The following is a 144,179-nucleotide window of genomic DNA, read 5'->3' on the forward strand; positions in this document are numbered from 1 at the left end:
TGGAAAAAGTGTTAGGGAGGTACGGATCTGCGTGCCACTGTCAACAGAGAGCTGCTGGGGTTTTTTCCTCCGTGGACAATTATGCATACAGTGAATTTCTGAGTCACAGGCTGACATTCCAGCAGATCAAATTGTTTGACCAATACTGGAATAAGTGCAAGTGTACAAGCCTGAAATGGTGAGCTGGTTCTGTTTGCTCAGCTGACAGAAGTGTAGCAGTTGCTAATTCCATTGCATCCCCTGAAAGCAAAAAAGGAGAAAATGTAACAACCAGCGAGAGAAAATACAGAGAGACTCTGTATTGCTCTTTCCACTAAATATGCCCAAATGCAGGCAGACAGCTCTCTCCCCTCACTTCCCTGAGTGCAGAGTGTTTGCTTTATCTGGTGATGTAACTGCTAAATAATAGACAAACCTGGTATGAACTCTCCTACTTATCTCTGCGCGGGTACACATATGGAGGAATCTTTCTGCATTTTTCACTGGATCTTAACAGATCTATAACTAGAAATATGCCACTGCCCTCTGCTGGAAAAGCAGGAGCCAGACAAGAAGAAAAGAAAACCAGAACAGAATCTTGTAAATGCATTATATTATTGCATTTACTGCACTTGGTGCTGGAGACCCATGAAATGCAGCAGGAAAAGGACAGTGGGAATCCTCTGACCACTAGACAGAGCAGGATCCACTCCCCTACCATGGCTGTCTTTTCCCCTCACTTTGGAGGGCTCCCAGACTGGGAAAAACTTGGCAGTGGAGGAAAACATCAGACCAGAGTTAGCAGCATTTGGTCTTTCTCCTACACTTCCTGTATGGAATTCAGTTCAGATTTTTGAGAACCCTTTTCTATCTAAAAATGGTATGGTTTTTAAGAACTCCTCTAGAATAATTGGGATAAAAGTGCCCAGTTCAGACTATCTGTTACAAGCTAAAGAATCAAACTGGCATTTATTTTGTAAGGTAGATCACTCAACACACCCTGAGAGAACTGTGTCACTCAAAGTGCTGTGGTTAGGCACAGATGGTTGTGGTTAAGCAATCCATATGGACAGCACCACAATGTGCACTCATCATGAGTACTAAAACTGTTCTCTAGTGAGAACAACAGCAGCATTGGCTTTGAGCAAGCAGATGCATCTGAGGAAGGGTTATCCTTCCAGAAAAGGTTTCCATGAGATTTATTTAGCCATTTCTGGGGTGGTGCTTATCAGTCTGATTTCTCATCCTGAGAGGGATTAGCCTCTTTCTGAACTACAGAAATATTTTTCTAGATAAGCCTTCAAGAATGGAAATGCTGGAATTGTTGCCTTGAAGAACCATGAAAGATTTTCAACTTAAAGCTGCAGAATCAAAAGCATCAGTTTACACTGACAAATGCACAATAGCCATGGTGGTGTGTCCTACCTACTCCAATGGCCTTGTCTCCATTGTTGGTCAGGGTGACACAACCTGGGCAAGAAGTAAGAAATTATGTGAAAAGTATAAGATGCAAAGCAGGCCTTGGCAACTACCTTTTCCCTTCTTTCAGTTTCAGTTTCCCTGTCTCTTCTTTTTTCCCCTCTTTCCCTTTCTCTAGCACTACACTAAATGTGTGACCTGAGGATGGAAGTGTCACCATGGGTCCAGAAGATCTGACAAATAAATGGACTGAGTAACCAAAGACTGGCTAAGTGGAGGGTGAAGGGGAAAGCCTCCTTGGCACAGCAGCAGCTGGAATATTAAAGGTCTGCTCCACGGACTGGTTTGCATGATTGACTTCCATGGCATTAACTTCCAAACCCTTTTCCTAATTTGCTGACCCGTATGTGGGTTTACATCTTTGTATACAGCAAATGCATAAAAACTTTTTATAATGACTCCATGAATGACACATTGCTGCCCTGTAACTCGGTAGCTGTCCCTGAAGTTACATACATGTGTCTGATTATAGCTCAGCCTTTCAAAAGTAATAAAATGAAGTGGCATTTTATGTAACTCAATGAGTTACAGTAGGAAGCTGTTAACAGTAGAGGATTAAAATAAAATTGTTCTTGGTATTTAAAAAGTGATGAAATGAGGAGAAAAATAAATCCACCCCCAAATGCTGCAAATCACTCCTTACAAGTTTGGCATCTGCCAAGATTCTACTTGGGAAAAAAACCTGGGCTCCTTCCCTCAGAGGGTCCTCCCACACTCTTTGAGGCATAAAGCCCAAGGGTAGTGTTCACTGTCCACAGACACAGACAGACAGACCGTATACAGGTGCACCCAGCAGCCCCATTATGAAATGCCACTTTTCCCATAGGTTTTTTAATGCTTTCTAAAAGATATCACTCATATAAATCCTCATATTCCCTGCATTTTCTGTGATGAGACTTAAATGCAGGCGAGCAGATCTGACACATTTCCATCTTCTTTAGCATATTTCCATCTTCTTTAGAGGTAAGCAAGTAAAGGTAGGCCGTTAGTGTGTGGCATTTATTGTTTATTCATTAGTGTGCATTAATCAAGTGATTGGCTGAATCAAAATTTTCAGCAGTGATCAAAGTATTATAAGTTGAATGAGATTATTGATAATGAGGGACTACATCCAGCTGGAGAGAAACATGTAGAAAGAAATAACTCCTGAGTTTGAAATTATTAATTTGTATTACTTTAAAATATCATCCCAGCATATTGTCTGTTACCTTGATTTTTCTTTAATTTCTATGACATGACTGCCACTGTAAATAAATGAGATTGCATAACTTCCAGGTCATTCACTGAATGTGGCATTGAGTAAATTACAAAAGTGAAAGGTATATTCCGCAAAATGTGTTCCCCTGATGAGATGGAGTTAGTCTTGCACGTTTATTTCCAACATTTTGGCTAGGCGTGTACCTGTCTCAAGTACTTAAAAAACCACAAGATTATTTTCCAGAGTTCCACTGTGTAATTTTTGCCATTAAACACTAAAAAGGAAAAATAAAAGTCAATCATTCACTATTAAAAGACTTTAATTATTTGGAACACTAATATAAAAAATGTTTACTTGAAAAGGTTTCTTTCCATTTTAGTCGATCTTCAAACCTGTTACACTATATTTCACTGACTAGTATCACAAATTACACTGACAAGTTTCCTCAAAGTTGCAAAAGATAGAGCTACAGTAAACTATTTCACAAGTTACTTAGAAAAAAACATAGAAGAAATTATTCTTTCCCTCTTCTTCTATGATGAAGCAAAAACTTAACATTAAAGTAACAAGAACAGTCATTATAGTGCTAAGTATATTTGACATATTTAACCTCACAAATAAATAAATATGTACAAGGGAGGTTACAGCATGTCAACTACAAAACAGAAAGCTTTACATTGTAGAATTGAGAGCATTCAAGAGCAGCTAAGTGACACAGACAGTTTAAGATTACTACATGGTAGTAAAAAAAGAGAAAAAATCTTAATTCAGCAAAAATACAGATGTACATTAAACTGATAGATTACAGCTCAGCTTCATTCAGGATACTGTGGGGTTTTTTATTTATATATTTTTCATCTGTTATGTTTTATTGATTCCTCATTTTTTTCAGGAATGTCTGGTTTTCCTTCTCTTCACTTTCGAACATCTTAATCAGGTAGAAATCTCACAGTAAGCTGCTATGTGAACACTATTATCTACAGTAGTTAAGCAAGTGGGAATATAAAATATAAGTTCAGTAAATGCTTGTACATAATCTCTCTGTAAATTATTTCAATTATTAAATATATCTAACAACACTCACCCCTGTTATTAATTACAGTTTCAGTGAATGGGGCTGACTTCCATTCCAACGCCACAAATGTATTTGCAATTGTGAGACTGAGGTTTCACTCAGGTCTGTGTAGTGACAGCGGTGTTCCTGGGTGGAATCCATCGGGACATCCTCTTGCCACCAGGTGTTTGCAGCCAGGGGAAATGTGCCGTTTGTGCGGTCACAGCATTAAATGATCTCTGCACACAAAAGCACGTGCAAAGAGCAGAGAAAGCACAAACCCACATCCCTAATCACTGAGCATCCACCTGCTTGGCAACTGAAAAATCTCAGCACAACTTTATGCTCTCTGAATTAAAATAATTAAATACGTGCTAAAAATCTTTTGGTTTAAAAAAGGGATAATTTTAAAAATTACAACCTCCCTTAGGAGACATTCTCCTCTAAATGTGGTACTTGAAAAAAACTTTTATGTTTCAGCACATGCCTTCAGAAACATGTGCAGCTGCAATTTTTTATAAAGCTTGTCATGGGGTGAAACATGGTTCATGAGGAGAGATGCCCTTTTGGCACTCAAGGTCACTTGCTAATATGTCACATATTTATAGAGGGTAAAACATTTTTTATACTCTTTTTCTTGTCTGTTCTCTGCACACACACCCCCACACCCCTCAGTGTCATTATGGACATAGTATAGCAATATAGAAATAGAAATTCCTTAATATTGCCTGAACACCATTTAAACTCTGTGCATCCAACAACTTCAGTCATATCATCCAACAGGGCAACAAAGGGATACTGATAATGTTATGTGCCCAGAAAGATGTTGTTTATTTATTTTTGATAAACATGTTCCAGGTTATCCTAATGTTGCAATGCCATCTGATGGAGGTGTCAATACATACAGTATATGTGAAGTACAGAGACTGACAAACTAATGGGTTTACAAAGAATTCATCTTGCATTTAAATATTTAAACTTAAATTTTAGCACCTTCCATAGTTTTTAGATTGTCTCTGGTATATGCTGTCATACTTACTGTGTGTATCATTATAAAAATATGTGTAGAGAGAGTTCTAGGTATATATTTATATATCTATATATAGTTGAATGCCTTTTTGTTATTTTGTTTTGTGAAAAAAGAACATTAAACACAGACTCGAGGTGAAAGACACTGCATTTCATACATACCAATCAATAAATGCTGAAACACAACTCTGTGTAAACTGTTTTTCTATGTATATGGATACAAATTTGCCTGCATTTACAGCATATGCTGTTTTGGTGAGTAAAGTTTGCATGATCAGGTATATTTAGGCAAAAATGGTTTAAAATAACCCTTTAAGTGGTGGTAGGGTTTTATTCACTTATGAATAAAGAGCACTAGACATTCAAGAAGCAAGAGTCTAACAAGTGCCATAGGGAAAATCCATATTTTTCAAAACAAAAAAAAAAATCAGAAAACTGCTCAATAAAAGCTTGCCTGTACTGCATGACATGTCTGCTATTTTCTTCAGGAGTCAAGACTTGCTTCTGTTTGGATTATATTATTTAAAGTTAGGCTTGTGGCTCTTCAGTCTTAAAAGATTGTAATTAGCTGTCCAGGCATCGTGCTGGCTGGCACACATTTAAAAACAGCTCAATACCATGGTAAAAAAACGGTCGTTTTCCACAAGAGTAAAAACTTAAAAAAAACAGTCCTTAAGTGGAAGCTGTTTGCAGGAGAACACTATAAACTGGGAAAAAATAACTGAACAGGTCACATTCAATGACATTCAATATTTTCAATTCCAGGCAGACATTTTGTATTCCTTTGATTTAAAAAAAAACCCCAGCAAATCAGAAACCCAGTTAGAACTTTGTGCTGCGACTAAATGTGTCAGACATGATGATATTTTTATAGAAGCTGTCGGAGTGAGGATTGCAGTATCCTTTGACTTTGTCAATAACCTGGTGGACAGGGATGATTGATGTCTGTTCTCCATCCTCTTGGGCAAATTTTGAAGATGGCTTGTCAAGAAAAACATTCTCTAAGAGGAGGAAAAAGCAACAAGAAGTAGTTAGTTAAATTCACGGTTTAAAAGATGTGTCACTCCCACGCTGATATGCCTTCAATTGCCACTACTGCTGAACTAAATTACTGCCCTAAAAGTCAGCAAATAACTTTTTGGCTTGAGATTGCTTCTTCTACATTCTTTTGAGATGTCTGGTTTTGTGGGCAGACCTTTCAGGTATCTCTTGAAATTATCCCTCTATTATTTTGCCTAAAGTGTTACTGACTCCTCTGACCCTTTAACATAATAATTTACTGCTGATGCTCTGAGTCTTACAAACTAAAAGTATTTTGATAGCACTGGAGCTCCATAAATTGCATCTCCACATAATAAAGTACTGTAGAATGACTGCGAACAGATTTAATTATTTCAATGGTGGATGTTTTGAGCTATGCACAGAAATAATATAATCTGTGCTGAATGTAGCAGAGGATATCTTTCATCCTAAAGCAGATAACCAGAGCCAAAACTTTGTGATTGCCTAGCCTCACCTTGTTTTTTCTATAATGTGCAGGCCAAAAACTGTAAGGAGGAAAGGATGCAGCAACTGGGCCACCCTTCAGAGTTCATGAGCTAGAGGTCAAGGGTGAAGCTGAAGAGGTAAAGAAGCAAGGCAATTCCCAGCCAGACTGGGAAAGTTTGCTTCAGCGGCTCGCATTATTGCTGTTCAGAGAATGGTCAGTAGGTAGAGCTAACGTAGCGAGAAATGAGAAGGAGAGAGCTTGTCTCTCATTTTCTCAAGCATGCTGTCCTAACTGAGCTCTCTTTCTTATCTCTTCCACTGCAGTGAAAGTGGAATAAATTCCCTGAACCTGAGCAAAATCTGTACTACTGCAAGCCAGCAGTAAGGTGGAGCACCCTGGGAAGAAATGTTTTCTACAAGTGATATTTTTGATGGCTGTTTACAAGACCTCGGTGAAGTCATCTCCTAAAATTCCTTGTCAAAGGATCATTTAAGAATTAAGAATACTACTTGAACCATGATTTAATAAAAAACTTTTCTTAGAAATAAACCAACTAAAAATAAAAAGTAGCCCATCCCTGGAAAAGTCATGATACCAAGCCATAAAAGAGCACAAAGTGTTGCGAAGGAGAAATGGATTGCAGACAGAGAAATCAAAACAGTTTCACTCATTAAAACAGAAACAGGCATGTTGAGGCTTATCAGGATGATTTTTCAAAGCACGCAAGAATGTTCATGAATTGCAGTGAGTAACTCCATGTCCAATGGCAAATTTCTGACTACTGAGAGCCTTTCAAATGTATGCATTTACTAACCAATGGCTTCACATCTACGTACAGGGTCAAAATCATGTATCCCTGAAGTAAGTGTGAGCTGTATGACCAAATTCTCTGCAGAGATTGTCTTAAGTTCTAATTCACTTAAGTGTTACAGAGGATATTTAAGTACTTTCTACAAGTAGTTTGATTTGGGTTTGTAGACAGCTGGGGCACAAGATGCCACAGTGACCTCTTTTGTCCACCCATGAGGGTCCATCCAGTATTTGTGTTGGTGCATTCTGTAGTCAAGCAGCAGTTCATAGGTCAACTTTCAGGCATATATAATTCATCATTCAGAGTAATTTTCAGTGCTATTGAATATAAAAATCTCAATGTCTAGAAGACTAATCCAGTAATGGCCATAGACCAAATACAAATATATTAAATTTTCTGTAATAACTTTGATAAATACTAAACAATCTTCTGGAACTCAATCAGATTGTTTTTTCTTTTTAATGTATGCTTCATGTGTAGGTGTTTCAGGATAATCTCCTTTCCCCAGGCTACTGCTCACAAGCATTAATGTCTGTTTTCTAAAATGGTATCCTCTAAATGCTGCGTGCCCCATGCAGAGTGCAGACACCCAGAGTTTGAAGCATGCTTGTCCTTTGATTCAGCATCAGTGGTGCAAGATGTAATAGAAATAAGCAGCGTTTCTGATTAGCAAAATCCTCTGTGTCAATGAGGACATCATGCAAGAAGCATCCCTCCACCCTGTTCCAACCATGCATTCAACAAAAGCAATTCTCACTTTACCTGTAATGCTCCACCACTGATGAGGAAAGGGCCTTAGAAGACATTATCTACACCACAAACACATGAATGCTTGTGTCAATTCCAGGGAGCACATTATTACCATATCAACAAGACTTGCCAAGACATGTAGCTATGGCATTCTTTGCCTGCAATTTAGCTAAGTTGGCAAACTGAGAAGTTCAGCTGTATTAACAATCAGAATCTGAATATTATTTTTTATTACTTTTATTATTTTTACACATGAGAAGATATGTCAGTATTTAAAAACCTAGTGTTATCAAAAATTCCTGTGGAGTATCACAATAAGATGTGTCTTTTGGAGAACAAAATTCCAAAAAATAAAAAGAAAACTGTTGTGTTCTCTTAATGTCCAAAAAACCTTCATATTAAAAAATTTGATTGCATTAAGAACTGCAATCCTTTTTAGGAATAATTTAGGCATGGGATTAAGCTAATAATATTTGAAGAATATATATGAGCAAGTTTCTTTTAACTTTACTACTTCTTATCTGGAAGTTTCTTTGTTTTACTTCAAGAACACCTTGCAAAAACTCCAGCACTTAGTCTTCTTAATTGATAGCTGGATATTAAAGATGCTGTTTGTGGAAGACTGCTGGCAGAAGTGTTCCTGCAGGGAAGAGATGAATGAACAGGGCAGCTGGGTGCACTGCACACTGAACCTGACCTGGCAGCAGGGACAGGCAGCCCAGGGAGGCAGGCACCACCTGTCTGCTCCCAGTGCAGTTGTGAATAGCAGTCCTGAGTGCAAACTAAGGTGCTATCAGTCATCAGAAATTTCTAAGATACTTCTCATTTTTACTGTATTCAAAGCAGATGTACTTCCAGTATGTTCTCAATAAACAATAAAGTTTTGAACCCTAAAAATGCCTGATGCACAATCCCTTATGCTAATGGATGCACTGAATCTTGGTCAGTGAGAAAACAACAGCGTAATTAATTTAAAAAAAGGAGTGTTTGTGCCTAACTGAAGCATGTAATGATCATCAATTAAAATAATAGAAGGTATTTCTGGGAAACTATGCCATGCATCAAGAAAGGTGAGTGTCCCATCATAAATGAGACATTGGGGGCTTAATGAAAATAATTAATACTTAAGAAACAACATAACTTGCCTTCTAGTGAAATCATCTACTTCATAGCTAAACATTTTTTCTGATAAATATTTTAAAACAAGTAAACACACCTTTGAGTTAAATATGTGCGTATATTTTATTTCCACTATATTTATAAAAGAGTATTGTATAATAATGCTATGTGACTTTACACAGGACAAAAACATGCACTCACAAAAACAGAGTAACAAAAAATTCTGAACTATATAAGTGAATTTCTGAAATATTATCTCAAACACAACCAAACTTGCAAATCATTCCAGCTGCTCTCTTTCTTTGCTCCCATTAGGTCTTCTTAAAATTAGCATATTTTCATGGTATGAGTGGAATACAGATGATGCCTTTTATTACATATACCATTGATATCTAAATAAATAAGCAGTAGATACGGCTATTTGTAGAAGGGCAAGACAATGCATACTCTGGGAACACAGTATCCATTTCTGAGCAGGCTCCATTTGTTGTTTTACCCATAAATGTTTTACAGTTAGATGAAAGGAGTTTAACCAAGACAATCAGCTGTGGACTTGGACTCTGAAGACTTGACTCCTATTTCCAGCTGTAGTGCCAGCTTTCATGTTACCTTGGGTGAAGAACGTCATCTCTCTGTGCTTTGGCTACCCTGTGTTTACAATAGGATAATAAGCAAAATTTGCTTTCATCAAGCCTATTTCATTTAGTATGGGAACATATGGAGATCAGATCTATATATTGGATGTATTGCACGTTGGGTAATGGTTCTTATTTAACAGTAACATATATTTAAAAAATACTGGCACGAATTCATGATATTTTCTCTCTTTAACCTTGGGGTAGAAATGCTTGCTCTGCCTTTAACACAAACCTATGTGCCCACAGATGCACTGGGTTGCAATGCAAGAACTCACCTGTATGGCTGTTTCGTTTGCAATATGTATTCGTCGTAGATTTTGACTTGGATGTTAGGTAGGTTGAATTGGAGCCGATGGAACTGGAGGATAAGGATTTCCCAAGATTATCGGAACTCTTCTTTATAATATTGGTTGCTGTTTTGCTCCAATCTAAAAATGATTGAGAAGTTTTACATAAATAGCTACCGTAACAAATGCCTAATTTATTCAATTATGATTATTTCAAGTATCTGATGCATTTCTTAGTATTGCTTACAACAAATACCCCATCCTTTTCCTGTTAGGTATCCTCTTTGGTTCTTAAGAATGATAAAAGTATTCCAACTTGATTTACTCTACTAAAACGTTGAAATTGGTGGCTCTAACATTCTAACAATAGTTTGTCTGGACAGCAGAACTGCAAGTATGACCTGGCTTTCCAGAATGCAGAAGAGCAGAGAAGCTCTGTAGCAGTATAGGGATACCAAACTTTCCTGACCTGAAGAGCAAAATCCACAGGTGATAGGATCATTTACAATGATCTTATCTGAGTGTTTGATCTGCTTCTGCTGCTGCTGTGGAAGATACTACATACTAACAACTAGCTTGTTGTTTAGCATATTGGCATACAATTTACATAATAAAGTTTATTTAGTAGTTCACATTTAAAGAATTTTGTCCAAACCATTAACACAATGGGCTGCTATGCTGGAACAACTTCTAAAATTAAATTAAATAGCTAATACTAATAAACTGACTGAAGAAAACTAACACTTAAAAACTCACCACAAGTGTCCCAATACCAGTAGAATAAAAGTAACTAGTTTTGCACCATACAATTGGAGGTAAATGCGGGAAGTTTCACAATTAAGTCATCTTGCTAATGGAAGAGAAGTCCAAGCCAAAGAAACATGGCCACTTTAGTCTTGATTTAAATCAAGACAAATACTTTATCGTAAATTATTTCTAGAGTGTTTAGGTATGCAAATTCATATTCGACTTATATTTCACTGTTCTGCCTGAAAACAGTGTCAGGTTCATGGAGATTAAAACCAGCCCATGGAGATAAACTGTTTTATGCCAGACATAATAACATCACATTAACTATACCACTGAAATATTCAAATGCTTCATGTTTTTATTTCTACCATATTCATACCCACAAGCTGCCCAACAGCAGCATAAAAAAAAAAGAAAAGGAAATAATTTGATCCATCTTTTTCAGTTCAGCGCTACAGGATTAATCGGATTGAAACTGAAACAATTTGGATGTCTGATCAGAATGAATATGATTTTCCTAGTTTGTATTAACCCTTTGAAATAATGAATGAAGTTTTCTTGCTACAAAATGAAAGCTTACCATAGAAAGCAATGACCTTATGTCACCTTACACCAGCTGTAGATTTGAACACTGGTCATTGAACAAGAACCATATGAGAAAGAATTATATGGTCCAAATCACCACATCAGACAGCAAAGGAAGAGTCAGTTGCCTGAGCAAAGCAGTCTCATGCCATCCAAGATGGCCAAAGGTGCAGGAAACTATAAGTGCAGTGGCCCAAGCATTGGACTTTCCATGTGTCCAAACCAACATCTCTCCTTTCACTCTGACTGTTCCAGATGAAGGTGAACTTCAGTTCTAGAACCTAATCAGGCTACTCTTAAAGGGATTTTCTACATTTCTGAGTCTCTAATAGTCTCTGAAGTCAATGGCAAAGGACCGGACAGTTTAAAAAGGCAAAGATAAAGGCAAAAGAAGTCATAATATTTCTATGCAACTTTTTAGAATTGCTCCTACATCAGCTTAACAGTCCACACAATTCAAAGTCAACATGCTTTAATATAGGTGAAAATGAGTCATACTGAGCTTGGAATGACAAAGTTTGAATCTCTGGGTGATTATTTTTTAAAATTTTATTTTAAGGGCCTTCCAAGACCATCACCCACATCTCTGGCTTACCTTGTATTATATTAAAATAACACAGCAAGCTGTTTTCCTGGACTTTTATAGACAACTGCAGCACCTAAGGAGGGGAGTTGTGAACTGCCTTTACCTGAATTGTCTGCCAGTCGGAATCTGCCGCAACAGAGATGTCTCCTCCACTGTTTCTGCACATTTTCTTTCATAGCACAGTGGAATACAAATATAAACAAACCTATGACAAAAGCAAACAAACACCAAATGAAGCATGTATTTATAAACAGATTAACTGAAATTTGTAATCAGAAGACTATGAAGTACAAACAACAACAAAAAAATCACCTTAATATTTTTTATTGGTATCCATGCATCATTTAAGAGGTATGGAAATTACTAAAGTTTTCCAATCCTCTAATTGCCATGTAAGTGTCTGGGATATCAGAATACAGAGATTAGTATGCCTTTTATTGGCATTGTTGATTTAGCCCAGCGTTCATATTTTTCTTTCCTTTTTTTTTTTTTTTTTTTTTTTTTTTTTTTTTTGCTTAGAGGAAAATGATTGAAAGGTCTTTTCTTTGAAGCAGATGACTATTCTGCACCCAACAGGACTGCAAGACAGAGACTGCAAAATAAATACCAACATTATTATATTAGCGAGGAGGTATTTTATCTCCTGGTTATGGTTCTGTATGTACAGAACTGTGGGCTGTATTCTTTTAAAACCAGACATCTTGTAAATGGCACTTAGGGGTGTCCTAATGTAGTGGGTTGAGTGCTGGCCAAATGCTGAAAAAGCACACATGGATTTATGTGCATCACATGCACGTACTTGAATGATTATGAAAATGAATATGCGCACAAGTTCTAATTAGGAGTCCAGCTACTCACTCCCAAAGAAAACTAACAGATTTTCATACTCAATTGTAATAAATGTGTTTAAGAATGTTTTTGTGGAGTTGATTTTTCTCATGGAATTTTAAGTTTTTGTTTTCAAGACAGGAGATAAGCATCCTACCATGTGATAAGGTAGGTCTTAACAAGGCATATGGTATGTTTTCATCACCTACAGATGTACTTTGGAGCTAAATATAGTAGTTGGAAATGCTCCTGCATCTTCTCAGGTTGGCACTGGCTGTGGAATCTTCTGTTGTTCTGTGGGTTAACCTATTTCTTGTTTTACTTGTACTGTCTGTGAGAGAGCCAACCTGAGGCTGAACACCTGACAGTAAAATGCTATTGCAAGATCCCTCATGATTTTATCTTATATGTGAATAAATGCTACATAATGTGGGCAAACATGGTCAAGTGCCTTCTTCTAAAACCATTCCTTTATGATCATCATGACTAGCTCTGTATGTCTACTCATTTGTCTACAAATGTCTTCTATGTTTCAGCTGTCAGAACACAATGGCAGGGTATAGCTTGGATCATAATGTTTTGGAGAATCAAATTATCTTCTTTCCTCCAAACTGCTGAGGCCTAATTTTGCAGTAATGCATGTCATTGAATTTGAGTTGTATTTGCTTATCAGGCCAGGTTGAGACCTCTGGAATCAGTTAACTTCAGGTAGGGGTTGGGTCATGAGACACAATCTTTCCCAAGTTTTTCAAGAGCTGATGGGGAGAAAAAGGAAAAGCACATTTTAAAAAAGGCATGACCTAATGCATCTCAAATGTAACCTCTCTTGGATTATGGTAACTGTATTTGCATTTGGTAAAATATTTTTCTATGTGATTTGTTTAAAGCACAGGGCAAGTCCAATGCAACCACTATCAGCTCTTATAGGGCTGGAGATATGAAGCTGTTTGTGGCCCAAAGTTCTTCTTAGAGCTTTTACACAGCTTACAAACTTAGTAAATTGATGCTTAAATAAATTGCAGTGAATGTTCTGAATATTTAAAAAGAAAATGCATATTCCATAGTAATGCAAAACAAATGTACTGCATTAAGTACTTTGCCTTTGCCCTGTCTGGGCTTGGTCTCCAGAATTTTTTTCTCTGTATTTCATTATTCATTAAGTTTACAATGTGCTTTTAGTAGTACAGCTTTGGTTTTGGTTCCCAGAGACAAATCAGATCCTAGGCTTGGTTCTAACTTGGCTCTGACTTGAAAGTATTTGGCTTGCCCAGGCATATATGTAAAATGAGCAGCCAAAAAAGAAATGTTCCCATATTTTTTACTCTGAGTGTCTAGGAGAGAGCGTCAAGAATTTCCTTTTGTAGATGAAACAGCAAAGTACACTAACACTAACAGTTGCTGCAATTTGTTTTTTCATTGCCAGTGCACAGAAAACTGCTCCTGGAGGCTGCTGGTATACTCATGCAGCTTTCAAAAACATGAGAGAGAACAGATGTATTTACCAACATCTCCATTATTAAGCTGCTAATACTGATGAAAGACTTGCCATATGCAAGTCTTGAAATGCTTTTTGCTGCTAGGGAATGCTTTCTGATACAAATTTGCCCCATTCTTACTGCTACATGAACACTGTACTAGTTATATAGGATTTTAAGCATCCTCTCCCTTTATTCTTTAGCTTTCCCTAGCTCCTTCTGACACAGCAATAAGTACCTTCAGAGAGAAGATTTTTATCTCCTATTGCTTGATTTGACGTGCCTGAGTATAGACTGCATCATCATTGCTACCACAATCCATGAAAATCTCATCACTCTTCTTTTTACATTTACTTCTCATCTTTTTCAGTTTCATCTTCTAACTTAACTGCATTCTAAATATTCATCTTCCATTAAATAGTGCCATTACCCCATTTAGGCAATGTTGATCAACCTTGTATGCACGCTGCACATACAAGCTTAATTGATTGCACTGGAAATTCTGGTTACAGAGAACTTGTTCAATTTGGCCCTTGGCAAGGTTTTCAGAATTTAAGTCTTTTTTCATGTTCTTCCCATACTTCTGATCTCTCTAGGCCTGTCTGAATTTCTAACAGACACAATTCAGTAAATACTTCATTATGCTGCTAGGGGAGTATCAGAATGTCCTTTGGAAAAAACAGATTCTAGTAAGAACACCGCATCCAAATATTTTTTGTCATTTTGCTTAGCATTTTAGGTTGAAACTGACCCAAACAAAAACCCACAACATGATTCTCTTTCCATGAAAGCTCAATAAATCTTCCAGTGCAGTAAATACATCTCAACTGCATCAGATAAAATCTGCACGGGGTGATAGTAAATACTTTTTCCATAAAGAGAAGATATTTTGCTGATCCTAAGAAAATTTCATTTTTATCTCAATATTTTTGTTGCATAACACATGTTCCTTTAATGACATTCTTGAGGGTTTTTTTTGGGGGGGGGTTTCTGGTTTGGTTATTTTCCCCCCCCCCAAGATTTAATTTTTATGTCAATATGTGTGTGGCATAACACATGCACTTCCAATGACCTCAGGGTTTTCTCTTCATTGCATATTTAGTTGCTCTTTATAGGTGTATAGGGCAAGCACTGGTGAAGAATTTTATGGCAATTGAGACATATGCAAATTTTAGCTCTGAGTTATTTTTTTAAAAAATATCAGCTATGTCATTCTGTAATTTATAACCATGTGATTACAATTTACAGCATTTTTCAGAAAGACAAGCTATGCTGGAAAAGTAAAATTTTGAAAACTTGAGTAACAGAAAGAAAAATAAGCTGATTGCAACAGCCACTGGATTTTTCTTAAGCAAAGAATATCCCATATGTCTCTGCTATCTCTCCACACTGACACATGACTGAATTTTATTTTATGAGTTTCTCATGCCTTAATAAAATATTTATGAGTTTTACAGATTCCCTACAAAAAATAAAATAAGGAAAAAGGCTTCCTATATTTGTTATAATCAGTGAAAGGAAATGCTGAAGGTCATACAGCATGTACCTCAACAGAGAACACTGCAGACTGTTAGCTAGGGAGAGCTCTATTTATAATATAGCTCATTTTATGGAAAAAAGACATTGAATCCATAATTAATTTACATAAGATATTCAAACCACCTGTAGTTGGTATTATTACTCCACATAAGGGGAAACTAATGATGGTTAAATATCAAAGGAAAACCTGGAGAGCCTGGATATGAGTTCCCTGGTCCAATCACTGGGCATAGTTTGCCCCAGAACAGCAACAGATCAAATATTATTCATTCACAGAACAAAAATTCAGCTTACCTTGCAATGAATTGAAAATTGAGAAGAGGTACAGGAAAGCAAGAGTTAAGGGACCCCAGGCGAAAAAGGCAAAGCCCCATGTCATGCCCAGGAGGAAGGTCAGGCTGACCACGCTGCGGAGGTTCCTCAGGATCTCTTCCTTCAGGCTCCGGTTGGTTCTTTTCCCATTCCTCCCGCAGATTTGCACCATCACCACAATAAACATGGCAACATTCATTAGAAACATGATTCCAAAGTAGCCGGCACAAGTCACGTAAAAGACAACTTCGTTCTTGATCCAGCAGCTGTAAAAAAAATCAGATAAAATAAAATAAAGGATCACTTTTAGTTAATGGAAACTATCCTCCCATTAATCATATAATGAAAGGAAAATGGGCCGATTTCTGATACCACTGATGCAGAAATATAGTGTAAAATGAAACATTTGTCCATTTTCTCTTTGGAAACAGGATGAAGCCCAGAGGTGTCTTAAATGACTATGGCCTATAGAATTAAAATATGAGAAATCTGAAGGTTGTATCACATTTTAGTTAAAACTAGTTTAAAAAGTGGGAACTGCAAAACCATCATGAAAAAGTTCAGACTCAGTACAAAAAAATTCACTGCTGTCATCTCTGTGAAGCATTGAATGCTTTAGAAACAGAATGGGCAAACTTGGCTCTTCAGTGTCAAAATCTCAAGTTTCTGCCACTGGAGCTAAGGAAGAGCTTGAACTTGAATATGACTGGAGAAGAAGCAGGACTTTTGAGGTAGCCATTTGACAGTCAGCTCTAACAGAGAGCTCTAACTAATTCCTCTTGCAGCAAATGGCCTGAATGCTCAGCATGATACTATAATAAAATTTTAAAAATTAAAGTTTTATTTATCATAATGAGGCTTTGCCAGGCAAGGAAAAGAGCACTCACATAAAAAATTTGGCATTTGGAGTTATTATCTGGACATCAAGAGAAGAACATAGAGGACTATTGAACTACATTGGCAAAAGGCTGCTTGATTTACAAAGGAAACTATTTTTATACAAATTCTTTCTTTGCTCTTACCTAGAAAATATACTTTTCATTTAAGACAAACCAAAACAAGTATTTTTATTTTATTTTCATGAAAAAACTTTTGCCAGAGGGATGTTTGTTCTTGGCATTGGGTAGTGCAGATTTCCTTCCAATTTTTCTAACAGCCTTCTCTACATTACAGATTCTAATCATGCATAGTTTTGCCCCTTTTTGCTTGCTTAATGCACCATCAACTTTTCCAAAGCAACTATAAATGCTAAATTTCAAGAGATCAAAAGAAATACTCACAAGTCATCTCCTCCTTGCCCATTTGCATCTCTGCCATACAACTGTTTGCCATAAACATGACTTGCATTTGTATTAGCACTTGCTAAAACAATTGCTATCACCAGAGCTGGCAAACCTGTAACACAAGAAAACTTGTGAGCTGTCAAATCTTCTAAACTTTCAAATTCACCATGCTAAGCTGAATTACTGATTCTCCATCCCTATTACTTTAGTGCACAGCATCCTGAGAAAACTGCACTGAGAAGGTAGAAGGAAACAATTTTTTGAACAGTACAAATATATAGAACTATCAAAGCAATTAACAGGCATTAATGAATAAGGCTTGTAATGTTCTGTGAGGTAGAAGAAGTTTAGTATGTGATAAGGAAATTAAAGTAAAATAATAAACTAAAGTAAAATAATATCCCTTAATTACCCAAAGTTAAATTTGCAGCTGCACACAAGCTCTCATTATATAGTGAAAAGATTAACAAATTATTGCAAAAATGACATCTAGTGGAGGAATGGTATTAGGAATTTTTTGAGGGATCTTTTTATGCTAATGTGAGTTCATAAAGTTGTGTAACTGGGGAACATGAACTTAAACCTGTAATTTCCCCACTGCTTCTCTCAACCACATTATATTATATACACCATATTATATATCTTCTACAGCACTATACATATTATATGTGGTCCCCTTGCTTCTGTAAAGCAAACTATGTATTTTTTAATAAAAAAGCAGAGGGAGTATTTGGGAAAATAGTCAACTGTGCAGAAGAGAAGTCTGCAGAAAGGTACAGCTCACACAAAAGAAATGCATGTTTCCTGATATGCCTTATTTACATGTCTTATCCTTGCTATAACAGAACAGATTCTAAGGGGAAGAGGTTAATTTGCTTTTCCGACCACTCAGTCCTTGTCCTCTGCTGAGGCTGCCAAAGAGGATGCTAGTTGCCAATGGAAAGACATCAATTATCAGCTGGACTGAGGTCAGTGCTCTAGCCGTAAGGTTAATGGCTTTGCATTGTGTTGTATGATTTCAAACACAATATGCGCATTCAGGGAGAAACCACAGATTCCTGATACAGACAAAAATGAAGAATGAAAGTCTTGCTGCCTGAGCCTTGCAGTTATTTTTCAGTATTACTTTTTCCATTTCTGTCCTGCTGTGTACATTGCTTAGGGTAGCCAGGATCTCTTGGTGGTTTAAACACTGTGCTGAATCTCAGAAAATTTTGGTTGTTTCTGATTCCACAATAGGCTTTGTGCTTGTTGGCAAGAAAATCTAAGCTGGAATTAAAGTTTTGAAAGTTAATGCAAAACATCCATAGGCTTTGCAGTAACTGCAAAAATTTCTGCATTCATTGTGTGACACAGTTCTCCATCTCTGACACGGCACTCACATTTCCCCCACGCTCTGGCCTCTTTGGAAAACAAGACCAGTTTATCTGGTCTCTCCAGTCATTCTGGGGCTGGGAGCTGCCCTGGGTGGAGAGTGCCAGTGAGAGTGTATTTACACAGAAGCACACGGGGGAACTCAGTGACAGAGAGGGCTGGCTGCGTGCCGGCACTGCTGCAGGCTGGGGAAGGAAACCACACACTGATATAAATTCTACTCTGTATTTCTGATAGAGAGCTTTTATATAGCAGCATTTACAAAAAGCATTTTATACAGCAGCGTACATCCTATGTAAATATTGCGTCTACTGAACTCACCCCAGCCAATGATGCAAAACTTCAGTATGTATCGCCGTATATACGTGTTGAACACCTTCACTAGAGCAATGTACATGTGAACAGCTTCCAGTCCCATCCATGTAAAGGTGGCCAGAAGAAAAAAGTGCAAAAGTGCAGCTACAGCTATGCAGAGGCCATCAATATCAAAGGATGCAATCCAGCCATCAAGCAAAAAAATCAGGTTAAGAAAAAGCAGGGCTGTGCTCAGATTCATCAGGATTTTGGATGGATAATCTCTTCGTAGCTTCCTAATGAGAGAAACACAGGTGCACATTATTAAGTTGCTGCAATCACATAAACCACCTTCTGCAGTAGGGTTTACCCCTTCACAAAGTCAATAAAAGCACAAGGAACCCCTTCCAGCTGGGTTTGTGCAGTAAGACATAGTGATGTGTATTTCTTTGTGGGACTGTTGAAGGTTTCAGCTGTGTGTGGTGGGGGTAAGCTACCAGTTCTTTGGGTCCATGATGAACTAATTAACTGCTGCAATATTTTAACAACTGATTTTTATATTAAAAAACCCCAAACCTTTAAATTATATATAAACCAGTACTTTTTATTTTAAATGAAAGAAAAAAATGTATAGCTGACCAGAAGGTCCTCTGTGATCTTTTCATTTGTGGCCTTATATGTTAGCTTAGGTTTTGGAATATATTGTCCACTGGATGTGGTTTTCTGTTTGTTTTTAAAGAGGATCTTAGGAAGAACAAAAAACAAGTAATTTTTTTAAACTGATCCCCACTGAAATGTGTGTAATGAGGGCCAGCAAACAATTTCTACCAACTTGAACCAGAACACTATACCATAGGTAATTTAATAAGAATGCAATCATTGAAGATATTTAAAACTTGAAAAGTCCTTTCTTCAGCCCCCCTTCCCCCTCCTGTCCTCAGAAAATTATCCTTCTTTAGCAGCTACTATGTCCTGCCCTGTTACTGTCAGAATGCTTTCTTTGTGTTGACATGACTTCATTTTCTCTTTTCACTGTTCACAGAACTGTGCCACTTCAAAATTTTTGCTTTCTCTTGAGTCACTTTTACACTTCAGCAGGATTTCTGTTGAAATTGTTGTAACACTTCAAATTTATTTTCATTTTATCTCTTACCACTTCTATCTTAAGGGCTATAGAACGTAATTGCTCTAGTTGGAAATTTCTCTTTTTAAATTTGGAACTTGTTATGCTCACATAGGGAAGTTTTTTTTTTAATAAAAAGCCTGTTTGACAATTTAAAAATAACATCTATCTGTTCAATATCGAGAGGATTCTGTCTTGCCAGAAGGAAAATTTTGATACACATTCCCCTTATTCCCTGGCCTGAGCAGTACAACACATTAGAAACTGGAAGAAAGACTCTGAACTTACGTCCCCCCTTGAAAAAGTTTCCACTTTACAATACTGTGACCCTGATTTTGTAGGTTTTATTTTTTTCAACCATGGACTTCCCCTCCTAGGCAAATAAACCACACTAACCACGTAACTAACTTATTTTATTCTGCACATACAGGTACTTCTTTGTGATGTTCTTCACAGAATTAGTACTTACTCAAAGGCAATGTATGTCAGAAGAGTTGCAGCTGAAAATATAGCAGATATTCCACAGCCTATGTAAGTGATAAAGGTCAGGACCTTGGTGTTCTGTGGGTCAATTTGCGTCACGGTTCTCTGCAGGTCCTGTGAGAGAGAAGGAAGAGACGTCGGTCGTAGGCAGGACTTTTGCTGTGAGCACGGCACTCTTTCTTGGTAACGGGTCAAATGAAATTGAAAAGCACTCTGGCAATACCACTGTAACCTTGACACTGGGGTTCATTTTTACTGCGTGTACTTGGTCTACAGTTGTTACACCTCTCACTTCCTTCCCACAGCTCTTCAAAACATTGTGCTGAAAGTATAATAACTGCTGGGAACAGCAGATAGAGCCTGATTCTGATCCTTATAATTCAGTACTAGGAATTGAAATGTCCTTCTCTAGAAAAGTCTCCAGTGTCCAAACTTTTTAATTCTGTTGCTTGCACACAACTCTTTTTCGGTAGATGTAAGATTTAGAAAAATGTAACTTAAAAGTATTCAGACTGAAGTGTGCAACATTGTAGGGAATTTCTGGCCTTTTTGTTATTTGAAGTCCATAGGAGTTAATGTAACTAATAATCTGCAGGTGAAACCAAGGGCTAGATATTGCATTTTGGATTTAGGGTCTGTTTTGATATAAGAACTACACTTTTAAATATATATTGGTCAGAAAAGTATGGATAAAAACAACAGAAAAAAATTTGGAAATGAAGCAGGAACATTCTAAGGTTGGTTTTTTTTTCTGTCTAACTGTAACTCTCACATGGTACCATCTGAGAATGAATGTCAGTGTTATTTCCTTTTGTTAAGGACAAGAAAATTTGAGAATGTTCAGATTTATATCACTGTGGAGAAAATGTGAGCAAACACTAAGAGATTATTATGTCAATTCTACAGTCATTTTCACTGTTGTCCCTAGCAAAACTGGCTAGCAAAAAGAAACATTAAATGCTACAAAACTTTGCATGTTTTGTAAGAAAAGGCAGGAGCTGGTTTTTCTTACTGTCCATACCAGCCTTATATGACAGTTTATTTATACATAAGGAGATTGTTCTTTGGAAATAACTTAGTATCTAAATTAAAGTCAGAAGAAATTATTAAAGTAGAAAAGCAACTAGAGTGGTCAAAACTATTAAAAATCTTTTGGAAAGCAGCCAAAATTCAAAGACCTTCTGCCTTATTTCCTACTGCCACTGAAGCATTCAGGGAAGAGAAGGGGCCCATTGAATGTATCCTAAAGAAAGCCTTTTCTTAATTCTTTTGGGATGAAATGTGGAACAAGACCATACTTTAGCTTGCAAGAAGACACAAAGTTTGCAGCTTTTCATATCTACATCTCAGCATGATGCGACGAGAGCAGTTCCATTAAGAAGGATCTGGAAGGCCAAAGCTGAAAAAGTCAGCGTTATGTGGCTCCCTTGTGTGGTTTAAGTCTTATATGACACTGCCACAAGTTACTTCAAACCCCAAATACTTCCACTTAGGAATTATTCCTGCTATGACCAGGAGCCAACATCTTTTCTGCAGCTATATTTTACAGGCCAAAGAATGTTAATTTCAGCTGGGAAAAAAAAATAAAAAAGTATCAGCCCATTATTGAGCATAAACAACCACCAAAAGTTAGAAAAGATAGCACTAATACATTTTTTCATGTTGGGATTTTTTTTCCTCTGGAAAACATTTCACAAGTGCAAATTGCTGGAGGCTATGCTGCTGAGGCTGAAGTGCCCCATATGGTTCCCTCTTTCATCTCCTGGATAGACACTGCTCTGCCAGCCACCCTATCTGGAGACTTTGCTTAAGGCTCTGACAGAGTATGGGCTGTGTTCTGTACCAGTGCTCCATGAGCAGTCCTTTTCTGAGAGAAGGCCTGTAACATAAGGCATCCCCAAAACTGAGTAAAGCCAAGCAAGCAAACAGCCAATATGGGTTTATGCATTGTGCAAAAGGTGGCACTTCATAGTTTATGACACTAGATAAATCCTGTCAGGTTTGGGAACTAGATTTGCAAGGGACAAGTCAGCCTTTCTGTCTAAGGATGAAAGAGAATTATTGTGCTCCCTTGACTTTTCATCCTTATTACTATTTCTGCTGTCTGGAGGATGTTTTTCTTTCCCTGTTTTTCCCTACAATGAGTCTCTTTTCTTTTTGTTCTGAAAACAGCATTTCTATTTCTCATGCTTTTTCTCCTTTTCTTTTCTTTTCTTTCTTTTCTTTTCTTTTCTTTTCTTTTCTTTTCTTTTCTTTTCTTTTCTTTTCTTTTCTTTTCTTTTCTTTTCTTTTCTTTTCTTTTCTTTTCTTTTCTTTTCTTTTCTTTTCTTTTCTTTTCTTTTCTTTTCTTTTCTTTTCTTTTCTTTTTTTCTTTTCCTCTTCTCTTCTCTCTTCTCTCTTCTCTCTTCTCTTCTCTTTTCTCTTCGCTTTTCTCTTCGCTTTTCTCTTTTTCCCCTGCAAGAAACTTCTCACTTTTGTCAATCTGGAAATTTCAAATAGACTTTCTTATTCACTTGCCTCTTGTTCCACACCTCCTTCCTCTGCTGCAGGTCACTTTTGTCAGATTGTACTGTTAAGGGATATGTCAGAGATACAGATGTCCTGAAACTTAGGACTTAAGATCACTTTTTTTCCTGTCTCTCTAGTGGAAATGTTAGTACTGGGCCTTGGTTATATTAAGTTGGATGTTCTAATATACTATTTGTATTTTGGTATGACTCAGAAGTCTCAATGTCAGGCCTTTTGTGGCATGGTATTTTTAAAACATAGAAAAAGCTCATGGGTACATTTTAATTATTTAAAAAATAATATTTAGCCACTTGTAAAGAATTTAATAATGATAACAATAGTAACAACAATAATATTCATCCTTTGCTAACTTTATTCACTATCTCATTCCTGAATCCTTGTCACTAGCCACTTTTTTATGACAAGATAACTTTATGATAATAAGAGGGGAAATCATGTAGTATTATTATTAAAAATTATATGCAAAAGAAAGATCCCAACTAACAAAAAGGAGAGTTGTCTTGCTACCAGACAAAAGCTGTGTTGCTGTTTTTAGGAAAAGTAACTTGGTGAGCAGTGAGTTTGCCTACCATTAGGACCCCAAAATGTGTGAGGTGGTTGCATAAGCACACAGTTTCATTTTCATTGGACTCTGCATCCACCTGGCAGCCTGCAGGGTTCCAGCCGCCACTGCCACCTGTGGAAATGAAACATGAGAAACTGGTGTCCAGCAAACACATGTCAACATCTCTTTTAGCAGATTTCTTCATCTTGTGCAAATGCAGAAGCGCCTTCTCAAATAGAATGAGCCAACATTAAAAACAACTGGGAGAGAAGCAAGTGTCAGATTTCCTAGTTTCTGCAAATAATCACTCCAGATGAGTGCCCAGAAATGGACTACTGAGCAGAAGCAACAGATGGAGATGTATAATAAAGGCAGGGAGCTTTTTGGTTAGTGAGTAAGATGTGGATCATGCATTAAGACACGCCTTAGTTTTACCCAATAATAAGATGGTTTTAGAACTCCTTTTTCCCCCACTGATGTGATGTCTACACCTGCCTGCCTCCCACTCATCTATCCTCAGGCACATGAAAGCTTTTACAGCCCAGGAGCAGAGGGTCCCACCCTTCCTCTCTACAGCATGTAATGCAGAAGGTCAGAGTGGGTAATCCCAATGATCGCTGGGTGGCCTTAAAAAAATCATGAAATTCTCAACCCAACCCACTTGAAAAGGCCATTCTGAAAAACAAGTATAAAAATTTTAGTTTTAAAAATTAAATGTTAAAAAGTAAAATTTGTTTCTTTGTTAATTTTTTCCCTAACAAAATATGATCTAGTTTTGTGAAATCATTCTTATTCTCTGACTCTTAAAGACATTTTTCTCATGGCTCTTGACAAAATCCAGCATAATTTGGTCTGTAACTGCAAGACAATCAAACACTCAAATTCTCTCAAAATACTGTGAAGAATACTGTGAAGATGTTCCAAAACCACTTAAAATTCTTCTCCACTCAAGCAGCCACTGTGAATAGTTTCCTCCCTCCCTGTGTGTTTCTCCTTTAATGTGATTCTTAAGTTCAGCTTCCTAGCTAGTTTCTATGATTTTTTGCTCATTTTAACCCTCCCAAATTCTTCTCAGTTGCTCTGTCTGTATTTCCTACTTTGAAGTACAAATTTGGATCTTAAATTTTATTTCTTGCAAGACTCTGTGTACTGAACCTCTCCATCCAAAATCCTACAGCTCTATCTGTTTCATTGTTAGCAAGAGAAACATCTCAGCAGTGATCTCTAAAACAGAGACATTTGGAAATTCATCCCAGAGAACAGCTTTGTGCAAAGCATTAAGAGCCTGAGTAAAACATCACATAGAAGTTTTCATTAGTGACCATTCTTTGATGAAGAATGGTCTAAAATGTTGTTTTATTAATGTGAGTCTCCATATGTGACCAAAAAAGGTCACAATCTTACACCTATATAACCCAGTTCTTCAAAAAATGAACAGTTAAAAGAATGGCTAAGAACCATTCATGTGTCTGAGTAGCATTATCATTTAATTTGCTCATACTGACAGAGCAGAGAAAAACTGCAGATATGGGAAAAAAATGGAAAAACGTAATGGAAATTTTAAAATGTTAAATACATTTTCATTAAAACAAAATTTAAAAATGAGGATTTAAAATTTGCTGTTACAAGTAACTATGTTACCCAGAAGAAATGATACACTTCATTGAATAGACTTTATTGAATCCTGTAAGGATCGATTTGGAAGCTAAATAGCCAATACTGTGATCAATTTTAAAACTCAGACATATTTATTCCCCTCATGAAAGAAATTACAGTATTTTCAAACTTACCATTTTTGTTCATATCCCAGAAGACACAGGTAGGTTTAGGATCTTCCTAAAAACAGATGTAAAAGTAGACTTTGTATATCTCTTCAGACATAAATCTTATCAATATTTACAACAGATGTTGCAATGCATATATTTTCATTTAATGGGCAGAAGAATCCAAATCATTAGATTGTTGAAAATTTGCCTTGTGTCAAATTAGAGGTTTTTTTCTGCTAGAAAGACGGATTTGTCCAAATTGCAAAATCTAGAGCACTGCTTCTATGTACTGTTCAACAATTCCTTTCACACATGCTCAGAATAATGAAGTTTTCTTGTCACTGAAGTTATTCATGAATATGATGTCTTTATATAATCTAAATACTTTTACCTGTTTACTTTCTTAGGGCTTCTCCATGAATCCTCTACGTAAAGTGTGAAAATGTACAAATGCCTGCTGAACCCATGTGTAGGTTGTTTTGCCTCACCTTAAAATATTCATTGTAATTCAATGCAAGACAAAGTCAATTGAGCTGTGAAAATTACAAACCAGGCTGTCATTACATAAAAAAATTTACTTAGGTATTGCTTTTTAACATTTTTTTTAATGTTTCAAGTGCTAGTGCATCTTTTGGATTAGATACTGAGAACGGAGTCAAGCTCACACATTTTCTAACTGGAACAGTATGTGCCAAAAGATTGTATTTGGTCTGTATTTCCCTGAAATTACTGCAGTCATCTTTTATAAGTGTGTTCCTGTCCATTCCTCTGATGAAAAACACATAACAACAAAATAATTCCGGGAACTATTAACAAAGCAAATAATGTTTGGTCAAAGAATTTAAGTAATTATGAAGTTACAGTGTAATAATTCATGTCTCTTGTCATGAATATAGTAATTAACAAAGATTTCACCTACAATTATTGGCACAGAAACTACTTCTGAGGGGCAGAATCAATGGTCTTGCAGATAAATGTTAGGTCATGAATGGAGCACAAATGTATGAGGATGGGAGAGATTATTCATTTCTATTTTGTGCTTGCATGCTGTTGTTCTAGACTTCTTAATTTTGATTTGAGTTTGATCTTACTCAAAATCCATCCAGATAAATCAGGTTATAATCTTAGCCTTTACCATATATAATCTGCATTCCTCTTCTTCTGAATAATCAGTCTTGTTTTACCTGAATTTTGGTATGCTTGATTGTAACCTTCACATAATCTTGAAGATCCTGAATGGTTAAGTTTCCAATGCTGCATGCTACCACAAAACTGGTCAAATTGGCAGGATTTTCTGCATCCTTCAAGAGATCAAGAAAAATATACTAAGAGCTTACATGGCACATAACATAAAAGCCAGAGTACACAGTTTCATTTTTGCAGCGTGCCAGAATAAGTAAGTCGTCAGCATTTCTGTACTTTTGATCGCACCATATAAGAACATTATGTTTATAAAATCAAATTATGGGTTAGCCTCATGGAAGCTTTCCTATTTTTCTTGTAGCCATAAACAGGCATAGGCACAATTATAGAGAGAGGTTAGAAGGCAAAGAAAATTATAACTCAAACAGTGTGGCAGATAACAACCCATGATATGATTAGCTCATTTCCCTAAACAAACATGAATGAGCTCACTTATCTTATTGTCGCCACTGTCCTTTAGTAAATGCAAAGTTTTTAGAGAATAAACCATTTTCTGGATATAGTTGTTAAATCACCCTCAATCTTACAATGAATGACTATGAAGTAGTAAACAAATTCAAAGCAATGTTACATACTGAAGGGGATAGCATTTTCTGTAAGGTCTTATTTGATAGGAATTGAAATAGAATTCTGACATTATCACTGACCAGTAGGATTTTTAACCTGCAGCTGACAATTTTCCAGAAGAGGTGGTTTCCTTGGAAACTAATTATTTATTGAAATGGAAGTGCATTAGCAATGCTATTTTCTTTTGATAGGCTTCTATTGGAACCTGCATATTTACGTGCCTGCTTGGAAAGCTTGGTCACTGCCTGTGGCAGATCTTAGGTAAAATAAAGTCTTCTTTTGCCACTCACTTTCCCTCCCAAAATCTGGTCTGCCAAACTCCTGAACCTTTGCTTCCTTCCATTTAGGAGTTTTGTTAACATAACAAGACATCAGGTTTCACCTCAGCACTGGGCTTGTGAGATCCCACCACTCATGAGAGACACAGTGGCTTCTGTTATTAGGTGGATGTTATCCTGAGAAGAATATTCTGTTTCCTAAGAACCATATCTAAGAATTTTCAGACACAGTATTTCAGATTATATTGGAGCTTTGTGGCAAAATTTCCTAAAACCTTAAAAATTGAAGAGGAAAGAAAATGCAAATTTCTAGGCAGTTCTTTAGCATTCAGACAAGAAAAAGTCTCTTGGCTACCACCTACATTTGAACATCTGACAAAGTATATGAAAGTCCTTGGACATATTTCCACAGGCTTCAGTGGATCCTGTCTGTAGCAGATAAGAAAAAAGAGACACAGCTGGTCTCTTTAGTGAAGGCAATTTAATACATTCTTATGTGTGCTTTAAAGTAAAATACAGATTACTACTTATTTAGCCATAAGGCTGTGTTCAGCTGAAGTTCAACAGTTCAGGCATAGATGTTTACACTGAACAAACCTGTGTTTGGTGAAATGAATCCCACCCTGAATAGCTTTTATATAGTCCTCTAAGTAATGGAACCATCTATAATGAATTACAAGCCAAAACTTACTGGAATTCTCTCAGCTGCAATGCAATAACCCACCACCTCCAGTGCTGCAAAGTATGTTTCACTGTTATGTTGAATATTTTTAAGGAAGACAACTAATAGCATTCAGGTATTTGTAATTGCACATGGAAGAAATATGAAATGCAATAAAAATAAAATACTCTTATGCCTAATGGATAAAGTTATTTGTTTTGAGATGGCATGTGGAGTTTATTTGTAGGCCTTATTTTAATCCCCTTTTTCCTTTAACTTCCTTTATTTTTAGACTTCCTAAAAATGTGAGGATTGCACATTTTTACTTCATTGTGTTAAACACATCACCCATGAAGAGTTTGAAAAACACACAAAAAATGAAAGGCATTTTAGTTGCAAATTAAGGTGCAATTTTTATGGTTTTTGTTTTTCAATGGCTTATTAGGTACCACTTAGAAACGCATTCTGGCACCATTAAGGGACACATTCTGACTTCATATGATTTTATGCCATTATGACCAGCCTTCATCTGTATTCTTCTGGGTTTTTTTTTATTAAAGATATTCATCCTGTTTTTCTCAAAAGCAGGCTTAAAATGAAGACAATTTAAAATAAAAATACTTTGGGGTGTATTTCAGAAGGCAACTGTGGGTCATGGGTATTTTCTTGCCTTGATTATCAGAAGAATCTGGATACACTGCCAATAAAAATGATAATATAGGGACAATACAATACTATGGAGTTCTGCGGATGCACAAGAGCCAAAGGTCACTTGAAATACTGATGGGAAAACAAACTGAAGTCTTCTGAGACACATTTTACAGTTCCCCACAAAACAATGTTTCCTTCTTAATTAACTCTTTTTTATTTTTCCTAAATAAGTGTGGTTTTGGTTTTCTTTTTCCAAGCTGCAAACTCTTCCTAATATTTTTGGCACCTACCATGCAGGCAGTATTTACAATTACCATTTGATAAGACCCAAAAAATAAAACATCAAATCTACCTGAGCATGTTTCAGGTACAAGTATTGTTCTCCTTATTCCTATTAAATATGGTATGCTTATGAGAACACAGGTATGAAAAGAATAGTGTATATACATGTGAACAAAAATCCTCTGGCTGCTAACCATCAGCCTGGGGTTTCCAACTGAATATAGAGCAGTCAGCTGGATATGACTGCTAACCAGCTCTTACAAGGAAAGGAGAGTACTTGGCAGTGTTATATGCCAAATTCCCTCCTGACAGAAAAGAACCTGGCTCCACTGAAAATCAAGGAGCTATATTAATGAATTTTAACAGAATTAAAGGCTTTTTAAAAGATTTTTGCTGCTTTCCTCTCATTTTAAGCAGTTGGGATTCAGTTTTCCACAATAAACCCTGAGAAATGGTTTATTTCACAAGTGAGAGGAATTTGCAGTTAAACCACTGACTTCAACTCAGCTTGGGCACTTCAACTATTTTGCTGCTCTGAACATAAGACTATCTTTAGCACCCACATTTGCTGTCATCTTTTAATCCCTGTAACTCATGAAATACTGGGAAAGGATTACACTACAGGAAACTTTTAGCATCTGGCCTTGATTCACCCTATCTGTAGTGACTTCAAGCACATTAATGCTTACCTGAAAAAGACCATTTTTATTGAAGAAAGTAAACTGAGCCCTGGATATAACTTCAAACTCATCTTGACTTAAATTCTTCAGTAAACTTGGTGGCAGAACAACGGAAGCGATGGCACTTGTCTGATCCTTGTCAAAATCTATCTGTTAAATAAAAACAACAGGAGAACATGTTCAGACAATAAAGAAACCATCTGTTGTCCCCAACTGGGTTCACACTCTTAAACAGAAATATCTAGATATGGGACTAGAACCAATCAACACTAAAATGACTTGTGTCTATGTAAGAGTTGATACAATAAATAAACTTTTTAAAGGCTAGGGAGGTTTCCCACTTTTCCAGCATGAGATCAGCCTTCTGATACAAAAAGATATTAGATAAAACCAACGAAGAAACAAAATCCTCCACTGCTATAATGATGATTTGGAAACAATGAGATGGTAATTATGACAGTCATAACCATTTTTAGTAGCATTCAAGATACTTTTCCTCACAGCAAACAATGTTGAGAACTAAAAGATATCCTCTGAATCTTTATTAAATTGTATTAGTTGGCTTGATGTGCACATCTAAAATAATTATCTTATGAGCTTTTATAGTTTCTCTGGAAAGGAGATATAAAAATTATTAGTGTCAGTTTTCCATATTTATTGTGCTATGCAACACAAAAAAAGACACTTTCTGACATCATATAAACGTAATGTTTATTGGCAGTGTATCAGAAATCTAAAAGCCCTCTGTGGCCCAGGAACATAACAAGTGAGTAAGAAATAGAAGAGGATGCAACCCTGCATTTTATTAGCAATTCTGTGACTGATCACTTTCCCACCATGGCCTACTGAAGGTGTGCCACCATATCCATTGAAGGAAGGGGAGCAAGCCAGCTCACAGTGGCTCTATAGTAAAAGCACTTCAGAATTTTACTGTGAGATGTGAGATATGGGAACTCCCACTACTGACTTCCCCAGAGGCATCCTGGCCATGTACTTATGCCTCTCACGGACAATTGCGTCATTCTAAAAGCACCATTAGCTAATAGAAAGTTAAAAAGTCATAGGCTATTGACAGATTATTCACCCTTGGAAATCAGTAAGAAGTAGCTCACAGACATCTCCTGACAGGGGTAAATGCAGTTCAAAACCAGGTTTTCAGAGGTTGATTCTGCCACAGTAAACAGAAAGTGTGTACGTGATAAAGATGTCCCATTAGGCACTGTCTGCAAATAGAGTAGAAGAGGCTTCTCCAAAGAAGCATGGATATATTACAGGAACAATTTAATAATATGAATCACCAAAACCTAACTTAGTCAAAGTTTTGGCAAGAAACATAAAGACACAGGGGACTGAAATAGAATCTTTCCAAATTGCCATGGATAAATTTGCTTGGTATCTACTTTAAGAAAAAAATAGTAAAAAAAAACCTGGAAACATTCTGACATACAGCTTGAAGAGTTTAATGTTCCCTGATGAGCCTAGGATAGATCATCACATCACTGGTGAAAAACGTGGGCTTTCACAAGGGAATCTCCCTTCAGCAGGGATAGAAAGTATCTTTCTGACAGGCATGGAAAATATAAACAGTGCCCACAGCTGCTGCAACTTTTCTGGTAGGAAGGATGCTAAGAATTCTCGATCAGCTGTTGGAAATGTGAAAGTCTGAGAAGAAGCTCATGTTCCAATAGGAACAGTATAAATAATTTGACGGAGTTTGGATTTTATGATTATTTAGACAGTGCTGTAATAAATGATTCCTGGACGAGAAAATTCCTGGATGTCCTCAAGCCACAGATGGTAATTCCTGTTCTATGTATGATCATCTAAAACCTGGCTTCAGAATTTTCCTTTCCTCTTTCCATAAATAAAGGATGAAATCTGCAGGAGAAACATTCCTTTGATAACAAAGAACTATTCAGCTTCACAAACAGCTATTGAGCTTCATTATTATGAGAGCTAAACAAAAGTAGATTTACAATCACCAAAAATTCTGGATAGAATTGATTCAAAGGAATTTTAGCTAAAATAGATAAGAATATAGATATGTGAAAACTCAAGTACATTGAATCTATTTTTATCTATCTAAACAAGCATTTGAGTTTTGATCCAAAGTCTACATATATGCACAAGTCCTAAAGCCTACTATATTACTACTACTTTTTCTAGGAAGTAGACATTTTTCTGTCTTCATTCTTGTTTTGATTTTTACAGTATATAGTATCTTATAAAATGATCAGACATTTATTAGGATTGTTGTGTTGTCAGTTTGTAGCAGGAATTAATTTGTTTCCACTTATACTCTAGTGATTAGTCTTTAACTGTTTTTATAATGCCATATTTTGTTGAATTCAGTTTTAGTTCCTCTGGCCTAAATGATAGCAGATTTTTTCTCTTTCTGTGTAATATTTTCTGTGTATTTTTCCAAGTAAAACTCACTGTACTTGAATGGTTAAACACCCAGGAAACTGAGATTACATTCCCTCTGTCACAAACTTCCTATTTAACTGAAAAAATTAAATTGCACTGCATTTTCAAAAGCTTTTAGGTGCCTTAAGATGAAGACAGGCATGAAGTGAAATTTATAAATTTTTAGCACCTCATCACTACTGATTTCAAAAGAACCTTTGGAAAATCCTGTTGGTGCTCATGTGCTTCTCAAGCACTGTTTCAAATTTTAAGATGTATGGTTTTTTTTCTATTTGTGGGAAAAAAAGCAAAGAAAAAATATTTTTGAGGTGATGATAAATATCTTAACTATAGTATCCTGTCTAGATAATGTAGCACTGGAGACCTTCCTAAATTTTGTGTGATCTCTGTTCGTTTTATTTTGACTGTCTAGGCTGGTCAAGCTCCACATGAATGACTTGAACTGCCTCAGCTACCCTAAATTGTACAAGCCAATCAACCTATATGTGGACAACTGGATTAGACTTAGGTTTCTTTTAGCACTAAATATTTAAACTGCACTGGAAGGCTGAAGAACTATTGTATCTGCAGAAATCTATATGTAGATAACTATATATAGGTGTCTTATTTTAAAGCTGAAAGACATCAAAAGAGTTGTTAGATATTGTACAATGGTCAGTACTGCTGATTGTTAAAGGTTATTTTCCTTTCTCACTAGTAAAAAAAAAAAACCCACAAAACTAAAAAAAAGGTCAAGTGTGTTGTGGATTTATAAGTCAAATTACTTTTTATCTGCATGGAATGTGAGTTTATCTGTGTTTCCTGTCACTCAAGGAAATACTACATCAATCTGTTATCTGTTTGGATGATTGTAGGAAAAGGAAATAAAAGCAGGGGGAGAACTGGGAGTTGTAAGTGGATTTATAGGAAACACAGTAAACACACTTGGAACAACAGGCACATTTTATGTTCAAATACAGCTGCTTGTTCTGTACCTGGAAATCAGATGCATTATTCTGTGGACTGACGCTGAAAGCACCACCTTTGAATGAAGTTGAATTTATAGAAGACACTCCTAGTGCCAGATTTCGCGTTGAAATACTCATGGATGGTCCAGCAAAATGGATCTTTAAAGCCAAGGCATCAATAGTTTTTAGAGCTCTAAAAACAGAAATAAAAATTACTCTGAAAACTGAATACAGAAAAAACCCCCTCCTACGCTCTGCATGCTCTTCACATAACAAGATGATCCTCTTGTTACTGTGTTTCTATTACCCATCTGTGTATCCACAAGAAGACTGTTGGACTGTAAATTTATGCACCTCTCTTGAAGACAAAAGCTTCTGACTGACAGAAACTGTGTGACTACATATCACTGGTCCTGAAATAATTTTCCGACAATACTTATATCTATGCTGTGTCATGTATCAGAAGACTTCTTTTCCATCCAAATACGTTGTCATGCCCACTAAAAGAAGAAATATTTGTGTATCTGTTTTGGAAAATTGTTTTTGATGGAAATCAGAAAACTGTGATTTTCTGGTTTGTCTATACATGGAAGAATGAATCCTTACAGGCTTGCAGTTTGCTCTCAAAAGCTTTTCTCAAGCGCAGAAATACTTACTCTGAAGATGAGGCTGCCAATACACTGTCTGAACTGGCTAGAATATTGGAAAAAATTGTCACCACGGTAGAACCCAGAGATTCATCAATTTCTTCATCGTTCACTATTTTTTTCAGCTTCTGCACAACGTCATTTACTTTGTCTGAGGTCAGCTGCTGCCCCTCACCAGTGAGATTCAGAAGCTGATTGGCAATATCTGCTGCATTTTCTGTGAGCATACAGAATTGAGCAAAAAGAGAAAATAATGCATTACAGTCCTGAAGTAGTCCAGAAATATAAATTTTTATCATCACTGTTGAAAGCCAGGGTATGTTCTATGGTATATATAATGAACATAGAATTTAATCATTTTGTCAAACTTATAATTTATTTTAAAAGTATATAGGATGTGCTGATTATATACTATACTCACTGGCTGCGTCTTTCTTTGTTTTGATTTGAGTTTGTAAATCAGAACTATTATAGAAAGGGGTGATTGAATGAAAATGAATAGTATCTCTGTTTTTTCCTCCTTATGCTTTCTTTTCTTTTTCACTGGGAAAAAGTTTCACTCTAGCAGTGAAACAAATGCATCCAAAGTCTATTACTGAAAAAGTGTTCACTCTTTTAAGCTTTCTGAAGAAAGTCTGACCCCCTTGCAAATGCTTCAGTTCTTCCAGAGGATGCTACTCTTGTCAGAGGCCTAGCAAGAACAACACACAAGCAAATTTCATTACAAGAATCTTCCTGATAAGGAAAGATGGATAGCATGTCCAATGGCAAAACATGTTAAACTGTAATTTCAATGCCACCTGGACAGAAAACTAATATAAACACTAACCTTTAGCAACTTCAAAATATTTGAGATCTAATGGAATTTGCAAATAAGATTTTGAAAGATCAGCCTTCTTTAGTTTGCAACTGGCTGTGGGCTGTTTTTTATAACACATTTTTCTGATATATTTACTGTGAAATGTTCATTTTACATGCCATGATGTTTTTCATATAATCTTACTGCACGTACTCAGGTAGCCAGGCTCCCTAGGACACCAAAAGAGGCTTCTCCAAGACAGCAATTCAGAAAAAGAGCTTACTGCAGGTGCTCTGCATATTATACATATGACTGTATAATTCTCTTCACTAGCTTTAGCACTAAAAAAGGGACCATAACATTGTTGTCCTCTTATTTTATTACTCTTTCATGGCCAAAATGACATAAAAGGGTATTTTAGAAACAGAGAATAAATCTGCAAGTATCTGATTGTAAGTCCAGTGAAGAGAGCAGGAACCTTTCTCCTGGCAGGCGTTCAAAATATTTAAAAATTTGTCCTAACTTGAATATCAAATAGAGGTAAGATACCACCTTCCTTTACTCTTGATTAAATTGCCTGAGGAGTTTGATTTAATTCAGTAATTGGTTTCCAGAGCTCTAAACGGGTGAGCTGAATTGAACTTGGGTGCACTTCCCCAGAGCTGAATTATTTACTTTGCACTGATTTTTTAGAAAGATTTTTAAAGAACTTAGCATAAAGAGAAAATATATTCTTCCAAAGACCAACACTAATATACCCACCTGTGCAATTTCTAAGATCAGGTTGACCCCAGTATGACGTATAATTCTGCAGACCCAAATAGCTTAAGAGGGAAAATGAGAAAATTCACATGAAATATCATAACAAAATTACATAAATATTTCATAATTCTTATGTAGGTTTCACAGTGGGTTACTCTTCTCAATTCCCAATATTCATAGCAACATGGCCCCTAGTGAAACACAATATGTATACTTGACAGTGAAAATATATGATTGATTAAATTATAGTGCTGAGAGGAACTCCAGTTTTTAGCAGAAATTCTGGCCTTGTATTTCAGGAAAGACCCAAATATTGATACAAACTATTATGCCACTATTATGGCCTAGTCATATGCTGTTTCTATAATTTCTCCTTGATATAAATGGCTTTGATCTAGTCAATAGCAAGACATACTGCCTCTCATAAGAGCAGGCACAGGAGCCATGTGAAGGTATAAATTTATGCCACCAATGAAAACTAGGGTAAGTAACTATTGGATCCAGGTCCAAAGTTAGGGGCAGATATAAAGATTCCTTTTTTGTTGTTGTTTTTTAAAGCCTTACCATAGCAAAATACAGAATCACAGAATGGGTCAGGTTGGAAGGGACCACAGTGGGCATCTGGTCTAACCGCCCAGCTCAAGCAGGGCCATCCCAGAGCACACGGCACAGGATTGAGTCCAGACCGTTCTTGAGTAATTCCAGTGAGGGAGACTCCACACCCTCTCTGGGCAATCTATTCTAGTCCTTGGTAACTCACACAGTAAATAAGATCTTCCTCACATTCAGGTGGAACTTCTGTGCATCAGTTTCTGTCTGTTGCCCCTTGTCCTATTGCTTAGCACCACTGAACAGAGCCTGGACCAACCCTCTTGACACCCTCCCTTCAGACACTCATAGACATTGATGAGGTCCCCTCAGGTGTCTCTTCTCAAGGCTGAACAGGCCAAGCTCCCTCAGCCTTTCCTCATAGGAGAGATGCTCCAATCTCTTAATCATATTTGCCACCTTGTAAAAATGGCTCCAAAATTAAAAACGCTTTTGCCTCAGTTTCTTTAAAGACAATCATGCTGTCACAGCATGGAAAAGGAAGGATGGTAAATGGGAAAAATTTATCCCTTTGCTCAGCACATGATAAAATAACATTATTCTTCAGCTGATCACATTTATTGTAACAGCACAGGTAATCATCTACTGTGGAATGCAGATGATTAGAAGAGACTTTTAGGAGAGCTTCCTCTTCTCTCCACACAAATCTCACCGCCTTCCATATTGGCAAAAGCTGTTGGAGGCAGAAGAAAGGAAGGCACAGCACAGGGCAAACATAGGATCCTTTTTTTTTTTTTTTAAATGAGAAATGCTGTACACAATCATTTGTAGACCACAAATGAATATTAAAGATAAGCAATACTTGGACAGCAAAGGCCAGAAACCCTAATTTTTAATGATTCTGAGGCTCTGACATAAAAACCAATTTGATTTCTGCCCTACTCACTCTACAACAAAAGTTGGTCAGTCAGAATCAGTTCTTGTACAAGATTAGGAGGCTGAGGAAGTGAGTTATTTAAGTATAATGCGGGTTGCTTTCCTGTTTGGAACTGAAACTCAAAGCTGATTCATATCCATGTTACCATACTACTTGGAAAAAGTAAGAGATCTGGTCTTCTCAGAACATGTTCCAGATGCAATGTGGGTGGATAAGACTAATATATTGCATTTAATAGTAATCATCCTAAATACTGAAAGAATTAATTAATATTGCATCATTATAACCATGTTTATGGCACTAAAAGGAGATCAAAGCCATAATGTTTTGGTAATATATAAACAGAAGTAATAATATTCCCATTTTACAAATGGGAAATGGACATAAAGAGTCAAAGTCTTTTGTAGGTGTTTGCAAAAAACCCTTTACATTAGGGAAAATTTCTTAAACCTTAAAAACTCAAGTTCAAATCTTTAAGCATAAGATTATCCTCACCTTCAATTATGACTTACTACTGGCAAAACATTTGTTTCACAATTTCTTTTACTCTTCCCCTAATGAGATTAGGTGTTTGGGATTAAGCCAAATACATGGCTCATCTTCATAGAATCTTATTCTAATTCTTACACAAGTTACATAGTAGTGGTGGAGTGGTAGCAAATTTGAAGCTTTGGGTATGGTAACATAAAGGCCATGGCCAAGTGCAAGGTCCTGCATGTGGGTGAGGGCAATCTCAAGCACAATTAGAGACTTGGGAGGGGAAAAGATTAAAAGCAGCCCTAAAGAGAAGGACTTGGGGATGTTGGTGGAAGATGCAGTCCAGAAAGCCAACCACATCCTGGCTGCATCCAGCCGCATCCACCTCTGGGGCCTGCAAGATAAGAAAAATGTGGACTTGCTGGATCAAATCAAAGGAGGCCCACAAAAATGATCAGAGGGCTGGAGCACCTCTCCTGTAAAGAACCTGATAGAGTTGGGGTTGTTCATCCTGGAGAAGAGAAAGCTCTGGGGAGTTTCCAGCACCTAAAGGGGGCTACAAAAGATCTGGAAAGGGACTTTTTTACAAGAGCATGTAGTGGCCAGACAATGGAAAATGGTTTTAAACTGAAAGAGATTAGGTTTCAGCTAGATATTAGACACAAAGGTTTTTACTTTGAGGGTAGTGAGGCACTGGCACAAGTTGTCCAGAGAGGTTGTGGATGCCCCATGCTTGGAAGGGTTCCAGGCCAGGATAGATGGGGCTCTGAGCAACTTGGTCTAGTGGAAAGTGTCCCTCCCCATGGCATGAGGGTTTAGAACTAGATGATCTTTGGGCTCCCTTCCAACCCAAACCCATTCTATGATTCTGTGACTTGAGTAAAACAGTTTCATTCTGTAAGAAGATTTTATTGTTATAGTCACCTTAAACATGTATTAATTGTGGGCCTCAATATGCCCTACAGAAGTGGTAGATGAGTTTTTTCTTATCAATGAAATACAAACTATTACTGCACCTACCTAATCTCTCATGGTATAGAAAAAATCTTCCTGAAATACAATACCAGCCAACAACAACCATTATATATAACTAAATAATAACTATACATAACCAGAAAGTTGTATCAGAAACAACTCAGATTCTCAGATATTTGAACACCTACCAGGTTCTTGATGCAGTCTGAACTGAGCTCCCATGGCAAAATGTGAAGTTGGTCACAGTAGGCCTGGTATCTGGCCAAAAATAGTTTGGAGGGTTTTCTTCAGCTAAACATTTTTCTGTAAAAATGAGTATATGAGTGTAAATAGTAAATTTCTTCATCTAATCATCTTCCATTTGTTGTCCTCAGCTCATCAACGGGCCTACAGCACAAAATTGTCCTAAAATGAAATACTTGGTTGTTTGCAATAGAGTGGCAATAGAGGGGCGCACAGCAGGGGATCATCCCTGCTGCTGCTGCTCAAAGGTAAGACTTGAATGTGTATGCTGCATCCATCGGCACTCCAGCAGCCTCCACCTCCTCCCTCCCAAAGGAAGGACAATCTTTGGTAGAAGCTGAATGAGATGAGATGAGAGCTAAAAGAAGATTGATTAAGGGCAACTGTTGTCAGAAACACAAACACCATTGAGAAGTGGAGATGAGGGGCCTTGGAGGTCCAAAATGTCTCATTTTAGCTCTGGCTGTAAAGCATATTTTGTTATCCTCAAACCACAAGAGGAGCTGTCAGGAACCTCCAAGCCTCTTTCAACCAGACAGCAAGACATTGACTCAAGCAATTTGGACAACTTTGCATTAAAAGTGGTATTTTGAGCATGGCTCTTTGAGATTAGTGGAACAACTGGGTTTATAGGGACAATTTAAAATCTGAAACCATCACACTGTTTGGAAATGTGTGATTATTTTAACACAGAAGATGCTTATTTATGAACAAGCAAAAAAAACCATTGTGTAACAAAGCTGAACACCACTTACCCACTGGATCAACATCCACAGCGTGAAGTTGATATCCCTCTTCCATGGTTCGATTATTACTTATGAGCTTCTGTCGGATGTCTTCCTCTTCTAAATTGATGTTGTTGGTAGAATTATAAACCAGAAGAGCCAAAGCACTAAAACTGCAAAGAAAATTATCCAAGTGTTTCAGTTAGGCCAAATGTGTGGAAATAAAAATATCTGACAAACTCTGGTTTTCTGAGTATGGAACAGTGTCACCAAAACAGTGTTGCTCATTATCTGTAAATTAGTATTTTTGTATATATAGGGCCATGACAAGAAAATATGGCTGGGAAATTTCATCTTCTAGTTACCTTTAGAAAGCATCTCATCAAAAGAGCTAAAAAATGTTTTCAGAAGAGTTCAGAAGATGAAACCATAGAGTTATGAGTTCTAAATGGGCCGTAATCAATTCTAAACATCTGGTTGCTAATGGCTTAGGAACTTAAGAGCTGATTCCTCCCACCTCACAAAACTTGTCAGGGTGGGACAAGTCATCCTCCAGAGGATCCACCTCTACATTGACTACAGAGAAAGACCAGGAGATTAACAAAGAACAGATGCCTAACATTTAAATCTCTCAAGTTTTTTTATGGAGTGAAAAACACCCTGACATACTTCTGAAGCTTTTAGTCATAATTAGGAAAGCTGAGTTCCTCAGATGACTAATCGGAGTTTGAGCACTAATAGCTGTTTCTGTATTGTAGCCCACTGCTACTTTCTTGGACATCAGAAGTAGTTCAAAGAGCCCAAGACTCTTTCCTGTGAACAAAATAAAACAGGCCCCACCCTTGTCCAAAAACATTGCTTTTCTGGAAGGGAAATCATGAACAGCAAACCAGTTCTAGCAGGACACAGGAAATAAGCCCAGAGTGGAAGGCACAGAAGTTTCCTCCTGGGACAAAAGGAAATATTGGAGATGAGAGTATGTTGGTACCCAAGAGCATTGCTTGGCTCTGGCTAGTAGGAGGTAAGCCTCTAAAGCATGGAACATTGGATGTCCATGGAAGCCAAAATGTGGAAAAAAGGAAAAAGCAAACATGCTTTGGGCTGTCTTCATCTTAGCCTTGCCCTTGGATACCCATCAGCCTGAATAAAGACAGACCTTTGGAGTGTGTGAGCTGTTCCTGGCAGCGTGGGGAGCAGCGGCACTGCCAGCACACATACAGTGAGCAGAGCACACACCCATGAGGGGTGCTTTCACCTGTGGCCCCCTGTGCACGAAAGCAACAGTGAGCTAATGGGGCTTGTGGCCTACGGGATGAAAAGCAGCAGAAAAAAATCTGTAGGGGTGCTGAAGAGGGCCAGTAGGGTTTTCAGGTACTCCTTCCTAGACAGACCAGGACTTCAACTAAAAAAATCTTTCAGAAAGACATCCCCATGATGACAGCTCAGAACTGCACTTTCCAGATGTGTCTAATTTTCTTGACATATTCACTGTTTTACTGGTTACATGTTGCTGGAGAAGAAAGATAAAAATGTGACCACCTGCAGGCTTGGCTTTCTCCTTTCCCAGGGGATGTATTTTAGCAGAGAAATTCCAGCTATCTCAGGCCAGGTCTCTCCTTCCCTGCTCCCAGAGATACCGAGTTCCTCCTAACATTCCTTTGGTCTCTGTGGGGTGTTTAACATCTATATGGCAAAGAGCCTCAGTAGGGTGGATATGCATTAGCAGGCTTTTTCTGTATACCTCAGATGTGTTACAAGCACAAATTTATTACCGCATTTATTTTTAGCAGAAGTATGGAAATTGCCTACGGGATTGCCAATTCCTTCAGCCCTCCAGTACTTCAGCCCCAGAGTCTCCTGGCATTTAACCATCTTTCCTAAAAGATTCTGGCTCCAGTCATCTATTCCCTTTACTTCAGAAGAGGAAAACTTAATATACTGATGCCACTCCCTACCTCAGCACTCTGGCTGCAGAACAGACATTCTGAACAGTCACCACTACTGCTTAGCTGCCTGTTTTAGGATTCCCAACTAACCAAAATTATATTTAGTATCCATACCTGTGAGGAAGGACAATGCCAACAAAATAGAAGGGACAATGATAGATGAGGTAGAACTGGTTGCAGTTATACTGAAAAATTACAGACAAAAGTATTGATTGTGAAGCACTGGCAAAAAGAATCCCTTAAACCAATCTGTTGTTTTCTGAGAAATTCTTAAAGCACAAGTAATGTATAGTGTATAATAAGAGCCTACTCCATAATATGATGAAAACAATTTCTACAAACTTTTCAGAATGACTCATGCTAGCTTCCCAGACTAAATAAATACCTTTTAACTTGACAGCTGACGCAATATGAAGTTCAGTGCTTCCTTCCACTTTTGTCACACTCAGATCCCAGAAGAAAACATTATAATGGTGAAGAGCAAATTCTCAATTTGGGAAACAGTAGGCCTGCACTTAAATAAATGGCAACGCTGCCATGCTCTGCTGGTGTCACTGGATTTGCTACACCCAACTTTAAATCTTTTATTGTGTGACATATAAAGGCAGATAGAGTCTCACAGCAGCAATCAATTACAAATTCCACATCATCTATAGTAACCTGTACTGCCAACATTACTGCCATCAATATAATTTTAAAAAATTGACAGTGGTGTAGGTAAACACAACAGGGATTAGTACGCTTCTCTTTTCTTTGACTGAAATGGTGACAGCTGGAGCAAGCAGAAAAGCTTGGGAAGACCAGTGTCTATCCCACTTTGTCCTGGTCTGTTGAGCTAACCTGGTTCAGAGAGAGGAATTTACGAAGCTGCATCCTCATCAGAGGCACAGGAGGCAGTGGTGGAGCCTATGCTGCCATGGCCCGGACCACAAAGCCAGCTTTCTTCTCCGGCAGCGTGACTCAGAGCTATTCCAGGACAGCGTGCCTACACACGGGCTGTGGTCGCGCTGCTGTGCCCTGCAAGGAGCCCGGAGGAAGGATTAACAAACCACGGGAACCCTGCACAGGCTGCCTTGCACCTAGGGAGATGCAGCTGGTAATTAGCAATGCACATTTCTCCTTTCTGTTGTACTAGACAGGCTGAACTAATACTGAATTACTGTTGTTGTCTAACTGTTTCACAAATCACTCTTAATTTCCTTCAGAGTTAGTATAACTTGATTTAAAGAATATAAAGAACTATTTTTAAAGAACCGAAATACTTGTGGAATCTAAATTTCCACTAAAAGTCCTGGGAATTTCAGAGCTGACTACCCTGGCATATTTTAAATAGCTTTCAAATGTCAACAATAAATTCTTTACTAATCTCATGGTTATGTTGTCTCTGAAGATAAGTGGTGATGGATAGCTATAACTGAAGACTGGCTGCACAGGTAGGCCTGCAGAGTCACTTGTGAAGTTTTAACTACTTTGCATTAACTGGACAGACAAAAAAGAACTGACTGTTCCATAAGTCACTCAGTGAAGATGCAATACAAAGAGCAGACAAAATGTTAGAAAATTCACAGAGTAAGACAGAAATAAGTTTGAAAGCAGAGGAAAACTAAAAGCATTCCACAGAAGCATCTGAGTTGTGAATAATCTTTTACTTGAGGTGATTTTGACTGCAACACATTAAAGTGTTCAAAACAGAGAGCAAAAAAACATGACTTGACATAACAGACACATTCAAAGAAATGTCAAGGATGAAGAGTTTCCTTTCCCTGGAGAAGGTGATGTTATAGTTAGAATATAAAATCTGAGACTTCATGACACAAAACAAAAAATTGCAGCTACTTTTTGGACTACTAAAAATAAAAGCATTAAAGCATCCTAAGCCTTCCTTTTAAGTTAATGACCATTGTAGCAGAAGAATTTTGCAAGCACCATGGTCACGCCTCGTGCCCTGGCTTGTGTCTCTGGGTCTTGCTCCTCCTTGCAGATCTGGTGTGGGAATACAATCAACTACAGCTTTTCAACAGAAAGCACTTATAATATGTGCTAATTTGGTATGAAGGCTATTCATTACTAGAGAATGCTGTAAATTCAAATGAGAAAGGACTGGAATCCTTCACATGGAACAGCTGGTCTTTGCTGAAATGAGTTTTTGGTTACACTTGCACTATGCTCTGGAGCAATGAAGAAAACCCCCATTCCCTATTCTCCAATACACTGCTTTTCTAAAAATGGCATCTAACAATGTCAGATCTTCACTAAATCTAGTTGAAGTCAGTGGAAAAACAAAAGAAGTCATTGGAAGCTGCAAAAGGGCAGAAAGCTTCAGCAGGAGACTAAGAAGGGATCATCCTTCAGTCACTCAAAAGGAAATCCCAAATTCTTCTATCTGTGATGAAGGCTTTCTTCACAGGTCATGGACACAAGATGCCAGCAGGACATTGTGGAGAAACCTGAGGATTTTCACTTGGTTCTTTTTTGTTGGTTTTTCAAACAGAAATATTACATATAATGTACATGTTATGCAGCATTTAAAAATATTTCTCAGCCCGAGTAAAGGCTGTCCCTTACTACCTTCAGTAACACTGAAGTTGAAGTTGTGTGAAGTAGAGGTGGGCCAGGTCCAAATCCTTTGTAAAACCTCACCGGTAGAAACCCAGAAAACTTTTGAAATAGGAACAGACATCACAAATATGTTCATTTATAACACGAATAGCAAAGTTATTTCATAAAAAAATAATTTGAAGTAATCTACAAAGAATGTTAAAAGCCCAATACTTTACTTAGGACTAGAAAACCAAAATTATGCTGTTCTAGTGTAGTTACCTCTTGTCTAAAACCATTACACAATCTAATTAACATTTTATCCAAGTGCATTACACTTTCCATTAAGCAAAACAACACCCAAGAACACAGCATGCAGGAGCCTGAATATGCCTCACTAACACTGGTGGCAAAACTCCCACAGACTTCAAAAGAGCAGGACTGGGCATGGGTAGTCCTGATTAACTGCTTTCCTCTCTATTTTCATTTCCAAGACAAGGGATTTCTGTTTAGATTTAGTAGTTTTTACGCAGATGGCTACCACTGTGGTTTGTAATTTGGATGACAGGTTTAACAGTACTAACATTAATATAGTTTCCCATAGAAGGAGCAACCCAACACTGGAAATAGGCCAAAATTGTGACAATCAAGCAGTGGAAGTTGTAACAAGCATAAACTTAATGTATGTTAAGTGGAGAAAAATTCATAAATTAATTAGGGCCTGAATTCTCAAAATTGCTTGCAAAATAAGAGAAGAAAGGAGAAGCAAGGGAGCTGAACTCCTTATTAAAGACCAGTTCCCCTACTGTGAGGCAGCCCTATGTAGTCATCTGACAAAACCTAGGATCAGTAGGACTTTTCTGAGAAAAGCAGCAGCAGCAGTCACAGGAAGTTTTGACAAAGCTGCAGAGTCATAAAAGGCAAAGAATTAATGAAAGAAACAAACATATTTATAGTTTATCTACAAAATTGGTTCACTTGGATAAAATCCATAAATTGGTTTCATTTTCAAAGGTTTGTGCAAAAACAATGGGGACAAAGAAACAGCTATATCCATAGCTCATGCTGAACTCCTGTCTATTTTGAACAGCTGCCCTCTCATTAAGAGGCAGAAACTACAATCAGGGGAAAAATTGAACACTGACATGAAGTCAAATATAGCTTTTTTAAGACTCTGTCTATTAAAGTAGTTAATAATCTACCAAAGTATTAGCTTGATACATACTGCTGTCATCCAGAGATGTCACAGTATTAGAGGTGCTGATAATAATATGCTCTTTTGGACTTGGCACTCTGTCTCTCGTCACTGGGTACATAAACGCCTAGCACGCACGGTGTACTTTGGATTTCTGCAGCTCATACAACCCAGCAATGAAAGAGCAACAATCCACTTCAATAATTTTGTTTTGTTTTGCTCTTCTCCAGAATGCAGTAGTTTAAAATATTTTTTTGGAAAACACCTATTTTTAATGTGACAAAAAAAGCCAGCTTCCTACCTCCCACTTACTGCTACTATTTCTTCTCTGAATCATTCTCTCTAACGATTCTCTCTTTCACATGCAAGAAGACTTGGTGGGGAGAATGACAGCTCAAGTTCCTTGATGAGGAAGCAGTGTGGTAAATATGGGTGGAGCAAAGCAAAATGCATAGAACATGCTTGGGGATGTTGTTTTGTTGGTTTTGGGGGTTTTTTAAGCTGCTGTATAAAATACTAATACGAAAGGAATGCAAAAAATATGTGATCTGAATTACAAGAATATGAATTCATGTAAAGAGAGGAAAAACCTTCTCAAAGAACAATTTTAAGAATTATTATACTGCCTTGAAAAAAAAGAAGGCTATGATCTTGTAGAAAATTCAGAAAAGAGAAATAAGGCTTAGTGAGTTAAGAGTTAAGACTACCATGTTCACTTCTGTAAAAGATAAAGTTAAGGCCATAATATTTGTATGTTAGATCTTAAATTTTAACTGTGGGGTGAATTTCTCTTTAGATTAACATGAAGGTAAATAGAACAAGAAGTACTTAAAATCTAAGGGAAATAGCAGAATGTCTAAGACTGCAACAGACTTATCCTTGACTATCCAAAATGAAGAAATAAGAAAATATTTGGCAAGTATGGACAACTTCTCACAGAAATAATTTACAGGAACATTAAATTAATAATAACTGCATGAAATCACACTGTGAGCAAGTTACATTCAAGAATTCAGGTATAACATTTCAGTGAATCACCTAGGCAGTCAGGAATTACCATTACTTCCATCAGGTATTTAGAATTTCTACCGTCTAAACTGCTAATCTTCTATATTCTCAAGTGTTACCCTAGCATCTTGCAGGATTTCCTAAGAATCCTATTCAGGAAAAATCCAAGGAAAGTCTAACAAAGAATCTTGACAACAATTATCCGGAAGCAGTAGGAGAAAAGGTTTGCTTTATGGATCTTCAAAAATTCAACAGATTTCTTCCCCAGAAAATTCAGAAACAGATGTGGGAGCCTCAAAGAAGTAAGGAACTGGTAACTGAACCCAAGAACACTGAAGGCTACTGGGAAGCTGATCTTTTTTTGGTTTCAGAAGGGAGGGAAGTACAATCGTAGATATATACACAGAAAACCTAAAGATGCTTCAACCAAATTTTTTCAAATGTTTCTTCTGTAAGAGGTAAATGACGCATGAAAATGTACTCAAGACATGGAAGCTATATGAAAAAAGGCAGAAAATCATGTGTGTATATATTTCTATACATGTGTATGTACATACACAGTGTGTAAAAAGCATAATTTTTGTTAGTCACGTATCATGTAGCTCACTTAAATTTTTGATTATCCTTGCTTTATGCCGTCTGGAATTCGAGGTTGAGCCGGATCCTGATGTGTCTTTTTGTTTTGTTTTGTTTTGTTTTCTTAAGAGAACATTCACAGCGTGACACTCCTGATTATTTGAGAACATTGAAATTTGGTGTGACATGACCAGCATTATTGCTAAATTATTCAGAATGATGAAAAAATGCCATTTGACCCTGACACAAAGTCCACTAGAGCCCATGAGAAGGCTAGTTTCTCATTAGATGAGGCCTTCTTTGAAAAAATGACATATTATGAATATGTAATTCCATTGCCTCTGAAATTACATATAACGAACAAAAGAAATAGAGATGGGGTTACTTCCCCATAAGAGTAATACATTAGGAGAAGTAATTTAGTGGCATATTCACTGTATGTCAAAAAGGGAGAAAAAGGAAACAAATGGGAAAGTGAAATTACTAAAATAGTTTCTGCCTCTTCAAGCTTTTTTTTTTTTTGAGTGGACTAGGGAGAAGAAAAATAACCAGAGGTCAGGATGGTGGGAATGTGAGTCAGGAAGAAATCAGGTGTACAGCTCAGCTGCTAGACTCATGAAAAGATACAGGAATAAGGATGGGGAAAGCTTTACATTCCTCAGCAGTCTTGGATTGTTGGTAAGACCTGAGGTGTGGTCTCCACTTGAAAGGCCTTGCTGGCATAACTGTATCATTTAGACGTGTGAAAAAAAATCCTACCCACATCACTACACCCTACTGTAAATCTAGGTCAAGCAGCAAAATAGCCCATTCAGAGACTGGGCTTACAGTGTACCAGTTAAAAGGTTTTGCCAATAAAAGCTGTCTTTCTGCTGTGGCTATGTGGGAAGGGGATACTACCTTTCTACAGATCTTTTCATGTCTAGGCAAACTCTTGAAACCTAGAAGCACCATTTACTACTTCCTGATGGTAAATTGGGAATATTGGGCTCTGATATGAAAAAGCCCAACTTTTACTGCCATTATCATGGCAGTTCTCAAGAGTCAGCAGTTAAAATTCTTTAACAGGACTTTTGCCTACACTTCAAACAGATACATCCCATAACCACTTATTGCCCCATCCTCAGAAGACTAATTATGTTTTGGTTTCCTCTCCTTAATCTGGTCCTAAGATTCCCTCCGTCTCCAGACATCCCTCAGAAATCAGCCTGCTGCTTTCAAAGAAGCCCATGGAGGCCAGATTTTCAGGGGGTTGACCCATCTAACTTTCTCTGGCTGCCTTTGAGGTTGTTCCAACTCCAGCGCCTCCAAGCCCAGCAGTAGTCAGGAAATGAGAGCATATGGTAAATAGTTTAACTCACACTCATTTAGCTTCAATTCTAGCATGATTTTTCAGTGTTTTCCATCTAGTAAGATGTCTATTAACTCAAGAGTGTCTGGTTCAAGAGAACAAATGCAGAGACAGTGGACAGATACCAGTGTACCAAAACTTGTTGGTAAAGAAAGCTGGGTGTGTTGTACAACTTAAATATCCTGTATCTATTCAGTTTTGTGACAGATGAAACCTGAGTTCTGAACAAATTATCTGTCAGGGTTTAAAACGTGGTAGGTTTAAACCAAAACAAACATGATAACCAGTATTAGGTTTCTAAGAACATTCAGAACACAGAGGTTGCCAGTAGTCATGTATTTACAGACTTGCAGCATCTGCCAAATAATAGGCAATGAATCCAATAAGAGACAATAAAGCCTGTTGTAAAGCCACTTGCAAGAGCAGCTGTTGCCTCTATTGAGAAAATGTCTTTCAAAATATTACCTTTTAATACTTCTTTTTTGTCTTGCTCCCTCTCTTATGGCAGGGTGGATGCTATGAATAAAACAGACATTAATTAGGGTGGATAAATTCTCCAAAGGAATACGGCATAAATATCTTCCTCCTTAATTTACCTGATATTGACCACATACACAGTGTAATTCCAGTTCTGGAAAGTACGGTTCAGCTGAAAAACAGGAAGACATTGATCACGTGAATGGTGAGATGTTAATGGGGCTCTTTGTTGCTTAAAGCTGTGTTAGAATTTCACCCTTCTGCCCCTGGAGAAATCCCCTTCAGTTTTGCAAAGCAAAGAGAACACTCACTTTTCAGTGAGGTGATTGTTGTACAACTGGTAGTGAGAGATGTGGCTTTTGAGCAGACAGAAGGAAATCTGTATGAGGTCATGACTGACTGAATAGGTGAGTGCACAGGATCCTGACCTTTTCCTTCTTTCCCTCTTTTCCACATCTTAAATCCTCTGATACACTTTGAATAGAACATATTTACTGAAAAAGCTATCAGCTAAATTTTCACCTGAAAGTCTTCAAACTTATGATGATCTAATTTTCAGACCTTGTACTCTTTATTCTGAGTGCTCAACAGCTGCTCAGTTTTCCTCCAAGAAACACCTTTGCATACTCTTACACCTTTCTAGTTTCTTTGGCTCAGGCACCTATGTACTTTGCATGGGGACTGCTGCTAAGGGAACAGCCTTGGCAGGTGTGCATGACTGCAATTCTATTTTGTAAATTACTATATATATATATATATATATTCATATATATATATATTCATATATATATTCATATATATTCTGGTTTATGGATTCCTTAGCTTCTGATAGCTGAAATCTCCAGGTTTTTTTAATGAAAAAAAATAGTTGTTATATTTCATGATATCATATATTTGCATAAGTAGTTGGTATAAAGATTTTATAAATTGTGTGAGTAGGACTATGTGAACTATTATTCAGACAAGAAGAACTTCTAGAGGCAAGAACTTCAAAAATACCTCACCCAGAGACAAGCTTGTGTCTGCTAAAATGGGCTGAAAACCCAGGGACTACTAGAAACCTCAGCTGCTGACTTATGACAGAAACCTTTTGAAGCAGCAAACATTAGGATAAATTGGAAAAGTTTATTGCTCCACACAAATCAACACTGCCTGGTGTTTCTATTATTTCTGCCATAATATAGCTTCAAAACCATATCAGCACTTGGGGAGAAAGTTTTTGTCCTGTATAGTGATGTTTGAACCCAGACGTGTACCTCTTTTTGTGGACAATTCTGATTTCTCCATACTTTCCAAAATCTGTCTCACTATCTGCATTTCTTCGGAAGCTAGCTAGTATAGTGCAGACATTTCAAATTTTATCCATAGTGCTGAAGAGCCCCAGCTAGACCTGAATTTATTACTGAACAAATAAATAAAAGAAATATATTTGGAGAACATATGTGAAGATTTTTTTTTGTGGTCTCTTTTTATTTTTTTCTTTTCCAACTGATAACAGTGATGGGACAGACTCATATATGTAATCACACAGGAAAGAAAACTTAACTTACCCATTCTGCAACGACATCATGTACTTTTGACACTGAGTTGGGGTTGGAACTAGAGACAACTATAGATATCCTGTAGAATAGCCCACCTGTCCATAAAAAACAGCATTATAACATTAGAAACTGAGCAAATTCAGCTTTTTAATAATGAGGTTTTAGCTTCATGATTAATATAAAAATTGTGCTGAACCCCAGATACAAGGCCACCTCACACTCTTGTTGGCATTTAAACTCTGAAATTAATAAGTCCTGCAGGTTTGGGCCCATTCTCACTAGTCCTGTTGATTTTGACAAGAATTCCCTCCCGCTCCGTATTTTCAGACGCACTTGAAATATGACATGGAAACTCACAGACAACATACATCTAAATAATATTTTGCATATGCCTCTAATGTGTTGTGTAAAATCAAGTTCATGACAGTGTCAGGAATTTCATTATAATTAATGAAGTCTGAAAACACAGATAAATTCTGCTCCTAGGCATATTGTTATAATATTGTTAGATGTTCCAGAATTGAACCACTGCAGATTGGAGTTTAAATATTGTGAGAGCAAATAAAGCTCATCAATTAAATGTAGCAAGGTAACTGAGAACAGAATTAGGTGTGAGTAGGGATACAGAGCTCTTGTTTCCAAAGTACAGGCTTGCTCTGAGGCCTGGCAATAGCCAGACAGTAGGAGAACCCATACTAGCTTTACAAAACTGGCAGCTGAACAAACCATCTTTCAGTCACAAAATGTGTAACACTTGGCTTGGTGCAATTTTATATTCAGAAAACTGTTTTGAAATGGCACTGGGTAAATATAAATTCTCTTTAAGCTCATGAGTGGGTAGGCAGCATTACAAGATTTCACATCTAATAAATAACATCAATTCATTTCATAGTTATGCTCTGTGTTAAAAGTCTGTACTTTCCACAAGCCTGTTTTTTTTCATTAAGCTACTAAACATTCTGTAAGCTCTAGTTGGGTGAAAGTTCCCAGGATGTGGGGGAGGATTAAGAACTTCTGGATCAATTCACTTGCATTTATGAGCATTTGTGGCATTGCTTGGTTTTGGGCAGTTACCAAGGCTGTGGGTCTTGATCACAGATACATGCATTTATATAATCTTATGTTAATCTTACAGACAAACTACACAGGACAGAGCAGGACATGACAATAGTTATACAGAAATCCCTTTCTGTCTCAGATTGGAAAGGAACTGCTCTATCTTTAGGAATTAAATAAAACATCTTTTATTCTAAGTGGAGCAAATGTCATAATTTTACAACTTCATAGATAATTACTGTACAAGACCTTGAAGTAAAGGCACCTGGAAAAAAGTTTGAAGTCAGTATTTTCCAGTTTAAGTGTGCATGCATTGGCTACTATTCATGAAATGGTTGGACTGTTGTTCTTTCTTTACAATATGGAATTAATTTTATGAATATTAAGATTGGTAAAAAATTCTTTTATGATAAAATAGTAAAGAAGATGGTTTACTAGACACCTTCTTTGGTAAGCTATGACTAAATTTTTGATATAAGCAGAATGAACTTTGTTTTGATTTACTGTCTTTTTTAACTCTCTTGAGGAGGCACATAAATTTGGTGCATAGTTTAATCTGAAAATGGGCTTTAGTTTATTATTACTGCAATCGTTTAAAAAAAAGGATTAAAAATTAGGTCTTTGGAAGTAGAAATTTGGACTTAGGGGAAATTCAAAACACTTGGAAGACCTAGATGTCCTTCGTATGTATATATCTCTCTGTATGAACACATATTCAATTTAAAATCTATAATGTACCTTTTATATGTGCCATACAGACACACACATACAGAAATTATGCATTAGATACTCAAAAACTCATATGTCTAATTATAACTGTACTTAGATAATTATGTACAGTTACAAAATCACCTTAATATAGGAATATGCAAATTATTTTAAAAATCATACACAGTAACTACAAACTAAGCAATAGTGGGTGCAGGGATGGTGACCCAAAGCATGTTTAAATGAGGCAAAAAAAAAAAAGAACAAGAACTAATCTGCATTTTAAAATACTCTCAGGAGACTGTAAAGTAGATAGTAAAAACTAAAACTTATTTATCCCTCTTCAAATTAAACAGTTGAAATTCCATCTCAAAATGCTGAGTGACAAAAAAAAAAAAAATTGGTGAAAGGCAGCCAAAGAAAATTTGGAAAAAAAATAGCCTGGAAAACAATGCTCCCTATACCCACCACCAACTACAAAAATATAACGATCAATCAAATGTGAGTATTTTTAAAAATTCTGTTAGGAAAATTATTCAAGCACTTAGTTTTGAAAAAATCTTCTATTTTTGAAAGTGAAATCCTCAAAAATATGTCAGTAAAAACCATTCATATACTCCCAAACAATAAATTGTCATTAAATCATATAAAATACATCGAAACCAGTATATTATCCACACAGTCTCATGAGAGCTGTCTTAGAGAAGTACACAAATATGAGAAATCACACATTAATGACATTTACTATCACTAAGATATTACAAATTTCCTTCTACTGTAATTAAGTTATTATTCCAAAACATCAAACATCTTCATATGCTAAATAGTCCTACATCTAAAGGATGAAAGACAGCTACTTCTACATTTAATCTACAAACTGAATATCTAATAGATAAGATGATCTGGGGTTTTTTTCTACATCTAACTTAACAGCTTGACATACTGTAGTGGAGCTGAGGATGACACAGGCAGCCCAGCTCAGTGAAGTCACACAAACAAGGCAAAAAGACTGCAGCAGAGCTAATAAGTTGTTTCAGCGGTGGGTAAGAGGTGCTGTTTTGGCTTGTCCCATATGGTAAATTGGCCAAGGAATAAACATGGGCTGAAACTGATGACTCATGGTATGTCACAGAAGAAAGTGATGTTTGCATCTGCACGAGGGAGTGATGGATGGCTGCTGCAGCTGTTGTCAGAGTGCCTGTCAAGATGGTCTCTTTGTGCTGAATAAAATCTCTGCTGTATGAAGAAGGCAAAGGTGCCACATCATTCATTATTGCAGTTCTTGATGACTCCAGAACAGAAGAGAGATTTGCAAGATGTCCATAATCAGCATTTTCAAAATCCCAGGCATTCGCAGTAATGATAGATATTGCTTCTCTGTTCCTGCTAAAGGGTCCGTACACCTCCCCTTCTGAATTCCATTCAGAGAGCCTCGGTATGTTTGTTGATGTCAGAACTCTATCATTGTCAATGATTTCTTGTTCTACTGCCCAGAGAGAGTATCTTGGACTGTCTGCTTGATTTTCAGTGGAGTTATGTCCTAAAACAGTTAGATAATTCCTTGGTGTTTCTGTTGTTGGCAAGTTCAACTCTTCTGCATTCCACTGAGGGAGCAAGGTTGGAGAAATTGCATCAAGATTATTCTGAAAACTTTGTGGGAGTGGAGGTGTGGAATAGGTGTTAGGATTTACACTGTCTCTGAATTTGGGCTCTGAATGAAGAAACTGCCTTAATTCCAAAGACACTGGAAAAAAGTCAGAACTCATTGAACTGATGCTTTTTAAAAAAATACCTGCATCTTTTTGAACTTTACTTCTTGGTTTATCAATTGTATTTGTTATAGCGTCATTCTCCAGAAGACTTTGAGTCTTTGTTTTCTGTGTTCTTGTACTGCTTGTCAAACTGTTAACTCTCCAAGTAACCTGAGTCCCAGATGTACTGATCAAGAAAGGAGCTCGGCTATCCCTTGAACCAGAAGGCTGAGTTCCTGAATGTGCTGGCAAGACAGAAACAGGCTGATGCCTATTGTTTAGGAAAGTCATGTCAGTTTGATCACTTACTATGTCAGTTTGAATTTGCATGTGCAAACTATCTGCAGAGTTTTCAAGTACCTGATCAAAAGGGCTTACCTGTGCCCATACATTGGATTGAATGGAAGGTGCTTCCAGGAAAGGAAAAGGAAAATCAAAATAAAATTCACTGTTGGAAGTCACAGTTAGGTTTGCAAAGCTCATTGTTGACTGCAATTGTGATATTGACCAGCCAATTTCACTTTCTGAAATCCTCTTTGAAATGCCTGTAATAAATGAACTAAAGATTTGTGTTTCCAAAGTTGATACATGACTAGAGAAATTAATTTCTTCAGCTCTGTGACCTAAAAATCTAATGGCAGATGTTTGTTCAGAGATACTGTCAGAATTAGAATATAAACTAATGGATAGCAATCTCTCTGTTGGGGAAGAAAGCAGTTTATTAAATGAGAGCCATAAATTTTCTGATGGCTCCCCAGAAAACACTTGAGATACTTCTTTCAAATGATGGGAAAGAGTCCAGAAACTTGCTCTTAAAGAGGGGGATATGTCTACATATTTTGTTGGAAAATCCAAGTAATCTCTGTCCCAGGAGTCAGCAACTGGATTCATGTTCTCTGGCTCTAATATGGAAAAAGCTGACTCTTCATTTTCATTACTACCACGAATTGCATCCAAATTGTTCTCCAGTGCTCCATTTCTGAGGGTCTCACTTGGATTTTGAAAGTATAATGAATGCTGTAAATAATGAGACCAGTAATTACTACTAGATATAAATATGCTGTCACTTTTCAAATATGTGTCAGTCAACAGCTGTTGATAAACAGGCAGGGTTACAACATGCTTAAATGCTGAGCTCGTCCAGCCTGGTTCTACCAGAAATGATGAAAATGTTAATAGTTCTCTACGGTGTCCTTGGACTGAATTTGTCAGTTGGCTGTCATGCATAAATTTTGTGTATGATTTTTTCATGTTCTGAAAAAAACTTGTTGGTTTTGCATGTAGAATCTCCACAGAGGTTGAATTTGTAATGCCTCCTGAGTGATGTTCCTTAATGTGCACAGATTTTCTAAACTGAAATTCACTGTTTGCTGATAGTGTAGAAAACGTTTTCCTGTCCGCATTGCCTTCTACCATTTCCAGGTAAAAATTTTCAGGTGCCAAGTCTAGCAAATCTAACCTACTTTTCTGGAATGGTGGCTTCTCATCTGTAGGTGGTACAGACAAGCTAAAAAGAAAATGATGTCTGTCTTCTTGAACATCCGAGGTGATACGATGATGAAATACAGGCTCATTCCACCAGTTCACAGGCTCCAAGACATTGCTTGTATGCATGAAATTGTTCGTGTCGCTGTTGGAGGATGAAATCCACAAAGTTTCTTTTTTGTGTTCGTAAGCAGTGCCGCTGCTGCTGCTGCTAATGGGAGAGTGGAACGATGGCTCAGAGTCAGAAAGATGGAGCCTACTTGCCAAAGTCCTTGCTAGCTCTGCACTGGGATTTCTGCTGGGAAGATGAGGAACTGCTGCATTCACAGGCAGCTCTGTAACTGCATCTGCTGCACCAGAAGTACCATGGAATGGACTTCTAGAATAATTCAAAATATTTTCGTTTGGCAACTGATTCATTACAGTATAATCCAGGTTGATGTTTTCTGTATAAGCAGACCAGGTTTTGTTGCCAGTCTCCTCAGAAGAAGCTGGTGTGGACAAAGTTGTAAGGAACAAGCTGTATGGGTTTTTTCTCTCTGGGTTATCATCTGCTGAATTTTTACTGAAATGCAGGGGCCTTTGCTTCACTGGCCAAATAATTGGGGTTGAGATAATTCCTATTGTTTTGATCCCTTCTATCTTAGATTCTTGCTGCCTCTGTGGTCGTGAATGGGAAAATTCAGGTGAATTTCTCTTCATTCTGAAGATAACTGTAGCAGGAAGTCTGAATTCCTGCAGGTCTGTGTGTAGCAAGCCACATAGTTAATGGATTAAAGAAAATATATGTCACTTAACTCTCTGTTCTTGGTCTAAAAATCAACTTACCAAGAGTGGAAAATGATGCCTGTTAGCTGCGTGAAAGTTTAATTTGCTTCTACCATAAGTGAACTTGGCTTATTTTCATAGTCTTCCTACTTTTTCTTGGGACTTTCAAAGCTAGAGAAAGGACTTAATTGTCCATTTTTTATTCATACTAATATTAATAAAATTTAGTTCATTCTGTCATTAAAAAAAACAGAGTTAACTGCTCATGGTGAACATTTGCGAGTGGCTCCACAAAAAAGAAGCAAACACTACTTGGAAGAAATTTTCAATATTTTCTTCTTACTTCTACAGCTTATTAAAACCAAACAGTCTGGATTCAGATAAATTCTTTCACATTATGCACTGTACTGCCTGATTGCCAGTGTACAATAAATATTTGCCAAGAGAAAAAATACTTCAAGAGTTTTAAATCCTACAGTAACAACTGATGGATTGGGGAAAGAAAAACACCCAACCAAAAAAAAAAAGCAACCTAAAAACCAAACCACAAACCCCACCCAGATTCTAATTTATTTCTGTGGAGTACACTGAAAAAATAAATCTTAAAAAAATATACATTTAAGCCTGTGATGAAAATTGGCAAAATCTATCTCTGTGTTTAACAACGAGCTTTAACAAACTAATAAATATTTTAGCAGCACTTCACAAAATGATGCTCAGTCTTCAGGAGACAGTGATATCACAGAATTTGAGAAAGCCTCAAAAGAAATCCTGGCTTTATTCCTGTGCTAATAATAGGTTCATTTACTACCTTATTTTTTCCCTTAATCTTTCTAAATGAAAAGTAAACGATATCTGATACTGTCAACATTTTCCCTAGTAAAGTCTGATCCAGCTCTTCTTTAAGTCAGTGGAAAGATTTCTGTTGACTCAGTGGAAGTGGCTTTGCTCCATAGGAATGGTTCCACTTGGCTCCTGCGCCTGAGGAACGGCGAGGAACTAGTGAGGAGCAGACAATCCAAGCCTACTACCACCCTGGCTGCACAAGCAGGAGCTACACAATGTCTGACAATCTGCAGCCTTGAAAGCCTTCAACAGCACAGTTCTTTTCGGACCCTTTCCAAACATCCCTCTCCCTTCCCTTGTTCTTTCCATCATTAAATGCAATGGGTGACACAAAGTTAGTCCCTTTCACAGAAGAGCCAGGTGAACACGAAACAAATAAACACTGAGTTTGGTTCTGTTCTCATTTACACCATTCCGACATGGTCCAGAGATTTAATCCTGATTTATTCAGCCTAAATGAGATCAGAACTGAGACGTGACCCTTGACATTATGATGGTAGGAAAAACACACCTAAAAATACAACAAATTTGCTTTAGACACAGTACAAGGAAAAATGTAACACAGGATTTCTTACCATTGTTTGGCTTATCGTTTCTATTAGTATCGGGCATGTTAGTGGTGACAGTGGGTGGTGTAGGAGTAGTAGCATTTACAGTAGCTGGTAATAAAGATGAGAAAGAGGTGAACTTGAATGAAATATGAATGTTAATAAGGTAAGACAAAATGGGAACAATGCATGACAATGTAAAATGAAACCATCTACACACAATGCCATAAATGTTAAAAAAACACATTATTTTTTTTCTGTACAAAGTGATGAATAGATATGAACTGAGGCCCCAGTCCTGCAATCCTCACTTGCACTCACTTCAGTAGGAATTTTGCCAGTGTAAGTTTTGCAGGATCAGTCCTGCACTCCTTTCATAAACTCAAAATCCTCTCATGAGACCCTTGGTGGTGTGAAGACCAGAAAATGGGGAAGTTCTAAGATGCATGCACTTAGAATGCTGCTTGTGAAAAGAATCTTTGCCTCTCCTCAAAGACTGAATATTACAAACAAATGAGAAACTGAAACACTCATATAAGGATTCAATTAACTCCATTGAGCCCAAAACAATGAAGAGAATTGAGATCAGGCTTGGAACAGATGAAGTAAAATACCTATTTTGAAAGCTTTATGTAGAAACTCAGCTGTACTGTTCCCACTGACACCAACAGGAGTCACTCCACAAAATCAGCTGAACACTTTTCAAAATTAGGAGGAAGAACAAAAACCACAAATTTCCCCCACGATGGACTGGGAGGGTATATGTGCTAGAAGAATTCAAAGAACATGCCACTAAATTTTCAAATAATGGTTTGGAAAATAATTTAGTTTTGTTCCGTAAGTCCCAGGGAATGCAAATCCATTCACTAATAGATTTTTTTTTCCTGAAAACCCTTATTTAAAATCTGAAGGTTGGTATGGTAAAATCTCCCAGTGTTACATGACTTTGGAAGATTTTGACCAAGATTCAACCTAGGAAGGTTAAGCAGTTATATTTGGGCAAGAAATCACATGTTTTATGTTTTGCTAGGTTGATTTATCCAGCCTTTTGAGTCCAAAAGTCACAAACTTGTCACAGCTTAGGGAGCAGGTTCATGTTCAGATTTTCAAAAAAATTAGGAAAAGAGAAGGAGAAGCTGGACATTGGAACAAAAATATTCTAACTGGGAAAGTGAGCATATGAAGTGGCACCTTGAAATAAAAAAAAAAAAAGCTCTTCCATGAAACTTCGGAGCTATAATGTATGAGGAATAATTTACAAGGCTCTTTACAGATTGAGACTTACAGCCAATGCTGCTAAAGTAGGCATCTAATGAACAAAAAAATTTACTAAGCATAATGGAGAAATCATTTCTTTCATCAGACATAGCTGACATAACCTGGCATCCACAAACTATTTTACTGTTGTTATTGCACAACACCCAACAAACAAAGGAATTCAAACTGGCCTCTCAGTTTAGACAAAGTCTGTGGTATTGACAGAAACAGACAGACATATTTTTATGATTTTCATTATTATGACAATAATTATGATGGTGCTGAGTGGGATAAATCTGATCTGCCATCGTATTCCAAAGTGACAAACTGAACACAAGGGACACTTTACCAAACACTTTTCAGAGAAAGAAAGAGTATTACCTTCATGAAAATACTCCTAGTCTTTATCGAAGTCTTTATTGATGGTCTAAGAAGTTACGAAGGCAAGTTTGAAAGGCAGCATCTTTTATCAGAGGCAATATCTACCAGACAAGTTAATAAAGCTGGGACAAAGGATGAGGTTTTTAGAAAAGCAGCTTTGTTCAGCTAAAAATGTGTCCATTTCTGTAGCCATATTCACTGATGTTATGAAAGATATTTTCTCCCTTCCATACCATGCCATTTTAATGGAGGAAAACACTCAGAGATCTTCCAAAAGAATGGACAAATATATTTATACAGTGATACCCTTTACATATAAAAAGACTAATACTGAATAATTGTGGATGCCTCATTTACCCAAACTGTTTGAGTTCCAGTATTTAGATCGTACTCTGCTTTGTGAATATGATGCCTACTGTTTAAAATATGATTATAGATGTTAATGGCATTTCACTTTCCCCATGGAGACCAGTACAATATGCTCAAAGAACCTGAACCAAATTTACCTCAGGAAAATCTGGGAAAAGTACACTGAAAACTGTCATAGATCTCTTACTGGCTTTCCAAGTAGAGTGCATTTCCTCTTTTATTTTTAAGATAAATCTGATTTACTTAAAAATACTGGTTTTGAAAAAGTTCTGAGACTTCTTGTTCTCCTCTTACATTTTATTTTCTCCTGTCTCTTTCTTCCATCATTCAGCTGGAAAGAGGTTACAAAGCTAGATATTTTTGGTGCAGTTGCTGCTGTAATTAAAGTTTAACATAGCATGCCAACACATTGTAAGGTCGGGGTTCATGAAGGCATCATGGAAATGGGTTAATGTTGTTCATGTCGTCAAGCACTTTTTATAGAACTTCAGCATCTGAGAAGAACAGTACAAATTAACCATCCTTGCATGCCCATTGATTCATGGGATATGGAGATCTGTAGGGTTCACCTATTCCTTGCATTCAACTGAGCTGACCTTTAAAAACACTTAATGAATTTTTATATGTGGTCATTACTACATTATTAATCCATCACTAAGTGCTGCAGCATGTATTTCTTTCTCTAAAAGCTGCTGAATTTTGCAGTTTGATGGTAATTATTTTATACCTGCTAATCTCAAAGTATCTAGCCTCAAAATATCTTATTGAAAAAAAACCCTGAATAAAAACTAGTTCCTTTATTTACATCTGTTGTTTTTTCTTGGTGTGTTTTTTTTTTGTTTGGTTGGTTTTTGTTTTTTTTTTTTTACAGATTTACCTACTACTTATACTGGTTAATATTTTCCTGAGAAAATGTGCTGGAGGAAAAGAGGTGGAGAAAGAAATTAAAGCAGTCAGTTAATTCAGCTTTGATATAATTGAGACTATTTGGAAAATGTATTATCAAGGGATGTTCACATTTTTTCCACATATTGTACGGACAGGACACCCACATACTTGATGAGACTAAATAATTCCTTTCCTTGCTATTTTTTATTGCTGCTCACCCATTTATAAACGATAATAAAAAAGAAATGGAATAAAACCCCGAGGCAAATAAAGATTTCCCAAAGATGAAACTGCGAAAAGGATCTGGGTTTCTTACCTTGGCAAAGGCTTCCTAGGTTTGCACAACTGGTTGGTTCAATTGAAGAAGAGGGAATTAGATATGAGCCTTTAAAAGGAGAAATCAAATAATTTAGAAAGGGTTAGTTACTGGGCCTAAAACACATTGTATTGTGCAATGACATATTCCTCTTCCTAATTTCTCTCAGTGGCAAAACTGACACTGCCATTTGCCTACAAGACTTACAAGTTTTCAGTTTCTGTTGCTGCTCAGGAATCCTTGAAAACCCTGCTGACTTGCAAGTTAGAATCACTCACGTATCCTCCCGCGGTTTTCTTAGCTTTCACTGAATAACATCACACTAAAGGAATGCAGCTTGTGTGTGCTCTGTGAAACGGGTTTAAGCAAAGGGGTCAGTATGGACACGGGATTTATGTGATTTTCATAACAAGGCGTGCCTTGGAGGAGCGACCATGCTCTGCTGCTGCAGCACAGGCTACCCAGCACACACTTGTGAGTAATCGGCCTGGGACAGACACCAACCAGATAAAAAGTGATTAAACTTGCTCCTCTGCCCAGGGCGAGGGTGTGATTAATATGCTGGTATGCATGACTTACAAACAGATAATGTTGTAAGTCTGTACCTCTACAGAATTATTCATAACAACAAGCATTACACTTTGATGATCTGGAGACAAAACCAAGGCACCTAAGAATGGCTACAGAAAAAGAACTGATGCAACTGCATTAATTACACTTCACGCATCCCAGAGGTTCAGCTGCAGATACAGCTGTTTTTGCACACTGTGTTGAACACAATGGGACCATAGAGTTCTGGCATAATGTGAACTCACTAGGAATTTTGCCCTTTTGGCTTTTGCTTTACCACTTCAGAATCATATTGAGTCAATGAGGTTCTCTCAGGAAACACACTATCCTTCCGCAAAAATTAAATAGTCACCACCCATCGGCTTGTAAAGATAGCTGAGAAAATATTTCCTATGATGCAAGAACAAGAAGCATGGAGCTTTGACACAGAAACTGTATCGTGACACATGTGTTGCCAACATGTGTTGGCACACAAACCACTACATGTGTTGCCAACAAATATAGGGTGTAATTAAAACAACAAATCTTAAATGATCCTCAACAAATATTAAACTTCACTGGTTTTTTTTTTAATGGATTAAGAGATAGAGGCAAATTCACTTTCTTGGTACAATTCTTATGAACTCCATGAAGGATGTTCTAAGTGAGAGTACTATCCCCTTCATGAGGTGTTTTTTTTCTCCCAAAATAAATTTGTTAATATTAAACAGTCAATATCAAAAGCTACTCTGTTTCAACCCTGTTGTGTAACATGGAAGATGACCTTGGAGTTGGCTGGAAATACTGTGGGTGTTCATATTTTCTTCACTGAGTATTTTAAACAAGATTGTGATTTTATTTGGTAAAATTAAAAAAAAACAAATCCAAATTTAGAAAACATTTAAGTCAGAAGACTATTGCATTGATTTTTCATGGCAAGCGTTTGGCAGCAAGGGGGTTACAGGGGCAGTTCTCTGAGAAGCCTCTCACAGAAGCTTTCCCATTGTCCAATGGAGCCAATGCCAGAGGGCTCCAAGATGGATGTGCTGGCCAAGGCTGAGCCTGTAAGCAGCAATGGTAGTGTCTCTGGGATAATGGGTTTTAAAAGGGGGAAAAGTTACTGCACAGCAACCATTGCAGCCAAGAGAGGAGTGAGAATGTGTGAGAGCAAAAGCCCACAGACACAAAGGCCAGTGAGGAAGGAGGGGCAGGAGGTGCTCCAGGTGCCTGAGCTCAGATTCCCCTGCAGCCCCTGGTGCAGACCATGGGGAAGCAGCTGTGTCCCTGCAGCCCATGGAAGTCCATGGTGGAGCAGAGATCCACCTGCAGCCTGTGGAGGACCACATGCTAGAGCAGGTGGATGCCTGAAGGAGGCTCCATGGAAAACTGGCACTGGAGAAGACTCCTGGCAGGAGCTGTGGACCCATGAAGACAGGAGCCCATTCTGGAGCAGGTTTGCTGACAGGACTTGTGACCCCATGAACCTGTATTACAGACATATTGTGTGATACATCTCACTTCAAATGTCTAAAACTCAGACATCCATATCGGCTCGTCATGCTAGACTTTATAGCCAGTGGAGAGGAACATGCACTCCCCCAGCAAAAGAACTTTGACTTCACTGAGACATCTTTTCCAGCATGAGATGCACTGACCTGTGGAATAGCCTTTTTGATTCTACTATTCATAAACAGAACTGAGGGCAATTATCTTAGCCTGAAACATTGGCTAGCTGCCTCAGGCAGACACATCCCACACTGAGTTAAATCTGAGAGCGAAATTAAGGATTCCTTTGGCCTTTGGGAATGAAGAACCCATGAAATGCACATGAAAAAACAAACAATTGCAGGCATGGACAGATATGTGGCCATGTTACCCTTAAAATGAGTAGATCCTATCCTGCTGTAGCTGTAGCTAGTGCAGGCTTCACAATCAGAACCAGAAGTTGATTAAATGCTCCTCAGTTTGCCTGCACTGAACTCTGAACTGGTGGGCAATAGCCAAACTTCTATCATTACCTAGGTTACTTGTTTTAAAATAAGTCTGGATACCTAGGCTGTGTATACATACCTTTACATGCAATCTGCACAAAGGTATGGCAATAAAAACAGAATTCTGTCAAGTCTTATGCAAACACCCCACCACAACTGCACAGCTGTGAAAACATTAGTCTAAGGAATAAACTAATAAAAGGTAAAACTATGAAAAGATTATCTGAAACAATTTGTTGGTGTTTTATGCCCCATAAATTTTCTTGTAAAAGCTTTGTCTGAGAAACGATAAAAGTAATACCCCTTGAAAATGTAAGCACTGTTCAGACAAAGATACGTTGAGATCACTGCTTGGTTTGCTTTTTTTTAAGTTACAGGCCACTTCCTGGTGAAGCATTATTGGAGCTGTGTGAAAAACTCTTTTCTGCATAAATCCTTTCACTGTTGTTAAATGAAGCCTAATCAGAGTCAGCTCCCCAATGTCAGTGGTTTATTCATGGTTGATAGTCTGACTCATCAACTCTCCTGTTGAAGGCTGATTTTACAAAGAAGGCTTTTACTTCAGAGGAGGAAGGGAAGACAATTCTAACAATTTCATCTCTGGGATTAGTAACTTTGAAATGGCACTGCACCCAGAATTTTCTTTTAGGAATACCATGGCTCAGGAAAGCCTGTATCACAGAGGGTGATTTCACATCAAGGAAAGAAAAAGACCGGCTAGTGAGTCAGTTTCCTCATAGGCTTATTTAGAGGCAACAACAATGTTTATATGTAGATACATTTTAAATTACTGGAATAGATACTGGACCTAAAGCAGGAACACAAATATACTTTTTCTAAAATAAAGTTCTGCTGCAGGAAGATAACTACTGATAACTCACATCCCAGGGAATAAAGTTGTGGAATGAAAAAAATTCTATCTATAATATCCCAGTTGTGATACTATATTTGTGTCTTAGGATTGTATAGTCTTTAGCAGAAAGAAGAACAAGACTCCTACTCCAGTCCAAATTAATGAGATTGTAGCTTTTACAGAGAAAGGTTGTTTGGTAAAAGTGTTATGGTACATCATGTTGCTGTTACATCATGGTGTAACAGAGTAAAAAGAGTACGATTTTCTGGGAAGTTATTATCTATCAGTTTATACCGATGAAATAGAAACAACTTTTTTTGTCCAAAAAAAAATGTTTTTGTCCAGAAAAAATGTTTTTGTTCATCACTCATGGTCAGATCAGCCTTTTTTTGTTCTGGTAGAAAAGTGAAGGTACCTAGTTGCTTGTGGTTTCACACAGGTGCTGATTAATGTTTTTTTAGCAGAGGCATGTTGAGATCTTTCTTAGTAGTTCTAGCTGTGAATGACTATCCGACACTTTGATATGAGTACAATAAAGCAAGCAAAGCAGCTTTTTTAGCCACCTTAATCCCTCAAGAACTACTAGATACAGAAACTAGAATGTCTTAGTGATGGCAGCTTCTCTTCTAAACTAAGGATTCTCAGAATGCTGACAGATGCTCTGTCAAATATACAAAAAATACTCCAGGACATTTATGTGAATCAAGTGTCTGAGACATAAAATGAGAATAGGTTGGTAAATGTATTGAAATTTATCTTCTGGAGTAATCTATAGGAAAAAACACCTTCAGTAAGTACCAGTTAAAAAAGGACTGATAATATGTCATCATGAAGAAAAAAAATCTTATGATTTTGATCTCAAACTCTTCCTTCATGTCCACCTCTTCTAATTGAATATTTTACTCTAGTTTCCTGTCACCTATGCACTGCTTTTGCTGGCTCTGCATATACAGCACAAGGCTAGCATGGGCTCCTCAGGCTAATCAAAGGGCCAAAGGGCAAGTACAAAAACATTTAGTAATTAATTAGCTAACATACATTTTTTTCTCCAGAGACCGCAGTAATCTTATTTGAGGCTAGTAGGTAGTGACCATTATTCCCCTTTTGTATGAGCCAATATGGAGTGTTTAGGAAATCTTTGATCTACAGATCATTTCAAGCAGCAACTCAAACTTAGGGGGCTTGTCCTTTTCCTTTAAGGAATCAACTCCATACCCTTTCAAAGCCTCTGTTTATGGTAAGAGTTGAGCTAAACTCTAATAAAGGTAAGACCTTGCTATTTTTCTTTCATGGGAATGCTCTCATTTTTTTTCTATCTTGGTATGTTGTATGTTCAGCACAATACAGAAGTATGTGGGGGGGAATAAGCAAAAAAGTTTTGGCAAGGCATACTTACCACAACTCAAATTGTTTTCTGCTTTCAGCGCTGAAGTTGGAATACTCCAGAATTCATTTTCCCAGTCTACAATGTTTCCTTTCACATCGCAGCTGAGGTTGGCCAGCGTTTGCGCATTCATGGTGAAATTCCAGAGGCGGAAGTTGTAAATGTCCCCATTTAGAGAACTCACTTCATTGCTGTTAGAGCCCAGCACCAGCCTCCCATTTCCAGGGATAACTTTGTCAAAGATCTCTGGACAGTCCACCACATGATAAGTGCTTTTGGCATATACACCTATAGTGCCCAAGAAGCTGTCCCATACAACACACAGCTGTTGAAAGATTCCTGTGAAAAACTCTGCATTTCGGGGCAATGCATTCTTAAGGATGCACTGTGTGCCTGAGATGGACAGAAAATGGCCTTTTGTGGTCTTCCCAAAGCTGAAGAGCTCTCTCAACAATGCATCAGTGTAGGAGAAAACCTTCCAGTCGTCGTTGTCATCGCTGTTGCCCTTGGTTGCTTCAAAGCACAGCGTAAATTGCCTAAGCTCTGGCACTGAGACAGTCTCTGCCACAGACACAGCATCAATGTCAGGAACCTGGGGAATGATGACTTTCTGATTCCTCAGAGACACGGCAACTAGAACCAAGAGCAGATGCGTAAACTACCCAAAAAAATTCATCATATAGGAATAAAGGCAGACTGGCAGTAGGGGTTAAAGTAACATTCATTAAATCAAACATTCATCAGGTCATTTTTATCACTGTAATATACCAGCCGCACACACCAAGGGGAATTTGACTTGGGAGTGAACTCAGCTGAAAATATGCAGTGATCCTTTCAATGGCACAGAGAATGCTGTGTGACACTGAGCTAACAACCCCCTAAGTTGTGTTAAGAGCAATATTAGGACATATTACCTACTGACCTCCAACTCTGCTTTAGCTCACTTAACACAAATTACTTCTCATTTATCTAGGAAGGATGCATTAAGCAATGGAATAAACTAGCTATTTGAAAAACACAGTATGACATGCTTTTAAGATACATAATTTTAATTACTTGTCTGCATGACTGCATTACAACAGTGAAGTTCGGGCCTTCCTTCTTTTAAATATCGCAATAGAAGAAAGGTCCCATTACATTCCTTGGCAAACTGAAACCTTTTGTTGCTGAATTTTGCTAATGGATGTTTCTGCACAGCATTAGGCATCTTACTTTGTCCCTAGCAGCTTTCTGGTCAAATACTGCAATCGTTTTCTCATGAATATTTCTATCCAAGCTGTTCCCTATTTACTAACAGTTGGGTCAGCAGTTTTGGACTTTGCACAAGTATCTAGAAATTTCTAATCCTACAGCAATTTATATATTGCTGTAAGGGTATTTAGGGAGAATTGCTTTAATCGTTGTTAAGTATACTCATTTGCATGGGCAAAATGACAACCACTAAATAAGAAAGTATCACACACATGAAAGTATCATGACACATACTTTTTCTCCATGAGTACATGAAAAAAAATTCTGTCTACTGTATTTCAGAGAACATTATTTTTCAAAGAAGAATGTTAATATGCTCAGTTTTATTGTCACATTTATGGCAGCACAATTCTTAGAGCAGATTTCTCCACAGTAAAGTTTCCGGCTACCAGACATGCAAAGGTGTCTGGTAGAGATTGCAACAGCCCTCTGTTTTCCTTCTGGCTCCTCAGTTCTGCCTCAGACCTGTATCTCCCACAAATGTCTGCTACCTCTTACACATTTTTACAGTGTATATGCTGGAAATGAAACTGTTTCTTGCAGAAGGTGAAGAATAACTGCCACAGTAGTTAATGCCCAGTCTCCTTTGGGATTTATCAGTGATGTCACAACACTTACACTAATTACTACACCTATTCTCTTCTGAGATTGAAATAAAACCTTTTCAAGCATGAGAGTGTGAGACATGAGGGAAGGGTGACCGTCACGCCATACCCAGGAAAAGACAGATACATGGTGTGTAAGGATTCTGTGTTGTCTGTGGTACTGCAAATTCCCTTTGCCAGCTGCTTGCAAAGACTGAGCTCCAAAATACCATATTTGGATATACACAAGAACATAATTTGACCAATATATTACATAGTAAAATAACATAAAGCATTGCACATTATCTGCCAACCCAGCAACTGCATAATAGGAGGGAAGAGCAAAAAATACTGGGCTTTTATAGTTACTGGATTTACTTCATAGATTTATTTTTCTTCCCAAGGGAAAAAAGCATGCTGTAACAATTTTATAGATAGAAAATGCGTTCAACTCTCCATTGAAAACAGGGGCATTTTTTTAGAGGGTTAATTATACTGTAAGCTCCTTTACGTAACATGGAAAGTGTTCCAGAAGAAGCGTAAGGATTCAGGACTCGAAAAAGAAAAAAGCTTATTCACATAAGCACTGTCCAGACCAGGTGGCCAGAAAAGTTATGGACCACCTGATCACATTTAAACAGTACAGAAAGAGAAACAAATGGGAAGGACGTTGCTCCCGTACTGAAGAAGTATACTCAGTTTTGCTGTATTCATCATACAGATTTAGCCACTGGCAGCTTCCCCATATACTGAAAAGACAAAACTGACAAGTATTTTGTCCACATGGAGAAAACTGAATCCTGCCATCAATACTAAGTGCAAATCTCTTTCCTGGTTGCTGTTGCACAGTCAGTTATCACATCAATGAATTTAAATGTTAGTATCAGAGAAACTATTCTTGGAGTACTCATTCTTGGAATATATTCTTGGAATACTCATTCAGGTGCTTCAGAATACTTTCAGAATGATGCTAAATCTTTTCTCTTAAGAGGATCCTGAGATTAGCTCAGCTGGTCAGAGGATGATACAAATAATGCCAGGGTTGTGGGTTTGATCCCTGTATGGGCCATTCACACCATAGCTGGACTTAATGGTTCCTCTGGGTCCCTTCCAACTCAGACTGTTCTGTGATAACTGAATTACGATGGGCATGGGGGTTTTTGACACATTTTCCTATGAAGAATGTACAAACATCTACCTTATTTGCATCTCACTGTCTCACATCTCATACACCCCTTCATGCATAAGCAAGCCAGGAGTCCTTAGGCTCTATTTTATAATCCCTTGCAGGGAACACTAGTCTCCTGCTATCTGGACTTTTCAGTACAGTTTGGTTCTTTAAAGGTGCTTTTTGCTGTTTCTAGCCCCCTGGCTTTCATCTTCCCTGTCTCTGAGGCTGGAAGAAATGTGTCAAACTTGAATGAGGTCTGCAAGTGTTCACATACAAAGTATGTTTGGGGCTGTTTTGTTACTACCTCAGTGAATTGTGCTTTTAATCTGGGCTACTGCAGTCCTACTTAACTGTATGCTAAATCGTCTCAAGCATTTCTGCACTAACACAGGTCTGTTGGTTCTCCTTCCTCCCCTTTTGGTGACTGACTTCTACTTACTGGTGGAGTTACTACTCACAGTTAAGTGTTACTAGGAAATTATTTACCATGAGAGCTCTTTAGCTGGTGTAAATTGACATAATTCCCCTAAGACTGGCAAAGCTAGATTGGTTTACTGCAGCTGAGGATATGGCTTGTCCACCTGCTATTGGTGTGTTGCAGGAGGTGGCAGGCAGGAAGCAAACATTTGTGTGGGTGGCTAATTTGATATGGAAAACAGGACTCTGGAAAACTCAGTTTGAAACTTACATAAAACTGAGCCATCACACAAAAGCTGTTCTATTCCCCAACTAATTCCCTCCCACAACTCACTCTCTTTTGTCTGTCTTTCCCCACATGTATTTTGTCTTGTGTAAATACTGCACATAAGGATGTTTGTATCACTAATGTCTTTTTAAACTTCATTTCTAGATAGCAAACTGTGTGTCTTTGAGTGGCCTTTTACTTTCCAATTTTGCACTACTTTCTGAAATTCATAGTGGAACAAACAAATTAATTGTATTATTACATATAAAATATAATTTCTTAGAAAATGAAAAAAAATAACAGCATTCCCCTAGTTCTGGGAGAAATTAATGCTTTTGCTGCCATATCACATTTTCAGTAGTTAAAGATGGTGTCAGCTTGAACTACAAGCTTTGAAACTTCATGTGAAGTGAGGGGGTGTGCAATTTTTCCCATGATGCGAAGTGAAGGGGTGCACAATCTTTTGGATGGCTTTGGAAACTCTTAGGAAGTATAGCACAAGCATCTGCCATGTGGATACATTGTCACTTCAGTGTGTGTGCACATTGATGTGCTACTTTCCACATGCTTTTATAACTCGAAAGGAAAGCAGTACATTATGATCCCTTTTCCCCGGACCCTTTTCTGTGTCCATTTCCAGGTTAAGTTTTACTATGATCTTTGTCTGCAACTATGTTCTGAAAGTAACACAACTGCACAACTGTGAGCAATAAGTAGAATACAGTTAATATTTGCCCTAGAATAATGCAGACAGCTCTCCCACCATCCACAGTCAAAATCAAGATGTCAGGTTAAAGTTACACATTTGGAGTAAATGAAACCTAATGAAGCTAGTCTCAACCTAGGTGCTCAACAGCAAGCCTTAACACAGAGCTTCTGAACTAATGTATTAGTGAAATATTAAAATATAAGTCACTGGTGAAGGTCTTCAATGCTTTTACTCACACTTTTACTCACCTTCTTTTTCAACATAAAGACTATTTAAGTAGTCTATAGTCAACATAAGACTATTTAAACAGTCTTCCAAGACTATTTAATTTTGATGGTGCTATCCATGAGTATAAGGTACAGCTCAATTTGGAGGTAATATTCTTGCTTCCATTACAATATATTACTCCAGGTATATGTACACAAAGGGTTCTCTGCCTATGCTTGTAGACTTTTCTTCTCATTAAACACAGCTGAGGTCAACATCACATCTTTTAATTCCAATTGTAACTCATCTCTTACAGTGATATTTAAACATTAAAATATTAAATATTTTGCATAATCTGACTGCATATGATTTTTTATGATCCACTTGATTTTACAACTTCTTACAACACAGCAAGAGTTTTGTTAATTTCAAATAGAAATCCTTTTCAAGTAGAAGCCTTTCAGAAAATTTGCTTTGACTTTCATTAGAAAACAGGTGCTCCTACAATTATCACTGAATTATTTTGTCAGCATGAAAGAACCTCAGTAGAGAGAAGTATTTTTAGCTTCTCTGTGATGTTACCTTTCTTATTTTCAGGACTGCACACAGATTTTGATGACATAATCATGCCTACTTTTGTCTTATGATTCCTGCGATTTACTATCTTAATTATTTTATTATGTGCAATAAATATTTTTAAATAACCATGAGGAAGATGTGCTTGTGACTGACGACAGAACTGCCAAATTTTCCTGCTCTGTGTTTTTACAGCCAGCCAACCTGCAGAACATAACTGTGTTACAATAATATAAAGGCTAAATGCAATACTAGTGTTCAGTTTAAGGTGCGCAAGCACTACAAAAAGAAAGTCTACTGAGAGCATGCAACTGGAAACTATAACCCTGAAGTGGAGTGAACAGTGAGCCACACATGGGGCCTGGCAGTGACTGTCCAAATGCCCTTCGTTACCTCACTGTCCTTTACTATCTAATTTACTCTCTAATTAATTCTAATTAATGCTCCAATCAGAAATTATTTGTATGGTTATCTTCTAGGGAAAAAAGCATGTGTGTCTTTTTAAAACCTTTAAAACCATTGTTACATATTTAGGGGAGGGAAAGAAAGGTCAAGGAACTGGGATGACAGGTAGCCATTTTGCAATGTCAGCTCATCCCTGGGAGTTTGTTCCAGAGGCTGGATGAACTCTGAGAAGTTCTGCTTTCTGCCCAAACTTCTCCCCACTGCTGGGAGTTACACTGGGCCACAGGTCCAGACTGATCTTTCTGGCTCAACTAAGTTGCCTTTCATGCCCTCCTTTAGGTTTCTATGTCCCTCTGCAAGTGTGCTGACCTGAAAGACACCTATCCTGCTTCCAAATCCTCCAGCATAAATTGGCAGGGAGAGAAGTGTTAGGCCAAAAATCTTTGCACGTGAAAAGTTTTTCTAACACACTTCTTGTCGTGTCCTGGAATAAAATAATATTGATCCAAAGAAAAATAAATTAGCTAATAAAAGATACAAGATAATCCTGTAAAGTGCAGCCTCACCCATTCAATCTCTTCTTATGGAGAACTTAATTCCTTTGGGAAGTGTCATTCTAATCCTTACAGGATATTTCCTTATCACATCTATAATGGGATGAAATGCTTTAGACTTACTTACTTCGTACATAGCTGGCATTAAAACCTTTCTTTTGGATACTGAAGTCGCTTTTAAATGACACAATCATTTCATTTCCGGTAGAATTATAGGATAATCCTTTGGCAGTGATGCCACAAAGGTTCATTGGGCTTTCTCCATTGTATAATGTCAGTGAATCATAAATGCAGCCCGGAGCTTCTTCAATGTCGAAATCAATAAATGTTAGCTGTATGATAAATCCATGAGGTGCTCGGATGATCCACTTGCACGCTTGGCTGTTGGGATAGTCACTGGGGAAGCATGGCGAAGTGAAAACTCCAGAGGGGTCAGTTAGCACAGTCCTACAGTCATAGCATCCATGAGCTGACAATGAAAACAGAGAAAAGCTGGAGGTCAGGCAGAGACATAACTTATGAGTAAAGTATCCATCAACACAAGAACTAAATGTATGTCTGTACATAAAAATAGAGATGGGAGGAAGAAAGGCTGAAAAAGGCCTTGTTTCTAGTGGGCAAAATGTTGGAGGAATAGCATAGGAAAAGCATATCTAATGCAAGAAATCCTACAGCAAAGAAATATAAATTATATTGCTAAACAGTAATTTGTACACATGATATATATATATATATATATATATATTTACCATGTATATTGGCCGGATAAAGGCATAGTGAAAGCAATGTTTTTCAATTCAGAAAGGCAAATTGTAAAACTGCAACTACTAAAAAGATCACTGGTATCATTCACATTTTTTGGCAGCTGGTCTGACTGTAGTTTATCCCAACAGCTCTATGACATGCTGTTGTTTCCAGAGAAGAGTCCCTGGAAAGGAGCAGCACAAGAGTTGGGCTGAAGAGCAGCAGAAGCAGCAGTCCCTGAAGGTTAGTCATCTGCATTTCCAGCTGATGCATTCCACATCACCCAGAAGGGTAGCAGTGAGCTACTGGCTTTTGAACCAACAGTAAATTACTGTGTCCTTCCCATGCTGACTCAGCTCCATTGACATATTTGTGGCTGTCAGGCTTTAAGAAATTCTTACCCTATTTGTCATACTCCTTTGCTCACCTGCTTTGTTTACCCATGAGAATTTCAAGCCCAGTTAGTGCCCAGGGTTGCATTTCTTGTTTGGTTAACATTTGATCATTTATCATGTATTTACTTTGTGTATTATATGATATAATTACCGTGAACTGCCTGCTGCTGAAATGTGTAACAGTTTGCCAAAGCAGCATTGAACAAAATAAGTGGGAGCTGAATATCACCAAGAGATAACTAAAGAAACTAACTGGCCCATTTACACTGAATTACTTTGCAAACGTTTCATCAAGCCACGCCCGTGCCAAATCCTACAAGGATGAAAACATATGCATTATTAGTTGCCCAAACTAAAAACAACCTAAAAAGTTGTTGAGTGTAAATTACATACAGAACAGTTATAAAATAGGAATAAATGCAACTAATTCCTCCAAAGAGCCCTTGATGTTTCTTTGTAGACAGGGTCCTTAAACTTTTCAGTCACCTTTAAATGGTCTTTGGCCTGAACAAATGGACCCTGACTCTGTGAAGTTGCATGCCAAAAATGCAGTTTACATCTGCAGTTAGAATTGAGAGGTATATTTTACATAGATTTTATAATTTTTATTTGCAAAGCACGAATTGATATGGCCCCAATGAGGTAAAGAGACTGTTTGGGCTCTCAGAGCCAAATGCAGGCTGGTTACACTAGGAAAGCTCAGTGGAACACTTCTTTGTTCAAGTGAGAAAAAAAAAAAATTGTCTGAGAGATTTCAAGGTAGCAGTGGGAAGCAGTGGCACTCCTGGAATCCAAAAACTTGATCTGTGAAATACAAACAAAAGCCTGCCCATTTCTAATTTCCTTGCAAATCTTTACAGTCAGAGCACTGTGCTCACCTGCACTGCAATCCTGGTGTTCCAGTTATTAACCAGAGAGGGAATATTTACTTATTAGTGATTATAAATCCTGCAGTTGTACAAACAGATGACAGCTTCATCCAGTGGATTTTGCACAGATAGGTATCAGCTTTCAGAGAAGCACCTTAGACTGAGAGGAGGAGAAGCAGGAAAAGCATCCTGGGTGCCACAAGCCACTGCAGGCAGTCAGTCTCCCAGTCCAGGGTGAGTGAGCCCCTACAGGCACAGCCCCTACAAAACAGCTCCAGCCAGAGCTGTCTCCAGCTGGAAGGCTCTGTGATCCAAGATCTTGACTGCCAGGATGAGGGCTTACAGGGGCTGGGGATTTGGCAGCACACCTCACTCACTCTCCTTCTCATTCCTGCCAGAGAAACAAATGACACAGAGCTCTCTGGGCAGTTGAGAAGTTTCCTTGGACACTCAGACAGACCTGAAGCCAGGGACTAAGGCGCTAAGTGATGTAAATACATTCAGGAACATGGGTGTTAATGTACACTGGTTAAAGTACACTTGTGTTAATATACACTTGTGTTAATGTACACTTGTGTTAATGCACACTGTTAATGTACACTGGTTCATCCTGGGACACCTAGAGTGGGCATTATAAGACATTGGCAAACCAGAGAAAATATGCTACTTGTCAGTAAAAGTGTATGTCCCTAATTGGTAGAATATTTCACTCGACCTGAGATTGGAAAAGTCAAATTTGTCCATCAGAGAGAACTCTGATGTTCTTTGTGTTTATTAATTCTATTGATCATCAGCAACCAAAAACAGAACTCAGCTTTTCTATTTGTCTCTCTTTCTTGAGTATTTATCATTGTTTCTGGGCTGTGTAAAAACAAAAAGCCAGCACATATAACAAAAAATACTCTTATCCCTGATGTCACTGTAAATATTAAAACATAAATGCTATTTATGATTTTTTAATAATTTAATCTTTGCAGAAATTTATTCTCTCTTTATTACATCCATATAGTTTTGTTGATTTTACAGAACTAATGCAAAAAAAAACCAGCCCCTAAATTTAGGTAGGAAAGTAAGTGCTCGAAATTTTGCTTGCACAGAAGAAACAGATTTGGTAAGTAAAATAGTTGGGTTTTTGTTTTAAGTGGGTTGGCTCCATTTTGGTATAGTAGCTATTCTGTCCATGACTGCAATTTGAAGGAGAAATATCCTGTTTTCATGCAAATGTCCACAGTAGTAAGTAAAAAGAAAAGAAAACAAACAACAAAACTATATATAAACAGAATGGTTTTAAATGGAACGTTTTGCACAGCTTCTCATGAGACAGTTATTTTTCTATAAACATCACCTATTTTACTCATTAAAGAGAAGAATTGCTGTGGCAACGTTAGGCTGTCAGCCAAAGCTGACAGATATTTTGCAATCCCATTGGCCCAGAGCAGTTCTGAACTGTGGAGAATGAATACTTGTTGCAATACACACCACAAACATTTCTAGAAGCAATCCAAGATATTTTATTGATTTTAATGGGAATAAATTTAGCTACAGTGTTCCTGGTTAGAAGCCCCACATATCCAGAATCTGCTTGTCAAGTAATTTTTACCACCACAGACCAAAGGAAATTCACTGTTTAGATATATATTATATGATAAAGGCCTTTCTCTTTCTCCCCCTCCATTCTTTCCCAAACCAAAAGGAACACCCCTTTCAAATAGTGAAATCAAGGACTTAATTTCAACATTTCCTAAACTGAAAGCTTCACTGGGCAATTAATTTATTTCCATCATGAGAATACACTGGATTGTGGTTTTCATTTCATAATCAATTTTTTTTTCTACATCATACTCATACCTCCTACAGTAAAGAATATTGAAGTATTTAGTGTGATACTTCAACACTAAACTAAAAAGGGAAATTAATAAATTCCGCTGCAGCTAGTTAGAGCTTTCACCAAAGTTATCTAAGTGATTAAAAAAAATGTTAATTGACTTCAGAAGTAGAATAGACTGTAGGGGAAATGGCTTTTTCCTATCATGGCATGGAGATAATGGGAAAAAAAAGGAAAAACTTTCCACAGGTTTTTGGTTCCTCATCAATGAAATGAAACTGCTGATTTTCCTTAACTACTTTGTATTTGTACAGGGTTTTATATGTGCAAAGCACCCTACCAATGACTTTAAACCGTAGCTGGGAGAGCACTTTGACAATCTGGCGCACTATAGAAAATCCAAAAATGACTATTTAGTGCCCAACAGAAAATTTTGGTCAAAAAAATGTGACCACTTTTAATAAGAACTTTTACTTTTATCAGTAAAAGCAGGAATAGAATCCATTTTCACAGTTGCCAGTTTTCCTAACCATGAAACCATTCCCTCTCTTCTAGGAGTTTCCTGACTATTTCACATATATACCTTTTAACTTGTGTGAGGCAGAAAATACCCTATCCTAGTCCTTCATACACCATTCTCAATCATTTGAAGACTGCCCTAAAACTAACGGGCTAAGGTAAACATATCTGACTCACTAATGACTGCACCACACAAACAGTCATGTGTACATGCAAACCTCATAGCCTATGAAATGAAATTCATTGTCCAGCTTGTTCTGTTCACTAATTTTGCCTCTTTAGAATCCCAGCACTGAATTCCACCATATGAACTCATCAAGACCTCTGTAAGTACTGATATATACAATTTCAAAAGCGACTTTCATGAGTCATTTGTGGGAAGCTAAAGCCACAGCAAGACACAGAGCTACAATGCCTAACTCTAGATTTGGGAAGGAAACATTCTTGATATAATCTTATCCCACATGTATGTACTTTTAAAATGTTTTTTCTTGAATGACTAACACATTCCAGCACTTGCCTCCAAAATCTGTGCTAATATTCATATTTTCCTCTAATTTCTCACACTTTTCTACTTCTCTCCATTGTCATTGCTTATCCCTAAAACCTGTATTTTGTCCTATTATACTTAGCACTGCTTTCTCAGGCATGAGTTTTGACCTCTACCTCTCCACCTGCTTTCATTTCTGCACTTATCCAACTGTAATGAAGTGCTGGACCACAAATTTTGTTCAGCCAAGAATTTTTACAAGAGTGCAAAAACAATCCAGTTTGGAACACTGTCTGTTTCAGCCTTAAAGACCCAAATTTTGTGAAAGTTAGGATCAAATGAAAACAGGGTCACTGTGGGGAAAAAAGCCCATACTTGCAGTTTGTGCATTATCCAGGTTTTTTTCATACTAAGTTACGCTTTGCACTGGAACTTTCTTTTCACAGCTGAAGCACACAGAGTTTCCCACCTGACAGTAGTGTAAATGACTCCACATGCTTAGGCAGCAGCACAGGATACCAATGACAGCTGGGGTGGGTTGTATTCACACTACCAGTATTTTTTTTAAAATAGATTAAAAGGTTCCCTCATAAAACAGAATGCTTCTGGATTTCATTTTGACATAAAAATCAAATCTACTTCTGTCCGTGGATGATACAATTTTTACATGAAAACATCCTGAAACAAATCTATGCAGCTCTGGAATTGAATTTTCAGAAAGAAAACCCAAATATTTTATGTTAGCACTACTCATATTCAAGTGAACAACAAAATCTCTCCTGCCTGACAGAATTAGGCCAATTCTAAACCACAGAAAGTCTTAGCTAGAGTGCCTAGCACTTTAGACATAAAAAAGCAGTACAGAAATAATTATAATTTGCTTTCATGTTGACATCTGAGAACTTTTAAGCACTTTACATATATTTTAAAAGGCAGTACTAACAAAGATGGTCATTTGAACTGAAAAAGAACAGGCAGGTGACACAGCAGAGGCACTTCCAAGTGTGTGGTGATGCCCAAAATAAAAGGGAAAATTCACAATCATTTCACAGCATAAAAAAAACCCACCTAGTTTGATGAACATTGGGTGGAAAAAAGTTTTCCTGTGTAAGGGGCAATTAATTGTTCAGTTTTTTTTCTATTTCAAGGATATCACAACACAAATATGGCCAAACATTAGGTTAGATGTATTTATGACTGTAAATAGATGGGTGAATGAGGTCAGCAATGGGCACACCTGCAGACAAGCAGAAGGGCCAAACCACCAAGATGTGGGTGGGCTGGAATGGCTACAGAACAAACAAACCCATGTTATTCCAGCAAGACACAAACACCAAACCAAAAACAGTCATCCTATGGCATAGGCTTGGACAGTAGCTTATCTTCAGCTCAAAAATAATTCTGAATGTAAAGGCAATCTGTAGATCTAGAAAAATGTCCATATGCAAAGTGGGAGCATATTAATTGCAAAGAAATGTCCCATCATTCACCCTGAAAATAAAGTATTACTCTGCTCTGCTTACTCACATTTAAGCTAGTAATGAGATAAAACCTCTTCAATTTGTTTATGCAAAACAGGAAGCCTAACACTCATCTGGAGCCTCTGCAGACCAAACCATGTACGCTGCTTTCTGTGCAACCCACACTTTCACTGAGCTCAGTCTGGGAAAGCTCAAAAAAGGAGATGTGGTGGGTTTATTTTTGCTTCTTTATTTACTTTCCAAATTGTAGAAGCTGTATGATCTCTCAAAAAGATCTTTATTCTGCTACACTGTGCTGATAAAAATTACTACGCACCACACCTAACTTAATGTTTGCAGCTGCTGTAATTGTCAAATTAAACAGGCAATCCTAATTCTATTTAAACATTCAGATTTAAAAATAAAATAAAGTATTATCTCTGCAATAAACAGAAAGGAAGACTCATTCTGATGTGTAGAAAAGTTTGCCCCTTCATAATCTTACCGGGTTGAGGTCTACTGCTTGGAAATATGACCGTGATTGTGTAAAAATGCAGATACCCCCAGATTTGTAATCATCATATGGAACAATATCTACTTTAGCATTTGTACAACATTTCTACATTTCTAAAGTTTCTGAAACATTTCTACAACAGCTCTAAATTTCCAAAAGTGTTGAGCAAATCCTACAACCTCACAGACATACTTTGAATTTAAGCACAGACTTAAAATTCAGCAACTGTTTAAAGTCCTTTTCTGCACAATGGTGTCTTTGAGTTCTGTATTTGAAGCTTTGCAGTCCTGTCTTCAGCCTTGCAGCCCCCTCAAGGCTGAATGGGAGAGCATGACTCCCTAACTGCTGCTGTCTAAAAACCACATGGGAGACATCGTACAGACCTGAGCAGCAAGGAAGGCTGTGACATCCTCTCTAGGTCTGACCATTTTCTTTTCCTTTCAATGAAAGGAGTAACCACTGGACCAGCATTGGCAAACACCCATTCAGGGAGAGAGATCCACTCTCAAACACAGAGGATGGTTCTGGAAATGTGGTTTCCATGTAATTAAGTAATGCGGACTGAATTTTGTGGGAGAAGGAGGTTGATTTCTTACACCAAACTGCAATGAAATAGCTCCTTCCAGACTTTGAATTTCCTCACCAAATTACATTATGTCTAAAGACCAGAAAAGGTAAGGTTTAATTCTAAGTCAGCCATGAACTTCCTAAAAATATCCTTTTATTCCCTGCCTCCTCACTTAAAAATATAGCCATTATTCCTCTGTGTAGGGTTCAAACCCATCCCACCACCCTTTGTTAGTAGGATGTTACACTAACTTCAGCTCTGCAAAGGCATCAGTAGCAGGCTTTGATGCTGGACACTTTGGGTGTGGAGAAATATATTTCAATTTACCCTTGAGTTCTTTTTTAATTTCTCCAAACACTGAACAGTCAAACTGCAGGTCATAAAAATCCCAGGCAGTGGAGTGTGGGTCATCAAAAAATGGAACTCAGTAAAATTTAAATAATTTTAAAAAACATTCCTGAATTTTTTAAATTATTATTATTAATAGATGTAGAATATAGAGAATTCCCAACAGGATAAATATTACAAGTTTTTCTGTGAAATCACCTGCATAGACTTATCAGTAATATAACCAGCATATTTTATAAAATAAAATTTTATAAGCCTTATATGAGTGAAACTTTACATTATTCTTCTGCAACACATAATCAGATGCATTTTGCAGAGCACAAGCACAATAAAGTTACAGTTAGCAAGAATCTTTTGTATCTGTGTTATTCTTCCTTTGCAAATGTGACTCTTTTGGTTGATGTGTGAGGAATCACTATTTTAGGCAGTATTAAAAACTCAGTCCAGACTTTCATTCTGCATCATTCCCATTGCCTCATCTTCACAGTACTCCTTGTACCCAGCAAGAATTTAAAGCCTCCATATTCCTGACTGGAAATAGCACATAACCCTGGCAGAGTCTTTTATAATTCAATGAAAGACAAGATTGTGCTCTCACAAAATAATTCAACAATTTGGTTTTGGCCACTGAGGCCAGGAGACAAAGAGCGTACTATGCCCCGGCCAGTCCTATCAGCTTGCCTTGCATCATCGTTTGCTGATGCTTTATGTCCTGCAACATATGCTTTGATTGGATGAACTGGTTGGCACACCTAGGAATAATAAAATGTAAGGAAAAAAAAAATCTCCTTACAGGCTAGTATAGAGACTTATATGAAAGTGTAATTGTTGTCTATGAATCCACTTATTATTTCTGCTTCCTGTTGCTCTAGCCCATATTGCTTATCAGTTTATTAGCAAATTATATTTGTCATCACATGGAATTAGAACTGATTATTTTCTCTCTTTTGTAAGACAAGAACAAAGCACACTTAATTAATGAAATTATATGTGGCAAATTGAAAACTGATAAAAGACAATATTGTCTCTTACGTAACAATGCCAGACTGTAGAACTCTGACCTGAAAACTATCAAAGCAGGGAAAATAAAACTCAGAAAGTGCACAGACATTTTCCCGAGTATCTAATAGGATCTCTGAATCCCTCCAGACATAAAATAATTGATGAGACATAACTGTAAGAAATTGTAAACCTCATGGCTTATGTTTAAAACTGATCTTAACTGACTGTCCAGGAATAGTGTTAATAGCTCCACCTTGGTTGTGGACACAATCCCAGTCTCCTGCCCATATGGCTGCAGCTCAAGGCCAGCCCAGACAGGTCTTCTCCAAGCCCTTCCTGGGTATGGCTGAGCAGCCAGCACAGATCAGAGGCCATTCCCAGCAAGCAACCTGGATGTAGCTAGCCCAGTTTTTGGAACTGTGTGCACTTGAAACACAGCATGAGCTGGCCTCTGAGGCAGAGAGCAGCCCTGGGCATATCCCTTTTACTGGAGTAAAAGTGGCCATGGCACTGTGGGAGAGCAGACACAGCCACGTGAGGCCGAGCACAAGGCTCTATCTTGTGTATCTTTCATAGGAGCCAATTGAACAGTTCTCATTAGATTTGATGTTCCAACACTACACAGAAATCTGGGAGAAACAGGTGGTATTACATCCTGTTTCTAACACGATAATCAAAATTATCTTCCAGGATACACTTGAGGTCAGTAGCAGTAATAATGTAACAAAAAAATCAGGAAGAGCAAAGCCTAATTTTCAAATCAGGTTAAGATTAGAAAAGCAGACATGAGAATAGTAAATTACTGACTTGGGAAACATTTACCATGAACATAGGCAGTAACCAGCTACTACTAAATCCAGGAGCAGGTTTTTCAGTAAAACCAGAAGTCAGCAGAAGCTGATTTGCACTTCCTCTTGACACAACTGTGTAAAATGGTCATACACTGAGAGAGATTATGTTATTTATTTTTTCCGTAAATAAATATATAAGCAACAGCCTGACTTCTAATCTTTTCATTAAGCACACAGATGGACTGGAACTTTACACAGGTTTAAAGTGTACCATTCATATGCAGGCTGTTGACACTTTGGACAGGACATTTCAGGGAACTGACATCTTACCTTCTCAAGATTAGCTCCTATCCAGTCCTCAAAGGAGTCATCCAAGTACTGACACTATCAGTATTTCTTATGTGCTGGATCTCTAAAACTTTATGATAGTCTTGGAAAGGTAAGAGCTGAAGCTCTTGAGTGGGATGCCAGCACAATACAGAGACCATTAGAGATTTAGTGTGTTTCAAGATATTCTCTATTGCCCCCAGGGCCCATTTTATTCTGGAATTCAGTAGGTATTTATTTCTGGAGGGTTATCATTGCCAGTAAAAAAGCTTTGACCCCTCTTGATCACTCTAGCACAGATATCCTACTCCCTGACAGCAGCTGACTTTATCACAGCAGTGACTCCAGCAGGTTTTGATTGATCTGGGAAATTGAGGGAACCAGCTACAATAGAAGAAAATACGTTCAGAGCCAGGGTGGGGGCCCTGCACTGCCTGTTTCCCCTTAGTTGTTTGGGTTTGTGCCAATGAAAATGGAAGTGGAAACAAACACACTGACTGGGTAAATCAGCCCTGACCCATATGAGTGGAGTTCACAGTGTAGACAAAGTTATGGATTTCCCCCAGAGGGAGGGGGTAATGTGAAAATCCTGTGTTACACCCATTGTAACTTAAGAATATTTTCATTGGCATTCCTGTGATAATCTTATAAAAATAACAGAATTGACTTGCTAGTTTTGGCTTGAGTTGGACTTTTTTTTCCACAAAGTAGCAGAAGTTTGGGACAAAGAAAGGTATTGACAGTTCAGTTTAGACACGCTGGTTTAAAAGGCATTAACTAGTAAGTATACAGGCGAGTGCATTAAGCACATAAGCTAGCATACATGTAAGTAAAAAGAAAATTTAGTCAGGGAAGGGATGGGCTGGGAACAGGTGAGAGGTTTTTTGTGAGGTTGCTGCATGTAACCTAATGTTTTTCAATCTGGGATCTACATGTCACTCTCCATCATGAATTGTGCTAGGATTTACAGGAGGAATGGTCATCAGGAATGTTGTATTTCTGTCTGCTCCAGCCAGAAGATCTGGCTGCTGGCTCCTAGCTGGTCTGCTGCTGCATTGCTACAACGAGGATCACATCCTCAGCTGGAGTAAAGTGATGGGTGCAGTTAGATTTAATACCAGGCTGCACAAACTGAAGAGCTGTATGGCTAAATACATTCTCAGGTATCACTTGGGCAAACACATGTCACACTTCTCTGGGAAGTAGTTCAAAAATTGAGTGGGAAAGCAGCTGACAATCTTTTAGTGAGGAAGAGTGATTTGTAGGAGCTTGAGTTGCCACCAAACTGCACAGAAAAGGAGTAAAATAACATCACAACTAGGCACAGGTGATCTTGGTAAACTCCAGTCATACAGATGCACACATTTCTTTTACAAGTACATTGGAAACAGACTAAAGAAGTTGTTAGGATTAAATTCTTGGGTAACAGAATATTGTGTGCAGTGAAAGTAGAAAATACTGCATTTTCACCAGGTGCTTTATCCAACAAATCCAACAAACACGTAATATCCAAAGCAGTTTCCATTTGATCCATGATGCATTCAAAATCTTTTATTGTTTATAAGAGGATAGTTCAATTGCAGAGTTTTCTTTCTGAGGCTTCAATGTTAGAATGTCTTTTCTGGCTGCTACTATCAGTAATCTGAATAGGCATAATTTTTAAGTCCTATGAAGACCTCTAGAAAAAACAAGATAGCGGGGTTATTTTATGGTTTGTCAATTATATTCTTCAAGCTTTGTCTGTTTACAGGTAAAATTTTGTGTCTAGATTTTTTTTTTTAAATTTTAGCTATTCCAGAAAATCTAGTATTGATTACATGAATCTCTTGCAGTAGATGTTGAAACTATATTTTGCTGTTGTTTAACAAATTACAGAAACTATGAAAAATTACTTTACACTGGAATTCACTATTATAATAAAATACCAAGGCATTCTAGACATACTGGGAAACACCAACTCAAAACTGATTTCATACAGAGCCTTTGAAACACTTAAGGCCTTTTATTACTTGTCCTTTCCATGAGTTTTCAAAGTAACTATTTCAGTATAATTTGGGCTACTTATATTTCAGTACTTTAGTGTTTTCTGGGTCTTTTTATTAAGTTATTTAAAATAGATACTGTTGTATATATATATATATATATATATATATATATATATATATATATATATGTCTCATCTGATCTGCAAGATGTAGCAATCTAAGTCAAAAACTTTGGGATTTTTTAACATTACAAATTTATAAAGAGTTTTTCCTATTACACACAGAAATATTCTTTTCTATCCCATCAAAGAAAATCAGCCATTATTTTACCTTCCACAGACAATAACATATTTAGTGTTAACACATATTATTCGATGAGTTCTGTCCAGACCAAACTGAAAAGATGTCCTGAATAAGGATATCGGGTATTTTCTTTCAATGGAGGGGTGAGGAGACTGGAAAAGGTTAGAGCCTCTTTGCTAAGCCAAAATTTAAACTTTCCTACTTCATTTAGGGACTTTTGGAAGTAGTCCACCTACACAAGTAAAAGTGAGATCAGAAATTACTTCTCAGTATTTTTCATTGATGACAGAATAATGCTGTGTACAATATGGCAGACTAATATCTATTGTGGCAGGGAAGTTGTGCATTTTGGACATTTAATGCTACTCTGATATCTCTAATGCTGTTTTGTTTTTTGCTCTATATACTTAAACGAGCCATAAATGTAATTTTGAATTATTTCAACATCTATACAACATCTAAAACTGCCTTCTTATCATATTGTTTTTATCAGATGTAAAGATGGAAGGGATTGGCGTACCTAAGTCAAAACAGTAATTCCTTCACTGATGTATTATTAGTTTCCAACCCCGGTATGTTGGTGTATTTCTCCTCACATAACAGCTGAAAAGAAAACTTTGTGAACACAGACTGCAAAGTCTTGTGCTGAACAGCCAAGTGTCTCCTTATTGCTTCCATTAAGCTTACAATGACTTATCTTTGTGTGACTATACCTGAACATTTTCTTTTTCGTCAGTCTGGGCTATGTGATTTATTTTTCTAACCTCCATCCAGTACTCCAACTGCTCTAGACACTGAACTCCCACTGCAATCAATCAAAAATTCTCCCCACACATTCCAGTGCTTTTTCCAACACTAAAGCCTTTTTCTACAAGTTCCCTAACGAAAAATATTCCATGGATGAATGGACTTCAAAATTAGGAATTTGATTCTGATCAAACTACATACATTTAACTCCTTGAGTATGGATACTATGTGCCCCACTTCCCTTTTCGCATCTTGCTTCTTTACTGAAAGAAACCCCCAAATTTACAGGGATTAGATCAGAAATAAATTATTAACTGTGTCCTTTTTTTTTTTCAACTATGACTACCTACCACATAAAACCTGAAAATATTCTCTTCTTAATCAAGAAAAACTACAATAAGCTTGACTAAGTTTGGCTTTAAAACCTCTCTGTTAGATTCTAAAATGCATTGTCTTGTTTTTAGTATTTGTCTACTCTATATCCTAAAGAACAGGTTTACAGATATTGGTGTGATGTTTTTTAAACATGTCTACAAAAATGTTAAACTGGTCTCTGTGTTAAAAACATGTACAGCACTTAGTTACACAATACTGTACAGCCTCAATCTCAAATACCACAAGAAATCAATTCTTAACTGAAAGAGGAATTCTGAAAATAGACTTCTTGTTTGTTAGGGGAAACTTCTTGTTTCCCCAAATCAAAATCAGCAAGTTATTCTGCTTAATATAAGACCAAGAGTGCTTTCTTAGTCTTAAGAAAACTTGCTTCATGGGAAGGAATTTATTTTCTGTGATGGTTCTGCAGTCATCAGCATTATTTGAAAACAACATCTAAAGCACTTGCCATTTAATGGAAACTGCAGTTTTACAATTGACTTGCTCTGCAATTTCTGAAACCAAACCAAGCCAATCAAGCAAAGGAAACCTCTTTCATGAATCTGTTATTTACATATAAAGCAGACAGGAAAAAGGTATTTTGTTAGCTCTGGAGACACTGTTTAAGGAGGTTTTAAAAGATTAGGAAGTATAATGACAGGTGCACAGTGTTCCTTAAAATGAGACGGGAAGTGAGTATGAGAAAATTTTATGGCATCATCCTTCTATAAAACTAAGTGAACAAACTGTTCTCTCAAAAATGACTATACACTCACATTTACAACCAAGTATTGTCCCTTCACTTGACCTTTAACACATTGTACTGCATTAATTGCCTTAACTATTCAATTAAAGAAAGCCAAGTACTGGGTCATTTCCATATGCCTTCTGTGTGAGGCTATGTTTTAAAATATTTTCCCAAACTAATAAACTCTGCCGTTGTTTTGTATTCAACAAAGCTCTAAAGTTCAAGAAAGCCAACATGTGTCATCATCTCAAAACTTAACATGCTCACTGTGCAACTTTTCAGCTAATCCTTCCAGCAAAACTCACCTCTGCACACACCAGTGACTGTGGCACTCCATTTTCAGCACCACTTAATATTACATTTCAACTGTTTTCAAGGAAGGCCTGTTTCAAAGCCACAATGAAAAAGAACTCCAAACTCTTATTTGGAGTTGGAGTCCATTTATCAATTTTCTCTGTCTCTGCACCCAGAATACGAACTAATAACAATATGAAAGTAATTTGAGTATCTAGACAGGTTATCTGGACACCTCTGAGAATTGAAGCCCACTTTGACTGCAAGTTTTCTATTGCTGAAATTCTCAAACCCACAAAGATTGACTCCTTCAGGATAAAAAGCCCTGGGTCTTCCAGTGATGAAGCCTGGCGGAGATCAAAATTAAACTGGACCGAATAAAAGGAGTAAATATGGAAGAGACACTAATCAAATTTTAATATTGAAAGTCTGACTCTGAAGTTCCAAGAGAGCTTAGAATTCCCACTGCTTTCACATTACTTACCTTTTACTATAGTTTTTAAGCACAATTACTCTGATTCTACAGATACCGAAAATTTTAACATTTGCAATACTGTAATTTTTGAGCCATCATTTGAGCAAACAATGGTGCAAGCCCAAAGACGGAAGCATAACATCATGGAGAGTGTAAGCCTACTTCTCTTAAAGAGGGAGGGGATTTTGTCTCCTGAATGTAGATTTACTTGGCAATAGCAGTCAATAACAAAAGTAAGAAGCAAACAGTTAAAAGTAAGTGTATTTTACCCATGACCACAGGTTGATGACTGTGAAGAGTTAACTGAAAGGTATGGGGGGAGAATCAGAGAGAAATATCTCAGTGTTACAGAACTAAGTGATTGACAGAAAAGCAATTTGCCATTTGAGACAATTAATAAAAATGCAGCAAAATATAAAGCATATGCCCATTGCTATGGTACATGCCATGTTGTTACCAGTATGACTGTTCAAAATGTACCAAGTAGAGCTGCAAGGTGTTTAAACTCACTTCCTGCAAGAATACAATAAAGCAGTGTTCTTGGGGGTTCTCTTTTTAATTTTTTTTTGCCTTATTTGTACACACTTGCTGTGTAAACTATTAAACTGCAAACTGTAAACTTGAGTTCATAAATGAACCCATCCATGACTTCTATCTCCAGTCTTTTAGTGTTTATCTCAGTGACCACTTCCCTGCATTGAAGATTTACTTCTGGGGCTGTTGAAGCATATCAGTGCAGTGTTCAAAAGTAGTCTGAGAAGAGTGGTGGGAACAGTGGCTATCTCCCACATCTGCATCCTATCAGACTGTCAAGCAGAAAGTTACCATGAACACCATTCACTGTTGTTCACCCAGATATTTTAGACATTTTATCAGAAGTGTAGAGAAACACCTAAAAATAGGAATTAGAGGTAATAAGTTTAAAAGTTTTGAAGAAGCAGGTTTGTTTAAACATATTAAACAAATAATGCATCAAATACATCTACTTCTCTTTATTTTAGTTCAAACTTTAATGCTTACTAAAAGCTTTTCTCCTTTCATCATCCTTGGCCAGACCATCTAGTTTTAGGCTTCATTCAAAAATCAACAGAAATGCTCTCACAGCAGGATTTGGACCACAGCCTTTAGACTCAAAAATGAAAAACAATAATTGACAATAATTAAACCTCATCAAGTGACCTGAGTGCTGGTACTACACAGTTTCTGTTATAGAAACAAATTACCCACCTTAGGATCCTGACACATGTAGTTCAACAGAAATATAAAAGTTGCTTAAAGGGAACACCTAAAGCATGGGTTAAGCAAGTTTTTATATGGAAAGCATACTACCTATGAGTGACTACAATATCTGACCAGAAAACAGCAGCCAACAGAGTGGAGAAAGCTGTTCTTAATCCTTTGCATTAATAAACCTACAGTGTTAATTTTGAATCATTATTCAAGGTGGTCCCTACCAGGCATACACAATGAAGAAAAAATCTGCAGAAACAAAAAGTAATCTGAAAAATTGTTCCAACATCACTGGTCTGTGTCCCTGTAACATATATTTGAATGCTGTAAGTAATAAAAACTATAAGATAATGAAGCAGATCACAGTATTTTATAGAGGGAAAGAAAAACTTTAGTACAAGGCCACTTTCGGGCAATGTGTTACCTTTATAGAGGTAGTGTCAGAAAAGGCAAGAAGTGATCTAAAAACATATAGCTGTTGTTCAGCAAGTTTGGCTCTAACACAGAGTCCCAAAAGGAAAACTACAGACCCTGAAAAGACCACAGCAAAACAGTACTTTACTTGCTAAGTCATCGTATCATGGTACTCACAGAAGAATGGATCAGAAAAAAAGCAGACAAAAGCAGACTTTCTTCCCTAGTGGGAAAAAATGTGAGGGCTGTATCTGACTCTCCCTGTCTCCTAATAGTGTTTCCTTCTCAATATGATATACTGTGTCCGGACAGGAGTTAGGAAGAAGCATATTAATGCTGCACTGTGTAGGTTGGAACTCGCTTTATAGACCTGCTTAAACACAGCTCAGCATACTTAACAAGTTGGTAAGTGCTCCTTGCCATGCCATGAGATTTTTTTTAGAGGGCATATTTTACTCATGGAAGCAAGAGAAGAATGAGTCATGAGTGATTTCATAACAGCTCTGCAGAAATTAGTCCAACACCATGGCTGTAGGAGAACTAAGCTGGACAGGCTGTCGAAGCACAGAGGAACAAGGAGAAAGAGTGGAAAACCATGAACAAGAAGCACAGAGTAAAAAGAATAAAGCCTGTATAAACAGGAAATAAAGGAAGTCTTGCATTTCAACCTGACCATGGTGTCTAATTGCTATGGATAAGAAAAACTGAAAAATTCCTTTCAGACTATGTATGTTCATAACTAAATAGTCATTTTACTCTACAGTCATGATCATCTAAATCCACCTTGCTATTGTCCTGTAATAGCGTTATTTCTTCCATAAAAGCCAGTGACTAAGCCCAGAACTATGGTAGACTCCCATGGCAAGAATGGCAGAATTTTTAGGCAGGTCATCTGACTTTGGTCAGGAGTTCAGTCAATAAAACTTACTGATTGCTCTCTTCAGGGTTTTTCTATTAAAGACTCTCAGCTGTTAGGTCAATTAGGCTACAGTCAATATAAGAGCTCCTTAGGGAAAGTATTCCCTCTTATTCTCATTACTCCAGTTGACCCTAGTGCCGAGGTCTGCAAAACTGCTGCTGGTCTAGAGTAAAAAATTTATTGTACCTACTTCCTTAAGAGACAGGCTATTCCAGATCTTCTAGTTCTTATGAAATCTATTAAATCTATTTTAGTAGCTGTGTGGTTGGCACTAGCATCAATCATTGCAAGTTTTTCAGCAAAAGTTGCTGAGCAGTGCGTGCAAACCAACAGGGAACTCTTCAGCATGGTTCAGAATAGTTTCAGTACAGCTCCCCCACAGTGTGCATGGAAAAGCTGAGAAATGTTTTAATACCTGCAAGTGTTAAGCCTAAAATGAACCTTATACCTAGTCAGCTGATCCAGACATTAATTTGGTGCAGCAAATATTAACTGAAAAGATTAAAAAATGATAGGCGAAATCAGCCTTCTGAAAATAAGTAGTAAAATAATAAGATGGGAAGGAGGTTTTTTTCAGAAAAAAAAAGAAAAAAAGAAATCTTAAAAAAATATTCTGCAAAGTAATTTCTAAAAAGTGTCAAAACATTTGATTGTTATTGCCTTTAAAACTTTTAGAAAACCTTTTCTTAAATGCTGAAGAAAATTCAAAACAATTATTTAAAATTTTGCTTTGATTTTCAGAGCAATTTTTTTCTCCATCATTAAAGCACTTAAGCCAGAATTTTTATCCTGTTGCTTTCCTTTAAAATTAATATGCCTTCAAGTTTCAACAAAAACCAATATTTTTGGGGAGAAAAATCAATCTTATTTAATAACAGCAACTCAATTCCTCATCCAAATAGCTTTCCAGTAACTCTGGTATCTTCTTTCTCTTTGTAGTTTTCTTAAGTGTTATTATGCAGCACATTCTGCGGTGAGACAGAGTGCTGGAGATCCATTTGTAGTATGAAAAGCTTTTGGGTGTGCTGAACAGCTCTCCTGTGACTCTCATGACTGCTGGCTTTTCTCCATCCAGGTGGTTCGGATCACCTCCTGTAGTCAGACTCAAAACTATTCAGCCAGAACAGCCAAAACAGGCTCCGACAGTATGCAGGACTAACAGCAATTACAACATTTTGTAGCATGTGGTAATTGAGTCATTATGATCAGGCTGCAACAACTACTGAAGGAAAAGGTCTTATAATAGCTCTGATGGTAACTGCTTGCATATTTTCTTCAGTCTGGACCAGTTATGAAAGCTGCAGAGCAGTGCTTAATGGTCGGCTGGAATGCGTTCCTTCCGACAGAACCACTCTGGTACCACTTGCATGTCTGCAATGCCATATAAACAAAAGGTGATGTCAGCCTGATCTAAATGCCTCTGCAACTGTGCTCACTGTTCCACCACTGAAGATACTACATCGCACTATGGAGTAGCAATGGTGGCAGTCTTCCAACTCTTTTCAGATCATCTCGTAAGTCTGCTCCAGCCTGAACTCTAAACATAAATACAATGTAGAGCCAGCAGCAATTTTAAGCAGCTTTTAGTTATGGAAATGGCAGAGGGTTGTTTGTAAGTAATCAGGCAACTCCTAGATTCTCCACCAACTATGACTTGCAAACATTTGCCAGAAGTGAGTTCATTTATAACTAGACAGAGAATTGCACCTTTTCTTTCAAGCTTCCTGACTCTATGCAAGTGCTATCTCTGAGGCAACTGATGAAACAAATGCAAAATAATAACAGAGGCAAGAATATAAATAACTCAGCCTAAAGGAGCTGGTCATACAAAACTTTTGAAGTAGGATAAATCAACAAAAATAAATACCACCATGCTTACATTCAAACCTTATCAATAGGGTAAGGATGGTCTTACTTTGCCTGTCTGTAGAAAAAGGGTTTTTGGGAAGGTGCTTCAGCAAAGTATAATGGACAGAGTGGGCTGAGTGATACAGGCATGATGCAGAGTTATCACCAGAGCTCTGGAAAGCCAGCCATGCAGCACCTACTGCTTTTATCACAAGGGGATAAAAGTGTGAACCATACATTCACATCCCTTCCCTAATGGCAGCAAGGCAACCCTACACCCTTATGTAGCAGGACTGCAGCAGGTTTGCTACCTACAGCAGAATTCTGCTCAAAGCAACTCTCTCTGCTCTGCCTGAAGACAGTCCTTCTCCAAGGACTTTATTCCCACCACTAACCAAAGGTCCAGTTTCATTTCAAAAGCCAAAGCTGCAGCTATAATGGGAAATCACCTTGTTCTAATTGTAATCCGTGACTCTTAGCACAGATGCAATGCGAAATATTATTATTTCATGAAAAATGATGACAATTAAAAAAATCCCATTTCCATGTACAAACATTTAACTTTATTTTGTTTCATAGTTAAATCTCCTTTAAGTCAATTTTGGTTTTCCCTGCACATGAAAATGTTGCTACTTCATTTACAAGCAACAAGCTGCCCTGTTCTGAGAAAGCAATTACTTTACAGGAAGTAATAGCATCAGAAGTTTCTTGCCATTTGGATTACTAAAAAACCAAAACTAGCACATCAGTGTTATCTTCTGCTTAGAGCTGACATCTGCATGGTCTTTCAAACAGAGGGGTCTAAAAACCTCTGGTGTCAGAACCAGCTGATCACTGAATTGCCCACCAGTAAGATATAATCTATCCTCATATATGAGGAAGTGCCCTCCTTTTAGGGAGAGGTAGGACCATTATTCCTATGGCTACCAGATCTACCCTGTGCAGAATAACAGGTTAGCTCCCTCATTTGTGAGAAAGAACTTATAGTATATATAGTGCATTGCAGACTATCTCAGTTCCTTCTGCATTGCAGTTTCTTTCTGTTTCTTCTGCATTTCAGAAGAAAGAAGAAATTAATCCATTCCTTCTGGAGTGATGACACTTTTCTCCCCTTCTTCCCTTTCTGAGGGAAAAACAGTCATTTGACACTTTCAACAGGGTGTGAGAGGGTGGTCTAGCTATTCATTGCAACGAAAAAGGTTGTTCTGCTAATGTTCACAGTTGTGAGGAATTACCACTCAAGTGAGCTGCTCAAAGCTTTCGTTACATTTTAATAGAGGACCTGAAGTACCCCTCAGCCCTTTCCACTCCTTGTCAACATGATCAAACACATGTTATTATTTTCGGGCCCATATTTACCAGATGCAGTCTTAGTCTGGAGCATGGCAACAAGAGTGTAATTAGAAGTCATATATCTTAAAGATTCACTAATAATGTTAACACCTGTGCAGTTTGCTGGTAACAGGCAGTCAAGTAAAACCAGCTTACCATAATTTTTCCCTCTGACCAGACCAATGCCTTGGCTACCACAAAGGATGTGTGGTACAAGAAATGCTAGAATTAGTGGACACCTGGATAAATAAAATCTATTTGGGGAGTCAACATGACTTCTGCAAAGTGACATTTTGTCTTATAAACTTCTTGGAGCTCTCTGCAGGCTTCAGTTATGCTATGCGGATTAATACAACCCAGTTGACATATTTCCCTTGGATATCCAGAAAGTTTCTGGCAAAGACTTCCACCATAAGCTTTAAAGGCCATTAAGAAGCCATTGTATAAAAATAAAAGTTTTGGCACGGATAAGTAACTGGTTAAGAAGTAGGGCATTGGCACAAATGTGAAGGTGTAAAAACACAAAAAAGTCACCAGCAGAGTCCCACAGCGGCCTTTGCTGGAATCCACACTAATTAGTGTATCCAGAAAGTATCTGGAAAAGCAGTAGAAGAAAAGTACAGACAAAGTTTGCTGATGATGGAAAGCTGCTTCAGACAGTAGATACCTTGAAGGCAAGCTGTAAAGAAGAGAAAAATGAGTCTCCTATAAGACAGAGGGACTAGGCAATAAAATGACAAATAAAATTCAACATAGATAAGCATGACAGTGCCCTGAGTGCCCTAAAAGCCCTTAATTGGCTTTCTGGCTTTCAGTTCTTGCTGGACATATGCTGTAGGTGTATCTGTCTCTGGCCTTTGTCTCTGGCTGCTCCTAACAAGACTCTCTAGATGCATCCTGGACCTGCTTCTTCACCTCACCCTGTCTATTAACCCAGCCCTGACACGGTGAGACTGTGAGATGGTGAGACAGTCAGTGAGGACCCTGTCTGTGCTGGGGTCAGCCTGGCTTCCAGATCCTCCTCCATCATGGGCAACCAAGCACCTGCTGCTCCCAGCCAGGTGACAGCCCAGGCCACATGTGGATGTTCCAGCCTGGGTTTAATGAAGCTGTTGAGCCACAGGAAGAGGATGCATGGGTGTGGGTCCTGGGTGGAGATGGCCAGGGCAAAAGAGGGAGTATCCAGGTACTCTCAAGCTGGGAAAGAGACAATGTAAGACATTGGAGAACAGACAAAGGTCTACAAAAGGTCTGTAGGTGACAGGGAAAAGAGAGATAAGGAGTACCTGCTCACTGTCATCACTTAGTGACCCTTTGTTATAGAAGCCAGGTTCAAAGTAAGAAGAACAAGGTGTTCCTCCATACAGCAGGAAATGGATACTTGGCACTCCCTGCCTGAGGACAACTGTGGATGTGCAAGTTCAAAGGGAGTGGGCAACTAGTTGGCAGAAATCCACGGCAGACCAAATAGGCAAGCCACACCACCCTCAGTTAGATTCACATTCCCAAAATGGAAAGGGTTGCAGACTGGGAGTTTTGAGGAAAAGTATCAAGTACACAGGCTTTGCTTTAACTCTTCTATTCAAGATGCCCAGATATGAACACTGGGCTGGTTTGACCCCATCTTAAAGTAACAGACCTACATCTCTTCCAAGGGCAGATGGGTATCAAGACTTAGTCCACAGTTATAGGGGAAAAATGATTTCATACAATCTGTAATCTGAAAACTGACACAGTTATTACACATTTCATAATTTCTAGAAGACTCATTTGTCTTACATGCTACATGTCTGGAGAGTAAGAAAAACAACCTCAGCTCTAAAGGAAATCCTTTTTCAATCTGGTGTCTTAAGGATTACGATCCTTGTTCTTTTTGAGGATGTTGGCACCAAAGGCACTAAGGAAGCAGGGGGTGCTTGGCACTGCATGCCAGTTCCAGTCTTTCATCTAGCAGACTATCTTAACATCAAAGATATCCTACCCTTTACCAACTGTACTTCTTTATTTTACTTTATTTATTGCTGAAGAAGTAGGAATCTCTCCACAAAGCTCTGGGCACCCTGCCACTACCACAGATACTCAGAAAGATTGTATGCATTTCAGAGAACCCCATTTCCTAGAAAAATGCCGCCTCCCCTCAAACCTCAGTCCACACTGAACCTGCTCATCCAGACTAAAACACTCCCCAGGTGCTCCTTCAGAAACTAACACTGCAGAAGTAAAAGCCTTAACATCTTTTCCCTAGACAGATATTCTCTTGTCACTCTTTTATTAAGAGTAATATTGAATCCTCTATTCCTAATGCAAAGTGTTTTGTTTCCTGTTTCCAACAGGACAACACAAACCAATGACCAATAAATTAAATTACATTGCCTTAAAACCAAAAAGATACAAAAAGCAAACAAGCAAGGTAAAAGCCCCCCAAACCCAAACCAAACTGCACCCATTGCATTTCTCCATGCAATGGAGAAAATACCAGAGAAGATGAAAAAATTATATTTTTAAAGTGTATAACCAAAAATTCCCCTGAAGTTATATATAGAATACAAAAATGATGTTAAAAAAAATCTTTCAAGTGATAGAAGCATGCTGGAAATACAACAATAAAATATCTCTCTGTTCCATTTTTCCTTTTTATTATGAAATACTGTGTTTTGGTGTTACATAGGTTGTACTGAACCAGGTTGCAGTTGCTTTAACTGCTGGATAATTCAAAGGCTGCAATAAATAATTAAATGAAAAAGGAATTTCTAGTCCTAAGCAAACTGCTTCACAGGGAAGTAGTTTGATTACTCCAATCACTGTCATCTTCAGCTTCCTTAAAAGGTCACAAAAATATAGTGGAGAACATCTTGATTAAGTGGGAATGCATGAAACAAGAAAAATAAGTAAGTTACATTTTGTTAAGAGGGCTTTCTGCTTTTCATATGGGATACATTAGAATTCTAACTAAACATCTCTAAGAGTCATTATAGTTTTATCTGCATATACACAGACATCTCAACAATATAAACCCCTCCCAGAAACAGACACCATTAGGGCTGCACAATCAAGGACGACTGAAGTTAGGAAATGCCAGAGTTAACCTTCCTCTGGCCCTTGTGCATAGATAATTGAAACAAAATCTTCAATTACATAATCACATACTACTGTTTTTGCAGGATCTCATTCAGTGCACAGGAAGGACAAACCCCATGAAATAAGCAACTTTGCAGTATCCTGCTTTACTTCTGTTCTTCGATGTGTTACCCTCAACCTTGAAGCAATTCCAATTCTCTCCAGAGGCATTATCACTGACTTCCTCATGAGCTCTTCTGTGGTGTTCATTAGTATAACATCTGAACCTTTCTCCAACAGTTATTTTATTAAAAAAACTTACAATATGGCTGTGATGGAAGAGGTATTCTTAAACTAATTTTACAGAAGTGTATCTGGGGAATATCACGTCCAGAAAAATCTTCTGATATTACGTGTCCCAGACATGCAAGATCTAACTAGTGATTTGCAGCACTATATAAATGTTAATATAGTCAAAGACAGTTTCTATTCAGCTCAGCTGCAATCAGAGATGCAAATCATTGTATAGGTTTAAATTAGTGGCAGAAACTGAGACACATGAAAGACAGGCATGAAATTCATTTGCTGAGCCACCCATAACAGAAAATAGAGACAGAATTCAGTTTTCTAGCACAGCCTTCAGCCACCCTTGCCACTCTTTGCAATCCAGTTCCTCATTCAGTGTACATATTTTACCTCTGGCCACACTTTAGGCATAGACCTTAAAAACCACATTCATTTTCAGCCTCCTGGCATGTCTACTTTGTACAAAACTGATGGCCAGACACAAAAAGCAGGTGGCTTTGTAATACACTCTGCATGTTCACCATGGATGTGAAAATGGAAAAATCCATAGGCAAGCTAAATTCTTCAAGTCTGTTATTTCCTAATTACTGGGTTGACAGCTTTCTAGACTTAGTACTTTCTTTTATCTATTTTCTTACTAAAGTTTTATTCTATTATTTACAGTAAGTCAAATTTCAAAACTACACTTGTGTGACAATCAAAGGAAACCTTCCCCCCCCACAGGTTTATGACATATTAACTAAACTAGCAACTGCTGATTCTAGATTATAATTCTATATTTCACTAGCTGAATCCCAAGCTTTTCTTCACCTCCACATAAGACAGCAAATTACTGCAAAATAAAAATACATGAATGTCTTACTCCTTGTCAGAATTGGAGTGATTAAAAGCTTGTGTTACTTTAAATCAGTAACAGACAAGTAAGAGCCATTTAATAGCATGTGGCATTTCAGAAATAAACATACTGTGTCCTAATTAGAAAAGATAGATTGCAAGGATATGGGATTATCCACCTATAATTGGGAGCCTGGATATTTACTCAAACCTCTCTTATTGCTGCTGATAAAGAGGTGCTCACAATGAAAGCCATTATTCATTCAAGTCTCATAAGATATATTTTTCCATGACCAAAGCAGCCTTTACTCAATAACATAATTTACTTAAAGTGTGGACAAAGTCTTTGTGCTCTGTGGTTGGATTTACAAATCTGTCAGCACACACAGGAGATCCACCTGCACAATCCAAATAAACATAATACCATGTTTCCGTATGGACATTTGTCCTTAAACTTATACAAAATGTTAATTCAACATGTGCTTCTGTTTAAGTTGTATTATAAACATATAATGTTCTCGGGTAATTTTATCAGTAATTTTATAATTTACACTAATTGCATATTTTAAAGTAACACCAAAAAACAAGTAGCTTTATTTATGGCATGTACTCAAGCACAGGGTAATGGCTGATGCTACCTCCAGATGATGTATCTCCAGCAGTGATAATGCCAACTAGTACTTGTTTACTTAAGAAAGCTCATGTTACATGAAGAAAAGTAATAAAATACCACCATTATTATTATTATTTAATATTTATTTTATTACTTTAGGTCGGCAATCCTCTTTGAGTTGCATTATAGCTTTAAAAACATACCAGGCAAATTGTTAATCTTACTGAAAGCTTCATTTGTGTAATACATAGCATAACCCCAACAAAGGTCCATAAGGGAACATATTTCCCAGATCAGTGTTTAGACTGGGCATATTGGTCTTCATAATTGTTGACAAACTGGTAAGTATAGCCCAACAGTGGCACATCAGAGTGCAGAATATCTCCCTGCTTCCCAAGTAACTGGTTCCTGAATGTATATAGCACCTTGGCCATGCAAGGTCTACTTGCACAGCATTTGACCGTCATATTTGTTACCATCAGTATTTGTAGATACACTTCTAAGTTTACACACCAACACCATAATTACTATGAGGATTGATATAAGAGGAATAAACGGGGACTGTTGTGAGGGGCAGAATAAAAAACTGAACCACAAATATGAAGAGAATTAAATTATGACAAAGTATAAACAACAAATTGCAAGTACCACAGAAGAGCTTCCTGGCAAGAAAAAAAAAAGTTTCAACAACTGCTATAAAGTAATTTATGTTTGTGACTCACAATGCTCACAATGGTCATTTTGATGACCAGATTCTAGTTTAAGACCTTTTTGTTATTACAGTATATAACATTATTTTTCCATTCTGCCATCCTTGTATCATTTCTTCTATTAAATTCTGCAAAGGGAAACTAATCAAAATCTAATGTGAAACACCACAAATTGCTAATAGACCTGATTTTCCTTTTTTTTTTTTCTAAGTTTGGCTTGATCCCTCCTAATAAAAGATGTTTCTTTGGATTTTCACATATTTCAAGTGAATAAACACAGTAGCTGATTAAGATAAGAAGCATTGTAGACCTCACCCTAAAGATTAAAACTCTGGCAAGGCTGAGCTATCCTCTCACTAGAAACACATGCATTAAAGTAAAGTAAGAGGAAAGCACAAAAAATCATGCCACTATAACTAAAAGCAATTCACTTGAAAAGGAAAAACAAAGCTTTCCTCCGTGCATTAGGATTAAAAACCAGAGTGGATGTCTGTATTGTTATGATATTTTAACTGACTCTGACAGTTACTGAACAATCGCCAAACTGCTGTATTAAACCTAGCTGAAAAGGAGAGTGATAGAGCAAAAACACTGGTTCTCCTTGGCTCAGTTTTTGAGAGTGCTGAGAATATTCATTTAACACTGAATTTCAGGGAATCTGAGGTGCTGTGACTCCCACAAACGGTACCATGTCCCAAAAAAAAAGCAGGAACAGTGCTAAAAGAAAATGTCTTTCAGTATCAATTCTTCCAGAAGAGATTGTGCATCTGAACCTTTTTCTGGAGATCAAGTAAGTTCTTAAGTACCCAGAAAGGATTCACATGACATGGGGATTACACAGACAAAAAGCAGAATACAAAAACCTCTTCCATTTCGCTGGGTGAGATCACAGTAATCTGCAGACAAAACCCACAAGTTACAACATATAATCATTGCCAAGTGCACACAGCAAGTTTTCTTTCCTTCCTTAAGCCTTTTTCCTTTCTGAACACTGAACAGTGATGCAGCACCATGCAAATTAAACCTTTTAAAGCCATGGGGCAGAACTTTGGCTTCCTCTGACATAGGAGCACTGCTTGGCCAAGGCACTAAGTTCCACATAGTTTCTGTTTGGACATTTGGGGAGGGGTTTTCCAAAGAGCTCCACAATGATGTAACTCTGCTCTTAGTCAAGGACAGTAGAACCTGCACTGACTTTGGTGGGACCCAGTAAAATGAATGTTATGCAATCCATGGAGGAACCACCAGAACATACGCAGCTGAACATCCACTTAAGAATTTCCTCATATTTCAGTCCAGAAGTTGTGCAAAACCTATTTTAAGATTAAAGCAGATTTGTCTCAATTTCCCCACTCCTAAGCTTAAAAAAGCACAGCACAGACCTTCTATGAAATTATTTAATTATTTTCTCAATTATGCTATTAGTAAGTTATTTTCCTTTACTTTCTTGAAAAGAATACTTTATTAGAGAAAATTAATGTTTTTAAGAGAACATGGTGAAATTTTAAAATTAATGTTGTAATTTTCTCCTTCAGATTCAGAATATTTATTACACCAGAAAAATCATTAGGATTATTAGGATGATAAGGCAAGATAAATGTTTTGAAAACAATAGCTTTAAAAACTGGACTCTTCTCAGCTACACTTCTGGCATCTGCTACATTCCATTGCTATGATGTGCTATTCAGAAAAGATTTATGCAGCCAAGCAGTTTTTTCCCTAAGATCTTGAGTTCAGCTATTGATTCTATGATTAAATTGCCAGTAATTCAATTTTGTTAAGCTCTAAAAAAAAGAACAACTTCAAATACTTTTGTTGAAGGTAATAGCCAAAGGAGTCAGTAAGCACAGGAGTTGTGTAAAACAGAATACTTGTTTCACATACATCAACATTGCCAATAAAGAAGGAAGGAAACCCATGCAAAACTAAAGACAACTACACCAGATGTTATGTGCAGGTAACATCTAAGTTACTAGATCTTGGCCAGAGATTTAGAAATTTATCATTTGGTATTACCCACATGAAAAATATGTGTATATTTTATTAGAGAGACGGAGCGTATACATAGAAAGATGTTTGCCTTTTTAATCCTCAGTAGCATCTTTTGATTGCCATGTGCCACTGGAAGGAGAAATTTATTATTCTACCAATGCTACTTCTGCCTTTTTGAGTTCCCCAGAGACCTTTCCAGGAATGAAGAAGGGTTAAATGCAATTCATTTGTGTAGCAGTGAAATAATCACTCAGCAGTGGAGCAATTCCTTATATGCAGAGACAGACAGAGGGAAGGCCTGACTGCTGGCATTTCTAATATACAATGCCTTTGGCAGTTCCAATGGCAAGATTTTAGCAGAAACATAGCCAATTCAAAATATGATCAAAATACTAGACATCACAGAAATGGTATACTGCCAAAATCTGATCAAAGAAAAAAAAAATACACTTTATAAACCAACTATATAATAAACTGTAACCAGAGCAGCTAGTGCACCTCTGATATACCAGGCTTATCCATGTGAGGGAGGGGGCCCATCATGGGTATTGTTATGCTTCCTTTAAGTCCCTTTATCAGTCAAACAATTTTTTTTAAAACCCCATAACATGTAACCCATTGTACAAATGATATAGTTTTTCAACACCAGCATTTTGCCCTTTTATTTTTGTGTGTATATTACACACATGCATGAAATATAATGGTTCTTTAAGCCAAAGTTAAAGCCCAAGATAAGTTAATACCACTTGGGTGATTTGTTATTCAAATTATTGGATGGGTGGGCACCCATACCCAGAATAAAAGCTCTCTGTTATTTTAGATTTCGTTGCAAAAGACTGTTCCTTTCTGTACTTTTAACAACTCATCAGACAAGTGATTTCAGGATTCTCTGTACACTTTCTATAAAGTGCAGTATAATATGTAACTATCATACCTTGGATATGGAAAATATTTAGACAGAATCAGAAGAAAAAATATTCAAAATTTTAACCCATTTATAGACTTTTTCTGTAAATTCAAGACAATGAGAAAAAACAGTTGCCCTCACACTCAAAAAAAAAAAAAAGTCACAGAGGACTGGGTCACTTGTACAAATGCCTCTGTGATAACTTCAACCATGAGGTCTTTCTCTCCACCTAAAAAGCAAGTTCTGATTAAAAAATGCCTTGAGTTTCATAGTATGGATTTGTCACTGCACAGTTCTTAATTAAAAGAGCTCTGAGAAGCCAGAGCATGCATCTGAACAAAACAAACTCTGTTCGAGACAGGGAGCTGCAGCTTTCTGTCTGACACCCGTTAAGAAGCATATTCATGAGTGAAAAAAGCTGGAACTAGAAAAAAATCTGATTGCATTGTAGCCTTTCAAAAATTACATTAGCTGTGTGACAAGCTTTTCATGGATCTACCCTGTGTTCATGGATCTACCCTGCAAGCTCTTGCAGATATTCAGCTCTGGAAAAAAACTGTACAGGGAGACAGTTGGACTGCTTTGGGGATACCCAAAAGAAAAATGGTTTCAAAAATAGGAACTTTTTGTCACTCTTTGAGTAAATTATTTTCCAATACACACTTTATCAGTCTACAAGAACTTTCAAAACATTAATTTCTCTGAAAACATGCCATGCTAACACTTGCATACAATATTAACTGTCTTAACATCTTACTTAATACAGCAGTAGTTTTAGAGGATTATGCAATCTCAGTTACCACTGCAGTGGCCTCTATTGTCAAATTTGACTATTTGCTACACTGGAATTTGGACAAACCAGTAAATGATTGAAAAGATGTTCAGAAATTACTGAAAAGGAAATTTACAGAATGGGGATTGGTAAATATATTTGGGAGCTGAAATCTTGAGAACAATTAGGAAAATTGTTTCCAACTAACAAATTGAAAACAGTTAACATACTGTTCAAGCAGCTGTAGCCCCAGAGAAAAGGGGGGAAAAATAAACCAAAAAAACTCCACAAAACCTACAACAAGAAAGATCATAAAAGAAGTGCACAAATTCATAGGGGTACCAAAAATATAGGAGTGGAGGTGGGTTTAGAGAGAAAAGTGGCTTGATCTTTTCAGAGACAGCCATTAAAATTGACTTGTGTGAAAGATATCTGGAGGCCAGACTACATAGGCAGACTTCTAACTCTGCATTGTACATTTAATTTTCCTGCACTGCAGTAAGAGTTAGAGCTTAGGCTGTCATTTACAGGAACTGAGCAGACCAACAAGCACTGAACCCAGACAAAACAAGAGGGGTTTCTGGAAACCCTCCCTTCCTTTGATATGCATGCTTATAGGATTACAGATGTCCTCATGGCTTTATTAAAATAAATTGTATTATCATATCTAGGGCAGGAAAAGTAGTTTTGGTTCAATGCATCACAGCAAGGGATGTACTTCTCTGATACAACTTATTATTATTACTTTAATATTTTTGTTAACTCTGTAGAAAATGTTCACAGTCTATAGCTAAAATACTTTCTTTTCCTCCCACAGCAGAGATATTTTTGTCTTCCGTGATGAAAGAAATTCAGAAACAGTACACGTGAATAATGTAATCAGATGTTTTTCATACACAGTCACAATTCCCTCACCTTTTTAGTTTCAGATTCTTGAAAAATACACATCATATATGTTTTTTTTTCATTTTAGTATTGTATATCTATCTCAGACATCTCTGTATTGTGCTTGTGTGAAAATGCAAATTTTAACATTTCTTTATCAGAAAGTGATAACTGAGGCCTTGATCTAGTAAGCATTACATGTTACACCTTGTGGAAAAAGCTTAAGCAATCCCACTAAGTAAATAAATACTATGTTCTAGCAAAAGTAATCATGGACATTAAAATAGGCATCTAAAATCTGCAAGATCAGCCCTTCTGATTAATTGAGAAATGCTGACTTTACAGTGGTAATTACTCACTTCTAAAAAGTCCATCGGGATATGAAATCAACCAATTTAATTAAACAGTATTAATTGCGATACCTATCGAAATGCACATCACACAGTTGCGAGACTTGTATGTTAAGAACTTTTACCTGGAAAACTTCTATTTCTAGTTAACACCTTCACTTCATGATACAACACTTCTCACGTTAGGAATCCACAGGAGAAAAAAAGTGGCATTCGCAAAGACTCAGTTTTTTAATAAGACAGAAACACATCTTGTTCTAAAATTTTCATTCACTTTATTGAGAGCAAGTGACAAATACCATAAAAAATATTTTTTTCACATAATAACCTCTATCAGGGCAGCCTTTTTTAAAGCACAGTCCAGATGGCCACAAGTCATCTTGAGCCCATTTTTGGATATACTGCTAAGGTAGGTACTTTTATTATGTGTTTTATTATGTGTTGTGATAAATAGTATTGACAAATATTAAAGCTTCTCTTGGCTATGTTTTTTAATTTTTAACAGTGAACAAAGAAAATGAGGCAAAAATAATTTATAAACAGATTCTAAAGTACTGTAGGTTGTAAAGATTGGACCTTCTGCGACAGGTTGTTCTTTCTTTGAAGGTGTACTGTTTATAGAGACGTATTATTTAGCCTTTGCTCCACTAAAGGAGTGCAGAGACGCTGTACAATGAGGTCGTAGTCAGCTTAGAAATGCCTGAGCACATTCCATATCGGTTTGGCTGCGAGGCCATATCAGAGGAGGGGGAAAAAAATCACTGTGCTTTTAAGGCAGTATTGTCATGGTTAATGCAAAGAGGTTGAAACGTTTAAGGAAGGGAAAAGAATTATCAACACCATCAAAAGATTATAGCTAAAAAAGTAAACAGAAGTAATGAAAGGCAGGTTCCTGTGAAATTCATTTCAACAGTAATTTACTTTTATATTAACAAACTGTCAGCTAGGGGAAATACAAGAAAGCCACCTAGCAACTTTTTCTCTGCAAGATTTGTATGAACAGAAATTCTAAACACATGCCTCAAGCCAGCAAAAAATTAGATACTAGACAGAACATAAAAGGGATACCTTTATATGTTTTGTTTAAGCTAAATTAAAATATATATTAAAAAAATCTGACAGAGAAAGAGGAAAGAATAAAAAAACCTTGGAACAATTCATTAAATACATAGATTCCTTCTGACTAATCTCTCAATTACTCATGATTTATGTATGCCTCTGTAAGGAAAAACTGCCAGACCGAATATTTTTTCCAAACTTTTTGAATTTCCTGATGTTTTCCATAACTTTCAGAAATAAGAATTTCCATGCCTGAGTCAGGGACAGAATTATCAGTCACATTTACCCTGCTCAGCAATTGATGCACACCCGCTCCCAGCCCTGGGAAGCCATGAGAGGAGTTTGACAAAGCACCAGTAACAACTTTATAAAACCACTCCCTGCTGTACGTGAGGACTGCACCGACCAACTGGGTTAATGCCTTGGCACTTGGGCTCTTGCTCTGCACATGGTACGAAGGAGGAAGATAAGGGAATGTGCTGACAACCATTTCATCATTTGCCCAATGATAGGAACTTTGGCCCCTGTCTGGGGTAGGCAGCTTGAGATTTGTGGTGAAAAAGCCACACTTCCTGACTTGGCTGTGCCAGAAAAGCCCAATCCATTTTCACTATGTCACTAACTCTTGCTGCTAGAGCTGGTGGCATGAGCAATACTTCCCACCATGCTGACTTCCTATCTCTTACTAGGCTTCTGAACCCACAGACTCACCCTGAAATCCTCCCATAAACAAGGGAGGACTTTAATCCCTCCTTTATCTACACAGACACAATTAAGGGGCATAACAGACAAAGACAATCTTATATTGTGGATCATCATCAGACATATGGCTGAAGGACCTGCCTTCAGATTTTTTTTTCTTGATGAGTGAAATACAGAAATTTTGCTAAATCACTACTAAAATTAAGATTCCAGGGGCTGTAACAGAATTGAAATTTATACTTTGGTGAGCTCCTGAGACTTGATTAAACTGCTCTGAGGATGTGGAACTGGGAGACAAGTGCACTTTACTGATGGATGACTAAAGGACAAAGGTTCATTCTGGCATTTGCTACAGCCACAGAAATTTTGTGGTAACATCAGCATGGGGCATAATGCAGAAATAGTGTAGTAAGAATTAGATGTCGATGTCCTCGTGGCTTAATTAAAATAATTATTTTTCACATTCTGAATAAAACTAAGTATGGTTGCACAGCAGTCAAAACTTAAAATATTTATTGACTGTTATGTAACTATAAGTCTACTAATGACATAAGATGAAAACTCTTATGAGGATGTTGCCATCTCCTCAAATGTTCAAGTGTTCAAAACTCTGAAAATCACTCGATAACTAGACTGGAAAATAATTATGCAAACTGCAATCTGCATTTAAGGTCACTGAGAAAACTCCAGTTCTGCTTCTGAGTTACCACAGAAAGTGCAGACAACTCCAAAAGACAGCACAATATAGAAACAATAGACATTTTATTATGACAGCAAAAAGGCAAAAAAGCAAGGGGGGGACTAAACTGAATGTTTTTATGAGGTTACACACACCTGAAGGGACTGATTTTTCCTTTCCATACTAAACTGCTGCTTCTTTATGTCAAATAAATTGAAGCCATTGTGACAGGACAAACAGCAAAACAATTTTTAGACACAGCAAAAGCATTGTCATATTCCAAGACGTGCAATTTCCAATGGGTCTTCTCATTTCCCAGATTTTTAACCAAAAGAGATTCTACAAGACAATGATTAAGAAGGAACTATAGATATTAGGGAAGTTTCGAAATTATATATTTCACAGCCCCAGGGAAAGAGGACTGTAGATTTAAGCCGTTTCTGGTAGATATTACTATACATTTTCAGGGACTGGGATTTGCCAGTCTTTCTTGACATCTATTTCACTGCTATCTAAACCTTTTGATGAGATATCTTCCCCTCATTTATCTTCTTGTAATTTAAGTCCATTTCTTTTGGCCCTTTCAACTTGAAAAGATCAGTCTATCCCTTCCCACTGCACCTACATCCTTAAATATTCTCAGTTCTTATGCATCCCCTCTTTTGCCTATTATAGACCAAAAAATCTTAGTTCTTTCTGTCTGCCTTCATTAGTTACATTTTCTAGAACTTTGTTCACTCCATTTGTTTTCTCCTGGGCTCTCTGAAACAAATAAAATGTACAAAGAAACAAAAAGTTAGGAATATCTGAGTCTCTTACAAAAGCAGATTTAATTAATTCTGTTTAAAATACCCCCACTCCAACATCTCAGCTACCATGCAGCCCTTTCACTGGAAGACAGGCAAGCTGTTTACAAGGGAGGCGAGACATACACTCATCACAGGGAAACTGAGGCACAGCTAAATGGCCCACATACTCAGGGACGTATGACCCACATATCAGGGACATCTACCTCAGACAGGAATGGAACCCTGACAAGTTACTAACTGAGCTGTGCAGTAACTTCCCCCTGACCCACAACACATAACCTGAAGCCAGTGTGCCCAAACTTGATGGCTGCTGAGTTCTTAACTGAAGTACATGCTATATTTTTATCATTTTTTTTCCTGTTAATAATTTCTGTTTCAAGTGTCACAATCCATCCATTGATTCCTTTGAGGTATCAGACCTATACTTTTGAACTGCACTCCACTTGTGCACCTGCTTGTCAGTACCTTACCAACCTGTGGCTGAATATTCTTTCCACAGACCATCTCACTGCTGTGCTAAGTTTTCTGCTGTGTAATCCCTCTCCTAAGCTTTGTTTCTGAAAGCAGGCCCAGTACTGTAGTTTTCCTCAAACTAAACTATGAAATTATTATTTTGCATTTTCCATGTCACAGTGTGACTGATATCTTTATCCTTATGCATAGCCCCTTAAATAATCCATAAAACCTGGACCTGATGATCTTAATCCCTTGCTTGCATGTAACCTCCTCTGGGCAAAGCTTAATAAGCACCAATAGCTTTCTAAGCTTACAGCTCACTAGAGAATCTGGATGAATGTCAGGCTTTTATGAGATTTCTACTGCAAATTCAGTCAAGCTTAAGCTGCCAGAGAGATTATGAATACCACATGAATCCACAGCCAAAGTGACCAATACTTTTTAAGAATGTGAAATAAAAAATGCAGGAGCAGCAGTGTTTCCTGCTTTGTCTGTCTTGCTCTATTAGAAAAGGCAGATGAAAAGATTCCATTTTGCAGCATAACCTATGCTCTTACATCAACATAAAAAGAAATATGAACCCTGAGGGTCTACAGGCAAGTACTGCCAAATGACAGGTTCCTGTAAAGGTAAATGTCTCATTTTCATTTCTGTCAAGTATTAGCAGCAGACTGCTGAACAGCAAACATTTTTCTACTGAACCTGGGCATTTCCAGTGCACCTTATTTATCTACTTATCATTCAGGCCAACAGGGAAATATTTTTTCCATTTATTGAAAGTTTTGAAGATTTCAAATCTATTCCTATGGAGGCAAGAAAGGAAAAGCCCCCACAGGGATGCACTTGAGACTGGAACACTTTGGCTGCTTTTACAATCCAATGGCCCCAAATCATTTTCTTGCTGAAGAGGTTAGCCAGGGGAATATAAAATTTTTTAGAAGTGTATCCTGGAGTTTGGCACAGGGCTTTTGACCTTACTTGTTCAGCACCAGCACAGCTAGCCATGGTGCAATTAGCTGAATGCACGGGTGAGTTTGTGGTTGGCTTTCTCTGTCCTCACAGCACACTGATTGGGACCTTCTGGCTCACAGGGCTTAGGCTGCTGTGTCACCTACACTTTCAGTTATCAGTTATCTGTTATGAAGAGGAATTAGCAAAGGATAATAATTTTGGCATCCTAGTGTTCTAGCCACCAGGTAACAGCACACAGCAGATGTAAATTAGAGGAGGTTTTGATGATTTACTTTGTGCTAAGAATGGCAGTGGTGTGGCCCAAGGTCAAAGGTGGACCGGGAACACAGGGACACAAAATCTATCAGTCAGTGGAGCCACAGGTGAGAGCAGATCCTAAATGCATTTCTGGCTACAGTTTAATGGAAATAGAAGACACCTATTAAAGTGACAGGAATATGGAAAGTGCTACCGTGCAGCAACAACATTGTTTTGTCTCTTTAAAAAAGTGTAGGTTTTAAAAATTTAAAACAGCACTTTTTCAAAATGGAAAAACAAAGCCAAAGAAGTTAGAAGGCCTTTCTATATATAAACAGCCCTTTTTCCAATGGCAAGCCTGTGAAAGCAAAATTACCCATCTGATACCGAATTAGCTGGGCACCACAAGCTGCTCCAAAATTTTCATATGCTCCAGAATAAACTCCAGACATCTTTTTTCCAGCAAAGCAGCTGGATCTCCTAAAATACTTCGCACTTCAGTGGTTAGGACAAGACATTTACTAAATGAAATATCTCATTCATATGTTTAAAGAAAACAGTCAGAATGTTACATTATGCTGTGCTGAAGTGTCACCACAGATCAAGATGATGTCAAGTTTAAACTGATGGTTCTTTACAGTGTACAGGTATCTTACACATAATTTGCATATGCTTTGCTGAGGAATGTTTCTATTATTTGAGTCATAAAAGCTTTTAAAAATAATAAGCACATTCCAGGTATTTTACCACTTTGAACTACAGGAAAGGGCTATTAAATACACAATCTGCAAGCACAAACAGTACTGTGGAAAATGGAAGAACTACATGATTACCCACAGAATTTCAACAACCAGAAGAAATTCAAAAGAGGCAGGCATTAACAAGGTAAACACAAAGAAAGAACAAAATTAAAGAATTCAAAGAAGAAATTTAAAGGAAAAAATAGTAACAATAACAGCAAAACTGTAAAAAGTGGCAAAAAGAAAGTTCAGCAGTAGCAGAACACAGGACCCAAGCTATAAAAGCACAAATAGTGATCATAATGCACCACTTTCATCAAAGTGTTATATTGTACAGAATTCAGCCATACATAAGCATAATTCTCGGACATTAAAACTTTGGCTCCTAGATAATTTATTTATGCAAGAAGATAAATTGTTGACTTACCTGCTTGCTGCATGCATATAATATATGTGGTAAACAAGCAGAGACAGTGATGCAGCTTCCATTTCCAGTGATAGCACCACATTGCATTTCCATGAGACATCCTGTGGGAAAAAAGAAAAGGAACCAAGAATTCAGGGAGTTTTGCAAGACACTAAAATGAGGAAGACTCTGTTGTTAGTCAAACTAGTAACCTGCAGTAAATAAAGCAGTGAAAATTATGGATGGCCCCAGTATTGCTTAAACGGAGACAAAAGTCTGCTAAAAAGGGTCAGAAATTATGTTGTCTGGTTTTCAGCAGACTGCAAAATGGAAGACTGGTCAACCTTGGGCTTCTAAGCAGATAGATGTGGGTGGTATTTCAGTAAAAGAAACAAGAAGCACAGTCTGAAAGAGTTACATTATAGGGGTTTTTTAAAATATGAAATTTTACATGCATAAACACATTTATTCTATTTATTTATCCATAATACATATTTGTTATTAACTAAATAAAGATGGTAAATGATAATTTGCCTCTGCCCTTCACAAAGCTTTCAATTTTTCAGTTCTAATGTTTTGACAGCAATGATATTTTCTGATGACAACTCTCATGAAAATCCTGAAACTTTCCTCGCCAAAATCTAGGAGCTCACCTGTGCTGCCAGAGGAGTCAGGGACATCCAGATTATTTCATAAAATAAATGCAGTTACAGAAAAGTCTCCACCAGTTATAGCTTGAAGTTAAAGTTTCCTTTCCCTTGCAGCCTAGAGGATATTTAACGGCTAAACCAAAATGCTTCCTCCATTGTGGGCAGAAAAGGAAGCATAAGTCTTTTAATAAACTTCTTCAGACCTTTAACCATGCATCCAAAATGAATGGTGCTGCACTACATTCATGTCTCATTTTATTCAACAAGTTAGCAGCAAGCAAAAGGAAGTAACAAGTAACAAAGTACACATGCATTATTTTGACCAACTCCTTCCTTTCCTATTTGGTGATGATAACTGGCTTTTGTTCAGTAAGATATTATCTCCCAATACTGAGGTAGATAAGGACAGAACTCTTCTTTCTTCTCCATAGATACTGCTGTGAATCCACCAGCAGAAACTGGGGGCAAATATCAAACCTTTTCCAGTGGAAGCTTCTGTTTATTACCAAAGTAGAAACCATTGCAGCAAGATAAACCACTTTTAAGGAACAAGTAATATTTCAGCTTTAAAAGTAGTAATTCATCAAAGCACTCCTATGGGCTAGATGCCAATGGGCCCAGGTAAATGACACTTCAGCAGACTGCTGCAATCAGGCTTCCCTTGAGTGCAGTGTTACTCAGCACAGGTATCTGATTACAAAAGAAGTTCAGTTCTTTGTGGGTAGTTGTATCAAATTAGGAATCTGAAGCAGATTTATTTTTTCTGAGATACTGTAAAGTCAAACTTAACAAGTGTTGAAGACAAGCTCAGAAAACATGGGGCTCCGAAATACAAGAATCTCTTTGATGAAGCCAGACTTACAAAATAACTGGATTATCAAACAATAGAATTATTGTCCTTCCACTTAGTGATCCAAAAATCCCTATTAAAATCTCAGACAACAGAAAGCGGAGGTTTTGGAGCTGTTACTTTCCAATGTATATAATTAATAATTCCACAATAACTTTAATATTAATTTAGAAAATTGAATTTGAACAGAAGTCCTTTGAAGACATGAAAACAGTTACACACACATGCAAACACATACAGCATACATATATACTCACAGAGTGGGGAAATGAAAATGTTGGGGCTAACAGCATGACCCATCAGAGATACAAAAGAATCTTCCTGTTCCTACAGAAGAGTTTGCAGATGAGATACAGGGCATCCTGCTGCTTAATCTACCAATGCAAACCTGTAGAAGTGCTTTCATTACTGGTTTTTGCTGCTGGTTTGTTTTGAGCAAGCACATTTAACAGTTATTAGACTAGGAAACAAACATTTATTAATTCAGAATAAATCTGTGTTGATTTCCATCAAACTGATAAATTGTCTGTATCATCACTTTTGATACCTCTGTGACCTCAGAGAAAGATTTTGCTCATTTAATAACTGGAGAATCCAAAACACCACATTTGAGATACTCAGGGAAAAATAACATGACAAACATCTGCTGCTTATGTCTGTTGTGAATGTATTCAGTCACATTACCTCTAGTGCCCTTTTGAAAGAACATGAAATTCTGTGTTAGTCTGAAAAAGGTATTTAATTTGGCCAATTTCTATCTGTTACTGTTTACTTGCATTGCAGTAATGCTTACAAACCAGTACTCCGTGGTACTCCAGAATGATAGCTTATAGTGTGCTTCCTCACCCTCACCCATGTAAAAAGTGCTAGTCAAGAAAGATTTCAATAACATGGATAAGCAACAACAGAGCAGAGCATAAATAAGTGCAAACAATAAGGCAGAAAGTAGTAGCTATAAAGACTTTCCCCCAGAGTAAAAAGCTAGATAACTACATAATTGCTATTAAAAATACACAATTCTCCACCAAAATAAATAAACAAAACAAGTATATGAAAAAGAGCAAACTGTCTCCTCCACTTCGCCACCATTAAAGGACAAAACAATTCTCTTTAAACCACATTATCTCAGTTGACAAGAAAAAGGTTTATCAAACTCCGGCAAGAATGAACACAGAAGCGCACACTACCAAACACTCCACTAATGTGGGCACCATGAGTCAGATCTGTTTCTTTTGGAGAGGATTGCTGAAGAACTGTTTTACAAAGCATAACCACTAGCTGAGTGCTATAAATTAGTGAGGAAATCAGTTATTTATATCTTCCTAGGATCTTGCAGAGCCAAAAAGTCAAAATTCAGAAAGTTGGCTTCTCACAGCCTTACACTCCTGTTCACACAAGAAAGTTGTCAGGGATGGAAGTCAGACAATGGCCAACAAAAAGGCTTCTTCCACAACAAAATCGATCCCTGATATTTTTATAATTTGACATTTCAGACAATTATTATAAGGTGTTGTAATAACTGATAAATACTTCTGAGGCTTTAAAAAACCACAACTTAGTTGCAGATATTATTCACCTCTTAGCCACCATATTTATTTTAAGGTTCTTTTTGTTGGTTACTAGTGTTAATCAACATCTAGAAGTTAATACAAACAGCATATTAATAATTCAATAGAAAAATCAGCAAACAATAATTCAATAATATTCAATAGAAAAATCAGCAAGTTCTGAGCTTGTTTATAGCTTATCAAGGAACAATATGGTCCCCTAACAGCACTGATTTGATGACCAGAGAGACCTCTTTGGTCTTGTGTTCTTATTTTAAATACTATTAAAAAGACGTGTCATTTAATATTCATTAACAGCACAGGCGATGGATATCAGAATAGCAATGTAGTAAAACATGCCAGGAGTTTAGGTAAGCAAAGGGATGGACCCTGTAACAAAGAGATGGATCTGTAACAAAGATCTCAGACATGGAGACACGGATTATTTCAGTCTTTGGTTACATAAAAATTGCTGAACACTGTTCATAGTGAGTTTTCTTCTCTATTTTGTATCAGTTTAAATGAAAGTCCCTGTTCTGTCCCCAGCTGGTAACACACTAGCAGCTCTGAAGAAATCACTCTAGATTGTCACAGAACCAAAACATTTCACCCAACATACCTGGGAATTATTAGGACACCTATGGTAGGAGTACATCTCTACTACAGGTGGATATAGTCTAAAAACAGCAATCCCTCTTAACTTCTTGGGTTTTTTTGAGGGTTTTGGCCTTCTGTGGATTCTGATTTTTCTGAAGTACTAATTTTTCTATGGACTTGCATTTCCCAGGGCAGACACTGTGTGACATGACCATCTATGCACTCTAGCTACCAATTCAGTCCAGTCTAGTCCATAGCTACTTTCATTTCCTATAACATAGGGAGACAATGAGCTTATTCACTATTCATTTCAAAAGAGCAAAATAGACATGTAAATTATCTAAACCATAAATGGACAGTAACTTGACACAGTTGAAGATGGAATTACTGGGAGTTTTGCTACATCCAACTACCAAATCTTATTCCACAGGCCAGTAGCCAGCTAGCAGACAAAACAGCATTGCCTTTTAGGGAAAATACAGTTCTGCAGGACAACATATACAAAATGTGAATAAGGGTGGAGTATTTCATTTGTAGACTGTACCATCCCAAAACATGCAATACAAATTTGAATACACCATCTTCTGTGTTCAAAACTTTGTCAAAATTCCCCGGAGCAGGATGTGAATTCTGCCTCAGGCATGCTGACATGACTTTTTTTGGTCTTTGACATGTCTAAAGCTATTAAGGAAAAATGTTGCTGACACTTTAAAATTAAAAGAAAGATAACATCAATGTCACAATTTTTTCTCACACAGATTGTAAACAAAAATATTGTAAGCTTAATCACTCCCAAGTGGAACTGCAAGTGAAAGATGATTGCAACTCACAGTTTAGTTCCCCAATATTAAGAGAGAAGTTGATTTTAACTTTTAACATCGCTTTAAACTGTAGTACATGAATGTCTTGAAAGATTAACTACACGATACCCCTTAAAACTTTCATTTTGTTAAGCACTACTTGTTCCTAATTATTCTTACAGCCAGCTTTGAAAACACTCTCATGCTCATCAAAAGTGAAGAAAAAAAATAAGAAGCTGCCTTTTAATTTAAACAGAATCAGCCCTATCAGATCCATCTAAGTCCCTTGGCTTTTCTTTCAAAGGGAACTTTTCCCAGTCGCAGGCAACAAATCTGCCGGCTGTTTCCAACCCGGTAGCACCGCAACACTAAATCTTTAGGAACTCCTGATTTCTGCCTTAACTTGACGGCGCTGTGTGAGAACCCCCTGCCTTTTTCACTTGCACCGATTCCCTCGGGTGCATCCCCAGGTTCTCGCTCCTGGCTGTGAACGCACCGGCGGAACGCCGAACCCCAAACCTCAATACCTCGCCTTACCTTCGGCGAGGGACGGTCAGTAAAGGAAAAAAAATATCCCGGGGAAGGCGTCCGGAGGCCAGGGCACTGTACGGCCCGGGGCTGGTGCAGTCCGGCAGGAGGGGGAGCCCCCGGTGCCCGCGCCCGCCCCTCGCCCCCGAGGGTGGCGGAGCCCCGCGCTGCTCCCGCTCCGTGCGCTGCCGAGAGTCGCGGCGCGGATGCCAAAGCTTTGTGAAGCCCGCCCTGCCCTCACTCTCCCTTCCCTTACTTTTTCCCTACTTGTGCTGGCACCTCACCTGGAAGGCTGCCTGCGGTGCCAGGGCTCCTCGACGTGAGCGGCCGCGGCCCCGAGCCGAGAGGCCGGGGCCGGGAGGATGCGGGGGCACCGCCGCTCAGGGCAGGCGGCCAGCGGGGCCAAGTGTTTCTCTAGTTGCCCGCAAGCACGGGGAAATCCACCAGCGCGGTCCTAAGGACGGGGTTAGGGCGCCCTGGAAAGGCAGCGGCCGCCCAGGAGCCGGCAGGGCAGCAGCCGACGGACACGGAGCCCGGACGGGGCAGAGCCTTGCCCTCCGAGCTCCCGGCTTGAAACCTCCCCGTTTCCCCACTCCTTCAGCCCTACCTACCTGCACGGCTCAGCCCTGACATTACTCACCACCCACTGTGGGTGGTGGGAAGCGCTGCCGATCCGCCCGGGGCTCCTCGCCCCGCGATGCAGCCCGCGGGGCTGTCCGCGCTCCCCCAGCGCCCCGGGCGGCAGCCGCAGCCCTCGCCCCAGAGCCCGGAGATGGCACTTACATGGTGACATTACGGGGCGGCTCTCCTCCGGCTCTCAGCAAGCATCCCCCCGCGCTGCCGGTCGCTCTGCCTCTGGCCCGCTCCCTGGCCGGCTCCTCGCAAAGGTCATCGCTCTTTGCCCACCTCTCTTCCACGCCCGCGCCGATCCGCTCCTCCTCCGCCGCGATGCTTCTCCCACCCCGCGCCGCGGCGGGACCTGCCCGTCTCTTTGCACCAGTCGGGGAAACTTCGGTGCGGAGGGAAGCCGCCCCGCCCGCTCCCCGCAGTCAGGTGGCGGCCCCGGCGCGGCCCCGCGGCTAGCCCGGCCCACCGCGCTCCGGGGGCAGGACGGGGCCCGGCCAGCCGCCGCCACCGGGGCCCCGAGCACCCCTCCGGGGAGCTGCTCCACGGGAGCGGCGCGCCGCTCGGGGGAGAGGGATGTCCACCCCCGCCCGGGAACGCCGGGCGCTCCCCGGGCGGCACCACACGGCGCCTTCCGGGCTGACACGGGCGTGCGTCGACCCGGCTCGCCGGTTAGGGGCTAGGGCAGGGGTGTGCAGCGCCCAGGCACCCCTCAGGAGATGATAGCCACAGGCGCAAAGCCACCCGCAAAGGACGTGGGCCACCTCGGAGAAGATTCCGTACTGGGGACACTGCTCTTGCCGGTCACAGCGTGTAGCACCTCGCCGCATCCCGGTGGCAGCAGGGCCCTGGGGACAAGCACGCCCTGCACACCCACCACACTGCGCACTGCCGAGGGAAGCGCGCATAAGCCCACCTGCTCGCCTTACAGAAAAAAACCTGTCCCGCTGTGTCCCAGAGGTGCTGGCACAGACTCCGAGGCACTTAAAAGTGTGCCAGTTTCCTTTGAAGCACCGGACACACTAGGGACACGAGATGGGTGGGTGGCGGTGGCGCGGCTCTGACCCACTTTAAAGCGTGCAAGGCGGTGTGCTGCACCCACAAAATGCTGGCCCACACCTCACTCCCGGGTAGCGTTCTTGGAGGATGGTAGTTTGCACCATTTGCTAATGATCATGAGTTGCTTTGCTCCATTGAAGTCTGTAGGACATGGGACTGCAGTACAGGTAGGTAGGAAAGCATTGAAATGATAGAAAGGGAAAAACAAAAGGTCATCAGAGAAATCCAAAATTTTCACAGTACTTCATGGATCTGAGCAGGCAGGATTAGGAAGGATGGGGAAATAAGACATGGCCCAGTCAATCATTCAATGAAGTTATCAGCATGCAATGGCAGTTAAAAGCAAACAGTCCCCATTAAAAAAAAAAAAAAAAGAAAACATCAATAAATTTTTCATGAACTTTATACTGAACAATAATATTCACTTATTCTGGTCAATTTTTATTCTCTGTCCTTAAAACAAATCTATAGCCTTTTTTTCATTGTAAATTCCTGGCAGTGAACACAGGCACAAGAACTGCTGGGACTGGGTTAGCCAAATCCACATGGGCAATGGTGCAGGCTTGGACAATGTCAATCTACAAGTTCTTGCCGCTGGGTTTATTGTACACCTGCAGATAATTGCATTTACCTTCTGTGAACAGCAAAGTCTGTGCTTCTAGAGTGCACTGGACTCATTGTACATGAGCTCACTATCTCCTGGGCATATTGAACCCACCTGGTATGAGATGTACACAGTAAATCAAGAGCATCTGGAAGAAATCAATCTGCCATTCATGCCCAGATTAGTGATACATGTGTAGTGTTTGTCTGCTGGCATTGGAAACTTATATCTTCCTTTCCTACTTGGAAGGCATTAGAGGTGATGGCTACTCCAGAACCTGGCAGTCAAGCTAAAAAAAGAAAAGAAAAAGGAAAAAAAAAAAAAGAGAAATCATGGGATTTTCCCCGTCATGTTTTTGTTCAGCTGTTTCTTGGTTAATTCTCTTGTTCTGATTTTGCTGTCAAACACTTTTGCAAACATCAATCTGCTTACCCCTCCACAGCAGGAGCAGTGCTGCTTCTGGATCCCAAACTGAACGCTGCCCTGCGAGAAATGCCTGTGATGTCCAGTGGGGATAACGTGCAGTGCAGATTTTCTGCACAATGAAGTAGCATGTTTCTGAAGACAGTCTCAGAGCTGCACAGCAGTGAAGGGAACCCAATCACTAATGAGAAAATGCTGATCATTATCTGGCAACAGCTCACTGTGCCACATCTGCCTTTAATCAATAGTGAAACAACTTGGCATGGTGTGGGTAGTTGGAGAGGGCTGCATTTCTGGCTGCTGCTTAGCAAGAGTGAGAGTTTCTGTGTAGATCTCAGTGATTTTAAGATCTGTGTCTCAGCATGAGAAACCACAGGCTACATTACAACACTCAACTCAGGTTAACATTGCAGGCTGTCTTTTGCACAATGTGATTAAGAGAGAAAAAAAATTACAGAAGTCTGGGAAGCAGTGCTATAACCAGAAGGGTTCTTTATATTCATATCTAGTGAGCAGCACCCACAGAAAGTCAAGCAGCTCTTTTTATTCTTTTCTTACCGCATCTGTAGTCACAATGTTGCTTTGCATTTATTTTTATTACACCTTAAGCAAGTGGGGTCTGAATATTCTTAGGTACAGGGGTAGCATATTCTTCAAATATTGCAGAGGGTTTCATGAATATTCTGAGATGAGTAGTGAAATATTTCACATGAGTTTATAGGCCCTGATTTTTTATGTCTTTGTTCATGTGTTCCTGTAAACTTACGGGTAGTGTTATTTCCTCGTATTTTGTGCAATTTGCATAGACTCATTTAAATATCTTCTAAGAATTTCAAAGAATGCTTCATGAGATAATATTTTATATCTGGATACTTAATTTTAATATTTGAGACACATGATTTGTCAATGAACTTTTCTTTTGAAAGTCTCTTCTATATCATATCAATTACATTTAGGAAAAATCTGTATTTATTTTCTAGAGAAGTGCACATACTGAAACTTTATTGCCTGTAACAGTGTAAAAATGAAAACAACCTGAAACAATAAAAAGGAAGCTGAAAATATTAGTGCATTAAAAGTGCTATAAGCTCATGAAGAAAATTCAAGATCATATTCATTCTCAAAAATTCCAAGGCAAAAAAAAAAAAAAAAAGGATTTGCATTCTATAGCTATTCCTGGCTTTCTCTCTGGTCATTCTCATATCTTGAAGAAAAATGTTACAGCTGAGACTGAAAGTTCAAAGGTGAGCTCCCAAATGCTGGTTTTGAGGATAGAGGTTTGAACATCATTATATAAAAGATGAAGTAGCAGAATTGATGTGAATTGTTGGTAACAACAGTTCACATCAATTAAAGGATTCAAGAATTCACATCAATCCAAGAATTACTTCAGACTTTTGATGTATAGCTCTATTTCATGATGTTTTTACACAAACTGATCTCATAAATTACATAAAGTAATCTCTCTTGTAGCTTTTCCTTTCTGAGAATCTTTTGTCCCTCTAAAGATGACTTAACTAGCTCCCAGATTTCCCAGCACCAATCAGCCTTGTTTGGCCCTTCCTGGGCTACAGCTGTATCTGTTTGTCATAGTCTGGAGGACAATCTGACCAAACCTCCTGACTTTTCTACTTTCAGAAGGTCTCTAAGCAGCTCACGTTTCCTTATTTTTCCTTATCTGGGAGAGTAAGTGCCTTACCTTTCTGTTTCATGTGTAAATGCGGTGTAAACAGGATCAGGAGTGTCTTTTTCTTTATTTAGTTGGGGATTTTTTTGTTTTGTTTTGTCTTGTTTTGTTTGGTTGGGTTGTTTTTTTTTTTTTTTGTCTTTTCTTTTCTTTTCTTTTCTTTTCTTTTCTTTTCTTTTCTTTTCTTTTCTTTTCTTTTCTTTTCTTTTCTTTTCTTTTCTTTTCTTTTCTTTTCTTTTCTTTTCTTTTCTTTTCTCTTGAGAGATGTTTTCCCTTCCAATTTAAGCTGCCATCCAGACAGGGCTCATCCCCATTAGTAAGATGCTGAAGAGGTGTCAAGTCAGTTTTCACTATGGACCTTAATACAGTCGTTTCAGTGCTGGGCAGGGATTGCTGGATGCTGAGTGAACGAGCATATTTTAGAGGCTGTCAACCCAGTAGATAGGGGGAAATAGCACACAGTTTCCATGCCTAACCAAGAACCAATCCAGAATGATTTCCAAGAACTTGGGGGGCAAGGGAATTGTGAGGAATGTATTGACTAATATTCTTAAGTGGTGAAACTGCCTGTAAATTATTGCGCTGACCTATCTGTTCTTGAATTTAAGTATTTGTCTCCTGAAAACAAGCATAAAGTGAATTGTAACTCTAATGTATTTCTACAGTATATGTGTGGGATTTCAGAGGCTAACATACACTCGTATGTTTATTTCAATTTGTACTTTCTCTTTGTGCTTTCATGTGCATAAAACTTAGGCTAGGAAATATTTCCTGTCAGGAAGGTTACCACCAGCTAAAATGCTGTGCTTTGTGCCAGATGAGACGTCTTTGATGAAGTGCTGAGAGCGTGGCATATAGAGTGCCTGCACACACTGCACTCCATAAAATTCTGTAAAGTCTGTGACCTCAAACAAAGCAAGAGACAGATCAGGCAGCAAATTAATTTGGATGGTTTTCACAAAACATTTCATGTCTTTGATCACTGTCTTGTTTTCTGAGCCCATTTCAACTCCTTATTTTTGATCAAGCACTCCAGGGGTCCTGAACCTTAACCTGCTGGGGCATGTTGCCACTGGTGTTTTTCCACACATTTCTGATCTGTGTGGGTGGGAGGGTGCTGGAGGTCCCTGCTTCCTGAACTTTCATTTCTATAAAGGGGAAGAGGTACCTCATAACATTTTTGTAGTTTCAGATGAGTGAACTTGGGAGTGGTGCTCACTTTGCATGGATGGACTCTTACTATAAAGAACTCTGTAGGATGATGTTTTCAGTAATCTGCAGCCTGAATCTGAGCTGGTGTCTGGTGTTCAAACAGGAAGATAAATGTGGAAGAAAGAAGTTGTAGAATCAGAGGACATGCAAAGAGAATCTGTCATTTGTGGTGTGATACAAAGCACAGGGGGTAGAGGCTCAGTAGTGAAAAGAAGGGCTTCAACAGGTGGTAATTCATCTCTGCCAAGTACACTTTGAACTTAATAGATACCAACCAACAAAATAATTTTGTAAAATCATTTATCTATCAATTCTTTTGTCTAAAAATGTGCCTCTGTGGCTACAAGTCATTTCAATGCTGAGTTCATCACCACCTAAACTGCCCCATCTCCTCAGCAGATCAACTCTGAAATTAGAGCTATTTAGAAAAGGTAACACTGATAGCAAGGGTCTCTCCCAGAGTGTTGGTACTGGGAAGAAACACACTGTTAATTTTGTACAAGACCATTTTCTCACCAAGATCTGTGTACAACCTACTCATGAATGGACAAATACTTGACTGGAATAAATACTCATCCCTGAAAGATTCTAAAATGGCACCAAATTTAAATTTTTCTCCACATATTTTACTTCCCAAATAGCCAAATTCTAAGGAGCAACAGGTTTCAGCTGAGCAGGCTATATTTTTATGGTACCAGTTGACTTGATTCATCTCTAATTCTAGATTCTTGATCTTTTTTTCACTCATGCCTTGGCCATTTTGGAGGAATTAAAAAAAACAGCCATTCTTCACCTATTTTAAGAACCCAACTTTTCCTTTTATACAACTTCTGGGCAGGATTTCTCGCTTCCGTTTTCTGTCCAGATGTTAAATATTTGGAACAACTGGAAGAAAAGCTGACCTAATGGTATTTCCATCAGGTTCCACTAGTGGAACAACTGGAAACCTCATGAGGAAAGCCCTTCTCTAAGTGTTCAGACTAGTTTTGCAGACTCAAGAGCTTAGGAAACTTTGGATAAGTTTTGAGCAAGTATCAAAATATTTGGATGCTTATCAGAACTGAAGCCAGAGGCAACTGCATGAAATTCATTCATCACTCTTTATAATAATAGCACAAGTTAAAAAATCATAGGATCACATAAAAATTGAAATAATTGCATGGAAATCATAAGCAATTAATTATTTCCCATGTAAAAAAAAATAATATACTTCCATGCAGAATGGAAATTAGATGCTAATTGCAACATTAAATTAAAAGAAAGTTTCAAAGAGCTGAGTTATAGGGTGAAAGCAGAAAACATAAAACCTTTCTAACTTTTAAGAAAATGAAAGAAAAAATGAGCTAGTACTATTTGTGATTAATTAGCTATCCACAGCTCTTTTGAAACTTTTCACTGTGTTCAGGCTGAAACTGCAGGAATTTCACACCAATATTTTAAAACATTACTGCAAAGTAATTTTTTTTTGAGATTTAATTATAAGTCCTTGCAATTCCAGTTTTCAATGAATTATACAGAAATCTCAACCAAACAAAACTATCCAATATTTTTTTCGGAAGTATGTGAAAATTTGACCTGCCTTCAGAACTTAAATTCCATTTCCCGTGCATATGCATTATGATAAATAACAGAGGCATGTACTATCTGTTCCACAAGACGAGGAAATGAGACCGTTTCTTGAGCCTGAAGAACATGAGGGAGTGATACAGGTAACACTTTGTCTGACAGACTTCAGCTCCTCAAACTAAATGATTAGAAATTCTTTAAAAGCTGAACTAAGTAGGACAGACTCTGGTGTGAATTTGGAATAGTGATTAAATCAATGCTTTGGACTTGCAGGCCCCAGTCAGTATGAGAACAGTTAATTGAAATTAAAAAGTGTTTTCCATTAAAAGAATGATCTGAGAAAAATAGGTCAAACCCTGAACTTTTCAATGTACATTTTGAATTACCCTCACCATTATATCTGAACTGTTGATTACACAATACCCTTGAGTGAACAGATGAATTTACTGTAATGTTCCAAAAAGGGAGCTGACAGATAGAGATTAAGGGCAAAATTACAGAAAAGTACCCCCATAATAAGTGTCCAGCCGAAAAGTCTTAGGGTAATATTTTCCCTTGTGATTTTTGTGCTATATTTATAACATTTCTGAATTTTTAAAAATGCATTCCTGTAGAGCTCAGTCTTCCTCATAGAAAAAAATAACAGGGAAGTGGAAGTGCATCAGTAATGATTTTTTTTTCAATCTAAAACACTATGGCAGCAGTAGGAACAAGTTCTTCACATCTTGCTTTAAATGATTTTTCTCTGCCTTCAGCTCCTTTCCCTTGTGTTGGTCCCCTTTTCTCAGTGGTTGCAGGTATTGCACACAATGAAGAGGCATCTCAAATGCTAAGAATAATTGTGACTCTTGTAGGTGCACGTATGGACTCCTCCTATCAGTGAACACAGCTGGAACCTGGAGGAGGGTGTGATGAGAACTGAAAAGTTATATCACAATATATATTGTGATATGGCTACTAAACCATGTCCAGCTTACTGAGCTCCACTTGAAACTGGATCTCCCACCTCTAGAACCTCCAGTTAATTCATACATTACTCCAAGCTGAGCTGACACAAATACAACACTCTGCAACTACAGAAGAAAAAGCTGTGAGGGAAAGCAGCTAATCTGAAACAGGTTATAATTTATTTACTCAAAGGAGTACCACTGAGATGAGCCAAAATGAGCTCAAAATCACTAGGTTAATGCTTATTTGTCTCACCCAAACATGCATTTTTCCATATGATGATGGAGAAATCCACATCTCTGCTGACCTCCAGGCTATTTCTTCTTTGTGTCTTCTCTTTTCCTTCCACAAGCACAATATAATTGAAAGCAAAGGTCAATGAAGTCAATGAAAAAGTCAATGAAAAAGCCCTGAAAAGCAAAGGCACAACCTCATTAAGAGAGTGTTACTGGACAGGAGCATGTTTTTGTGATTGTGTGACTGTGGGGGATGAGGGCTATCAGTGGTTCCACAGACCAGCTGCAAAACAGGGAAAGGAAGTCAGCAGTGGAAAAACAGACACCAAAGCTTTATGGACAGCTTTAATTCAGAATTGTCATGGAAGACCTAGTCCAGCATCTGAACATGTTCAATTCATGGTGAAAGTTGAGCTAGATACATGGCTTTGATTTATTTCTTTTTAAACACTGCTGGAAGTCTCATCAGAGAAAAAAAGACTTCATCTATTTGTACTGCAATGTCAATGTTCAGTCCCCTGAATTTTTCATTTACTGAGGGGTAATTAAGACTATGTTTGTAGGCTGTTCTTTTTACTTGTCATAGGCAAAGTCACACTTAATTTTCTTTTTAAAATATTTTAAATCCTGTGTGAAATTTTATGCATTTTCTTGTTTTTACTGTATAGTAAGATATACTAAAACATCATACAATACAGTCTCAGAAACAGAATTAATGTAATATTATGGTGTTATTTTTATGGGGCATGTGTTGGATGGTTATATCAATACTTTTTTGTTTAATTTAAGAGAGAGTGTGTGAGAAAAAGATTTTGAGGTTCATGAGGAATATGTTTCTCATATTCCTATTTCTTCATGAGGAATGAATAAGTCCTGGAAAATTTTGTGGGGAAGGAGAAAGAAATAAAGAATGTCTACTTCCCTAACTCAAAATTAGGGCTTGACAAGTCATAGGAAAATATGCAAAGAGAAAATAACATATTCTCCATTTAACCCTGTGTGAAATGTTGGTACTTTATTCTTACAACTATAATTTTTTTTTCAAGCCCTCTTTCCCCCTTCTTTCTTTTCCACCCTGTTTCCCTCCATTTCCCTCCATAGCCCTCCTGTTTTCCCTGCCCCTTCTTCCTGCACCTTTCCTCTACAAACAGTTGATCTTCTATTAGAGATTCCAAAATAAGTGTTATTCAACTTCACCCTATATTAAGACCTACTTAAATGAAAAAAATATGAAATAGCTTTTAAATTATCAAAAATCTGTATTTTGCATGGGTTTTGAAAAATAGTAAGATTAATATAAGTTTGAGGGAAAAAAACCCTGAAAACACAAACTCCAAGCTTGTATTACCTAGGTATATTCAGTCATTTCCCTGAATTGTACTGAAACTTTCCAAACATCAGAGAAAGAACAAACTGTATTTCAGAACAGTCAGTCAAAGCCTCTATGTGAAAAAAAAAAAAAAAAAGAAAGAAAAAGAAAATAAAACCCCCTACCTCTAACTTTTTCTTATTTTTTCAGTGCTGTTTGGGAGATATGGACCAGTCCTAGCCTCAGTATAGGTATCTCCTGTACTCTTTTCCTGGAACTTGGGGGCTGATTACTTCCCTAAACATTCAGGATATTCGGCAGTATTAGGGATTATATGGACATACAAAAGAATCCTGACTGCCAGGAGGAGTTTAAGGGCAGATGTAGCTGGCAGTGTAACCCTCCCCACACCACAGCCCTCTCCCCAGCGCTGAGGTTAAAAAGGCCTGGGACAGCCCTCTCCAGTGAAACAACTGCAGAAAGAGATGGCTTTTCCAGAGCAAACTCCAGCCTGTGGAAGAAATCACCCATTGCTTACTGAAGTGAGGAGCCAGCTTTGCCCACAGACCAGGACACCAGAGGAGAGGGCAGATCCCACAGCACAGGAATTGGGGACGCTTCAGTGTTCCTGTGGTTTGCTTCGCATTTCAGATGTAAGGTCTAGCTGATCATGAGACCTGCTATTTCTTACATGCTCCAAATCTTATATTATACCACTTATTAGGGTTATTGTACTTAAAAGATAAAAAGAAATGAGCAAAATCTCTCTTAATAATATTAATTACTGATTACTTATTTACACTCTTAATTTCTGAAATCTATTACAAGGAACAGTTTGACAGAGAGAAACCACTACAAATAATGTAAATATAGGTACAAGTATAAATATTCAAGATTCACAAAGATAAAGGTGTTTTAACATCATTCCCATTTAACTTTCTTATTTTGCTATTTTAAATTATTTTCATTAGAAGGAGGCAATCATGAGAATGCAGAGGGTTAAAGAACAATTCAAAAGACATGTCTCGTATGAAATTATCTGAACTTAGTTTAATAATCTTTTTTTGGATAAGTCACAAAGATTAATTAAAAAACATACAGTAATTCTTTTGAAGTTCACCATTTTCATTATGATGTTGAAATGTCTTCCTGCAGCTAACCTTTGTTTAATGTATCCTGAACGTACTTATTTATTTTTTCAAATGGAAAAGGAAATTCAAACAGTTGAATGTTAGTGCTGCTTATTAATTTCACAACACTCGTATAGGCAGTAATTTATTAATCTAGAGGTATTTGGTGAACCAGTTTGAGTTAATGACTCAGCAGCTCAAATATGTCCCTAAAGCAATGATTTCATATACAGGTTCTTTTATGTCCTCAGTTGTTGGAGTCCAGCTCTCAATGACTTGGTTTTACCATCATCACATCATAGCTCCAAACATCTGCCTTGGGATCTCTATTTAAAGTCTTAGTGGAGAGGTGAATGGGACTGCAGTGAGGGCAAACCTCTTTCCTATGGGAAGCATATACCACTCACCTCAGGGACAAGGCATGTTAGCCGCATGACTGGGAAGGCACCAGTGTCTGCCCCTAACTCCTTCTATAAAAAGGTCTGCAGCACTAGAATCCCATTTTCGAATAACTGCTTTAGGACTTAGGATTTAAAATAGTGTGCTAGAAATATTAATGCATTAGAAGAGTTATTCTGTGTATCACTACATGATCCTACCATAAAAGACTGCATTTTGATATTGAGAGGGGGTGTTCCTCTGGATGCTGCCCTTCCTTTCTTCTTGTGAAACATGCTTCCTCCCTGTCCCCTCTCTGCCCTTCCTCATGCCTTTTTGGAGGATGAAAAAGGAAGTGGCACTATGTCCATAGCCCGCACAGGGGCTTCCTAATCATCCTTCTACCCCCTAAGCATACAGCACTCCACCTCCACCTTCTCCTTGCTCAATAACAGGCAACTGGTTCCACCCTGCACTGGAATTTCCCACAGCATCTTAGCAATTAAGGCACATGTAAACAAAGGAGTGCAAACCCCTAGCCACTACTGAGGAAAAAGGGTGACAATATGAAGTGGCACAAGACAAACATCTAAGGGTGACTGAGAAGATACAGAAAATCTCAGGAGGTAGGAATTTCAGAGACAAGGTGCAGGGAAAATGGTAGAAGCACTGAAAATGAATTGGTGGAAGAAGACTGGATGGATAAACCAAATAGGTACAGAAGAAGCACAGGCAGGGCAGACAGTAAGTGGAAATACAGGTACAGGGTAATAAGAGGCAAGGGACATGGCACTGAGAAGAGAATGGAAGATGATTGAAGGAGGCACAGAAGGAGAACAATGAATTAAACTGGAAAACCAGAAAAACTTGAAAAATATTAAATAAGCATTAAGTTTACTAAAAGTAAAATTATGACATCAAAATAAAATGGGTGCAAAAAAGATATGCAAAAACTTGGTCTTGAAGTTCATACACTACAAGCAGGTATTTTTGGAAATATTTTAACAATGTAACTGTAAATGCACTTTTCAGACCACTGTTCTTCAGTATCACACATATTATGTGAGAATGTGTTGTAGAGATAATGTCCAGTATAGTAACTATTGTAAAGATGAACAATCCAAATCATTAAAAACCATGAATTTACAATCATTACACCCTTCCTTCATTTCTCATTCCTTTTGTTTTTTATGCAGACATTTTTATGAACTTGAATGCAGACATCCATTAAGCTCATGAGGAAAATGGAGCTGAATGTGCAGTAGTCTGCATGGAATGGCTTCCAACACCACTTAGTTCAATAGTCAGCAGGACCTTAAATGGGGCTTTTTGCAGAGTTTCCATAGATAGCCAGTTCAGATTCAGAAAGGTCTGAACACCCCAAATTCATATGAAGTCAATAAGAAGAGTATTTATTTAAGTTGCTCTCCATATTTTCCCTCTTTATCTTGTATCAGAAGAACCTCCTCTATCATTAAAAACAATCTTCAGGCAAAAACTAAGGTTGGGATTTTTTTCCCGAGTTATAATAACTAAATAACTTTGTATTATTGACATAGACATTTCAAAAGACAAGAAGAATCATTATGATGTTTTCAGTGATGGTTATTGATGACAGGCTTTTGAAGCTGCAACATTGTTCTTAATTTCTTTATTCTCAGTAAAGTAATTTATCTGTTGGGAATTTTTTCTGGCAGTTATTACTACTTAAGCTTCTGAAAACACAGCTAAAAGAGCATAATAGAATCTTAAGATGTCATCAGCTTAGCTGTAACATTGGATCTCAGGATAGGTCACTGATTTCAAACAGTACTTATATTGCAATCAGCAATGGAAATAATTTGAAACTGCTCTGCCTACACAAGCAGAATGATTCCCCCTGAGGTTAAGGGAAAGGTTCCCACTGACTTCAACAGGCTTTGGATTAATCTGTGAATAAGGATCTGCGCAGGGTAAATACTGGTGACAGAATCTGGGGCTCTGCCAGATAAACACAGAAAGAGATGGGGAATTTCAGAATGCTTTGTTCCTGGAAGAGAGGAGACTTTATATCCTTTGTTTTTTAGCTCTAATTATCCCCCATCCAAAAAAAGGTCAGGAGGAAAGAAACAGGAGAAAAGACTGAATTTTTATTTTGCTCTCAAATGTTCAACAGAATGTGAGTACACTTGTGAGAAATGTTTTGTTTTAAACACTCTTTACTACCAGTGACAACCATCAAAAGATAGGAATATATAAAATATAGTGGTGTTAGAACCCACGGACAATTCTTATAAATAAGGTTTGGGTTAAATGGCAGAGTGTACATTGGAGAATACCATTTCCCATCAGAATCTAGTCTGTACTTATTTGGAAATATTCTGATGCTAAGTACTGGGACATCCTCTTCGATACAATATGCAATGTTACCCCTCTCTTTTATCCACCTTGGGAATATTAAGGGCCAAGGAATATCCCTTTACTGAATGCTCCATTTTAATGAGATTATAGTAAGACAGCCTTCTAAAACCTGATTTTTTGTGGGGACACAGAAAAAATTCCAATTTATATTGACTAATGTTTCTCTTAATTTTCCACTGGTTTTCATATTTTTGAATGATCTAGGTGTTAATATTTTCTGAATTATACTAGATTTAAAAATTGTTACAAAGAGGGAGCCAGCACCTTGAAAGCAATTTCTACACCAGACTAGAATTAAACACACTGACTTATTTTCAGAAACATGGAGATGTGGCACTCAGGGACATGGTCTAGTCATGGGCATGGCAGTGCTGGTTTCACAGCTGGACTTGATCTTAGAGGTCTTTTCCAACCAAAATGATTTTATTATTCTGTATGCTGGATATGTATTGAAACCATCATATTAGGGACTCCAAGCTCTTAAATATTGTATTCTTTAGACCATCAATGAATTTTTGTCTTCAACCATTTTCTGCTCAAGCCAATTTGCAGTCAAAACCAGCAAATGTGGGCACTGTATTAAATTTAAATTTATTATATTAATGTGACATACTGGTGTTTTTTTGAAATAACAAATAGATAATTTTTGCCATAAAAACATGTTTCAACAAAAATTGGTACAGGGAAGCAAGTTCTTACAGACTGTGAATTTTTGGTGCAGAGGAAGGCATTTGTCCTTTTCTGAGCCAGAAAGCACATTCATCTTTCCCAGTGTCAGCAAATACGTGCAATTTACACATTACTGTCTAAGCTTCTGAAAAAAATGTGGCCCTTGAGGCTTTCTTCTTCAGAAAATACAGTTAAGCTTCCCACTAACTTTTTTTTTTTTTTTTTTAATTTGGTGGGAATAACTTAACAGCAGATAGGAAGCACAATTAGAAAATCTCTTGACTGTAACCCATTCACCATATCCCAAGCCCAGACTTAGCAGGAAAATAATTTGGTAATACACTAGGGTTGCCTTATCATGGCATGCCTAAAAAAAGTCTCTACAATTAGATTATTAAACAATGGGGCCAAATTCATTTCAATTTTAGTTAATAATGCAAAAGTTGTTGCAGGTAAGTTGGATGCAAGTTTTTGTATTATACTTGATGAAATGAGCCTTGATGACAGTGAATGTTCTCTGATTTGGGTTTCTTTTAGCAGGGATTAGGTTTCTACTTTAAATGCTGAGTAGATTTGAATGCCGGAGCTTTTGGATTTATTTTCTCTTGAGGAATAACTCCTTGGCAACTTACCAAGCCTTTTCTACTTGCTTTGCATAAGAAACAGCAAGACCGTATGAGTATTATATGTGTGTGTGTATATGATATATGTGACTATATTTTGGTCATAAAACACATTTTCTCTGAAGAGAAACTCCTTTGTACTAACTACTCAAACAAATATATATGTATGTGTGTATTGAGTAATAACTAATAATAACTACTTAATTCTTTATCTGCATAGGGACTGAAAAAACCTGAGAACTCAGATGCACACTATAAAAGTAGTGCTGTATTCTGATAATAATGAGGAAAAACAATTATCTTGTTAATGTGTGTTGCTCAAGTAAAATATCACCTTAATAAAGGAGCTAAGAATCCACTTGTGTCTATAAAGATATAAATGCATTCTAGTTTATTATTTTAGTTCTAGCTTATGATAGAATTACTCATTTAAATTAAAGATGTAATAAAAACTAGTCTTGCACAGTCCAGTCAATAAAATCACCAAGACAACTGTTAAAATACAGAATCCAAGTGAGAGTAATACTGTCTAACCAATGATCCATGTTCCCTCACCTCAGTTAATGCTTTATCTATGTATCTCTCCTCTTCAAGCTGCCTGAACCATGGACAATGTAGACTTTTAATCATTCTTCTCACAGCCACAAAGCACTAAAATTTCAAAACCGTCTTCTGTTCGACGGACGCAGGACTTGCTCCCCATGGTGTTGATACCCGACAATGAAAGAAATGGTCTGAAAAAATGTTGATACCTACAGTGTGGTCTTATCTCCAACACTCCTCTTGACAAAACCTCTTCGTCCCGTGACCCTCACTGTGCTGTGGAGATCCCAGTCCTGCAGCCTCCTTCTTGTCCCAATTAACAGCATGCTTCCCTGCAGTGCCTAGGGCAATGAAACCTTAAATCCTCTTTTTTTTTTTTCCTCCATTCTGCTTTCCTCTTTGTTGGAGCAAATGATTTCCCATACTGGTTTTTGGTTTTTTTTTCAGACCCCAGCATCTCTTTTCCTTCACACACTTTCTGTCCCAGGCCACCTCACTGCCTCCTCAGACTCCACAGGTAGATCTGTTAAATGCAGGAGGCAAGCTGGCAGAAAGAAAGGTAGCTCGCAGAACTTAACCAATCTGTGGGCTGTTCTTAGACAGAGCTGTATTAATGTGGTTTTTTGACAACCCTTCATTCTGGCTCTGAAACCTGTGGGGTAGCCTATTTCACACCAATGCAAGGGAGCATTCAGCATCCATACTCAGACATTTAAGAGTAGTAGCTGCTAGGGGAAGAAGGAAGAGAAGAACAAATAGAAGGGGATGTTGCCTGTGACATAGCTGGAGATACATTCTTGGGAGGAGGGACTCCAATAATGAAGGAGTTATGGCTTTGAAGGATTTTAGCTGTGGAAAACCTATGTCAGAGCAGGGACACCCCAGAGGGACTTGTGCTGGGGCAGAGGACAGCAAGTGGAGTAGAGGAAAAAGAGTAAACAAGGAGTGTCAGAAAGTAACCATTATTCACCAATGCCAGTTTCATGCAGTACCTTGTTGTGGAGTCTGGGACTGTATCAGGTGGTGCAAATGAGCAAAGTTGAAAGCAGGAAGAGTAGAGAAATGGTATTTGACTGAAGGTGAACCTAGGAAAGGGGAAGGAAGATCAATTTTTAAATCAATTATTAGATACCTATGTTAACAAGCAATAAAAAAAAATAAAAGAATGATTGAATGGTTTGGGTCAGAAGAGACCTTAAAGAACATGTAGTTCCAGCCCCGTTGCCATGGGCAGGAACACCTTTTACTAGATCAAGTTGCTCAAAACCCCATCCAGCTTGACCTTGAACACTTACGGGGGGGGACATCCACAGCTTCTCTGGGCAATCTGGTCTGGTGCCTCACTATTCTTACAGTAAAAATTTCTTCCAAATATCTAACCTAAATCTTCCTGCTTTCAGTTTGAAGTCAGCACCCCTTGTCCTATGCTCTTGTAAAACTCTCTCCATCTCTCTTGCAGCTCCCTTTAGATTTTTGAAAGTTGCTGTAAGGTTTCCCTAGAGCCTTCTCCAGGCAATCAACAATCTCAACTCTCTCAGTGTGTCTTCATAGGAGAGGTGCTGCAGCTCCTTGATATTATCCTCCTTGGACTTTTGTCAACAGGTCCATGTCCTCCTTATGTTGAGGGCTCCAGAGCTGGATGCAGCACTGCAGGTGGGGGTCTCATCAGAGCAGAAACGAGGGGCAGAATCCCCTCCCTCACCCTGCTGGCCACACTGCTTTGGATGCAGCCCAGGACACAATTGGTTTTCTGGGCTGCAAGTGCACATTCCCAGGTCACACTGAGCTTCTCATACAGCAACAAAGCCCCTCTCAGAGCAGCTTTCAATTTGGCACTGTGTTGTCTGAGACAGCTTTGGAGTCCCCTTGTTTTATTTATAAGCCACTGTAAGCATTTTCTTCCATCTTATCCTTCTACTTCTCATATGCAAGAATGCTCCTCCCTATTTCAAAATAAGCCCAAGCATTTAAAAAAAAGTTTCAGGTACAATTGTGACCTTAACTAAGTCTACTAAATAGAAATTCCAGCAGTGGCTAAATCACTGCTGATTTTGTTAACTGTGTGCATGCCACTGACAAACATGTTGAATTTCACATACTGAGAAAACACAGGCAAAATCTTATTCCATGCAAACTGAGGCTTATTTTCATGAAAAGCCAGTTACATTTATATGTACATACATATAAAAGCATCTAAACCCAAATTCCTATTATGCAACTGGAAGTATCATGTTTATTGGCCATTTTTCAAAATAATGAGAAGCATTTTTATGCAGTATGGCAAGACGGTGAAATGTGAAGTGAATAATTAAATTCAGTACTAAAGAATTCGACATATAACTCTTGTCATACCCTGTTATAAGCTTTTAGATAGGAAAATGCAATTTCCTGGTGCAAACACTTATTTTAAGCTTAATCTAATAAGAATGATCGTAAACCAGTGATTCACAAGTTCTGTGTGTACACCCTTATTATGATATTGTTCTTAGTCACTGAGTTTATTGTTCTTAGAATCACATAGCTCCTTTTACTCCAGGAGAAACAATTCTAAAGTGGTTGATAGTCTAGGGTTTGCCAGTATTTTTTCAGAAGATCCTTTCACTAGCTAAGGGCAGTTTATGCTGTCTGCACAGAAATAAAGTGACTAGACTTCCCTCAAACAGCCACCAAATGACCAAAGAAAAACCCACTTGTAATGGTTGTCATGACCAATTACGATATTTGTTAGTTTGTCATCCACTTCTGCTCTTTCCTTTAAAGGTTTACCAAAAAAAGAGACTAGACCACAACTTAATTCAATCACAGCAAGCAAAGGATGGAAACAGACCCCACACAATAGCTGTAGCTCCTTTCTCTGTTAAGAACGATACTGGCATCTAAACAAAGAAAATTTGAGGAGGAGAAGGAATCTGGCTTTCATTTTTGGAAAGTATAACAGTATGTCTACAGAGACAACAACATATCCATCTCCACAATGGCTTTGGCAGTCACCCTTTGGTCTCAATTTCCTATTACACAGTTTCAAAATTCAAGGTGCAAATGCTCTCTCTTCCTCTTTCAATCTCCTTTCCCCTCTCCCCACCTAAACAGTGAATGAAGTCTCAGCCTTCAAGAACACTATTCCCTAAAAGAAATTATGCATCATTCAGACTGGGCTCTTCTGACTTCTCTCCCGTCACTGCTCCTAGGAATCTGAATGGTTTTCTGAGCTGTTCTGTCACAATAAAACCCACTTGTTTTCACGTTAGCACAGCACCAGCTCACTTTAATGCCAAGTGGGTTTTCATCCTATCCTTCATGGAATTATATCCACCTCTGACTAGAGTCTGCTGCTGCAATGACATGAGGCAGGGGTTGCAACTGGGCTTAACTCTTCATTTTACTTCTCTTTCTGATACTGAATCTCACTTCCTCCTTCAGCTGGAATGCATTCCTTAATCTTTCTCTCTACTAAATACCTTTGAAACATGTTTGCTGTAGGTTCTTCACTGCATGCAGCAGTCCTACCACATTTACTGGCAGCTGCATAGGACATAGCTGTTGGATTCCATTATGGGATTTCAAGACAGCCCAAACTTCCATGGTGGATCTGGGAATGAGTGTATTGAACATTCCAACAGTACCTTCTACCCATAGTGGCATTTGCAAACACAATCTACAACCTGATGACTCTGAAGACAGGTTATTGCATCTTGTAGATAAATTAGAAAAAGAGTAAAACATTTGAAAATTCTTTGCCCTTGATAAGGTTGCTTGCTTTGAGCAATGGTGCAATCTTCAATTTCTTCCTCCAGGTTTTCAGGCCTGAGACAGCCTGGACAAGACAAGAAGTTAAGATACTCTTTTCTGTCTTCCAGCCACAGCCCCCTCAAGAAACCCCATGGCACAAAGCACTCTTGAGAAATGAGAGCATCTTTCTTTTATATATGCATCTACATGATCAAAAATTCAGATTTTTTTTTTTCAGTATCTGAAAGCATTAAGGGGACACTGTCTTTACTCTCCACAGGTCTTTCCAGGGGAATGGGATGGCAGGCATGTGCATACAATCTTCCACTCTGTGGTTTAAGTGGTTTTTTTTTTTTTTTTGTTTTTTTTTTCCAATGAAAGTCTGTATTTCCCTTCCTTCTGGGCTAAACTATTGGTATTTTCTTTCTCTTGAGATTAATTTTCTTGACTGTTGCTCCAGTCTAGGTGACTTGCAGAAGAGCTTCTAAAACTTTTGGGCTTCTTTCCAAAATTTTTTACTTTGTCAGATGACAAATAAGCGCATGGGAATAGAAAATGTACTTGACTTTATCCTGTCAGTGTAAGAAATTATGTTTCTGTTTTCTCTGTTCTGTGCCAAGATTTTGCCTTCTATCTGGATGTATTTGTCAGCAGGACCCAAAGTTTACAACACAACCCTCCCCTTAGAATGAGCGACAGAATGCATCTGAGTGTGGTATGGGTGAGCATTTCTATCTTTTTTACCAGCCACATCAGCAAGAACTCTCCCTCCAACTTTAATTGGAAATAAATCAACGATATAGCAGAGAAATATCTCAGGTTTCCATCATGAAAATGGGAGCCTGTTAATAAAAAGGTTTCCAGCTGAAAGATGGTGGAACCAACATGTAAACACTTAAGAGACCACATTTTCCCACTGAGCAGACATACATCTAATAAAATGTGTGAAATACAGCAAGGATGAGATAGCAAGGTTTGTCTTTGAGGCCTTTTTGAGGACTATAAACTCATAACACAAATCGTTTTCCAGGCAATAAATGTAAATACCACTGAAAGACAGGGTGAGAATATGCCAGAATAAACCTAATTGTTTTTGATAGATACTTCCAGATGTTTCCTTTTTGCTACATTGCATTTCCAGCAGACTTCTGCTAAGTTGAAGTCCTCAACTACCCCTCTGTTCATAAAATTAAAACCAAATTGCTAATACATCACCGTTCAGAATTAGAATTTAAGTTTTTAATTCTCCTCTAAAATAGCCCTATGTGATGGGCCATTTTTTATTTATCAACATTACAGAGTCAGGTGGAACAATTTATAAAGTGCATTTCATTAGTAAAGCATCAAGCTCTTAAAGGTGACAGTATTTCACTTTAAAATAGATTCAAATATATTTGTCAAATACAACTTTTGCAAGTAAGTAGCTATCATTTTCTGTCCATGTTTGGATCCTTCCTTGACTTTCTTTCTTCTTATTGCTCCAAGTCAATCCTTCTGGTATTTGTGTTCCTTTCCCTGTTGCACATGAGAATTTTTCCACTATTGGGAGTTCCTGGTGCATTTCATAGATGCATGTACTGCTTGGCTTCCATTAGAAATATAATTTATGGATTACAGAGCAATATTTAATTATGTTATTGATTTCATTGTGCTCCACTGGACACATAGGATCCATGTGCACATCTTGGTTTTCATTTAGTTCTGTTTCATTGTAAAAGACATTTATTTTGGCTACATGCAACTATCAGTCTATACCAGTTCATTTATTTGGCAGCTGCAAATTTAAAATACTACACAGTATTATTCATTAAGATTTGATGGAAAAAAAGGGAGGGAAATTAAATGTAAGGATAATTCCAGAAGTAAAGAATACTCTAAGGAGGAAAAAAAAAAAAAGAAAAAAAGACTGTTCCACGTTGTCAACTGAGAGAACAGGTGAATCATACACCTGCTAATGCTGAAATAATGTACATCCACCTGGAGGAAAGGCTCCCTCCAGATACTAGTAAAAAACCTATTGATGCTCCTGAAAGGTTATTGATGTAACTGCTTACACAGTTTCGCCACAACCAGTAATCATACGGATACGACACTAAGGTGTCACTGAATGCTATTACCAAATACTATCTCAGCTACACACATCAGCTACTGAATTAATGGATTTTATGTAGCAATTAGTCAATAAAATCCAGAGCCAGGACAACAGATACACTGTTCCTCCCAATATTAAACTGTATGTAAAGCGAGGATACTTGAAAAGAAGGCTGTGCTATTGCCTGTTGTTAACAAGGCTATGATTGTTAGAGCCCTCAGCACCGAGATTTCATTAAATGAATAAAAACAGGCAGTCTCACAATAGGAAGAGGCTTAAGGAGCAGCACAGAGACAGTTTTAAGGAAGGACTTATTTTTCTTGCCTAATTTACTATTTCCAGTTATTGTTTACAAATCTTTCATGTCAGAGCACAGCCGTTAATGAAAGTATTTGTGTTTACTGCTTTTTACAGTTTCCTCGGAAACTAACATGCTATTTATCTTCTCTAGAACTAATATCTATAGCACTAATGTCCTGGTTATAAAGAGATGGCTGCACTCTAGACAAAGCCAGTTTAAACTCAACTTTAGTTCAAAGGACAGCAAATAAAGGCTAACAGTGCAACTAAGAGAATCAGTTTATACTGAAAGTAAAGCATGTCTTAACAAGTACTGCTGAGAAGTAGCATCTAGCAGAAATATGGGCAGACTGATTTGTTTGTTTGGTTTGGTCTGCTGGGGTTTTTATTTTGGTAAAATCTTCTATCTTCCCCATTTCTTCAGGTAATAGTCAAATTATTATCCAAATTATTATTAATGAAAATCTACCTTTTCTCACTTAAAAAAGGAAAATAAAAATATTTTGCACTAGAATTAATTACATTCTATGCCTGAAAGGTATTTAGGCCCCTCCTTCAGACTGGATACAGCTTCAGCAAAATTTCCAGATTCAAACTTCATTGCTGATTGCACGCATATTAGCTGGAACTGAATAGAAATGTACTTTCAGAAATTTCACCTTTCTGGGATAAAGCTAGCTGTGACAAATATATGGTTCTACCTCTATATAGAGATGCAAACTAGAAGGCAGTGAAGAAAATATAGTGCAGCTTGAGATGGGAATACATTGTGTGAAATTTGCTACATTGGCTCACTTGGCTTCAGTGAATCTGTGTGGAATTTTGACTGCACTGTGTTTGAAAATTGTGCTTGCATTTAGCCATAGTGTATCTATATGATAAGGAAATTACATTTATTATAGTTATTGGTTTAGCACAAGTTCCACATCAGTATTGAAACACAAAAGCTCATAAATTCTCTTCTTCCTTCAAGACACAGTTGTTTTAAAAGAATCTTATCTAAAGTGCAGGAAAATCACAGGAAAATTTTACTTTTAAAATAAGTTAATATAAAAAAACCCACTTGTTAACATTTCTGCTAGAGAGATCTACTACAGAAGAATATCTGATACAGAATACTTTTCTACATATGATTTGTTAAAAATGTTTTTGCACCCACTCTTTGAAAAACAGGAAACATTTGGGCAGCTAAATTGGATTTGGTGTGGCTCCAAAGGTGCTTCAGTGCACATTAGTTTCAAAATTGAACAATTATTGTATAGCAGTAAAAATGCCATTTTGATCTGAGGGGAAACAACAGAGCATGATCAGTGACTAAAAGTTTCTTTGCTAGTAGAAAATGTAGATTTAGTGTAACAGAAATAATATGCCTAAAATAAGCTTTTTTCAGCAAAGGGTATCACCAAAATGCTTAATTTGACAGACAAATGAGTAATTGAGGACACTGTTACTTCACGGTTCAGAGAAACCTGTCTAATTTAATGATTTAAGCATAATCCGACTACTTAAACAGTAACACACAGATACCAGTATTTTCATAAATGCTGGTCCAGGAAGCACCACAAACAACTTGCTGCAACCACTTGCAGTACTGCTGGCAGCGAGGCATCCCAACACAGGCTGCTGCTGCTCTACTAACACTCATAACTCCAGGCCAGGAGGGATAACCAGCCATGCTGGAACCCCAGCTGCCACAGTTCGGGTTACTTTTGCTGCAATAACGCCCCTCACTTGAAGCTAAACAGCCTTCAAAATATGCCCTTGCTTTGCGCATGGAAACAAAAGAGCTCTCTTCTGGCTTTATCAGTTGGTCTAAATATTTGGGATTTCAACAGCATGGGGAGTGGGAAAATGATATTTACACTACCCACCTTTAAGCACTTAACGTACTTCCTTCCCCCTCCTTGTCTTCAGTGTCTGCCAGGTTTACATTTGCCACAGCTATAGCACCTCTGTCTCCTCTGGGAACTGAACACCAGAAACGGCGTATCGCCTCTAGCTTTGTGATAAGTGGCAAGGAAACAGGATGTAAATTCACATGACAAGCACTCACATAATAATTGTTCATAAATGATAGTCCTATTATATTTGATACTAAACAGGGAAAATATGCGTACAAACAGAGCCATTAATCTACTTCAAGTCATCTGCAGAGAAATACTGTAAGGATCAAGTTCTCATTTACTTAATTGATTTTTATTGTCCACATGCTTGTGCAAGATTATGGTGTAAAATGACAACATTGACAGTTCTGGTGAAACAACCAAAGAGGAATATCAGAGAATGCAAGGAATTTATCTACAGAAAGCTATCAGTGCCACCAAAACTATCACTGAGATAAGGAATGTTAATATCAAACCTGGAGGCTACCTTTGGAATGGACAATGTTTGATCAGTAACTATAAAGATGCCAGAACTTACAAATACATTTCTTTCCTTAAATTCTACACACTTATAACTCCAGTTCTCATAGACCACACATAGCTGAGCCTTCCTCATTTTGTCCTAAGAACTGTAGGGGTACATGAGATTTGGTCCACAGAATAACCTGGGTAGACAGGTAATTTAAACTGAACTGGAATCTGCCTGGTATTTTGCAAACAGAGAAGCTTTAATAGTACATACCACAGAAATGCAAATGTTTTGCTTCTCTGTGGACATTTTAGAATGGATTATGATGATTCTAAAGTTTTATTCTATATTGTATCATACTTTCATATATGCAAAAATTAACACTACTTGGATATAAGAAGAGGTGGAGATATGAACAATGACAAAAATGAGTCTTTAATTCTTGGTGAAAATGTGCCATAAATTCCATACTGTGTTCCATCCCACTATGGCCTTACAATTTATCCTTTTCTTACACATGTAGTAAGTTTAATACAGTCTGACCTTATGACATGTCACTAAAGCTAATTCTCTCCAGTGAAAATAGTCATAAAATTCTCTAGTCATGGAAGAGAGAAACTGCAGGACAATTAAAACTCTCACTTATTTGGAGTGCTTTAAAGTAACTATTAAACTACCTGTTGTCATTCTCAGATTATGTTTTGGTGTATCTGTCCAGATACACCAAAATGTTCCTATTACACTCATTTACTTGCTTACATACTCTTTATTTTTCACTGTGATAATTTCCACTATGTACGGTAGTACACAGCCTTATTTTGTATCATTGTGTTCAGCCAGGCCCAAAGCACACCTAAAATTCAAAACACGAGCATAGCCGCAGTATGAAATTAGAAGAACAAACACTAATGAATAGTTGGTTTAGGCTTTGAGAAATAACCATATTCATTTAATTCCAGGCATTGATTACTTGGTCTCTAATGCAGTTGTGCCAGTTTCATTAAAAAAAAAAACAACAGAGATTTATAAAGCAACCTTTTAACTGGATGCAAAGCTCATGCTATGGTTGTTGTTCAAATAGTAAGGACATGGTTTAGTGATGGGCTTGGAAGTGCTGGGTTAATGATTCTGTGATCTATTATTCTCTTCCTAACATTTGGATAACTCAAATGCCATGTGGAACAAGCTGTGTGTGTCCTGTATAATCCCTGAGAAGTTATGAGTTTATAGATATGTTTCTGTAAGGTTTAGTACCCATGACAGGTTATGGAAAGTAGAATTTACCCAGATATCCTGCCCTCAAATAACTTGGAGTGAATATATTCCCAGTTTGTTTCCCTTCTTCACCACTGACATAATCTGTGTCTGAATTACTGTATTAGTTGTATTAGTATACTGCAGAATAAAAGGTCCTGCATTTATATAAAACACATATTAGAACATAAATATTTGTTCATGCTTGGTGATCCCTCTTTTCTGGAGACAAATTAACATAATCTTTTGCACACCAATGCCATGTTCCTATGGCAATACATTAAAATATACTAGAACTTCACCATTAATAAATTTTTTGATTAATCAATTGTATCAGGTGAAGCAAGAAGCACTTGATTGTTGAACCTTTTAAGAATTTGGTTCCCCTCTACAGAAACTTTTCTTGAAACTTACCAGTTTCATTAAGCTTGTGCTACAGAAAATATAAAACATGCTTAATAGATGAAGGGTCAGAACATGAATGATTATTTGCCAGTGAAATAAAATAAAAACTTTAAATATTATAATACAGATTCATCATAGAAACAAAATAAAGGGTAGATTTTTTCTTTTCTCCCCTTTGGTGCTAGTTCCATGTTAGTGATCATTTATAAAGTAATCACATAAAAACGCACAGTTCTCCCTTTAGAAGTTCAGATCTTTTATGAAGGCAGGAAAGTCAAAGCTCTGTGTGATCCTCTTCTCTGCATGCCTCCTAGTTTTGCCAAGGAAGCAGTACAGAATAACTGTTGACTCCAAATCGGCAAGAGTAGGAAGTCTAATTAGTCTGCAAAGGGATGGCCATTCCTTTGTAGTTTGACACTGGATACACTTCAACACATTTGTACACTCCCATTTTTAAAAAAGGGAGCTTTGTAAAACTCTGGCATGCTTACATCCTGTTTCTTTTGCAATGCATCATACTGTGGCCAGAAATGCTGCTATTGTATATCCATCAGAGCAACTTCCAAGATTAAACTAATACATACACAAATCTTATTTGTTTTCAAAATAGCACTCTAGTTTGAAAGAAATTAGTCCAAACTAAAGACAAAAACAAAAATACCAAACCAAAAATCTCAAAACATAAAGCAGCACACCTGTTGAATAGATAAATCCTCTAGAAAGCAGGCTGCAGTTGTGTAGGGTAATAACATCCAAAGCTATGCAAAGCTCAGGGATGCTGCTTGACACAATGGCCTGCTTTCAACTCTCTCTTTGGTTTGTAACCTCAAGTTTTGCTGTCCAAGAATCTTCTAAAAGAAAGCAGAACCCAATCAAAATGGAATCTGCACTGCAAAATACCAATTCTTGCCCTTTCCCCCTAAACTAGTCTTGGTTCACTGGAGAGTCATTTTGGCAAATCTAGTCAAGTTTCACGTCCCAAACTGTAATTAGAGAAAATAAACAATGACATGTCCTGTTAAGAAATAATATTCTCAAAATTATAGTGGAAGGAACAACTGAAAAAATAGTATTGGCCAATGTGGAATCAGGCTATATTAAAAAAACACCAAAACATATGCAGTGACGCAATTTTCTCCTTGCAGTTTATGAATTGCCTGTTTTGTATAAGATGCTGGAAAAAAAATCAATAAAGAGAAAAAAAGAAAAATCACCTTTGGTTAGTCTGCTGACTTTTAATCACTCCAGCAAGAGCTAGGCTGCTTTGACTAAGAATGACAACCTGAAACAAAATGTGAGAAGTTGTGGAAACCTGTATCTGATGAAAATAAAAAAAGGAAATTCTGGAGCATGCCAATGTGATGGCACAAGCAGAACACTGCACTCTCCACAAGTGCCCAAATAGGGTTATATCAGCCCCTATCAATTACAAATTCCACTCCAAAGCATATCTCAGAAATGGCAAATATGGGTACAGGTACAAACGTGACAGAGAAAAACCTTTTTAATATATACATAGCTATTTTTATACCATGTTCTCCACAGATACCAGACCCTGATATTGTAAAGGAAATGGACAAAATCATGACAATCATTGATGACATTTGGTCTTTCTAGACTTTAAACCTGTCTTAAAAGATTTGGAAGCACAGTTTTATATCTAAAATCTTAACAAATTGTCTTGAAACTCTGAACTGATATTTAGGAGTATGTTTTTATCATCTTTGCTTCCACTTAAGCTAATCCAGATAAAAGTTCTCCAGCATCCCCAAATTATAGCCCCTCCATCCTTTTCCTCTCTTCTCTTTTACATGCTCTGCAATCACGTCACCAAAGAATATCTGTCTCTTCTCCATGAACCCACCACTCCTGCAGCAGTTACAGGGGTTCAAGGAAATCACGCTTGCAACAACTCATAAACCAGCACACATTTGTATGAGTGTGCTCCACCTCAGGAGAATAAAGCAAGGTATTCACCAGCCAACTCGCACAATTGCTACAACACAATGTTATTAAAAATTCCCTACTGACAAGTCTAAAGTACCTGCCATTCCTGTTGCCACATTGTAGGGGTGGGATTTGGTTGCTTTCAAATTGTTTATGACTTGTTCATGACACATGGCAACAAACACACTGCCTACATGCATGGAACAGTAATTGAAAGCAGCAAGACAGTGGCAAACAGAATAGGAAGAATAATTTTTATTCTATATAAATACTCATATTGCATTATCTTCTCTGCAGAGAAGTCCACATACTTACAGAAAGTCCTGATTTTGTCTCTATGGAAGTGCTAATTTCATCATTTAAGTCAAAGATCCCTATGGCTCTAGCTTTCTACTCCCATATGCACAAAATTTGACACCTAGGCACTAAATTAGATATGATAGAATCAGACATTACTAAGACAGGGATCAATGCAGAACTGGACAAAATAATTTTCTTCTCTCTCTGCCTATTTTGATGACACTAATCAAAATCTGTGGTGCTGGGGAAGGGAATCTCTGAAGAAATACTTATTTGCCTTTAACAGCTGAATGCTTGCAACAAATTCCAGTGTGATCATTGGCTTGTTTGTGAATGCCATAACACAGGTTATGAACCTGCATTTGAAGGCAAGTGTAGCATTTAAAGTAATGCCATATGGAAATGGATGTACTGTGTTTGAATGTTTATGAAGCAAATAACAAATTTGCATCAACACTTCCTAAATTTTTTACTTTGCCTCTATCTTAAAATACAATTTTAAGTACAACAGTAATTAGTTAAGCACATTAACTTAGTAAAAACTGAAAAGGTATGTGCAAATCTCTCATTCTGGACAATCAAGTCAATCAATGGTGTAATCCACTATGAAAATTATTTGAAGAATAAGTGAATTGTGTTGGTATAGTTTCCCCTCCTACTTCCAGCCCCTCTAACATTCCACTACTGTGAGACTTCAAATATATAAAATTTAATTTTCAGCTAGACCTTGCCAGAGAGAAATATTAATTACATTAAAAACTTTAATTTCTTTTACACTTACAAGAATGAAGCACGTATTCCCACAGAGAATAAAACCAGAAGCTCACAGTATTGAAATAAGCATACATGTCTCCCCAAACACTTATAGCAATAAAGATGTAGGCAGTTACATTTTTGACATTTGTTTTATTTTAGAATGTGGGCTAATTTTTCCTTTCTTCCATCCACTTCTGTGTGGAAATTCTTGTGTGAGATGTGCTTTCCATATAAAGTCCTTTTACTGGGCACTGCCAGAGCATAGCTGGAAAAACGGATGACTAGGAGTAGTCTTCCTAAATTTTCTATCATTTTATATTTTGCATGTACTTTAAGTTTGTAATTTACATTGCATCTTCATGAACAATATCTGCTGCGGTTGTTTTAGTAATGACATATGATGAGCCTTTGCTTCTGTTAGCAAGTCTAACAAGCGAATGGGAGTCTCATGGGAGGAGTTCTAGCAGACAAAGAAAAAACTGTTCTATATTTTCAAACATATCTGAGGTTACCAGGTGTCAAACACTGGAGATAAATGGCATCCGAAATGATATTACATTAAAGTCACAAAACATAGAAAATAAACAATCTGAATTGCACTCAACAAAAACATCAGATTTAGTATTTTTTAGAGTGGAGGGAAGTCCCCTAGTGACAAAAAGTGCCAATCAGCTATCCTTATCAAAATGACTACTTCACTATAGAGATGCCAAAGATTCCTCAAGGCATGATAAATTTCCTTCAGGAGATCAGGATGCACAAAGAGTAGACATTAATACATGTGCTCTGGTAATCTCCTGGGAAGCCCAAGGAGTCGCGTGATGATTGCTTTATGCCAAATCCCAGAAAAAATTACTTAGTGAGTCTTCAAATGTTACCAAGTGCTTGACAGGTCCTACTATAAACAGAGCCACTCAGTTCAGCAGTAGACATGGTGGCTACTTTTGTACTTTTTGTCAAAGTTCCTGGTTTTCTGAGTATTTTGAAGTAGCCACCCAGTGAGACCTGGTCAGCAGGACCTTTGCTTTGGAGTGATGATGAAGAAACCTACCAAGATGCAGACTGATAAAGCATACTATCCTTGCAAAGTACTTCAGCCACTGGATGCCAAATTTTCAAGAAACTACTTTAAATCTTAGTCTTAATAGAGAGTTTCAGAAAAATGGCTGAAAAAATGTCAGTATAAAGATTATGAGATTAGAATCTCCACTCTGGAGAGCTATCAGCATACCACACCTGGATCCATTAATGCCATTGCTATTGTTCTTGTATTTTACTCAACAGCAAGCAAAGCTTTCTGAACACAGCAAACACTTATGTACATGAGCACTCTTACTGCCTCACTAAGACCATTAAAATGGATGGAGTTACTCAGGCAAGTGTAGGATGAAGGCCAGATGTGTGTGGTTTCTATTACCAAAAGCTGTTGAGCTCAAGTGCAGCAGTTATGAGTACCTGCATGCCTGTTTTACAAATACAGATTTAGTATTGACACTGATTGAAGTATTTTTCCCAGGACTGTGCAGGTACACTTGATTAACTTCAGCACAAAAGAAATATTGCTGTTTTTTGCAACAGCTTACAGAGATTTCAGTATGGGCTCATTCCTGCAAAGCTGAATTCACACTAAGAAATATGGACTCTATCTTGAGCAGTGTAGTTTCTTAACAATATGCTATACATATCAATCTTTGAAAAGCTTTTCATATTGCAAATTGAAAAGGTGTTTGCATTGAGAAGTATGCCAGCTGTGGGTATTCTTTCACCATCACATGCAAACACATATTAAGTATTGAATTAATACAATGTATAAATATCTCTTCATTCTACCCCACACTCACTATTATTTACAAAAATGCTTACAATGCATTGTAGCAAACATTAGGCCCAATACAGATAAAATTATGTGGAAAACATTTTCCCATTGGAAAACACTGGAAGAAACCAGGTCATCAGTCTGCAAGATGTCTCAAGTTCTGCAATACCTTTCTCAAAAGTAACATCTCCAGGTATTTTGGAAGATGGACCATTACTCAGGGTTTAGCAAAAGCCAGAAAAACCTTCCCAAAAGCCCCTGACAAACCGAAATTTTAACTCTAGAATAATTTCAGTCTTGCAATCCAATCCACAAATTTATCAAGATGTCTTAAAATAAATGTTTCATCATTAATACCTTGAGGAAGCCATTCTGTACCCATGGTTAATATTTTTTGAATAAATAAGATATGCATAATCTCAGTAGCCTTTCTTTGCATCTTGTACTGGTAAATAACTTTCATCAACAATGATCAGAATCAAACCAGTAAGTGACAATGTACTTTTTGCACTGACGCAATCTCCTCCAATGCATACTAAATGCACATTATGAACAACATTGTTTCTGCTTCCAGTATCCTAATTTTTATTTAAAAAACACTGTCTTGTTAGAACCTAAGTGAATTAATTTGTTTTGTGTTTTCAGTTTCACTCCATTCTAATCCTTCAGTTAAAATCACAGGATTTTCCCCAGTTCTCTGCAGGTCGTGCAACACTTCCCAACTTCATCTCATCCACAAATTACATCTGACTTAGATGGTGACCTCAACCTAAGTCACTGATATGTGAAACAGGATGTG

The 144,179-nt window shown here is 37.7% G+C and overlaps 1 protein-coding gene across 9 annotated transcripts; it reads right to left on the reverse strand.

Annotated features, from left to right (window-relative positions):
* Positions 1-2,957: 2,957 nt before the first annotated feature.
* On the reverse strand, positions 2,958-114,033 carry ADGRG6 (adhesion G protein-coupled receptor G6). Of its 9 annotated transcripts, XM_038131055.1 has the most exons (26): positions 113,802-114,031; positions 108,068-108,168; positions 71,166-71,507; positions 64,909-65,529; positions 60,120-60,188; positions 56,936-57,019; positions 49,756-49,841; positions 48,325-48,377; positions 48,194-48,244; positions 39,145-39,287; positions 38,335-38,449; positions 35,209-35,270; positions 33,657-33,864; positions 33,028-33,193; positions 29,636-29,776; positions 26,489-26,605; positions 25,329-25,374; positions 23,564-23,670; positions 20,452-20,579; positions 18,887-19,155; positions 17,189-17,303; positions 15,891-16,174; positions 11,858-11,959; positions 9,822-9,974; positions 7,802-7,848; positions 5,552-5,740 (listed from the first exon to the last, which is right to left on the reverse strand). In XM_038131055.1, coding segments are annotated over exons 1-25 (3,579 nt in total). In that variant the 5' UTR covers positions 113,804-114,031; the 3' UTR covers positions 5,552-5,740; positions 7,802-7,834. The 9 variants fall into 9 exon arrangements, with proteins under 9 accessions (XP_037986976.1, XP_037986980.1, XP_037986977.1 ...); XM_038131048.1 differs by lacking the exon at positions 7,802-7,848 and having other exon boundaries at positions 2,958-5,740; positions 113,802-114,032; XM_038131052.1 differs by lacking the exons at positions 7,802-7,848; positions 113,802-114,031 and adding an exon at positions 113,630-113,750 and having other exon boundaries at positions 2,958-5,740.
* Positions 114,034-144,179: the final 30,146 nt, after the last annotated feature.

This window comes from Motacilla alba, chromosome 3 (assembly GCF_015832195.1).
Source record: "Motacilla alba alba isolate MOTALB_02 chromosome 3, Motacilla_alba_V1.0_pri, whole genome shotgun sequence".
Classification (NCBI taxonomy): domain Eukaryota; kingdom Metazoa; phylum Chordata; class Aves; order Passeriformes; family Motacillidae; genus Motacilla; species Motacilla alba.

Bases quoted from the DNA above. Each gene is read 5' to 3' on its own strand.
- ADGRG6 (XM_038131048.1), bottom strand. The intron at 38,450-39,144 runs GTAAGTGGTGTT...TCATTTTTACAG, and splicing joins TGTGGATGTTGATCCAGTGG to AAAAATGTTTAGCTGAAGAA. The intron at 33,865-35,208 runs GTGGGTATATTA...GTATGCTCACAG, and splicing joins TGATCTTAGAAATTGCACAG to AAAATGCAGCAGATATTGCC.